We start from the raw sequence: 144,179 nt of genomic DNA, 5'->3' as shown, positions 1-144,179 counted from the left end.
AGGCTGGGCTGGTGGCTTAATACGGTGGTTCTCAGGTCAGAGCCAACAGATACAGGTTGCTATCTCTGGGCCAGGAGGTACAAGTTGAAGTGTGCCTGAAAATGTGAAGGTGAACCTGGAAGAACTAAAAGATTATACAGCAGAAATCAAGAGGTATAGGGTAGGGATGCAGCAGGCAATTTGTGGGCAACAATTTCCCATCATTCATGGTGGGAATGTCAGTAGATATGCCTAAAGCTGGTAAGACATGGAGGTATCGTGGCCCTGTTATCTGAGTATTTGTTACGCGATCTCTGTGGTTATGAGGTTGTACAAAGTCAAAAGTGGTCAAAGTATGCGTGTATTTAAAATTTTTTTTTTTTAACGTTTATTTATTTTTGAGACAGAGACAGAGCATGAATGGGTGAGGGTCAGAGATAGAGGGAGACACAGAATCCGAAACAGGTTCCAGGCTCTGAGCAGTCAGCACAGAGCCTGACGCAGGGCTTGAACTCACGGACCTCGAGATCACGACCTGAGGCGAAGTCGGACGCTTAACCGACTGAGCCACCCAGGCGCCCCTGTATGTGTGTATTTAAAAATTATATGAATATCGATTCATTAGTTCCCACCGACACCCTCCCTTCTTAAAAATTATTTATTTATGTATTTATTTATTTATCCATGTATTTATGTATTTATTTACTTATTTATAATGTTTTATTTATTTTTGAGAGAGAGAGAGAAAGAGAGCGTGCGCACATGCATGAGTGGGTGGGGAGGGGCAGAGCGAGAGGGAGAGAGAGAATCCTAAGTGGGCTCCACACTGTCAGTGCACAGCCTGATGCAGGGTTCGAACTTATGAACCATGAGACTGTGACCTGAGCTGAAGTCGGACACTTAGCCGACTGAGCCCCCAGGTGCCCCTGAACTCAGCCAATGACAAATGAGGGCCGGGCAGAATGAGGCAGGTTAACAACTGTGAAGGGAAAAGCTGACCAGAATGGCAACAGTACAGTTGCCCAGAAATAAATTTTAATATCTCAGGAGAAAGAGAAGTCCTTTGGAACACTTATGAAATCTTCGAAGGCTCTTGGCAAAAATGACTATCCTATGATTGAACCGTGAAAATCAAATATGAATCAAAGGAGGTTGTATCCTACTGTTTATTGTACAATTTGTCTGAAAAATGACTCTCCCGACCCTTTAAATGCTTGATTTTTTTTTTACTCTTTCTAAGAACTAGGGCCCCGCTGCCATTATAACGTAAGTTTTATTAAATAAAAACACATTTATTTTTATAATTTCAGTTTCAGTTTTCAAGATAATCTCCTAATCACCATTTACTGTGAAATTTTGATCTCTGTTTCAAATGGATTCACTTTAAGTGGCTTTTTTTTTTTTTCCCGGTGCCAACTGTACTTGGATAATGAGGATCCTGTCTATATATGATTTAGAGGGATGATTGTAACCAACCAATCACAACAGAAACAGTTAAGACAGTGGACAGCCCTGTGGAATGCGGTTCAGGAACAAAGAGATGAGAGGAGCTTTTATTTTTGATTGCGTATATGTCTGTCATGTTCCATCTTATTTCAGTGTATTTTATTTTGCCAAGACATGTATGTCATTCGAATTTTGCTTTTTTTCTTATTTGATAAAAAAAAATTTTCAGCGACGTAATCGGTAAAAATGGCCATGATATGAGGTCTAATGTGGGTCCCTGGGTTTGAGTTTCTGGTAGATCCTATTGGTGCCCCATCCTTATTCCCTTGACACTTACTGTTCCTACCCAGCTCGTGCCGGCAGCTTCCTACCGCGAGCACCTGTTCTCTGCCTGAGGCCACCTTGGCTGCTAGGCCCGTGCATGGGGCAGGCTGAATATGCAAGGGAGCTGGTGTTCCGAGGGCAGTCCTCACCGTAAGGGATGGGGGCTGGAAGGTAAATATCTTGGCTCCCGCCTTGTGGATGGGGCCACTCTGAACCACGCTCTACAAGAGCCCCAGGGGCCCCCAGCTAGAGTGAGCCTCAATTGTCACCAGTCGGGTCCGGATGCAATGCAATGGGCTCTGTTCTCCAGACTGAATCGCACACAGCAGGACTGAGAACGGGCTCCCAACCCACCTTGCAGATGCACTACTGTCCTACCCAGGAGGGAAACACTGCTCATGTTCTTGCAGAGTCCTTCTCAAACACGTGCAAAAGGATCACATGTAAACCCAGCTACTCAGACCCTGTTGTCCTAAGGAAGCAACAGGACTTTAGAAACAAAGAGACTGATTTTGTTTGTGACTTTTTAGACCAATAGAGTGCAGTGGAATCATCCCTGTTCCTGGGCACAGTCCTTAAAAGACCGCAAGCTTCCACCTTCTCTCTCTTGGAATGCTCTCCCTGGGTGTTCTGAGGTGCCTAGCTTGGTCCAGCCCAAGTTCCAAACCCATAAAATTGTGAAACCTAAGAAAAATGGTTGTTTAGGCCCTAAGTGTGGGGCTGTTTTGCAAAAGATAACTGAAATCAGTATGTTGGATAAGAGCCATGACATTTAGAATCCATTCTTACTAATGTTCTGTAAATAGTGTTCTGTATAACAAAAATATATTTGGAACTATAATCTCTTTAAAAACATTTAAAAACATCATTATACTTCCCAGTTAATAATTTGCAGACTTCTAATCATTTCATGGATCTAAATAAAAATTCTCAGTTCTCCATGTGGTGCATTGATTACTTTAATGGCCCCACATTTGCATGTTTCCCCTGGGTCCATGCCCTATGATACTCTCCCTTCACGACAATGACCCTGGATTGGGCCATGTGTCGTGGGCTGAATCGCGCCCCCTCCCCCAAATTCATATGTTGAAGTCTTAACTCTTAGTACCTCAGAATGTGATCATATTTGGAGGTACAGCCTTTAGAAAGGTAAGTTAAAATGAGGCCATTAGGGTGGGCCCTAAAGCAATAGGACTGGTGTCCTTATAAGATGAAGAAATTAGGACCCCATGGAGGTCCTACGGAGGGAAGACCACGTGAAGACACAGGAAGAAGACAGCCACCCAGAAACCAAGGAGAGAGAGCTCAGAAGGAATAACTGTGCCGTTTTGACCTTAGACGTCTAGCCTCCAGAATAGTGAAGAAATCGATTTCTGCTGTTTCAGCCAGCCAATCTGTGGTACTTCGTTACGGCAGCCGTAGCAAACTAATATACCACGTGACTCGCTTTCACCAATGGGGCAGTAGCAATCTTCACGCGGACGGAAGATTGAGAAGGTTTTTGTCAGTTTATCCTTCTTCCCTCTCTATTTAAAGATTTATTTATTTACTGTTGAGGGGGGCCGGGGAGGGGCAGAGAGAGAATCCTAAGCAGGCTCAGCACTGTCAGCGCACAGCCTGATGTGGGGCCCCAAGTCACAAAGTGTGAGATCATGACCTGAGCCGAAATCAAGAGACAGATGCTCCACTGACTGAGCCACCCAGGCACCCCTCTGCTGCTTCTCTCTTTTTAAAAAAAAAATTTTTTTTAATGTTTATTTATTTTTGAGAGAGAGAGAGAGAGAGAGAGAGACAGAGCGTGAGAGGGGGAGGGGTAGAGAGAGAGGGAGACACAGAATCTGAAGCAGGCTCCAGGCCCCGAGCTGTCAGCCCGGGGTCTGACGCGGGGCTCGAACCCACGAACTGTGAGCCGAAGTCGGACACTTAACCGACTGAGCCACCCAGGTGCCCCGTGCTTCTTCTCTTTCGACCCCGGCGCCTACTAAGAGAACATACCGAGGCTAGCCCCTGGAAAGCTGTGAGACCCAGGTGGAGGAGAGCCACGGCCTCCCAGCTGGGGCCAGGCTGCACCAACCAGCCCACAGCCGACCTGTCTGACTGCACACACACGAGCGAGTCCAGCTAGAACAACCTTGTCTGCTCAGATCAGTAGAACCACCCAGATGACCCGGTGATTTGTGACAAATGATAAGTGGATGGTGTTTGGACGCACAGTTTTGGGGTGGCTTTTTACCTAACCTCACTGTGGCCATAGGTAACTGACAGTCCTAATTCGGGGCCATTCTGCCCGCTTAGTGTCACCTCATCCCCCTCCCTACTACCTTTACCAGCAGAACCAAATTTAAAATGAAGGCCAAGCCTCGGCCCATGGTCCTCTGCCCGGCCGCCGCAACGTGTCACCCCTGCGTTGGCTTCCGGAAACATCCCACTTAGTTTCCGGTCCCCTCCAGGTACCCCTTCCTAGCCTTCTGCATTAGTTCCCTATTGCCGCTTTAACCAGTTACTACACATTTAGAGGCTTAAAACAACACACATTTATTCTGTCTCAGGTCTGGAGTTTCAAAGTCTAAACTCAAGATGAGAGCAAGGCTGTGCTCCTTTGGGAGGCTTCAGGGGAAGAGTCCATTCCCTGGCTTTTCCAGCTTCTGGAGGCTGCCACGCCCTCAGCTTGTGGCCCATCTAGAAAGAAGGCCCTCTGCCTTCTGCCTCCGTCCTGATCCTCTATGCTGCCCTCTTTTAAGGCCCCTTGTAATGACATCGGGCTCACTTGGATAATCCAAGATAATCTCCCCACGTCAAGATCCTTAATCCCATCTGCAAGGTCCATGTAAGGTAACATATTCACAGGCTTCGGGGATTAGGATGTGGATATATTTGGGGGCCTTTATTCAGCCTACCTATTTTTCTGCCAGATTGCATTGCCCTGTCTGTCCTCTGAACGTCCTCTAAATCTGAAAAAAATCCTCATGTTGTATTTGATAAGCAGACCAAGATTGTTTAGAAGTCTGTACCTGCTATCAGACGTGAACCCCACAAGAAAAGGGACTTTGTCATCAGAGACTCTTAAAAACTGAGAACAAACTGAGGGTTGATGGGGGGTGGGAGGGAGGGGAGGGTGGGTGATGGGTATTGAGGAGGGCACCTTTTGGGATGAGCACTGGGTGTTGTATGGAAACCAATTTGACAATAAATTTCATATATTGGAAAAAAAAAGACATTGGGGGGAAAAAAAGAAAAGGGACTTTGTGCATTATTCATTTTTGAATCAGTAGTTCTCCAGCATAGACCCTGACATAGCGTAGGGCTTCGTGTAACATATTCATGTAAGCTATAGCCCCTTGTGTGTAATTGTGCGCAAGAAGCAAGTGTGGGGGCGCCTGGGTGACTCAGTCAGTGGGGCGTCCAACTTCGGCTCTGGTCATGATCTTGCGGTTCGTGGGTTCGAGCCCCGTGTCGTGCTCTGTGCTGACAGCTCAGAGCCTGGAGCCGGCTTCAGGTTCTGTGTCTCCCTTTCTCCCTGCCCCTCCCCTGCTTGCACTCTCTCTCTCTAAAAAATAGACATTAAAAGAAAATTTTAAAAAAGGAGTAAATGTAGCAGTGTGTCTATGTAAATAGATGTACATATACACGCACAATGTATTTGAATGTAGTGTTTTTGAGGGCATGAGGAGAACCTTGTATTGAGTGAATGATACTGACGTATTTAATCACCAAGATCAAAGAAGACTTCCCTAACGCATTTATTTTATACTTCCCTTTTTTTCCGTCGTTGAGTGACTCAGCCCACACAACCACACATTGTGGATTCTCCCATGCATTTTCCACAGCATCCCTGGGGAGGAAGCAAATGCTTTCATCCTTTTCGCCGGAAGGGTGGGAAGTGAGGCCCCAGGCCGCCAAAAGGCTGGACAAGTTGCGGAGGTGTGACCAGAGAGCAGACCCAGACCAGTGCTCGCCCCGCAGCAAGGATGAGCAATGAGCCCGCAGCAATGCGTGCAGGTGTATGTCGTGCCATTCGTTCGTTACCACCCTGTCCTTGCTCGCATCACAGCTTGGGGAAGAATCACTCCTTTGGCTGGAAATTTGCCATGCTGGGTCTTCGTTCACAGGGACAGGAGATGAAAAACCAAAGAAAAAGATGTTCTCTGCTTTGCAGCTAGATGGGAGGAAGGGTGCGTGTGTGTGTGTGTGTGTGTGTGACACGCAAGCAAAGAAAATAGAAAGGATCTGTCTTCCTCACAGATAACAGAAGAACATCTGGCAATTACAGAATGGAACCTTCCATATGTTCAGTTGTCCATGAAACAAAATGTGCCTCTAAAAGTTTGAAAAAAGCAAGCACTGGCTCTACTCAAACTTCTCAGACCAACTGCCCAATGTCTCCGTGGGCATCTCAACATCATGATGGGCTCTGTTGTGCTACATATTTCACTGCAGTGATGACAGGTGTCACTGAAACAAGGGTGGGATGGGGAAGAACGTGGGCTCATTCTAAGTTGTTCCAGGGTCACTGAGATGAAGCTAAGGCTCAGAGAAGCCAGCAGGCCCTGGAGGGGCGGTGAGGTCACTCCAGCTCCCATTCTAATCTCTTCACTATTGGAGGGTTTTTCCAAATTGGAAAATCCTCGTCAGCCACCGTACCTCTGTGAAGGTGGTGTTTACAACTCAGTGATGACCCCCAGCATTGCAACAGAGATCTTCCCTCCCCCCATGCAGCCCTAGTGAAGACCATCTTTAAGGTAGACTGGATAAGAATCGTTGTTCCAACTTTGTAAACAAGGACCCAGACTCCCTCTCTTCTCTATACTCACTTCCTAGTTGATCCAGTCCAACGATGACCAGTCTTCAGGGCAAAAGGCTAATTCCCTTGCCTACTTTTCATGTTCATTTGGATTTCTAAGTGGCATCTCAATGGCCAAAATAGAATTCCCTGTTTCCAGCTTCCAATCTGCCTCTCCCCTAGGCCTCCCTGCCTCAGTTAATGGCTTCACCATCCACCTTGTTCAAGTTCTTTCTTTCCCCTGCCCCTACCTCACTCCCAATAGTCACAGACTCAGTTTATTAGCACATGACCTCAGTGCTATCTCTAACGTAGGTATCAAAATGGTCCGCTTTCCTGCGTCTTTACTGCTTCTGTCTTGACTGCTGTTAGCTTACTCAGGAAGAACTATAATGACCCTCTAGGTGGTCTTACTACTCTCATTCCATTCTCCACACAAAAAGCCAGAATTGTTGTTTAAAAATATGAATCACGTGGTGTAACTTCCCTGCCCAAAACCCTTTAGTGGCTTCCCCCCATATGTTAGAGCATGATCCAACTGTGGCCCACAAGGCTGTGGCTGATGAGACTTTGCTCACCTCCTGCCCTCTCTCACTCACTCTCCTCCTTCCTGTACTCCAGCTACACCAGCATCCTCTTGATCCTCTCCTTGTTCACCCACCACCCACCCCAGTGCGTTTGCAGTTTCTACTTTTCTGCCTGGACCTCTCCACCTTTACAGAGCTTTACAGGGTCAAATCTTCTGGATCTCATTTCACACGTGCCCCCATTGGATCCTGTAGCTGTCTCATCCCAAGTGCCTCCCTCATCCCATTCCCAGTTCCCCACAAGCCGATTCCCCAACAGAAATATAAGTCCATGTGCTGAATAGGGGCTTTGGCTCATTGACCTCTGCATTCCCAGTAACTATCATGGCGCCCACATAGAAGATGCTCAATTAGTATCTGATGAAAGATGGAAGAAGACAGGCCACTGCCCTCTCTGCAACACCACGGCACAGCATGTAGGGTCAGTGGAGTCAGATGGAATCAGGAGTATCACTGAGGTGGCATGGGGGAGAAAACACCCTGGATGGGTCTCAAGAGTCAGAAGACCTAGGTTCAAATTCTGGATATGCCTCTGACCACTATGTGGGAGTCACCTCTTTGCTCTGAGCTGCAGATTCCTCGTCTGTGCAGTGGAGTGAATGCTTTATTTCAGGTTGTTGTTGTAGATTAAATAAGGTAATATATGGGACAGTACCGGGTATGTAAAAAATGTTCACGGTGTGTTTTCTATTCCCCTTGGTTTATTTGTTCAGAACTTAAAGCTAACATGGGGGGGGCATCACTAATTTCATGTTTCATCAGCTGGTTGCAACTGACTTCTTGGCCTCAGACTTACACTGGTCATCTTCCCTATTCAAAAGCCATCTCAGGGCGCCTGAGTGGCTCAGTTGGTTAAGCATCTGACTACCGTTTAGGTCATGATCTTGCAGTTCATGAGTTTGAACCCTGCATCGGGCTCTGTGCTGACAGCTCGGAGCCTGGAGCCTGCTTCGGATTCTGTGTCTCCCTCTCTCTCTGCCCCTCTCCTGATCACACTCTGTCTCTCTCTGCCTCTCAAAAATGAATAAATGTTAAAAAAAAAAGCCATCTCAATGTGGTGTATATATACAATGGAGTATTTCTTGGCAATCAAAAAGAATGAAATCTTGCCATTTGTAACTACATGGATGGAACTAGAGTATATTATGCTAAGCAAAGTTAGTCAGAAAAAGACAAATATCATGTAACTTCACTCACATGAGGACTTTAAGATACAAAACAGATGAACATAAGGGAAGGGAAGCCAAAATAATATAAAAACAGGGAGGGGAACAAAACAGAAGAGACTCATAAACATGGAGAACAAACAGAGGGTTGCTGGAGGGGTTGTGGGAGGGGAGATGGGCTAAATGGGGAAGGGGCACTAAGGAATCTACTCCTGAAATCATTGTTACACTGTATGCTAATTTGGATGTAAATTAAAAAAATAAATTAAATTAAAAATAAATAAAGAAAAGCCATCTCAAAACTTATGCCACATGGCACCAGGTCTTACGTGCTAACACAGGTAATCATGTATCCACTGGATTGCTATGCATGTGTGGGACCTCAGCAAAGGGACACGGGTGGTGAACAAGATGGGGTTTTAACAGAGGGAAGGGAGAAATGAAGTGGCGTTTATTGAACAGCTATCCCTTTCACTTGATCTGAGCACAGAATTTCAGCTGGCCCAGCAATCCGAGGAGGGGGCGTCATTGTCCTCACCTTACAGTGAGAAACCTGAGGTTGAGGGAGATTGTACAAAGAATACGCATGCTTTTAAGGGTTTTGCTGCATATTCCATTACTTTTCAGAAAATTTGCTCTGTGTTGCGTTATGACCAGTGGTGAGTCTCACCACACCCTTGCAGCATTCCTTTTGGCGGGGGGGGGGGGGGTGATATAGATACCGTGTAGTTTTGATTGATTAAATCACCATACTGTTTAATTTAGCGGCAGGTTAATATCAAGCGTTTGTAAATTCTCCTAGTCTTCTAAATTTGAAATATGGCGCCTCGAGCAATCTCTGGCAACCCCAAACCATGAGAACACATGTAAGTGGCAAAGCGCTTGCCTGTATAATGACTGCAGCAAGGGTACTGGCAATTTTCTAACAAAGTCCTGGAATGTGAAGTGCACCTCATCTGTGACCTCCAAGACCATCTCTGGCCTCTCGGATTCACCTACAGATCATTGTGACTCCATGTAAAATAAATCTAAGTAAAACTGAGCGGGTGCTTTCTGAAGCCTCCCCACCTGGCTTTGCTGCCTTGAAGGTGTCTGTCTAGACAAATGTGGATCTGGCTTCACTGGATTCCCATTGCAGTCCGCCATCAAGCCAGGTGGTGTCTATCCTTCAGCGCCCCCTGTGCAGGTCACGTTGCTTTGGAGATGACTAGCTTTAGTTTTCTACGGATGCAAGCAGATATGGGGGTCAGCAGCACTATCGGGTTTGGCACGGTCTCCCCTTTCCCCCTCCTGCCCTCCCATTTTAGGGCCAGAAAGAGCAGCCGGTTAGCAGGGGAGGAAAAGGTAACCTTTCTTTTTGGTTCTCCGCAGGGCATCAAACGTATTGCCTTTGTTTGCTCTTCCTTGGCTCGAAGTCACAGAGGGTTTCTCTACTGCTTCCTCAAACCAGCTGGAAAGGAGTTTCCTAGATATGGAGCCTGGAGAGAACACGTCCACACTGTCCATTTGGGCCTTCCTCCGGGTCACAGGAGACCATTTTCACAAGTAGAGGGCTGGTTTTCCTCTACTTCAATTGCAGTCTTATGAACCAGGGACACGTCTCCTGGGTTGGTAACTTTCAACGGTCCTTAAATGGAAGGACTGGTCTGCTGTTTTCCTCATCAGTCCCTGGGCTGATTTTCCATTCTTAGGTCATTTCTAGCCCCTTGGCCGATCTTGCCAAAGAAAGCGGATTGCCTGCTAACCACTGGTTATCCAACAGTTCCTCAGATGTGATTCTGGGAGCAAGATCCACTGTTAGAAGTTGTTTGGAAATGCTTTCAGCACTGTCGCTTATAGAATCCCAAAGTGGCTCTTCAAAATGTAGCTCCCCCTTTTTTTTATTCATTCAAAAACTTCTCTTCTGAGCTTGCCATAAAGGATAGGTTCCACATGAGAATGTGTCCTTATGCACCTATGCCCCGATGTCACACTGCTGGCTGTGGCCATGGGCATTGATAGCTGCAGGAGGCCCGCAGTGAGGCACAGCGTGGCTTCCCCACAGCTAAGCGTAAATTACCTTTATGTTGAAGTTGTTAGCATCATAAAGCTGCTTTAAACCATTGTGCCCTCCTGTTTCAGATCTCAGCGTACCCTGTTGTGAAGATACCCTCCAGCTGGTGTGAGCAAGGCTCTGGATGAACCACCTTGACGCATTCTGAGAATCTGAGTTCTCCCTCCTCACAAAGCTCCGCCACTTGGATGACTCACTTGGGTGTCTCAAACACTTGCTTCAAGACCTGAAATGTGTTCCGATCTTCCACTCTTTGTGATGCTCACCCCCCTCCAAGTAACTTCACAGGGGAGTTTCCAGCCTCGCTCCTTGCCCGCTCAGTTTCCATTTCCTTGTTTGCAGCCTGGGGGACCACTTCAAATTTCCCTCCTCCCAGTATTCTTCCAAATTCTTACAGATTTGCTGAAGAGCAGCTCCATTGCCCCTCTTCCTCTGAGCAGCTTTTCCTTCCGTAAATTTCCCCTGAAACTATTGTTGTGGAGATGTTTTTTCCTCCCTGCCTTGGAGGTTCTTGGGAGCCCTTCTGCGAGAAAGAATGTTCTTTTCACGGTTGGAAGGGTGATGAATTAGCTGACAAGGCCCCACAGGGTGGGATTAGGGGAGAGCATGTCAACTTGTGCTGAGATTAGAGTCTTAAATATTTACCAGATCTTCCCCAGAGGCAATGTCTTTGCGGGTAATTTTTTCTTTTTCCTTTTTCCTTTTTTCCTCTCCGGTGAAACCATAAATTCTGAATTTCCAATGCTGGATGTATCCGATGTGTCTACCCCCAAAATGGGAGAAAGCTTTGTGTTTCAAAAACATTTACAAAGCTCGCGAGTTCGGAGAGCTAGCAACACTCGGGGGCATTTGATGGATTTTTCCAACCAATCCTCTAACAGTCACTTGCTTAATGTTATTACAAAACAACTTGAAAAGAAAGGTGTCTCCACCATTTGAGAAAGAGAATCAGACCAGGAAGGATAGAGTAAGTTGACGATTGACTGGCGAGGTCCATAATCTACTGATGTCCTGCATTCGTTTGTTCATAGGAGGCTTATAGCAACTTTGCTTTATTTACTCATCGTCTGTTTGTTTGTCTGTTTACAAGTATTGTTAACATGCAATGTTATATTAGTTTCAGATGTACAACATATTGATTCAACAGTTCTACACATGACTCAGGGTGCACCACGGCAAGTGTAGTCACCATTTGCTACCAAACGACATTATTACAGTATTGTGGACTATATTCCTGACGCTGCGCTTTTCATCTGGTGACTTATTTATTTTATAACTAGAAATTTGTACCTCTTAATCTTCTTTATCTATTTCACCCCCCCCCCACCTTCCCGCTGTCAGCCAAATGGATAAGATGTGGTACATATATACAATGGAATATTACTCAGCCAAAAGAAGGATGAGATCATGCATTTGTGACAACAGATGGACCTGAGGGGATTATGCTAAGTGAAATAAGTCAGACAAAGACAAATACCATATGATTTCACTTCCGTGTGGCATCTAAAATACAAATGAACAAACAAACAAAAAGATTCTTAAGTATGGACAGCTACTTTGCTTCCAACTTTCAAAAGATTTCATGTCCCAGTGATGAAGTTTTGGGGTGATGAGGGGGTGGTCCGGAGCCAATGACCAAGAAAGAATTCTTGAAGACGTCTTTGGTGCAAAAAGGCGATTTTATTAAAGCACAGGGTCAGGGCCCGTGGGCAGAAAAAGCTGCATTGGGGTTGTGAAGAGTGGCTGGTTATATACTATGAAGGTGGGGAGGGAAAGCCTAAGGGAGGCCTCCAGAGGGGCTTTGGTTTGCTAAAGAGGACTTCTAAGGTACCTGAGGCCTGGCTATTGTCAAGCTAAGGTTGTTCTTCCCTCTAGCAAAGCATCAACATTAAGACAGTAGGGAGTTCCTGGAGAAACGTTCTGCTCTGCCTGCCTCCTATACTTGTCAATGGGCTGCAGGTTACAAGGAAATTTCATTCTGTCTGCCATTTCCTTCTGCCTTTGTTTCCCACATCACTACAGAGGGGGTGATGCTGGGGCTCCAGGAAACGGAGTCTACAGGTTTCTGAAGATTAGGCTATTGATAAGAGTGCCTCTTGTAATTTTCTACGATGTTTGCAAACCAATGAAGACTCCTGTTGTGTATGACTGTGATCTCTACCAGTTAACCATTTGTTTTCTTTCCTTTCCTTTGTCCTTGGGCAGCCAGGAGTGCCCGAAGGATATCACACATGTCCCACCTGGGGGGACGGTGTGCTAGCTTATATTTTGCCCTCCGCCTGCCTTACGCTCCCTCATCACCAGGATAGAGAGGAGGTGAGAATGTGCAGATGGATGGGGACTATCAGGGACCACTCCAAACAGGACTCTGGGGAAATGGTGTCCCGAGGGCTCTGCCCCAGGATACCAGGAGAGATGAGCCTGGTCCCTCTACAGCATAATCTGCTCTTGAGGGGCCTGTCCTTCTGGGCGACCACCTCCGTTCCGTCACCACTCCCTCAGTGAGCAATGCACACTTTGCACTGATTGCCCCAACGCTGGACCTTCCCTCTCTCTGTCATTCATTTTTAAATGCTATTTGATGCATTAAAAATCGTGTACTCGTTTTTCCTTTTACAATTGAGTTTGATTACTTTCTTATGTCCGTTAGCAATTTGTACTTCTTTGTTTCTGAAGTATCTGTTCTCTTTCGCCCATATTTCTGCTGGGGTGTTGGCATTTCTCTCCTTGATTTGTAAGAGCTATTTACAGATCACCTGATCTTCACGTTGTCATTTTTGTGACAGTTCTTCTGTTTGTCGTTTGTCTTTTAAGTTTATTAATTAGTAGTGAAAATAGTGATCTGTGATAAGCCTTGGATGGCTATTATCTGAGGGAAATGACTCAGGAGAATGGCACACGAGGACAGGCTCTGGAACTGGAAAAGTGGCAAAGACTGAACATCACCCAGGATTCGGTTAGTCTGTCTCAAGAGCCACCAGTCTGCTCCCAAGATCCCTGTAGCTTTCTGTGTGTCCTGCTTTATTCCATGAAATTTGTGGACAGGCTTGCTCTACCTACACATGACTCTAATTTGCAGGTGACTATCACTCTCTCTGATTTTCCCAATTTGAATTACAGAGAAAGTCTGCTCAGCCTAGTTCCTCTTATGGTATGCTGGCAAGTTTATGGATTGGGTGCCCTTGGATTAAGTGGTTCTTTCTGATCCACTAGGCCAAGGCTAGGGGGTAAAAGGGTCAAGTGCTCTAAAACTAGGCCACAGGGGCTATGGATAGAGTGATTTTCCATAGGAGGGCTCTGCGTGAATAGATACCAAATGACATAGAATAATAGGGTTAATCAAGAGCATGAACCAATGAGGAAAGTAACAAAAACTTAATGTATTATAAAATGTATAAAATAGAATGTATTTTATAAAGAGAAAGGGTAAATTAGGCTTTAAGAAATCAAATAAAAACATGAAAGTCATATGTTTTAAAATGTATAACCTCTAGTTTTCAGGCACAGCTAATTGGAAGAGTAATGTAATATCTAATTTCCAATCTTACGTCTGGAGCAAACTTTTTAAGAGATGGAACAGTTGACACAGAGCAGCGCTAAAGAAGAGAGTGTGTTGCAAACAGTGCTTTGTTTTGTTTTATTGCTCAACTAAAGACGGGTCCTCTCGTTACCACTAGAAGCAGACTTACTAATGCCTTTTAATCTAATTAGACCAGAGAACTAAATCCTGGAAACCCCAGAACCTTTGACATCAGTCTTGGCAATGATTTTTAGGATCTGACACTAAAAGCAAAGGCAGCACGGGAAAAAACAAGCGGGACTACATAAAAAAACAAACCAAACGAACACACAAAAACCCCCCAAAACTAAAAAAGCTAAAAAAAAAAAAACCTGCAACCAAAACGTCAGCACAGCAAAGGATCCACACGTTGAAAAGGCAGCCTAAGGAATGGGAAAAAATATTTGCAAATCAATCATATCTGATAAGGGTTATTATCTAAATATATAAAGAAGACGTACAACTCAGTAGAAAAGAAACAATCAGATTTTAAAATGGGGACCGAACACAGGACCGGATACACATTTTTCCAAACAAGACATACAGATAGCCGCGAACAGGTCCCTGGAAAGATGCTCAACATCACTAGTCATCAGGGAAACGCAAATCAGAACCACAATGAGCACCTCACGCCTTTTGGAATAGCTATCATCGCAAAGATAAGAAATAGCAAGTTTTGACAAAGTTAAGGAGAAAAGGCAGTCCTTGTGCACAGTTGGTAAGACTATACATTGGTGCAGTCACTACAGAAAATGGCATGGAGTTTCCCCCAGGAAATTAAAAATAGAACTGTATTTTTAATTGTATGATCCAGAAATTCCACTTTGGGGTATTTATCTGAAAGAAACTAAATCATTATCACAAAAAGATGTCTGCACTCCCGTGTTGACTGAAGTGATACCTCTCTCAGTGAACTAGCAGAGGTTTGGTGTCCTGACCAGCCTTGGTCATCCTCAAAAAATGGGAGAACGTTCCTTCCCTCTGCATTATGTTCAAGGGCAAGTGGTCCACATCCCAAGGATTTCAGCTCCTTGGTCTAATGATTGTTCTCCACAAATGACATATGCTCATTATAAAAAATTAACGTGATCGGGGCTCCTGGGTGGCTCAGTTGGTTAAGTGTCTGACTGGCTCAGGTCATCATCTCACAGCCCCGCTGTGAGTTGGAGCCCCGCTTCGGGCTCTGTGCTGACAGCTCAGAGCCTGGAACCTGCTTCCGATTCTGTGTCTCCCTCTCTCTCTGCCCCTCCCCTGCTCACACTGTCTGTCTCTCTCTCAGTAATAAACATTAAAAAAAAACTTTAAAAATTTAACGTGACGTTTTAAAACTACAAAATGAAAATGGCCAATCACACTAAGTCCAACTATCCCCAACACACCCGCGTTAATATTTTCTGAATGAAAAGATACATTTCTGTGCATCCACATGGGTGTGTGCCCACACATGCGTATAGAAACAATTTCAGAAGGGTGGGATTATGTTGCAGCAAATACTCGACACCCAGGAGGAGACAAGCCACACGCACTCCGGGAATCAGAAAAGACTTGACTTCGCACTGGTGCCGGCCCAGTGGAGTCACCTCCAAAGGATGAGCATCCCGTTGTACCGGATCTTTTATACATACGAGCTTCCGGGATGGGCGGGGCTAGTACAGTCAAGCTTCTGGTTCCGGGTTACTGGCTGATCCAAGGGGCAAACAAGACTACAGAAGCCAAGAGCTTGCCAGGGGAGTATCGGCCAGAACATATGACTGGCCCCTTTTATCTGCTTTTTACCAGTTTTCCTTCTCAATTATACCACGGGTTGTATTTTTAAAAACAATAGATATGAAGATTAATATCATTTGAAGTTGTTAGAAAAGGCAGCTGAAAGGAAACTGAGGGACGTGCCCAGGTAAATGTTTTTTCAATCACCAGAGTTCTTTACAACTCTTTTAAACAATTCTTTTAAAATTACAGTTCTTTAAAAATGATGAGGTATTTACACACGCAAGAAGTGTAAATAATAAAACAAAAACTATGTTTCCACCCCTGCCAGCCAGCTAGAAAGTGGAATGTTACAGTGGTTTACATTCACCCTCTGCTCCCCTCCTGGACTCCCTGGGCTTAGGGAAAGTTCTGGCATCCGCCGGTTTGGGCCTGGAGTCTTCGAGTCCCTCCAGAGTGTCCCAGTGTGGGTGCCAGTGCCGCAGCCCTCATGGTGAGCTCCTTCTTTTGGCCAGGTGTGTGGCTAGGCAGGCATGCTGGTAACATGTTTTCTGGACTCCAACCCTGTTCCTTATAAACATCAGCTCTGGTGGCCCCACCCACCACCCCGGATCGCCGTCACACCAGAAGAGCGTTTTCAGAAAGCTAGAGCCAATGATCATATTTTAATTTTTTTTTTTTTTTGGTAGCGTGTTTATTCATTTTTGAGAGACAGAAAGAGATGAGTCGGGGAGGGGCAGAGAGAGAGGGAGACACAGAATCTGAAGCAGGCTCCAGGCTCTGAGCTGTCAGCACAGAGCCTGATGTGGGACTTGAACTCACGAACTGTGAGATCATGACCTGAGCTGAAGCCGGACGCCCAACTGATTGAGCCACTCAGGTTGCCCCATGATCAGATTTTCGCATCCTGATGGCTCCTTCTCCAGGCCCTTATTGCTGACTTGGGTTTATACAGAGGTTCTGAATAGCCTTCCTCACCATTGTTGGATGCTCCTCTCTGCTGACTCTGCATTTATGAGCTCCTCAGGTCCATGGAGTGTGGCATCTGCTGTTTCCCTTCTGCTTTACCTCTAAATTTGTCACTGTCTGGTCTTCTGGTGGCACTGCCCTGGCTTATGGGAATTGCTATGGATTTATTTTAATTATTAGTATTTCTTATATTATTTCCGTGGGATTTGGTTGACAGAAAAAGTCAATGCTTTGGTTATTTTGAATGTAAAGTCTCATTCTATTATTTTAGAATATGTATCTATAGATACAGATGGAACAATATAGATTATATAGAACAATGAGAAGAAAAAGTAGTGGAAGCTTTGTAGGTTTTTACCGGTGCCCCTTCATCATGCTTCTGACCCTGAATCCTAAATATTAAATACATTTATTAAATTGTTGCCAATATCTTTATCTTTTCAGGTGCCTTATTATTATTTTTGTACTTTAAAAAATTTTTATTTTATTATTTCTTTCAGCTTTATCGAGACATAAATTGTTAGGCATTCAAAGTGTATGATGATTTCATAGATGCATGCATTAGGAAAGGGTCTCCCCAGGAAGTTAATGAACACGTTCAGGTGACCTATTAAGGATGTCCGTCGGCATCTGATGATACACGGCTAGAAACAGGGCATGGTGGGTAGGAGGGCGGGTCAGAAGAATGGTCCAGTTTGGACTGAGGATTTGCTACATCTGTTTTCTAATCACCGGGGGTGGACTGAATTAATTTTAAGGTTGTTTGGGGAACTCTAGGGAACTGGATATCAGTTTCAGACCTTGCAGTCTGGGCTAGATGTTTTCTTTGCCCATCCGCCTCTACTCTATCCTGCTCTCTGCATTTTGTTGACAATCCTGATGGAACCAATGGGCTTCCTTGCCCTCCATCTCCCACCTGGGGAGGACTGGAAGGAAGGAGGGTGGACAGGTGGGGGTCTTTGTTCTCTCGGATCTCTGCTCCCTGTGGGCTGGCCTTGGATGCCTGTGCCCTTTCACAAAAGGTCACAGCTCCTCTTCAAATAGCGTCCTCTCTACCACCTACACCTTCTTGTGGGTGACCACTCCGTCCCCTCCCATCCTGAGTCTCAGATGTTTAGTACCAGTTCCATTAGTCCAGGGACTGCACTCCTCCTTGTGGTTTCCCTCTGTGCCTGAAAATTGTTCTTTTGTTTAATATTTCTTAAAGTATGCTCATTTGAATGTGTCATGTCTTTCCTGCCAGAATCCTAACTGATAATAGGACCTATGAAAAATTATCATGAATTAAGCATGATAATGATGACCTAATTGTAAGAGGACTAAGAAGGGTAGTTAATATAACAGGTAATACAACATGTCCGGATTTCAGTGCGTGCAGTCTTGATTTTAGGCTTGCTCTGATTTCTTACAAACCTTGCAAGCCGGGACAGTCAAGCTGCAGAAAATCCAGATCAGCGCTGAATTTTCCAATTTGGGGTTAGAATTCTTCCCTCCGCTACTCCTAAATCATCCCTAATGTATAATACAACTAAAGGTACTTCTGGGACACGTACAAAACCCTCTTTCCTCCCATGCTGGCTGGCTAACAGAGAGCCAAAGGGTCTTCTCAGGGAGGGCACGGATTCCTGGTGTTCAGTGATTTGGGCTGAATTACAGCTGCATTTACACTGGCAGGTGGGTCTGAGAGATGCTCAGATCGGCAGGAATTTAGTTCCAGGGAGTGACTTCCTTTTACCTGTTGGACAAACTGAGCTGTTTCAAAATCATGCAAGCTGGATTCCACTGGCAGATCGTGAGCTGCTTAGGGCAAGGATTTTAGTGGATTTTACTCTGTCCTCCTCGTCTCGTCAATGTCTCGCAAATAGAGACACCCACTTACTGCTGAATGAGCAGTATAGACTTATGGCTCCAGGGAGCTCAGGATGCCATCTCTTCATCCCCCTGCCTCCAGTGAGTGTACCTCAAAGCAAAAAGCTCTCCAGTGTGGGTGAGGAGGGTCTTCCAAACATTGTTCACCCACACGTTTAAAATCTTTCTCTAACTGAATGCCATAGAATTGCCACTTAAGCTAATCTTATTGGACATAAATAAAAATGAATGGTAAGATTCCTATAATACCTCTTTGCAGGGGAGCCTAGGTGGCTCAGTTGGTTAAGCATCTGACTTCGGCTCAGGTCATGATCTGGCAATCCATGGGTTTGTGCCCCCCATTGGGCTCTGTGCCGACAGCTCAGAGCCTGGAGCCTGCTTCTGATTCTGTGTCTCCCTCCCTCTCTGCCCTCCGCCACTTGCTCTCTCTCTCTCTCAAAAATAAACATAAAAAAATAACTCTTCTTAAATTTTTTTCTAACATTTTATTTATTTTTGAGAGACAGAGAGAGACAGGGTGTGAGTGGGAGAGGGGCAGAAAGAGGGAGACACAGAATCCGAAGCAGACTCCGGGCTCTGAGCTGTCAGCACAGAGCCCAATGGGGGGCTCGAACTCATGAACCATGAGATAGATCATGACCTGAGCTGAAGTCAGGTGCTTAACCGACTGAACCACCCAGGCACCCCCCCAAAATAACTCTTTTTATATCTGAAGGTATTCATACCTTCCCTGGCTTCTTTCACTTGTTTTTTCTTTCTAAACGAAATTAACCCAATTTCTTAAAATTTATCTAAGACTTACCCTCAGATTATGATTGAAATTGGTCAAAAATGTTTGAATTTATACTGCACCTGATTTAGAGACAATGTTTCCTAGAGTTCAGCATGTTTAAGAACCAAAATGATTCTGGGTCCCCTGGGTGGCTCAGTCAGTTAAGTGTCTGACTTCAGCTGAGGTCACAATCTCACAGTTCATGAGTTCGAGCCCCGCATCGGGCTCCACACTGATGGCACAGAGCCTGCCTGGGATTCTCTCTCTCCCTTTCTCTCTGCCCTTCCCCTGCTTGTGCTCTGTCTGTCTCTGTCTCAAAAAATAAGTAAACATTAAAAAAAATCTATTTAAAAAAAAGAACCAAAATGATTCAGAAGCTAGTCACTGAGATCGGGTTGCCTGCTTGAAGGCACCTCATTTCCCTTTACTAGTGTTAGGGGAGATGGAAGGCAAGAAAGGGATTCATTGACAATAAATCTTTTAATCCAATTTGGGATTATGGGTTTTAGGAAGTAATATAGAGAATTGGTGGCATGAACCATGCACGTGGGTAAAAGGGACCGGGCCACTCTACATTATCAGATCATAGTCCGCTTCATTCAATTCCTCACAGAGAACGAGGGAAGTTAGGCCCGGAAAGGATGAAGTATGTTTTTTCTGAAGGTGTGTATCAGCCAATCCCTTGAATAAACCAGGAGAAAGCAGAGGAAAATGAGGAAGGCTTTCCTTTTAATCAACTGAGCTGAATCAGGCAGAGGTTATATGCAAGCATCAGCAAAACCAACTTGGATTCCTAAGAGAAGTCAAGAAAGCACACTCTTGCCCTCCTGGCCACTGGTTGAGTTGAGCCCTGGAAGATGACTGGAGTGGGCATGGTAAATACTCCCTTCCAAGAAAGTGGTGTTCCTGGTCCTTGTGGTGGAGGTGGGGAGCCTCAGGGCAAGATTCTGCTGGGAGTAACCCCCTCCCCCACCCCACCCCCGCCCTGACTTCATTCACCTGGTACATGGGCCTTAAATTAAAACACATACCGAATTGTGGCCTGCGTGTATATTGGGGTAGAAAAGAACTTGTTTTATTAACAACAGACTCTGGATTTACATCTTAGTTTCGGATAGAGCTCTGGATAGAATGTGAAGCTTTAAAGGTCTTGTTTGCTGAAACCAAAGAAGAAGGTGGTAGTTTGGAGGGGAGAGGCACTCTTCACCAGGAGGCCAGAGAGAAAGGAGAGGAGGGAGAGGAGAAGGGGAAAGAGGGGAGCTAGCAATTGAATCTTTTGAGGGACCAGGGTCTACAAGGCCTGGGGCAGTCGACAGATATTTTAGGAACAACAACACTCAAGGAATGAGCCGTACAGTTTGTGCATGGAACAAGTTACACATGTAAGGAGGGCAATTCACTTTGCAGGTATGGGTATTTGAACTTGAGTATTTATTATGATGCTTATCCACCAGATGTCAGTAAAGTGTCTCATTCTGACAACATAAGTATGTTAGAGGCAATTTTCCAACAGATGAAAGTATCATGAGGAAGGGGCACTTTAAAAAATTTTGCACAAAGGGAAGTGTGTAGTAGCAAAGTCCTGATTTTCAGCCTTCTTCCACTTACTGTTTAAAATATCTTCCTCTTACACCACCCCTACTACCAAAAAGAAAAAAAAAAAGGAAGAAAAAAGAAAGAAAACACTGCCAAGTTTTTAATCTCTGTGAAGCCATACCCCAAATCTACAACAAAACAACCTAACTGAATTGAACACAACTTTTATTGCATTCACGTGTGTTTGATTCATTTTAAGAACTTTTTCTGTGGTTTACTCATAACATGTCATGCTTTACTTTGGGTATTTATAGTATGTATTCTATAATTGTCTATGTTCACATCTACTCCTAGAAACTTGTAAACCTCTTTTAAATCAATAATTTATATTTTTATTTAAATTATACATACATATAGTTAAAATTTAGGTATTACTCTTACGCTTATAATGAAATCCAACAGTCACCTGTCCCACCCCACCCTAGTTCCAGTCCTCAGATGTACCACTTTTACCTGTTTTTTGGGGTTTTTTTTTGCTGTGTACATCCATATATCTAAGTAATTTCTTCAATGTCGGTTTCTTGATTTATCATCTTTTTCATTGCCTTCTCATTACAGTGGTTGAGAATATTATTCAGGCCACATAATACTAGCTTCTGTAATAGACAACCTCCCCATCATGCTAGCTTGATACAATTAAGATTTATTTCTTTCCCAGTGTAGGTCATCAGGGAAGTAAAGAGTTGTTCTCCACACCTTCACGGAACTCAAGTTCCTTCCAACTCTTGATGCCACCATCTTCAACATGTGGCCTCCAAGTTTCCCCTGGAACAGGAAGAGAGAATAGAGGGTTACTGAGAGGGATGTGATCAGTTAGGCGGGGCAGTCAGAAGAGTGTGTTTGTTAGAGGAGCGAAGGGAGAGAAGTGTGTTAAGTCGGAGGGAGTGATGGATTGTGCCAAGTAAGGAAAGGACTGTTCGAATAAGTGATGTGGATGTCATTGGTAGTCATTGTGGGGTGGAAAACTTGACTGATTGGGGTGGGCCTAAAAAGGGAGAAGAATTAGAATAAGATAGTATGTAAGATGGCTTTGCAGACTTGTTGTATGGAGAAATATGGAGGGAGCTGAAGGAGAAAGGAGAATTCCAGCTGGTTTGTATGCTGGCAGGATGGTCCCAGAGAGGGTGATGCAGAACAGGGAGAACTTTGGAGTGGTTCCCTGAACTAGCTGACAGCATGGGGAGCTTTATGACTGGAATGTGGCCTTGGGTGCCCATGCTCAGCTCATGTTCCATCCACAGGATGGAAAAATGCATGTGTGCAGAGATTGCGGCAGCTGGAGGGGTAGATGTGATGGGGCCGGGGGAGTTTTTTTCTGATTGCTTCAGGGTTTTCATGGAACACAAGGTGAGGTCATTAGCTGAGAGTGAGGATGAGGGTAAGCTGAGGGGGGTGAGTTTAAACTTTTTCTTTTTGAAAAATTCTTTTACAGTCATTTTAGAGGGATTCAGGGACAGAGCACAGGTGTTCAACCTGCCATATTTAATAGGAAGCCCAATTATAAACTGCTTAACATTCCAGTCCTACACTCCTTTGCATCCTCCAGGGCCCGAGCAAATAGACTCTCAATAAATATTTGCTCAGCTGAAGTGAATTTTCCTCGTGGTCACTGTCAGCTGTCTGAATGCTTTTCTGATGTGTCTTCCTCACCACCTTCACAAACTTGAGAAAATTGAAGTTGAGCATGTTAAATGCAAGCTTCTCGATCGTTTCTTGCTAGATTTTTGTTGTTGTTATTTTTGGATTGGCCACGTTTTCCGGTGTGTGCTCTGTTGATTCACATCTTCACTGAACATGGAAGGATCTGCAGCAGTCAGGAAGCCAGTGGTTTTGGGACCTTGCTTGTCCATTGTCTCAGGGGTTATGCCCTATAGCATCCAGCCTCCATTTCAGCACCAGGACTCTGGGCTCCATGGTCTCCTGTGGTGTATAAAAGTGATGGGCACGGAGGGGCGCCTGGGTGGCTCAGTCGGTTCAGTGTCCGACTCTTGATTTTGGCTCAGGCCGTGCATGATTCCAGTGTTTTGGGATCAAGCCCCACACTGGGCTCCGTGCTGAACATGGAGCTGCTTAAGATTCTCTCTCCCTCACTCATGTTCTCTCTCCTCTCACAAGTTAAAAAAAATTAAGTTAAAAATTTTTTTAAAAAAAGAAAAGAAAAAGTGACGGGCATGGAATGCCAAATGTGGGTGCTCATTCTGTGACCTAGATGCACTGTATTCAGTACCACTCACATTACTGCTTTGGAATTGAGACTCAAAGTATTTATAGGATAATAAATTCAGAGGGTGGGGGGAGCTGGTTCATGAGAGAAAACAAGCCTCCACTTGATGAGCTTGTGAAACTTACTTAGAAACAGGAATAACATACTTTTTCTGAGGCTTATTTAGTCATGACAACTTTGAGGATTATTGCTCCCATTTAACTGATAAAGACACTGAGGCACAGAGAAGCCCAGGGCCTTGCTGAGGTGACATATATGGGACAGGGAGGATTTAAACTGAGGCACATGGGTTCCGGAGTTCTGAGCTCCTAATCTCTGTGCTAACTTCCTGAACATTTATTTTCCTATCTTTCAGATGGGAATATGAGCATATACCTTGCAGGGTGCCACTGAGAATTAAATGAAATAATGTACATGAAGTACTTGGCATATCACAGGAACTCAGTAAGAGTGTTCTTAGTATCTAAAGTTATTTTTTTCTTTTTTTAACACAAGAAATACAATGTTAATGCTATTTGAGCCATTTAGAAAGCAATACGTGAAAAAGATCTGCATAGTGATTTTTCTTATGGTTCTTTCCATTGTATACTTTCAAGAATCGGTTTTTGGAGCATAAAGTATAATTGTAATTTATTTGAATGAAAGCTCACCATTCAATGTTTTTTTTTTTTTTTGAAGGAAAGAAAACCTAATCTTGTTCAGAATAAAGTACTCCCTCATTTCTTTTTCAGTTTCCACAAGGCATTTATTTTTCTACTACAAGTCCCTCATTTTTTCATTAATAATTGACAAGACTATTGGAAAGAGCAGACTCATTTTTAACTGAGAAATCACAAAACAAGATTACAAGACAAGGAGAACATATTTTAAATGAGAATTGGTACATTTCTTCTCTGCCAGGCTTCTTTTTTATTAATCATAAAGCGAGTGAGGGACAAATTGTCAGGGGAAGACTGTGGATGTGGGTAAGAAGACTGGACACTTATTCTAGTGTTGCCTCTTCTTGCTGTGAAATCTTGGACAGGTTGTTCAACTTCTCCATGGCTAATTTCATTACTGGAAACTGACGATAAGGTTTCTCTAGTATAGTCCCAGGAACACTAGTTCCATGAGATATTAGTAGATGGCACACACACGGAAAGGGTTTTGTGGTCAAATACATTTGAGAAATTCCACGTTAGACAGTTCTCGATTAGATTAAATATTTACCATCGGCCTTCTCAGAGCCTTTGATATGTTAAAGACACTGTCCGTTTCCAAGAAAGATGTAGTATTTCCTAAACTTACTTCATCACAGAACTGCTTTGTCGAAGAGTGTTTCTCATGCTTTTATTTTATTATTATTTTTTTAATTTTTAAAATTCCAGTGTAATTAACATACAGTGTTATATTAGCTTCCGGTGTACAATATTAGTGATTCAGCATTTCCATACAACAGCCAGTGCTCATCATGATAAGTGTACTCCTTACTCCCTTTTGCCTATTTCACCCATCTCCCCACCTACCTCCTTTCTGGCAACTCATCCACTTACTCTCTGACAACCACCAGTTTGTTCTCTATGGTTAAGAGTCTGTTTTTTTTGGTTTGTCTCTTTTTTATTTTGTGTATTTATTTTGTTCCTTAAATTCCACATGAGTGAAATTATGTGATATTTGTCTTTCTCTGACTTAGCTCACTTAGCATTATGCTCTCTAGATCCATCCATGTTATTGCAAATGGCAATATTTTCTTTTTTATGGCCAAGTAATATTCCATCACGGGTATGTATATGTATGTGTGTATCTCCATCCATTAATCTATTGATGGACACTTAGGTTGCTTCCATAATTTGGCTATTGTAAATAATGCTGCATATATATATTTATATATTATAATATGTATACATATTGTACATATATATTACAATATATACATATTGTAATAATGTTGCAATAAACATAGGGGTGCATGTATCTTTTCAAATTAGTGTTTTCATATTCTTTGGGTAAATACCCAATAGTGGAATTACTGGATCATATGGTAATTCTATTTTTAACTTTTTGAGGAATCTCCATACTGTTTTCCACAGTGGCTGCACCGGTTTACATCCCCACCAACACTGCACAGGGTTTCTTTTTCTCCGCATCTTCAACACTTGTTGTTGTTTTTTGATTTTAGCCATTCTGACAGATGTGAGGTGATGTCTCATTGTGGTTTTGATTTGTATTTCCCTGATGATGAGTGATGTTGAACACATTTTCGTGTGTCTGTTGGCCATTTGTATGTCTTCTTTGTAGAAATGTCTGTTCATGTCTTCTGCCCATTTTGAATTAGATTGTTTGTTTTTTGGGTGTTGAGTTATATAACTTCTTTATGTATTTTGGATACTAGCTTCTTATTGGATATATCATTTGCATGTATCTTCTCCCGTTCAGTAGGTAGTCTTTTAGTTTTCTTGATGGTTTCCTTTGGTAGGCAGAGGATTTTAATTTTGATGTAGTCCCAAAAGTTTATTTTGGCTTTTGTTTTTCTTGCCTTAGGAGACATATCTAGAAAAATGTTGCTACAGCCAATGTCAGAGAAATTATTGCTTGTGCTCACTTCCAGGATTTTTATGGTTTCAGACCTCACATTAGGTCCTTAATCCACTTGAATTTATTTTTGTGTATTGTGTAAGGAAATGGTCCAGTTTCATTCTTTTGCATGTAGCTGTCTAGTTTTCCCAATACCATCTATTGAGACTGTCTTTTTCCTATTGCAGATTCTTGCCTCCTTTGTTGTAGATTAATTGATCATATAATTGTGAGTTTTTTCTGGGCTCTTTATTCTGCTCCATTGATCTATGTGTCTTTTTTTGTGCCAGACCATATCGTTTTGATTACTCTAGCTTTGTTGTGAAATCTGGGATTGTGATATATTCAGTTTTGTTCCTCTTTTTTAAGACTGCTTTGGCTATTCAGGGTCTTTTGTGGTTCCAACCTAATTTTAGGATTCTTTGTTCTAGTTCTGTGAAAATGCTCTTGGTGTTTTGATAGGGATTGCATTAATTGTGTAGATTGCTTTGGCTACTATGGACATTTTGACAATGTTAGTTCTCCCAGTCCATGAGCATAGAATTTCTTTCCATTTTTTGTGTCATCTTCAATTTCTTTCATCAGTGTTTTATAGTTTTCAAAATACAGGACTTTCACCTCTTTCATTAAGTTTATTCTTAGGTATTTTATTATTTTTGGTATAAATGGGATTGTTTTCTAAATGTCTCTTTCTGCTATTTCATTATTAGTGTACAGAAATGCAACAGATTTCTGTATATTAATTCTGTATCCTGTGACTTTACTGAATTCATTTATCAGTTCTAGTATTTTTTTGGTGGAGTCTTTTGGGTTTTCTATATATAGTATCATGTCATCTGCAAATAGTGAAAGTTTTACTTCTTTCTTATCAATTTGGGTGCCTTTTATTTCCTTTACTTGTCTGATTGTTGTGATTAGGAATTTCAGTACTATGTCGAATAAAAGTGGTGAGAAGGGACATCATTGTCTTTTCTCTGATCTTAGGGTAAAAGTTTTCAGCTTTTCACCTTGAGTATGACATTAACTGTGGGCTTTTCATATATGGCTTTTATTATGTTGAAGTGTGTTACCTCTAAACCTAATTCGTTAAAGGTGTTTATCATGAATGAATGTTGTACTTTGTCAAATGCTTTTTCTACATCTATTGAAATCATCTTATGTTTTTATACTTTCTCTTCTTGATGTATGACATTGATTGATTTGTGTATATTGAACAATCCTTCCATCCTAGGAATAAATTTCACTTGGTCATGGTGTATGATTTTAAAATGTATTGTTGGATATGCTTGCTAATATTTTATTGAAGATATTTACATGTATGTTCATCAGAGATATTGGCCTGCAGTTCTTTTTTTTGTGGTGTCTTTATCTGGTTTTGGTATGAGGGTAATGTTGGCCTCAGAGAATGAATATGGAAGCTTTCCTTCCTCTTCTATTTTTTTTAAAGAATAGTTTGAGAAGAATAGGGATTAACTCTTCTTTAAATGTTTGGTAGAATTCACCTGTGAAACTGTCTGGTCCTGGACTTATGTTTGTTGGAAGTTTTTTGATTACTGATTTAATTTCATTGCTCAATATTGGTCTGTTCAAATTATCTATTTCTTCCTGATTCAGTTTTGGGGGATTATGTTTCTAGAAATTCATCCATTTCTTCTAGATTGTCCAATTTGTTGGCATATAACTTTTCATAATGTCCTCTTGTAATCCTTTGTATTTCTGTGGTATTGGTTTTTACTCCTCTTACATTTCTGATTTTGTTTGTTTGAATCCCCCCCTCCCTCTCTTTCTCTCTCTCTCTCTCTTTTGTGTGTGTGTGTGTGTGTGTGTGTGTGTGAGCCTCTGGCTAAAGGTTTATCAACTTGTTGATCTTTTCAAAGCCAGCTCCTGGTTTCATTGATTTGTTCTATTGCTTTTTTAAAGTTTTTGTTTCATTTATTTAGGCTTTAATTTTTATTGTTCCCTTCCTTCTACTGGTTTGGGGTTTTGTTTGTTCTTCTTTTTTTTTTCTAGCTCCTTTATGTGTAAGATTAGGTTGTTTATTTGCAATTCTTCTTGCTTCTTGAAGTAGGCCTATATTGCAATAAACTTCCCTTTTAGAACAGCTTTTGCTGCATCCCAGATTTTGGACCAGTGTGTTTTTATTTTCATTTGTCTCCATGTATTGTTTGACTTCCTCTTTGATTTCTTGGTTGTCCCATTCATTGTTTAGTAGCGTGTTATTTAACTTCCATGAGTTTTTTTTTTTTTTTTTTCTTGTGGTTGATTTCTAGTTTCATAGCATTGTGGGACTGCTGGTGGGACTTCAGACTTTTTGAAGTTGTTGAGACTTGTTTTGTGGCATATGGTGTATGTTCTCCCTAAATTGAAAAGAATGTGTATTCTGTTTTAGGATGGAATGTTCTGAATATACCCATTACATCCATCACTCTAATGCTCCAGTGTGTCATTCAAAACCACTTAAAAAATTGTTTATTTTTGGGAGAGTGCAAGTGGGGGAATGGCTGAGAGAGGGGGCAGAGAGGATCTGAAGTGGGCTCTGTGCTGACAGGCTGACAGCAGTGAGCCTGATCTGGGGCTCGAGATCATGACCTGAGCCCAAGTCAGACGCTTTTAACTGACTGAGTCACCCAGGTGCCCCCAAAGCCAATTTTTCCTTGCTGATATTCTATTTGGATAGTTTATTCATTGATGTAAGTGGGGTGTTAAAGTCCCCTACTATTATTATATTATTATCAATTACTTCTTTTATGTTTGTTAATAGCTGTTTTATACATTTGGGTGCTTTTATGTTGGGTGCATATTTACAATTTTATATCTTCTTGCTGGATTGTTCCCTTTATGATAATATACTGTCCTTCTTTGTCTCTTGCTATGGTCTTTGTTTTAAAGTCTATTTTGTCTAAGTATTGCTACTCAGCTTTCTTTTCGCTTCCATTTGCATGATAAATACCTTTCATCCCTTCACTTTCAATCTGCATGTACAGATGGATCTTGTGGGGTTTTTTTTATCCATTTCTTTTTTATCCATTCCATCACTCTGTATCTTTTGATTAGAGCATTTAGTCCATTTACATTCAAAGTAATTATTGATATGCATATACTTGTCACCATTTTGTTCCTTGTTTTATGGTTGTTTTTGTAGTCCTTCTCTGTTCCTTTCTTCTCTTGCTCTCCTCTCTTGGTGTTTGTTGGCTTTCTTTAGTGATATACTTGGATTCCTTTCTCTTATATTTTGCATATATATTACTAGTTTTTAATTTATGGCCATATAATATCTTATGCATATAGCAGTCTATACATGGTTTCTCAAATTTGAATCCACTCCAAAAGCACTAAATTTTTCCTTTTCCTTCCCACCATGTTTTAGACAAATAATGTCATACTTCACATTATTTTTATTTTGTGAATTTCTTAACTGATTTTTATAGATATACATAATTTTATTGATTTTGTGCTTCCTACTTTTCTTACTCCTGCTTATGGTCTTTCCTTTCCACTCAAAGAATCCCTTACAACATTTCTTGTAAGGCTGGTTTAGAGTGATAAATTCCTTTAACTTTTGTTTGTCTGGGAACCTCTTTATCTCTCCTTCTATTCTGAATGATAATCTTGCTGGATAGAGTATTCTTGGTTGCAGCTTTTTTTTTCTTTCAGCCCTTTGAATATATCATGCCATTCCCGCTGGCTTGCAAAGTTTCTGCTGAAAAATAAGCTGATGACCTTATCGGGTTTCCCTTGTATGTAACTGTTTTCTTTTTGCTCACTGCTTTTAAAATTCTCTCTCTATTACTACTTTTTGCCATTTTAATTACTGTGTGTCTTAGGTTGATTTTATTAGGGGCTCTCTGTGCCTCCTGGATCTAGATTTCTGTTTCCTTTTCTAGATTTGGGAAATTTTCAGCTATTATTTCTTCAAATAAACTTCCTGCATCCTTTACTTTCTCTTCCCCTTCTGGGATCCCTATTATGTTATGTTTGATGGTATCAGCAAATTCCCTTAATCTGTTCTCAGTTTTTATTATTCTTTTTTTCTTTCTCCTGTTTAGCTTGATTGCTTTCCCTTATTCTGTCTTCCTGGCTACTGATCTATTCTTCTTCTTCCTTTTGTCTACTATTTATTCCCTGTGGTGTATTGTTAATATTAGTTATTGAGTTCTTCATCTCTGATGGATTCTTTTGTATGTTTCCCATCTCTTTGTTGGGGTCTCATTGAGATCCTCTACTCTTTTCTCATATCCAGTGAGTATCTTTTTTTTTTTTTTAATTTTTTTTAACGTTTATTCATTTTTGAGACAGAGAGAGACAGAGCATGAACGGGGAAGGGGCAGAGAGAGAGGGAGACACAGAACCGGAAGCAGGCTCCAGGCTCCGAGCCATCAGCCCAGAGCCCGACGCGGGGCTCGAATCCACGGACCGCGAGATCGTGACCTGAGCTGAAGTCGGATGCTTAACCAACTGAGCCACCCAGGCGCCCCCCAGTGAGTATCTTTATGACCATTGCTTTAAAATCTGTGCAGGCATATTACTTATTTCTGTTTCATTTAGCTCTCTTGCTGGGATTTTGTCCTGTTCTTTCATTTGGGACACATTCCTCTGTCTCCTCATTTTGTCTAACTGCCTGTGTCTGTTCCTATGTGTTAGGAAAGTCCACTGTGTCTCCCATTGAAAGTAGTGAACTTTTGAAGAAGAGATCCCATAGTACCCTGCAGTGCAATGTCCCTTGTTGACCAGAATCTGGTACTTCAGGAGTGTTTCCTACGTGTGTTGCATGCGCCCTACTGTTGTGGCTGAGCCACATTTGCCTTTGATCCTGTTGTCTACAATGGCTCTCTTTATTGCATCTCTCATGCTTTTGTAAACACTGGGATAAAATACATAATATGTAAACATTTTTTACAAATATTAGTAAGTGATAACCATCAACTAGTCAGCTGTTCATGTAATATTTAAAAAATTAAGCAAATATCTCTTAACTAGAATACTTTCCCCCATAATTTGCCAGCTACTGTTGGTAAATATGCTATTGTAAATTATTGGCACAATTCTTATTTCTAATTCATCTTTGCCCATAATCACTTCTAAGTGTAAATACCCTTTACTATGTAATATAGGGCTCACATATTAGCATAACTCACTATAGATAATAGGTAGATAGATAGATAGATCCGTATATATGATTATTGTTGTTATGATTACAAAAATTGCTTTCCTTTGTCCCAAATCCTAGATGCTTACATTGAGAAAAATTTGTGGCCTATAGAAGACATGAGCAGACATAAGTAAATATACTCCCCTTTCCCCGTATAACATGTAACAGTATAGATATTATGAAGATGATCTATTCTGCTTTTCATTTTTCTTAAGCCTATCAGGTAAAGAGATGCTTTATTATGTATCAAAATGTTGCCTGATTTATTCATCCAATAGTATTAGACTAGGGGTATGGTCTGTTCTTCTGATCTCTTATAAGATTGTCAGGAGGATCATAAGGTGACAAATAAATTAACTATTGACCACGTGGTGATTTCTACCTCCTCCTTCTTTTTAAAAATAGGGAAATCTCAGTAAAAATGTAAATAAAATGATTCTCTGTATTTATCTTGTGTTTTAAGAAGTGTTCGGTAGTAAAAAGAGTGAATAAAAAAATCATAGACATTACTTTGCTGAGTTCTGAACCAAATCAGTGCCCAAGATGACCCACTTACGATGTAAAACACATATTTCAAACTTTGATCCTTCAAAAATTATATTTTTACGTTTCTCTCCTTTTATAAATATGGCAGTGCAATATTAACCTATTAAAATACTTATTTTTGCACATTCAGGAGAATTACAAAACTCTTTGGTCTATCTTTTGTAACTCTACTCATTTCTATGAAATTTTATAACTTGAGTGTTTTAATAGAGAAGCGCTGCATATAAAAGTTTTTAATGACTTGACTCATGTTCTGGAATTGGATGTGGATGTTTTTAATTCACTGTTGCCCTCAAGTCTATAAGATTCTATGTCCTGTGACTAAACACCCTACGTTATGGCAATGCCTAGTATTACTTTTTGTTTTCTTCTTCCCAACTTTTACATTAATTTTTATGTCCCGCTCTTTTTTAAACGTTTATTTATTTTTGTGAGAGAGAGAAAAAGAGAGAAGGAGACAGATGGAGGATCTGAAGTTGGCTCTGTGCTGAGAGCAGAGAGCCTGATGTGGGGCTTGAACTCATGAGCCAGGAGATCAGGACCTGAGCCGAATTTGGGTGCTTAACCAACTGAGCCTCCCAGGTGCCCCTTATGTCTCTTGACAACTAATTTCCTCTGCCTTCCTCCATCAGTATTTATAGTTTATTTTGAGCAAGAAAATGAGATGAGCAGGTGTAATGGGACTGCATTTAAATGAACTCAATAGGCTTTAATAGGCCATCCTTCAATTATGCTGAGTGCAAGGCTGCAAAGCAGAGCTCGAGGCACCTTATGTGCTTCTTTGTAGAATTAGCATTTTGTTTTGCTGTGGATGTTTGCTCTCTGGATAAATGTCTCTGACTTCAGGGATTTAAAAATTAACTTTCTAAAGATTACAGGATATGTAGTACTCAATTTATGGAATTTGGAAAATGCAGAAAGGTATAAAAAGAGAATTAAAAAATTACAATTTCAGTTAGGGATAACCGTTATAAACATTTATATATGTTCCTCACTTTTCAATTTATGTATATATTTCATATCCTTATTTTATGCATATTTCACAAGATTTGGTTTATGCTGCATTTAGAGTTTTGTATTGCACATTTTCACTTGACAGTGTTAATAAACATCTCACATGTCATCACATTTTCTTCAAAATCCACACCCATATTAGTGGTTGGTTACATTCATCGCGTGATGTACATTAATTTATTTAACTATTCTTAGGTTATTGGAAGTGTTTGACATTTTATAGAACACTATGATGAAAAACTTTATAAATAACTATTTATCGACACCTCTAATCTTTTGTAGGCTAAATTTTCAGAGATGAATATACTGGGTAGAAGATACGAAATGTGATGAATATTCTAATAGCTAAATTGCACACATCTTTAATTATGTCTGTGCACAAATTCTGTGAAGCACAATTGCTGTTCAAAGCATATGCAGGTTTTGTTTTATATACACGTGTTTTTAAAGTGCTCATAGGTCTTTCTGTCTTTTTCTCCTGATTGTAAGGGAAATAATGAGCATTGTAAAAAATCTTCAGACACATAAAAGCGTAAAGAAGAAAGTAAAAGTTACCTGTCTTTTGATAATTCCTCCTGATATTTAGATTCTATGCCTACATATGCAGATATGCACACAAACGGGAGACTGTGCGGGCACCTGTACCCAGTTACAAAAAATGGGATCCATACTATATAAACTGTGTTATATGCTGATATTTCAAGAAAACTTACATTAAAGCATGGCACACCTAGTGAAATGTGCACAAAACGTAAGTGTACAGATGGATGAATGTTCACAAATAAACACCTAGATTAAGAAATAGAACGACTGTGGAACACTTCATGGTTGTATGTTGCCCTTATCCAGGTGCTGTCCTACCCTGAATCATTCTAATTTTAGCATATGTGCTTCTAAAAGGAAAACTTACAATGTACCAAGGATTTCTTTCCATGTTAACCAAGAAACTACATTTCACTGAATGTAAGGTATCATTGATTGTTAGAGTCTTATTTTATGTACTGCTGAGAAAGAAAAAAAATCTGCCAATTAAACTGTGGGACAATGCTTTGTTAGTCCTGTGTCATAACCTGCTGCTTATTTTTTTTTCATTTGAGGTATAATTGACGTGTATAACATTATATTAGTTTCTAGTGTACAATATGAGTTGATATTTGTATGTATTGTGAGCTGATCACCATGATAATCTAGGTGACATTCATCAGCACACATAGTGAGTGAACATTCTTTCCCTTGTGATGAGAACTTTTAAGATCTCCTCTCTTAGTAACTTTTAAATATACAAGACAGTATTACTTTTTAAAGTTTTGTATTCATTTTGAGAGAGACGGAGGCAGTGTGAGTTGGGAGGGGCAGAGAGAGAGGGAGACAGAGAATCCCCAGCAAGTTCTGTACTCTCAGAGTGGAGACTGACCTGGGGCTCGAACCCACAAAACCACGAGATGATGACCTGGGCCTAAACCAAGAGTCGAATGCTCAACTGACTGATCCACCAGGGGTCCCTACAATATAGTATTAACTATAGTCACTATGCTGTACATTACATCCCAAGGATTTGGTTATTTTATAACTGGAAGTTTGTACCTTTTGACCCCATTCACCTATTTTGCCTACTCCCCATCCCCACCACTGGCCACCCACCTATCTGTTTTCTGTACCCATGAGTTTGGACTTTTGGTTTTTTAAATTCCACATATAAGTGAGATCAATATGGTATTTGTGTTTCTCTGTCTGATAGAACCAGCTTCTTGATGCTTTAACATTTCCTTCATCTATTCTGAGTTTGGCCAGTTTCTCCACACTTCACCTGTATTGCACGGTGTGTGAAAGCAATCTTCTTGCATTTTCTTATCTTCAGCCACTTCTGGGTATTTTCTTTCTTGGGTCCCCTTAAGCATTTGGTTGTGTCTTCTCCAGAAAACAAATATGAAATTGTATTCATCCTTCCATTGAAGATTATTTGCTTCAGTAATATTAAATTTGTGCCTTGCTTTTTTGTTTCCTTATCTTTCTGCATACATTATGTAAATTTGTTCCAATGCCTGTTATGGCGAAATCTTTTGAAAGGTGTTTAAAAAAAACAATTAAACTCAGTGGATCTACTACCGATGAAGTGCATAACTGAATTTGAAATGATAACTATATGGAAGCTTTGCTGGGGTTCATGCATTTCTGAACGGTTAGGAAGTTAGCATTTTCACCTATGTGAAAAATGTAGGTGTTTGAGTTGGTGGTTTTTTTTTTTTTAATAATTGAGATATTATTGGCTTCTGCCTGATTTGTTCACAGACAGTATAAGCAATCTATATAGAATCCTTACATATAAGAATCTGTACACATAAGAATCTATACATAATTCTTATACAAGTAGAGTAAAACCTTGGATTGTGAGTAACTTGTTCTGTGAGTGTTCCATTAGACGAGCAAACATTTCTAATAAATTTTAACTTGATAAATGAGCGATGTCTTACAATATGAGTAGTACGTGACACCAAACGTTACATGATCACAACAGAGCCAGGGTTTCTTGACATTTGCTTTGATATACAAGTGCTTTGGATTAAAAGCATGTTTCTGGAACAAATTTTGCTCGCAAACCAAGGTTTTAATTGTACACTAACAATCTAAACAAAATGGTTGACATCCTTTTCTAAAAAATTACGCAGTTACTTCAGTTAAAGTCTAACATTCCACTAATCCATGACTTAATATCATACTTGGAACACTCTAAAAAAAATCCAATCTGTAGCAGCGTGTTAGCAAAACTCGAGGATAAACTGGACAACTGCCAGCAAAGACGTCACAGATGGCACTCAAGTCTCACTGGGAGGGCCAAGGTCAGGGAGTAGTTGCCTTGAGAAAACAGTTCCACCAAAGAACAGGGGAACAGAAGATTAGCAATTTGAAATGTTTGAGACATGCTAGGTGCATGATTATGAGTGTGCATTGCTTTTAATTATGCTTTGTATTATAGGCTATAAGCTTTCCCACCACCAGCCTGGAGAATGGCAAACTGGTTCACAAGACGGCAAAGACTTCCTTAATCCAATATTCCTGTAATTCCTGGTTGTGCGGAAATGCTAAACAACAGGGGCTAATTTAACTTTTTAAGAAAAAGCATTTGCACTTATCTAAATATGTAAAAAGAAAAATAATAACCTCTTAACAGTTACTTCAGTTATTTCCAGGGCTTCTAAAACTTTTGCCTTTACAAAACAGTCGGACAATCCAGGAAGTGTGGGGGTCATGGAGAAGCCTTGGGATGTGATATTCATCACCAGACTTGGCTTCTTTTGCTCCTGCTTCATCAGAGGCTGGTTGCTCCTGTTTGTTCTGTTTTTGGCAGTTCAGTCTACAGTTCTTTTGTGACCCATTTCAGCCTCTTCTCCTTTTTTTTCTGTTTTATTTGCACTCTGAAGATTGAGTGCTCCCTGTTGCTCTTTGCAACTTTTGCAGAAACAGGTTTGGTGGACCATTTTGCTGATTGCTTGGGGTTCCTTTACTGCCTTTGGGCTGAATCGCCTTGACTCCTGGGCATCTTGGAGGTGGGGGTGCCTGCGGTGGAGAGGGCAGGTGCCTGGTTCCAGGACCTGTAGCATCAGTTCTCACGGCTGTGCAGGAGTCTACCCTGCCATGCTTTACTGTAGCAGGCTTGGGCAGATGATGGACATGCAAACTTTTCCTAAATTTTCACTTTTCATACAGGTCAAGACAATCATTCTTTTGCTCACATAGTTAGACCCTTTGTATGACTATTTCCATGGAATAAATTCCAGAAAGAAAGAAAGACTATTAAGTCAAATGTTACGCACATTTTATGGATTTTATGAGTGCTGCCAAATCACTTTTTAAGTTATATAGGTTTACACCCACTGATGGTGTATGAGAATGTGCAATTCCTGAATCTTTAAGAATACTTAAAAAAAAAATCCTTGACTAGTGATAAAGGATAATTATCTTAAGAATGCTTTGCATTCTTCGGTGACTATTGATGTTGGACAGTACTTCATATTTTTACTGGCCATTTGTGCCCTGTTTCATGTTCTTCACTTGTTTTTTGTTTTTTGTTTTATTTTTAGTTACTTAATATTTTATTGATTAAAAATACTTCTTCCAAATATGTCAACTTATTTCTGTCCTAAATGTTGTAAACTTATTTTAGCTTGTCATCTGCCTTTTCATTTTCTTACTTTGTCATAGCTTTTTTGTTTTTCCATGCAAAAATTCTAAATTTTTATGTGTGCGGTCTATTGAGAGTTTCTAGATGGCTTTTGGATTTTATTCTATGCTTCTGGGGCCTTCTTCACTACACGATAATGCATATATTTTATTATCCTATTTATCTTCATTGTTTAAAATTTGAAAAAACCCAGTCGAGAATTTGATTGGAATTTCATTCTATTGGATGCTAATTTGGTGATAATTGTCATCCTTAGAATATGGGATGCTTATAATCTGAACCACAGTATATTTCTTTACTTTTGTAGCTTTAGGTACCTCAATAAAGCTTTGCAATTCTTTTCATATAAATCCTGCACATTTTCTCTTGATTTGACTTCAGGTTATTTTGTCTTGGTTGCTATATGAGAGGACAATTTTTCCTTAATACTTCTAACAAATTAATGCTGATATGTAGAAAGAATTGATTGTCGTATATGTAAATGAGGTGAAGATTATTTTAGCATCTTGGCTGCTGAAGTTAACTTTTATTCATATGTAGAGCTTGTTTTCACTGCAAAAAGACTCTGTGAAGGCTGAGGGTAGGGGCGCGTGTGTGGCTTAGTCATTTGAACATCCTAGTCTTGACTTTGGCTCAGGTCATGATTCCCAGGGTCGTGGGATCCAGCCCCGTATCTGGTTCCTCACTGAGCATGGAGCCTGCTTGGGATTCTCTCTCTCTCTCTCTCTCTCTCTCTCCCTCTGCTTCTCTCCCCAACTCTCTCTCTCTCTCAAATAAAAAAATAGTAAAAACTTAAAAAAAAAAAAAAAAGAAGCCTGAGGGTAAATATGATTGTGTGGCTGGTTTGGGGGTTTTATAAAAATAAAAAGAAACTTTTATGAAGATAATAAAAAACAAAATGAGAGAGGGAGGGCAAGGTTGTATGGACAGAAAAGAAGACAGAGAGTAGGTGAAGGACCAAAGGACAGTTTGAGGACATGGGCTCCGGAGAGCACAGCTTTTTGACTCCTTAGACCTGGAGTCATGGGCATGGGTTCAGCTGGAAGAAGCCAGAATTGGGCCTCTTAATTCTGGGGCCAAGAACTGGGGTCGTGGTTGCCCACAGGAATTGCCTGATGGAAATAGCATGTGCTATGTGACGTGAGCTTTTTAATTTTGCAACATAATTAGCAAATTCTAATTTTTTAATTAATAAAATTTATTTTTCAGAGCAGTTTTAGGTTCATAGCAAAATCGAATGAAAAGTACAGAGATTTCCTATATACCCGAGTCCCCAGACCTGCAAAGCCTCCCGCACTACCCATATCTTAGCAAATTCTAGTTTTTCAATAGTATTTTTGGTGTGAGAGGATTATTTGTTGATAGATAGGATTTGGAGCCGAGCTGAATTTTGCATCATGCTTGGTATAAAGCAAATGCAGACTCTACAAATGGGCACAACTGGATATCAAGGCTTTATTTATTATAATGATGTTAGATTATATATGCATTTGAAGTGCATGAATTCAAATGTCTGCTCTGTCAGAAAAACCACAGAGAAAGAAAGGGAGGAAAGAGATAATGATATAAATGTTAGACAATTTCATCCCCTATTCCATCCAATAAAGTTATGTCTGAGAGTGAAAAGAGATGTGAACTGGCTATTTCTTCTAAGGATGTGGCCATTTTTTCATGATGCCTGTGTCAGTAGTTAATATTTTTCATATAACCTGGATCATTAATACCAGTCTTCTGCTTAATCTGTTGGTCCACTAAAAACATTGTGCCGATACTGTAGGACATATTGTCTTTGCTGGACACACTAGTGAGAAGTATCCTAGTGGTATCCACTAGGAGTGTTTGTCTCCTTTACGGTGAGATTTTTCAATGGTAATTTTACAATACAAGATTTTTAATCTTGTGTTATCTAGGTGAAAAAAATCACTTGCAAATCATACATCATCTCTGAATAATAAGTTTTCTCCCCTCTAATTTTTGTCTCCTATATAATATTTATACCCACTTTCTCTTTATTAATACATAGACTAGAAAGTTTCGTTTGAGTGATGGATGTGAAAGCATTTTATCTTTGTTCTTAATTTAATGTGGATGTTTTTCATCACGTTAAGAATCTGTTTTTCTAGTATTGATTCATAATGAGTCTTTTAAAAAAGTTAAATAGATTCTGAATATTATCAAATATCTTTTTAATACTGATGGAGATGACTGTATACTTTTATGTCTCATAGTTAGACTCATTTTATAAATTATATGAATTTTTCATAATATTTAGTCATGAATGCATTCCTGGAGTACAGTCAACTTGGTATATTATTATAATGTACTTTTAAATTTGAATTGCTTATATTTACTTATGATTTTCACATCTGTATTCATAAGTGAGATTTTTCTGTGTTTTTTTTCCTGTCCTTGTCAGATGTTTTGAATTATTAACTGATTGTTTTCTTAAAGTCCTGAACCTACAAGGGAAGACAGATCAGGTTCACAGCAGATCTGTCCACAGAAACTTGGCAGGCCAGAAAAGAGTGGGAGGATATAGTCAACATACTGAATCAGAAAAATATTCAGCTAAGAATTCCTTATCCAGTAAGGCTGCCATTCAGAATAGAAGGGAAGAAAAAGAGGTCCCCAGAAAAACAAAAACTAAAGGAGTTGGTGACTACTAAAGTAGCCAGCCTTGCAAGAAATTCTAAGGGGGACTCTGAATGGGGAAGTGGAGAAAAAAACCAAACCAACAAGACCAAAAGCAACAAGACTACAAAGTACCAGAGAATGTCACCAGAAACACTAATTCCACAGGCAGCACAATGGCACTAAATTCATATTTCAATAATCATTCCAAATGTAAATGGACTACATGCTCCAATCAAAAGACACAGAATATCAGAATGTATAAACAAAACAATATCCATCTATCTGTTGTCTATAATAGACTCATTTTAGACCTAAAGACACCCGTAGATTGAAAGTAAGGGGATGGAGAACCATTCGTCATGCTGATGGATGTCAAAAGAAATCCGGAGTAGCCATGCTTATAACAGACAAACTAGATTTTATTTATTTATTTATTTATTTATTTATTTATTTATTTCAACGTTTATTTATTTTTGGGACAGAGAGAGACAGAGCATGAATGGGCGAGGGGCAGAGAGAGAGGGAGACACAGAATCGGAAACAGGCTCCAGGCTCTGAGCCATCAGCCCAGAGCCCGACGCGGGGCTTGAACTCCCGGACCGCGAGATCGTGACCTGGCTGAAGTCGGATGCTTAACCGACTGCGCCACCCAGGCGCCCCAAGACAAACTAGATTTTAAAACAAAGACTGTAACAAGAGATGAAGAAGGTTGTTATATCATAATTAAGGAATCTATCCACCAAGAAGTGCCAACAGCTGTAAATATTTATGCCCCCCACTGGAAAACACCCAGATATATAAATCAATTAATCACAAACATAAAGAAACTCCAATACAATGATAGTAGCAGACTACCCCGCTTAAAGCTATCTCATCTTTTCTAGTTTCCAGTCTGTGATTTTGACACCTAAAAGACCCTCTTAATTCTCTTACCTATGTATTTAAAATACTTTTCATAAAGTTGAACAAAACATACCCTAGCAATTCTCCTAGGTAGAATTGCTGAATAGGTAGAAATTCTATTTCAATGCTAAGCCTATTGCAATTCAGGTTTTTATAGTTCTGAGATAATGCTCATGTGCATTAGGAGACATATGCAAGAATTTTCATGGTAATATTGTTTATAATAACAAAAATAAAGGACACCATTGAAGTGTTATTCATAGCAAAATGAATAAATAGATGGTATATCAAATATTACACAACATCATGAATTACTCGCAAAAACAAAATATTGTGTAAAGAGCACATAAAGAAGAATATCTAAAGTATGACTCAGTGTATACAAAAGCTCAAAACAGTCAAAACTAAATATTATGTTGTTTGGGATATATAGGAAGAAATTACAAGAAAAGGGAAGGAATGTTTAACACAAAATTTCAGACGGTGGAGATAAGGGTGGGAAGGTGTGATTGGGGAAGGGCACTCTGGAAGGGCTTTGAAGCTACCAGTAACTTTTCTTTCATAAGCTAGGTCATGGATAAATGGGTGTTTTATTGTTACCGATTTTGAACTGTCCATTTATACCAGATCTACTTTTTTTTTTTTCCTGTATCTCATTGTGTCAGTTTCCTAGAGCTGCTATAATGAAACATCACATTTTAACAACAGAAATTTATCCTCACACTCCTGGCAGCTAAATCAAGGTGTGGGCAGGGCCACACTCCTTCCAAAGGCTCTGGGAGAGAATCCTAGGAGAGTAGTATAGGGCTACGTGTTTCACGAATAGTTTTTCTCCCTATTTGAGTGTTTCTCATTCTTTTAGAAAAATGAACATCGTGGATTTTCCTCGGTAGCCTGAGTGGATTGTTGCCTTTTTTCTGGACCTTCCTTGCTTTATTCTGCTCACTTGACATTGAAGCAGTGGATGGCTAGTCAAACCTGACGCTCCTGGCTCCGGGTCTGAGTTGGTCTTGGCCCCCCAAACTGCCTACCCATGCGGTCAGTGTCCTCATCTCAGATCTTAAGGGGACAGGATGAGTACCTTGCGTATCCCACTTGGTTCACTTTTGACGGGACCCCCATATGAATTGCACAGGAACCTTCTCTCACCCAAAGGGCTGTTGACTAGTTGGAAGGGATTGTATTTCTTGGCCCCTTGAAACAATCTATCATTCTGCCTGCATCGGAGTCAGTAAATAAAAAATGACAGTCTTTGCAAGAAACCTCTCCCAGGCCATTCCTGACTCTGTCCCTCCTTGCTCCGAATCTCATCCTGAGACACAAACATTCACGGCGGTTTCTGCTTCAGCTCCTAGCCAGGTACTTCTAATCCCAGAATGGGGCAGGGGGGAACTGTCAGGGCAGCTGGGGAAGGGATGTCAGGGTCCAGGATGGAATTAGATACACTGACATTTCTGCTTCTTGTATATTCATTAAAAATGACGGGGCGCCTGGGTGGCGCAGTCGGTTAAGCGTCCGACTTCAGCCAGGTCACGATCTCGCGGTCCGTGAGTTCGAGCCCCGCGTCGGGCTCTGGGCTGATGGCTCGGAGCCTGGAGCCTGTTTCTGATTCTGTGTCTCCCTCTCTCTGTGCCCCTCCCCTGTTCATGCTCTGTCTCTCTCTGTCCCAAAAATAAATAAACGTTGAAAAAAAATTTTTTTGAATGAGTAAAAGAAAAGTTACATAATATTTGCCTTGATCATTTGAAATTTTCTTGGCCTCCGTTTTCAGAAGCCTTTAAGGATAAAGCTGGAGCACAATGCAATTCTAAAATGGCTAAAAATGTGTTTTCTCCATTTCTAAGGATGTAAAGGTATCCTTTTGCATTTATTTTTTGTCATTGTTTATATATAAACACAGACATCCCCTTTTTTAGCTATTTGATTTAAAAAAATTAAAGTCTATGCTGTATGAAGGTAGTGTCTTCATTTTTGTTGCTATATGTTATTTCATTATATGAATATATGACAATTTATCACTTCTGTTAAATTTTTTTATTGTGGTAAAATAAAAATAACATTAAATTGACCATTTGAATCATTTTTAAGTGTACCTTTCGGTGGCATTAAGTATATTTATGTTGTGCAACACTGGCCACCATCCATCTCCAGAAACTTTTTTGTCATCCCCAAACTAAAATCTATGTTCATGAAACGAAACACCCCATGTGTCCTTCCCCAGCCCCTTGCAACCCTCATTCCACTTTCTGCCTCTGAGAGTCTGGCTACTCTAGGTACCTCATTAAGTGGGATCCTATAATATCAGTCCTTTGTGTGTGGTTTATTTCACATAGCGTAATGTCTTCAAGGTTCATCATCTGTTATAGCATGAGTCAGATGTTCTTTTCTTTTTAAGGCTAAATGTTCCATCGTGTGGAATATTTTTGTTTTTCCCCTCATTTTATTTTCTCCATGTTTATCCATTTATTTGTGGATGGGCCCTCAGGTGCTTCCACTTTCTGTTGTGAATAATGCTGGTGGGAATATGGGTGTACCAGTATCCATTCAAATCTCTGCTTTCCACTCTTTTGACTATGTACCCACAAGTGGAATTGCTGGACCATATGATTAATTTTTTGAGGAATCATCATACCATTTCCACAGTGGCTGCATCGTTTTATGTTTCTATTCCTCCATTCTCCTTTTGGTGGACATCTGGGTTGTTTAAAGTTTTGGCTGTTACACATGATACTCAAACCATTCTTATACATGTGTGTTGGTCCACTTACACACACATTTCCATCGAGTATATGCCAGGAATGGAATTACTGGGCAGAGTGTATGCAGATGTTCACCTCTAACAGAGAATGCCAGAGTTCTGCAAAGTTCCCGTGCCAACTGACAATACGGCCAACTTTGTGACAGACCAGATGTCCCCATTCTTGCCAACCTAGGTTGTCAGTTGTTAGAATGCTAGCCATTCTGATGAGTACATAGTATCTCATTGTGACCAATGATGTTAAATATTTTTCACACGCTTATTTATCACTTGGATAGCCTCTTTTATAGAGTGTCTGGTTTAAGTTTTTTGCCTTTTTGAAAAATGCTTATTTATTTTTGAGAGAAAGAGAGAAAGACAGAGAGCAAGCTGGGGAGGGCCAGACAGAGAGGGAGACACAGAATCTGAAGCAGGCTTCAGGCTCTAAGCTGTCAGCACAGAGCCTGATGCGGGGCTTGATCTCACAAGCCGTGAGATCATGATGTGAGCTGAAGTTGGACGCTTTATTCACCCAGGCACCCCTTGCCTTTTTTTTTTTTTTTAAATGGACTGGGTGCCATTTTCTTATTGATTTGAAAGAGTCTTAAAAAATATATTCTGGATATAAGTTCTTTTGTTGGATATATTCTTTGTGAATATCTTTTCCACTTGTCTTATCACTTAGGTCCTAAAACTTAAAAAAAAAATCACACTTGTTCCTGTATAATATATAGTTTTCATCACAATTTTTCACATATATTTATAATTGGTTATTTTTAATCTGAATAAAGATGTTAATTTTATGTATTTATTTGTATTTAGCCCCATTACCAAATTAATTCTGCCTTCTCTTACATTTTAAGTTTTCTAGGAATCCAATAATGTCATCAATAAGGCAATAAGGAAAGAAAGATATTTCTTTTTTATGTTCTGTTTATTTTTGCTTAGTGCATTAGCTAAAACTTTCTAAAGATTTTTTAAAATTAGAGGTCATATAGACCACATTCCTATTGTGGTCCTGATTTTAATGGAAATGACTTTAGTTATTCATTGTTTAGTATACTATTTGTTGTGGTCTTTTCCATGTTGTAGATGATGTCTTTCTATTTTACCTTATATGTAGTTATAGCCCCAGAATAATGCGGAGAGTCAAGTGGCAATTGCAGTTGGGAGAAGGATCTAGTATTGACTAGAACCAAATATTTGGTGCCTCTAATTCTTTTAAAATAACCTTTCTTTATGACAGTGGCTCCCTGTTGTTTTTGTTTGGACTTTCATCACACTGCAGTCTTTTTCTCCTATATATTTGCAAAATAATATTAACCTTTTATGTGTGATACAACTGGATGTTTTCTAATCTATTTTTCATTTAAAATATCTTGGTTATGACCTACATAATAAATTTGGTGCTCTACTAATGATTTGCAATCCATAGTTGAAGCATTAGCTCTTAAGTTAATAGGTGTCTCTTTTCTAGCCCTTGGGTTGGGTAAAGGTCCTACAGGGAATAATTCAATGAAACATAGGGAATAGTTGAGGACACGTTTGTTAGTATTTCAAAAAACTACCCTGCTGCACCATGTAAAGATTAGTAAGGTTAAGATGTCTTTGAAAATGAGTTCCATGAAATTATTAGGTTTAATTACACTTGATAGCCAGGTTTATTAAGAGAGTTGAGACATTTTTACTCAACTGATGACAATTTATTTACAAGTCATGATTTTTTATAAGGGAATGTAAAGAATATTTTAACACTTTTTTTTTTTATTTTAGAGAGAGATAAAGAGCATGAGTCAGGGAGAGGGGCAGAGGGAGAGAGAGAGAATCTTAAGCAGGTTCCACATTCAGTGTGGAGCCCAATTGCAGGGCTCAGTCCTGCAACCCTGGGATCATGGTCTGAGCTGAAATCAAAAATCATGATCTGAGCTGAACTCAAAAGACTGAGCTACCCAGGCACCCCCAAAATAGTTTCTGATTAACCAAGAAAAAATTGTAAAGTAAAATGGTAACTAATATAAAATGGTAAGTAATAATTCTATTAATCAACTATTAATGTAATAATACTGCATAACAAAAACTTCAGAATTTCGGTGGCATACAACAACAAAATTTTGTCACCCACAGATCTGTAGATTGGTTGGAATGGTTCTGCTTTGGGCTAAGTGTTGGGTTCAAGTTTAAGTTCAAATCTGTTCTGTGTGTTCTAGATTAGAGATAGCAACTACAAAGGGCCATCTTTCCCCATGGAAGATGCAGAGGGCAAGAGAGGAAACAAATTTGTGAGAGGTTGTTAAAGGGCTCTGCTCTGAAATACCACACTGTCATTTCTGTTGACACTCCACTGGCCAAAACAAGTTACTTGGCTGCACACAATATCAATGGGATGGGGAGGTAAACTGTGGAAGATGTCAGCAAGGATCAGGGAGGCAGCAAGAACTATGAGCCAATAATACACCCTACTACAATAGCCAACAGTTCCAGAAGCTTGTCTCTATTTTATTCACTTATTTCTGTACTCATTATATTCACTGCTCAAAATAAGAAATAAATTGGTGCTTTCTTTCATTTTGAGAAAATTCAATTCCTTGATAAAAATAATTGCTTTTTAAGAAAAGAGTTACATTTGCATTGTATAAGCAATTGTTTTCCAGTATATTTAGTTGAAAATTTTACAAAAAGAAGCTTTAAATGTTTATGCAAGTTACCTAGGGAAATGTGTCCTTTGAGTAATTCTGTATATTGCATTTTGTGGCCTCCACACATGCTGCGTTTCTTGTAGAAAATATCCAACCATGATGAAATCAGAAAATTTTAATGGCTTTCACTTAGGAAAAAAACATCTCTTTCCTAATTCCCTTTATGATTAAGTTCTTTCTTTAACTATACCATTTCTCTCCTCGTGGGCCCAGCATGGTTATTTAATTAACAGAAGCTCTAAAACTTTTGAGATTAATTCATTTTCAGGCTTTGATTCCTTTCCCAAATGTAGTTGTGGAAAGATCTTTCAGTGTAATGAACAATAGCCAAGTCAATAAATGAAGCAAAATGGTGGAGGAAGTCAGTACAAAGTTTATAGTGTTCCTATTTCAGTGATCTCTATCAGGGGTTGGCTAATCATGCCACGTGGGCCAAGTGTAGCCCACCATCTATTTTTGTAAATAAAGTTTTAACGAAACACAGCTATGGACATTCACTTGTGCAATGTCTACGACTGTTGTGCTACCACAGCAGGGTTGAGTATTGCAATAAAGACCATACATATGGCCCATAAAGACTAAGTAAGGTATTTACTATCTTGTCTTTTACAGAAAAACTTGCCAACCCTGATCTGTCTAGTTATTATAAAATAAAAGAGCAGTTTTGAAAATGCAACTTTTATAAAAAAAGTAAATACTTTTGATTAAGTAAAAAATTAAATGCATATTTTTCACTCTTTTTAATTTTTTTTAAACGTGTATTCATTTTTGAGAGACAGAGAGAGACAGAGTGTGAGTGGGGGAAGGGCAGAGACAGAAAGGCAGAATCCGAAGCAGGCTCCAGGCTCTGAGCACTCAGCCCAGCACCTGACGCTGGGCTCGAACCCCCGAACAGCGAGATCATGACCCGAGCCAATGTCAGACGCTCAACCTACTGAGCCACTCAGACGCCCGCATATTTTTCACTCTTGCATCCACTGGGTTCTGATATTTTGTTAGGAATATCTGGCAGCCCTTGTTTAAGATATATGAGTAGAAGTCAGATGGGCTAGGTCATGTTGCAGTAACAAATAGTCCCTGACTCTCAGTGCCTTGACACAATAGGTTTGTTTCTCACTCCAGGCTGTTGGAGCAGCCACTATCTGGAGAGCTTCTGGTCCCCTTACCAGAAGACAAAGGAGTGTGGCTAATGTGCACTGGGAGTTAAAGCCTCCATTCAGAAGTGACATACATCACCTTTCTGAGGCAAAAGTGAGCCATGTGTCTATATCTAATCAAGGAATCGAGGAAATGCAATCCTATCATATACACAGGAGGAGAGAGAGAGATCCTTGTAGGCAGCACTAATGACTAGTCCAGTATGAAACAAACAACAGTTGTTTTAGAAAGTGGTTTCATTACAGTAGGACGGTGGTTACCAGCTGTATGGGCAGCAAAGACCTGATGTCTCTGAGCCAGAGTTTTTCAGTCCAATGAGGGGTACATTTCTGTTCTTCTGTCCCAGGGCTTCATCTATGGTTTGGTTAGTGTAAATTTCTCCCAGAGAACACTGGAATATTAATTTCCTTTGTTTCCAGCATTACTGCAATCTGACATCTTTCTGGTTTCTTAAGTATTTGGAGTGCTGCTTGGGACATGTGGATCCAGAGGCACTGAGCTGGCCTCCAACTTAACTAGAAAACTCTGCTATTCTTTTAAACTCTACATGTGCCAAATGAATAACATTTTAAAATTTATGAAAAAGCAAACCAACAAAACCCATCACCCAGTGGCTAATATTCAAACTGGAATATTAGCTGGAAATAAAGCTCTTTACTTAGTTTTTAACCCAAACTCTTATTCAAGAACAGAGATAGAGCATCAAGTTTGCCAGGAACGGAACATGAGTAAATTTGGTGTTTCGATTACTTAGAACTCCTGTTTTAAAGAAGGTATTTTGTTTTATTTCCCTTCCTTAACTTTCTAAATGGTTCCGGAGAGAGACAGCCCTGTGAAACATAATGGACACATCCAAGGTAATTATAGAGGGAAAGGGACCCAGCCCAGCATATCCGTCTAGAAGAGGGGATGTAAAGGAGTGAAAGTCACCTTGGCCATTTTCTGTTGAAAATCCACAAAAGGAGGCTTATGTTTTGGATTTGTGTGCCCTATTGTAGTTTATTATTTAAAAAGAATTTTTTTTTTACATTTATTTATTTTTGAGAGACAGAGAGAGACAGCGTGAGCAGGGGATGGGCAGAGAGAGAGAGGGAGACACAGAATCAGAAGCAGGCTCCAGGCTCCGAGCTGTCAGCACAGAGCCCGACGCGGGGCTCGAACCCACGAACCGTGAGATCATGACCTGAGCTGAAGTCGGACGCTCAACCGACTGAGCCACCCAGATGCCCCAGTGTGCCCTACTGTAGTTTATTTGGTTTTGTTGAGCTTGCTTTCCAGAAAGTTCCATGTGCCATTGAGTTCAAGTTCTCCTTTTCTTGATGCTGGAATTGACAATTGAAATTTGGTGCCCAAGGGTTTACCGTGCCAGGTCCAGACACGTCAGAACCCATTCGAGGAAACCACGATTCTAACATTAGGAATCAGGAGTAAACTAGACCATGAACTCCGGGAGGCCACAGGTTTTTGATGGTTTTGTTCACTGTGAACAAATAGTGCCTGGCACACAGCAGGCATTCACTGTTTTCTGAATAAATATGTCTCAAAGTCCAGAGGCAAGATTGCAGTTGGAATTGAAGAGCCAGGAGGTCACTGACAGGTGAAGATGAGAGTCTGAGGAGAAAGTGGATGAGGGACAAAGAGACACTTCAAGCATTTACTGTGGATGAATGGGGATACCTGCAGCTCGCCTGTGTGTTGTGTGACCTTGGCTCAGAGACCTGGCAGGCGCTTTCAAAGGCTAGAGACGAGGCAGATAAAATGAATTCTTACAAATGGCAGTGAAATGGATTTTTATCATGAGAATTTATACATTAGGAGTAGGCAGCACTGATATAAAGTGAAAAGGGGCTCTTTTATTTGTTTTTAAATAAAAAAGTACAAGTTTAATTCATAAACGAAGCTGGATGTGCCTTTGCGGGAGCTCTGTGACATAGCTTCCCCGGGAAGAGAATGAAGAAGATGAGATTTGGGGATCTGACCCTGGCCCCATTTCTGATGTGGTTTTTACTCTCATTAGCACCTGGAAAACCCATATAAGTCATCGTTTCTTCCAGAGGTCTTCTGGTATGAATTTCTCCATTTCAACAGCTCTATTGTTATTACCTGTGCTTATGATGCCGACACGCTTCATGTTATCCTCAGTTAAAAACCTACAGTTCCAAAATGCTTTCATATACACACATGTCACCCCTGAGGTAGGTATTATTCTATTTTGGCAGTCAGCAAGGACGAAAAAGGTGATGTGACTTGAGGTCTCCTTCAGAGTAATGGAGGTGTGGCTTGAATCCTAAGTCAGTATTGTTTCCACCATGCTAGCGGCCATGACTCTCTGGTGGAGGAAGGCTCCCCCGTTAGCTCCTGAGGACCACACAGTGTAGCCTGGGTAAGACGTCCATGTGGGGCTCTGAGTCCCTTGCTGCTGTGTCAGCCGGTGAATCAGCTCTTCAGAGAATGCTCTTCTGTGATTTGAGAAATAACAACTAAGTTTTGCTCAAGGGAGCCACTCATGGGAAAGCAGGGATAGTCTAGTGACAGTTGACTACGGCCTATTAATGAATAATGACTATGGCTCCATAATGACTTGGGTGACTGAACTGCCAAGTTTAGTCTTTTTGTTTTTCTCACACCTGAGAGAAAAATGGCGGGAGATGGGCAAAATGATCCTGGCCGGCAGACCTCGGTGGGGGAGGAGGGAGGCCATTTAAGGCAGTGTATTGAGCCAGGAGCTACAGGGTCAACCTTTTCTGACAGGGGATACAGTTTTTAAAAATGTTCATGAGTGATTCATTTGACCTGCTTTCCATGATGCTTCATTGCTCCATGGTGAGGTGGAAACGCAGAGGATTTTCAGAATCCCTTCAGGGGGTTAATCAGTTTCCTGAGATGTCTGAGTGCCCAGGTACCACTTTCTCCTGGGTAGATGTGACTGTACTTGGGCTCACTTTTCAACAGTCCTTTTTCTTGCGTCTGTTTTAAACCATATGGCGGGGACAAACAATCTAGTCTGATACTTTCCCGGGTATTTGATGTGCTGCTGATTGGGAGGGTGCACACTTCCCGGGGCAAGGCCAGCATTTCCTGGAGGGCGCCCGTGTCTACCCTTTGGAGCTGTGCCCAGAGATCCTATTTTCATCTGGGAACATAACATAAACATAGAGGTGCCCTGGGGCTCTGGAAACTGTGTGAGCAAAGGTACACGAGTGAGCACTCCGTGACAACTGCTCTGTAGCTGTTTCCCAGAGAATTTTGACCTGTGGTGAAAATCAATTATTGGAACTTAGACAATGACTCTTATCATGAATACCTATTGGCTTACCTAGTTTGACAAGCTCCTTGTTTTTAGGAACTGTCCTTTTCCTGCTCTGTCCATGTGGTTCAGCTGGCCATGCCCTCCTGGACATACCTGATTAACCCAGGCTTAATACCTGACTCAGTTGGACCAAGGGGCGTTTCCTGACTTTGAACCAGAGAGAATATCTGGTTTCTCTCTTTTGTAAGTGGCTGAAGTTGTAATACGGAAAGCTTAGAAGTGGTTAGCAGACCAATTGTTCCCTCCATGGAAGAAGCAGGCCATCAGCAAGAAAGATACACAGGCAGAGAAAGAACGAGAGCCTGCATGGCTTTGCAGAACCTGATTCCAGTCCTCCTGAGACCCACCCATTCTCCTATCTCTGTCTTCAGTCAGATAACCCATCATCTTTCTAGTAAAGTCCCCTTTTGTGCTTAGACCAGATTGGGTTAAGTTTCTGGCTATTGTCAACATGGGCTTTGAGGTTGGGATGTCTTCTCATGAGAAATTAGGGGAGGAACCATAAGAGAAGGCAAGCTCCTTGAGGATAGGAGTGGGGTTCAAAGTACACCTTCACTTCAGGTTCAAAGTAACATGGCTGTGCATCCCCGAGTGTGAGATGGTGTTCGTTGGGAACCTAGTACAAGGGCGTCAGGTTAGCTCCTGGCTCCATGTAGTTGAACCTGCAGTTGAAGATGACCTCAAGTGTGTCACCTGGCAAAAAATGATGTGGAAGCAAAGTCAAAGTGTGAAAGATCTGGGCGGACAATTGCTGATTGTCCCCTAATATACACGTCTCCTGCTTCCAGAACTCCTGACTTAAAGCCAATGGTATGTGAGCAGAACTGCTATATGGAAGCTTCTAAGAACCTTCTTTAAAGGGTAGGCAGCTTACACTCTTTCTCCCTTGTTTTTTGCCCCTTCTCCAGCTCTCTGGAATGTACTTGTGAGGGCCAGTGCTCTGGCTGCCACGCTGGACCACGAGGATGAGACCAGGCCGTGGAGATGACAGAATGGTGAGCTAGGTCCCTGGGAACTCGATGAGCAGCACCCCCATATCAGCCCTGTGCTGTCTCCCTCCAGAGCTTTAATTGAGACATATTTTTACCTCATTTTAGCCATCGTTCCTACCTGATGGTGGCCACAGAGCAGTGAGCACTGTCCTGCTTCCAGACGTGATGGTCAGTCCATGGGAGTCATGTGTAGTAGGGGAAGCAAAATGTAATAGTGATGCTTCCCCCCAAATATGTCTTTGGCTTTTAAAGAGTATTAATGTGGGACAACAGGCTGACCATGGTCATGAATAGAATGAAGCATTCTCTATTCTTTTCGTTCATTTCCTGCTTCTGCAGGGCTACTGGATGAACTTTGTAGAGTTTGGATAGCTTTAGAAAACAGCTCCTGGTGATTTTATTGACTTTGTGCCCTTAACATACACAGCCGTACTTGATGCTGTTGGGATTCAGTTTTTAATGACCATGACCCATTTTTTAAAAAGAAGGCCTTTTAGAAAAGAAGCTTTCCAGATTGCCTGGGCTTCCTGATAAATGAATCAGCACAGAGAGTGCTTACTCCATCAGGGCAACGTACAACCACGGTAGAATACGGTGAAGACAACTTTAAGCTATAAAATGCTATACAAACGGAAGGTATTATTATTAGTATCATCATCATTATTATTAGGGGCTCTTCTGTTCTCTTTAATATCTACTGTGGAATTATTGGTAAAATCATTCAACCGGAAAATAGGGGGTTTGATTTTTAAATGAAGGGTGATTTTCTCCCAAGGCAAGTTTGGCTCTGTTCTTCAGAGAATCCAGCTGCGTGCAAACAAACTTTACAGTTTGCCAAACATTTCCCCCTCATCTTCATTCAATCGTCCAAATAATCTTCAATCACAAAAGAAGGGAGGCTCAGAAAGCTTAAGAAGTTTGCTCAGGCCCAAGGCCCAGGGTTGGGATGGCTCTGATTCCACCTGGAGATGAAATCTGGGAAGGAGGGGGCAGGCGTGGAGCGGAAACAAGGAGACCCTGCCCAACGAGGGACAGGAGGAGCCTGCCTTTTCATACAGGGTATAGTCCGTCCCAACAAGCCAGAATGGCCATTTCAGCTTGAAGCCACGTTTGCACGTGGTATGCCTGCCTGGACACACCCTCCCTTTCTGCACATGCGTCCTGAGCAACCCCTGGCATTCTGGGTGCTTCTATAGAGCTTGCAGGAAGAGCCTCTCCCGGCAGCTGAAGTGCAGACGCCTTTTAGCAGATGGTGGTTAATAACAGGCTTTGTTCTCCAGGTTCTTCTATTTTCAGCCACCAAATACAATTTATAAAGAAAAAAAAATACACACCACCATCCCCCCACCCCAACCCCAGCCCTTATCAGATCTCTTATAATTATAGAATAAGGTGCCTGCAACTCCCAGGGAGCTGGTTTCCATGGCAATGACAAGCTATTATATTCTAAAGGCCAAGCTAGAACTCCGCCCCCTCGTCCTCGCCACTGCTGTGCGTCTTGTTATTGCAGTGTTCCAAAATAAACTTGCTGCCTAATCGTAAATCCCATATAATTAGAGATGAGCTAACCGTTACCCCGCTACCTTTGTGCGGCCCACTCATCATGCTAACAGTTTCTGGAACAGCGATGCTGACGGACTGTTTGATGTCAGAACAGACCTTCCTCCCCCAGGAACCGGGTGCGGCATAAATCCATGTATGGCTGGGGCCTCTCCAACCGGAAAGGCTCTCTGGGCTCAGTGACCTGCTCCAGGAGCTTCAGCCAAACAAGAGGGGCCACTAAGGCAGTGGCTGGGCCACCAGATTGGTGGCTCTCTCCAGCTCTGTATTGAGAAGGGGCAGAGAAATCTCAGAGGTGACGCAGAACTCAAACTGGCAGACATTCTGGCCACCTGCTGTGACCGGGGCAGAACATGTGACCTTCAGAAGGGAGTTTCCCCCTCTTCCTCTCTCCTTCCCATTTTGCCCTGCTCCCTAACCCCTTTGTAGATGGGACCTTGCTGGGACGTTGCTGTTAGCACAGTTTGAGCCTCAGGCTTGTGTGTTTTGTTCTCTGAGGGATCATCATGTGGATTTCACCATCGTGTGGATTTCGCCAGGTGAGGACCCCAGCAGACACTGTTCTCAGGGCTGGTGGATCAGTGACAAACGAGAGAGGTTCTTGGGGAAATGTGTGCTCTCCCAGGGGCAGACAGATACAAAAAGGGGAACAAGACCGTGTTCGATGATGCTTTGAGGGAAGTAAAACAGGGTTGATGTGTTAGAGTGTGTTTGGGTTTGGGGGCTCACGTAATATCTGAGCAGAGACTGGGGGGACAAGAGGGCCAATTCCAGTTCACCTGTTTGGGGGCCTCATCTACTACATTTCACATCCAACCACAGGACTTCACCTGTGCTGCTGCCTCAGGGTGATTGGTCTGCTGGCTCCCACCCCTTTGTCCCTCCAGAAGCACTTTCTGCCTTTTGCCGAGCAGGTGTCCCACGCTCACCATTACAGCCATCAGTGGCTCTCTGCTCTCTGCTTGGCCACTAGTACAAGATTGGAGCATGGTGATGGGTAGCAGTTGGTCAGGCTGGGCCACCCCCAGGCCCCATCCCTGCGGGCTCCCCCTTGGCAGCGGTGGGGGGGCTGCTTTTCTCTACAAGACCCGGGTTCTGCCCTCTCTGGGCCCTGGGACTCACTCCCTCACCTTGTCCTCTTATGATCATGGCTACAGCAGCTCCCCGCTGTCGCTGGCCCGAGGAGACCTCACTCCCCACCTGCCTCCACCTCTGCAGACCACGTGGTTATTAAACCTACTCCCCACAGTGTGCTTGAGCGGCTTGCTCTTTCCTGGCCTCTGACTGATTCCACTCCACGCCATACCAGCTTTCTTTCTACTGTTTCTGTAATTGCTCACACACTGCCTAAAATGCTCTCCCTGGCCCCCTCTGCCTCTTTTAAACTTGCTCATTCAGTGCCCAGCTTTTCCAGAAGCTTCCTCCAACCCCCCTTCATTTTCCCAAACTCCTGGTTTTCTCCGGACCAGCTGCCACCATCGGTTTGTGCTCACTCCCTTGTTCCCTCATTGTTTCCCAGAAGTTGATTGTACTTCTCCAGCTACGCTTTCGCCTTCTACGAGGACAGATCGGACAGATCGTGTCAGGGTGTTCTATATGATGTACAGAGTGCTAGGTGCGTCTCACCTGCCTGCCAGATCCTTCGTGGTGACTGTGTTAGTCTGTGGCTGCCTGGGCCCCGCCTCCATACGGCAGGCTGTCAGATCGCCAGTGTCAGGGCAGGAAAATTCGGTGAGTTCTTTCACCGCTGTCCTGATGGGTGGGGATCTGGGCAAGACAGGGCTGCTTGGGGGTCATGCTTTCTTCTCATTCCCTAAGACATGGTAGGTAATTCCAAAGACCTCATCTGGTTTCCTCCTCGGAATAGCAATGGAAACAAAGGCATGAAAGCTTTTTAGGAAAATACATTGCAAACCTTGTCCATGAAGAAAAGAGCAATTAATAGGGTGAACAAGAGGACTGGAAATCCCCAGAATGAAAGTGTGTATGGGAACCAGGTAGTAAGTACAAGAAGGAAGTGCAGATAAAGAAATGCTTCCAAGAGACCATACTATCCAGCAGCAGGATCACAGGTAGGGCTCGCATCTGATATTTTTACAGTCTTTAGAACCCTGGGAGACATAAATGAAATCAACAGATTTTATTGCTTCTTTTGACTGAAGGAAAAAAAAAAAGTGAGGCTGATTTTTTCAAGTGCTGCTGGAGAATGATCTATTGAAAAGGCAAGACTCAGAGGGTTACCCAGGATTAAAATCAGGGGAGAAAAACCGAGGCAAAACCCCTCAATCCATTCAGATCAAGGAGTGTAGCTTCACAGCATGCCAATACTTGATTTTCTTTCTTTTTTTTTTTTTTTTTAATGTTTATGTTGAGGGAGGGAGGGAGAGAGAGAGAATCCCAAGCAGGCTCTGTGCTCAGTGCAGGCCTCGATCCCTTGAAGAGATCATGACCTGAGCCAAAATCAAGAGTTGGACCCTTAACTGGCTCAGCCACCCAAGCGCCCCACGTTAATTTTCTAAAACAATTGATTGGCACGATCGTCTGTCAATTGTCTTTGGAGAATACCTTTACAGCTTTGCTCTGGGCTTTTCTAAACAACACCCCATGAATAAGGAGCTTTGCAGCCTTCTCTCCTGTTCGGATATCTACCTTGGGCTGGGGTTACCTAAAACAACGTCGGATAATTTCTCTGGGGTAACTTGAGGCTTTGCTGGAGAGGGACAGGTCACTGCAGGCTGAGCTATAAAAGCTGACTGCAGGGTGATTTTGCTCTGGGTAACACACTGCAATAGGCTTAGATAACTTGTCCATCAAGATTAAAAATGGCCCTTTGGTGGTATTTCTATTCATTGAAGAAAGACACTGTGTTTGGTGGTCATTCCAAGTAGAAGATCTTGTTCAGACATCATCCTTTGATTTAATTCTGGATTCCCTTCCATGGGGTGTCAGGAGGAAGGCAGGACTGATTTGAGACCTTCCAACAGTGTAGCGCATGAAAGAAGAGGAGACTCTCCCACTTCTACACAGAACGCTGTGCCCCTCCGGCCCTCTGGCTCTTCCGTGTGCTGACAGAGATCCCTGGCGGACTGCCGTGTGCAGAGGATGTGCAAGTACCCAAGAGCAGCGTGCCAGCTGGCCAAGGAAGGGCACAGTGGGAGCGATGGTCCATAGCAAAGTGGTGCTTGTGTCCCAAGGATGCGATGTATCTAACGGAGGAGGCTGGAGCAGTAGAGGAAGATAAAAACGGCAGATGCTGTGGGACAGCGGCAGATGATCTGAGAACTGACAGGACATACTCTCTGGGGCTCCCCAGAAGTACTTGGAGTTAGGGGGCATCATGAGGGGTTGAGACCTATGTTAGCAGGTGGGAAGGGAGGGAGCCAGAGAAACATGGACGACAAGCAGGCTTTGGCAAGTTGGCATAGCAGACTGTTTGACTTGTGGGATAACTGGTGGCGTGATAATAATGGGTTTATATTTTGTGTGTTGATTTTGAAGTCACTTGGACATCCAACTGAAGTGGTCTGTCGTGTTCTTCAGCAGAGAGGGGAGGATTGAAGATTCGAAATTTAAAATTACGTGGGTTTTTTTTCAGAAAAGAGAGCCTTTAAACGCAAATCAGTCATTTACACTTTAGTATGAACAAAGGTCTGCAAATAGGTTTTAGAGGAAGGAAAAAACAAGGAGCCACATATTTCCCATATGATGGAAAAGTGGTTGTCACTGAAGAGAGAAATTCAGCCACAGAGGGAAGCTGAAATTGCCCAAGTCTGTCTTCATGATAAAGCCCTGGGCCTGCTTTGTGGTGAGCAGTTATCACTCCATCAGATCTATCCTTAATTTTGTCCCCAAGTTTGTGGGGAAACAAATCTCTCTCCCTTAGACTTGTATATTATTATTATTATTATACTTTTGGTTTCAGTATATTATTCTTTTTTATACTGCATTTTTCTTGCTTTATTGAGATACAATTGACATATCAGAAACTTTGCCCATTTTAGTGTGCAATTCAATGATTTTGTAGTAAGTTTACTGAGTTGTGCAGCCATCACCACAATCCAGTTTTAGAATATCTTCATTAACCCCGTGAGATTCTCATGCGGGTAAATGTGAACCCCCATTTCCAGTATTATTTTTATTGTAGAAAATGGAGGTTTAAGACATTCCAAGTTCTTCAGAGCAGTGAGATTAGCCTTGAGTTTTGGAGTCAAGGAAGGCTTGAGTCCGAATCCCAGTTTTTCCCCTTAGTGCTAGTGAGCTTAACTCCCCGGAATGTCAATTGTTCATCTGAAAAGTGTGGTAAGTAATATCTATCAACAGGACTGCTCAGCTGATTAGAGATAATCCATGTGAAGGGTTGGACACGTAGTAGATGTTCAGTGAACTCATGAAATGGTCACAAATATCAAGTGCTTGCAAATGATAGGGATTGACTGGGCATAGGGACTGAATTTTGAGATTCACTGTTTTCCTGGTTTGTAACTTAATCAGTGGGATGGGATAGGAAGGAGAAAACACAATTTATTTGTACTAGTTCTTGGCTGCTTTTAAAAAATCAAATGCGTTTTAAGAATCTTAATTTCTTTTGATTTATGTTGCTCACATTTTTCCATCTTAACACTACAGAGATTTTCTTTCCAAATGGCTTGGCTCCGCCTGACCTCCCCCTAACTCAACTCTGTACTCCACAGTTTTGTCTTGCTTTCTTCTGAAATGGATTTGAAAAAAAAAAAAAAAAATGAAAAAAGACTCTGGCTGCAGCTTTTCAGAGCCCGGTAGTGATTTTCTCTTCTGCTATGAAATTTAAGACCCATAAAATGCTGTTGCCATTTCCTGTGGATGTTCTGCTTCTGTGTTTCGATTTCATATTTATTGCCATATGAGTCAAGATCACAATAAGTTGCTTCATTGCCCTGCGTAGCTGATATAGTGCCGTCCATTTATGTGGGGGCGATGGTTCCCATTGCTAGGTACCTGGAAAACTAAACTTGGCCATCAGGGGTGGCTTTCTCCAGAGTCTTGTGCAGGGTCCAAATTTAGGAAGGGTGAGGGGAGTCCTGGGCTGGGGCGCGGGGAGGGGGGGGGCGGCTACTTCTGCCTCGCTCCTTTTCTGCCCCGAGGGGTCTACAGATGAAAAGCCCACTATGTTCAAGTCTCCCACCCTGGCCAATCCCTACATTGGGACAGCTTTCTGAGTGAGCAGGGAACTCCATGCCGCTTTGAATTTTGGGGTTCCTCCATGGATGTTTCTGTCTGCGTCACCAGAATCCCTGAACGTGTTTGCTAAAGATATATGTTCTTGGATTTCATTCTCTGGACAAAGTGAATCAGAATATCTGAGTTTAAGGTTCAGAAGTCTTTGTTTTCTGGATGGTTTTAATGCACACCTTTTCCCTTCAAACCCAAGCCCAAACCAAAACAGAAGTCTTCAGAGAATATGCCTTCACCCTGGGTGTCCAAGTTCATCTGAACCTGCTCTGGGGGTGGGGGGGTGGTCAAGCCCTTATCTCTGCCAGTACTTGAGGGGCCCTTAAGGGCTACTTTGAATATCAGAAGTGGGACTCAAGAAAAACAATGTTGAAATAATTATCAGTTAGGAGATGTAGCTGCTTTTCCAAGAAACAAATGGACATTGTATTAGTTTCCTGTGGCTGCTGAAACTGGGTGATTTCAAACAAGAGAAATTTATTCCTTTGGAGTTCTGGGGGCAGAAGCCCGAAGTCAAGGAGTCAGCAGGGCCACGTTTGGCCCCTGGGGCCCCCCTCCCAGGCTCTAGGGGAGAATCTGTTTCCTGCCTTTCACTTAGCTTAGTTTTAAGTTCACTTAACTTTAGCTTCTGGTTTAACTGGAATTCTTGCTGATTCTTGGCCTGCAGCTACAGACTTTCAGTCTCTGCCCCCCATCACCACTTGGCTTTCTCCTGTGTGTCTATCTCCTTCTCCTCTTGTAAGGACACCAGACATCGGATTAGGGCCCACCCTAATGACCTTATCTTAATTTATTACATCTGCAAAGACACTTCTTCCAAATAAGTTCACATTCACAGGTACTGGGTGTCAGGATTTCAATATATCTTTTTGGGGACACAATTCAACTTAGACTTATTTCCTGCGACTGATCTATCTTCTTTTTAAGTTTCCAACCCACTGAGTAGCAAGGAAAAACTAAATTTAGTCCAATCCAGTAAACTCAGTCCAATTGAATGACTTAAATGGTCTATTCATTCTCCACAGGCATGACTCAGATAGATGCTCAGTCTTTCTTACTTCCTTTTTCTTTTCCTTATATTTCCATAAATGCTAGCTAGAGTTTAGAGGATTGGGTTGGCATGACTTCATGGTCATAGAGGAAGAAGCAGACGTCCTGTGACCCTGGCTCCTTGCCAGTCTCCTGCTGTAGGATGTCAGCTCTGGTCTTGCTCTAGTAATGGTTTCCACTGACGTAGACTGGTTTTACCTGAGTTTTTGGGATTGCATGCTGGCACTCTCCTCTGGAATCCCATTATCTTGGCCAGTGGTCCCTGAAATTTAGAAATCTTTCTCATCATGAAGCCTGGCTTTCAGGCTATTGTTTTATTAAAGGAACTGAGAAAATCAGCTTTGAGACTCAGAGTTGATCAGTGGCCTTTTTGTTTCTAACAGTAGCCAACCTCCTCATCCCAGAGGCAAGAGGCCTCATGGTTTAGTCTCTATCTGCAGGGGAACAAGATCTAAGAGCAACAAAACCCCCATGTGGTATCTTAGCCAGCTATCACTGTTCTTAAAAAAACAAACGAACAAACAAAAACATCCCAAACCGCAGTGGCTTAAGGCAGGCTGGAAAACTATGGCCCATGGGCCAAATGTGGCCCATAGCAAGTTTTTATAGGACTTATAAGCTAAAGAGGTTCCTATATTTTAAAGTGTTTAAAAAACAAAAATAAGAGACCATATTTTAGGCCCTTAGTAGACAAAGTTTGCTGACCCTGCCTTAAAACAATAAGCATTTAAGACTGCCCACAAGTCTATGAGTTCTTCAGCTCCTGGATGGCCTCCTTCATGCATTTGAAGTTAGCTATGGGTCAGGTAGGCATCTCCACTCATCTTGGCCAGTCTTTCTCACATCTTTGGAGGTTGGATAGCTGTAGGTGGATCTAGGATGCCCTTGGCTGGGACATCTAAGCTCTTATCCATGAAATCTCGTACCCTCCAGCAGGTTAGCCTGGGTTTATTTACATAGCAGTGGCAATGTTCTGAATGAGAGCAGAAACGAGCAAGTTCTCTTGAGACCCAGACTTAGAATTGACTGATCAACATCACTTCTGCCACATTCTATTGGCCAAAGGTCCTGGCCCAGACTCCAGGGTGGAGGGCTAGACTTTACCTCTCAATGATAGGATCTGCAGTCACATGATAAAGACTGTGGGTACAAGGAGTGGTGAGTAATCGAGGCCATTTTTGTAATCAGTCTACTACATATAGATTATTATTTCCTAAATATTTTTCCAGGAGATAAAAAATTATATTTAGCTGTCTTTCCAAATATACTTTGTGATCTTGAGACCCACTGTGTAGAAGCAGCTTTGACTTGATTTAGAGCGCGTTAGGATCCGGAAGCACATCAGCAGGATTTGATCTACAGAACATTAGGAACTTGCATACCTTCCTCGGAGGTCTTTCAGGATCTAAAACTCCAGGATTAAGATTTAAAAAATTTCATGCCGGGGCTGTCTTTTTTTGCCTTCAACGATATTTTCTCATTCCCAGATTCCCCCACTTGAAGGAGAGGAGAGGGCACTTTTATTCTGATAGCTTTATAATTAACAATCATCACAATATTTTCCTGTCTTTTCAATTCAAAACTTCTAAAATATGAGCCGGGCTGGGGAGTCCTCAAGAGGCAGCCGCCAGATACCAACCCATCACCCTCATGAAGTTACCGTGAGGCACCTCTTCTCGGGAGATTAAAAACAACGGCAACAACAAAAAATACAAATGTCTAAATTGGTGTCCACAGAAGCATCTAGAATTCCACAAGCCAACCACAAGGCAAGCTTAGCACCAAGCTTCCCTTAACCCAATTTGTAAACTCTGTGTCTCATCTTCCCCTTTGTCGGGAGCCCCACAACTTTCGCGTGATGCTGTTTTAAGAGGGAAACTACAGCAAGCCACAAAGATCCAAACCACTGATTTTTGGAGTCAGAAGGAATGTACGTCCTTTCTCCGATATCACGCATACTCTGCGGCCTTTAAGAAGTGTCTGGCCAACCTCTTGGCTGTCTCATTATCTGGGAGCTCTACCTACCAAGGCAGCTTTAACTAGGGCTACAGTAATATACACTCTGCGGATAGCTCCAAGATACCCAAGGAAATATCTAGGTCACCATAGCCACTTTGTCTTTAAAAGTATGTCTTCGGGGCCAGCATCTGGTTGGCAAAATAAGAAAACCATGTGTACCCGGGGACCTGCCTGAGAGAATGGTGGCCACCACCATGGCGGTCTTGAACATTCTTTCTAAATTCCAGTTGTAAAAATCATGCCCTTACTAAAGCTCTAAAAATGAGGCTGGAGATATAAATTCCTTGGTGGTTTCCCCAAAAGGCAGAGGGCTAGGGGAGAGAAGGAGGGGGTTGCTGAGGACAGAGACCTGTGTTTGTTTAGCACGCTGTTGTCAGGGGTGGGGTGGTGGGCCGGAGGAAGAGACTGGGGCCAGATGGAAGGGGTATTGCTTGCCGGGAAGAGGCCCGTGTGCAGAAAGCAGGCTGCCTAAAATGTGGGGCCTGGTGGGTTTGAAAACTGTTTTCGAGGTTGCCATATGTGGTAGAAATTGCAGAGTACCTGCCCATTGACCCTCTACCTGATCATCCTTCTTTCTTACTAACAAAGCCCCATTTTGTTTGGGGCAACTCTGCACTGAGCTAAGAACATTCACTTCCCCGGACTCCCTGGCAGCTAATAGTAGCTGTGTGATGTAGCTAGAGCCAATGAGATAAGAGAGGATGTCTGCTGGGAATTTGGGGGAAACTCTTTGCTTCCTGTTACAGGTTCTACCCACTTTTCCCTCCCCCTCCTTCTTTCTACTTGTCCTGCCGATGGGAGACCAGAAGGTGCAGCATCTCTATCGCAATCATAAGGCAACAGGCATGGATGGAGTCGGCACCTCAGGATTCACCCCCCCCCCCCCCCCCGAGCAGCTGCACAGGACTGTATCGCGAGACTTCTGCTGTGTGAAAACAAACCCCTGTGTGTTAAGCAAACATCGGCTGGCTTTCCTTGTTCCCTCCAGCCCTCCTCTTACTGATGTAGAACTTACACAACACAACATGGCTCCTTTGAATGTCTTTATCTCTTAGTGTGACACCTGGGAGTCAAGAGTTGACATCAGGCCTAGGCGACCTCAGAGCTGGTCTTCTCACAGTATTGTTCTGTGGAAACTCCCAAGGGTGGGCAGATGGCGACTGTTAAGTCTGTGAGGTCCCCAACTGGGGAGACTTCATCGGTTGGGGGAGCTGAGTGGGCATGCAGGCCCTGAGCCTACAGGGTGAGGGTGGTGCCAAAGATAGGTGGGGGACCAAGGTGCTCTGTGCTTCTCTGTGTCAAGGTGACCCCCACACACCTCGACTCCCACCCTTGGCCTTGGCTGTCATACATGTCCCATGTGGGTGAGAAGGTAGAAGAAGCTGTGCCATTGGGTGGGTGCTGGGTCTCCAGGGGAGCGAAAAATGCTACACCGGTATCCCCAGCTCTGTATCCTTCCATAAAGCTGCAGAAACATGGTACCAGGTCAAAGCCTCTGTGTCTTGTGGATCTGACTACCAACCAACCTGGACCCATAACCACTACTGTGCCAGATCAAGACCCAGCTGATTTTGTTAAGACAGATCGGCAACACTTTGTTCCCCCATTAGCAATAATTATTTTATTAATCTCTATATGGTCTTTTGTGTTGCCTCAAATATTTTTTTGGATGGGTGGGAGTGTAAATGATCTTAGTAAGTACAAGTAAAAAGCTTTCCTACTCAATGGCAATCATTTTGTTACAAATGAAAGTGTTGGCTCTTGAGGATGAGATGACGGGAGGGGTATGGTGAGGGGCTGTGTGGTGAGGGCCCATCCAGGAGGAGTGGGCCTGGAGGTAGAACGGAGAAATGAAGACAGCGCGGGACTGAAAGTCGGGGAGACCTGAAAAGAAGTCCACATGCTACCATTACAGCTGCAGAGTCTTGAGGGCTTTATTTAGACCTCCTGTGTCTCAATGACCTCATCAGTAGGTTGGGAATAAGCCTCTGTGTAGATGAAATGAAACAGTATAGATAAAACATCGAGCCTAGTCCGGGCCCAGGCCAACACCAGCTTCCTACCAATGTTAGTTAGTTCCCTCCCCTCTTTTGAGTCTGCGACAGCAACAATCACAAGAGTAACATTGAGAACGAGAACAAGAACAACATCCTGTGTGTCAGGATTTCTGCTCACGGTGCAGTGGGGTCAGTGCCTGGACTCCGGGGTCAGACTGCTGGCTTTGAACCCATGGTCTGCCCCTTGGTTGCTGAAAACCTGTGGGCAAGAGGTCTCCCTTCTTTTGCAGCTCAGTTGTTCCATTTGTAAAATGCGGATCGCGAGGGTGCCTACTTCAAAAAAAATAATGGTACCTACTTCATAGGGTTGTTGGGAAGATTACAGAAGATGAGCATAAAATGTTGGGCACATAGTAAGGGATCGTGAACAGTTACAAAAAGGAGAGTGTTTGCAAGGGCTCAGGTTTTGTCGCCCGATTAATACCACCTGCTCGGAGTTGACATAGCTGTGGCTCCAGGGCAGGCCCCCTGGCACTGGGCTTATTCCGTGGCCAGCACTGCACTGAGCCCAAGGAATGTTCATTAGGAAGGAGACCCCACTTCAGCTTCTGTTTTCAAAGAGTTCAGGGTCCAGAGACAATGTGTATTCAGGAAATGAGTGTGGAAGTTCTCAGCCTCGTGCTACCCTAAACCGTCTGAATGTCACTCTCCCTAGGAACAGGGAAGATGCCTCCGAATCCAAATAGATGGTCACCTGTGAAAAGATGGCAGCAGCTAGAAGCAAATCTGTGAGCTCCTGCTCATTGTTTTCCCATCTCCGCTGCACCCATGTGCTCTGGTGAGGTTCTTTCTGTCACAGATTTATGTAACTTATCCTCACAGTCACGTCTGTGTGTTTTGTTGATGCCATTTAAATTCTCTTACTATTTAATACCAAGAACATCTAAAAAGAACATTTTGAGGGACTTGAAAAATCCAATTGGTCTCTTGGTAATTTGATTTGTAGGAAATAGGAGAAGATCGTATTCTGAATAGAGTGCTTTTAAATGAATCATCACTGCTTTCTTGTACAGGCACTAGATGGGCTCAGATGGGGAGCCCTGCTAAGTCGCTCATTAGGTGGGAGATGCAGTCTGTGTTTGGCTAGGAAAGGCTTAGCTGCCATGGCAGAAAATCCAAAATAAAGATGGCTTAGACAAGATGGATGCTATTTGTTTTTCGTGAAAAAGAAATATGGAGGACACAGTTAGCTCATGGCTGATTGGTGCCTTCATTAAATCCCCAGAGAACCAGACTCCTTCTCCCGAGTCTGTCATGCTTAGAACATGGCTTCTTCCCGATGGATAGAGACATCATCCGGAACCCACCATCACCACCCCGGAGGAGGGACAGATTAGAAGGGAGTGCGCGCTTCCTGTAAGGCATTTCCCAGGGGCCCCACGTTACACTTTTGCTTACACACTATTGACCAGTACTAAGTCACATGGCCACATCTAGTTGTTAGGAATCCTGGCATCTTAGTTCAGGCTGCCATAACAAATACGTAGACTGGGCGATTTTTTAGCAACAGAAATTTATTTCTGCCAGTTCTGGTGGCTGGAAGTCCGAGGGCAGTGTACCAGCATGGCCAGGTTCTGGTGAGCACCCTCTTCTGGGTTGCTGACTTCCTATTGTGTCCTCCTGAGGAGGAGAGCAGGGAAGGGAAGCAAACTCCCTTGGGAAGGAGGTACAAAGATGATATCTCCTCATACGATCACACTGAGGGGTAGGGTTTCAACAAATGGGTTTTGGGAGGACACAGACATTCAGTTCATACTAGTTGGAACATTTATTCTCAATTAAGATTCTCAGGTGCCCAGCTAAACTAGAATTCCTTCAGTAGGGAAGGAAAGGAGAGTGGATATGGGGACTTAGCCAGCAGACTTTTGGACACATATTTAAGACTTGGAGACCTGACAACATCCCCTTCTCTGTAAAGGTTCATTTGTTTGGGAGTAATAGCAGGGACCATGAGCAGAGAAATCCCTAGTGCAGACAGGGCAGTAAAAAACAACAACAACAACAACAACAAAACACCCCCCAAACCAGACAGTTGCAAAGTTGGGTGTAAGACAGCCTTTAAGAAGGCTTGGAAATCATGTAGAGCAGTAGGTCAAGTCCCTTATTTAATATGTGAAGCTACTGAGGGCTGGAGGGGTGAGTTGACTTGTGTCGGGGTTCACGAAGTCTACACTCTGGATTGATAGGTCACTAGAAGGACTCACAGGACTTAGAAACACGGCTGTATTCACAGTTACAGTTTATTACAGTGGAAGGATACGGATTTCAAATCCGAGGGTGGAGCTGAGGAAAAGCCAGGTGTGAGCTTTTCGTGCCGTGTTGCTGCGTACTCAACCGACAGTGCTTCGTTTGCCCGGCTCCAAGCTGTGACAGCACATGTGAAGGCTTGCTAACCAGGGAGGCTCACTAGAGCCGGGGTGGCCAGGGCCATTACTGGGGAGTCAGTCACCGAGGCACGTAGCGCCCGAGTGACTGACCCTAGTTGCTCTGTCCCCAGCCTGCCCCTCAGAGGTCAAACTATAGAGTGTGGTCCGAGGCTCCAAGCACACAGAGACACTTTGTCCATCAGGATATCCTAACAGCTCAGAGGTTATCTCCCAGGAGTTGCTCATGGAAGATCAGCCACCCAGCAGCGAGCTGCCCAAGAAATTCTGGGGCCTCCGCATCCCTGAAGACTGAGGTCTCAGACCTCCACACTCACTGCCCGTGTTACAAGCATTCCCTCAACCATTCACCCTAATCCTGTCTGCAGTAGGGTAAAGTTGGCCCATACACATTTTAAAATATCTGTTTTTTTCAAGTAGGTGATCTCTGATCTTTTCTCATTTCCAAAATCGTATCAGACAAACCTTTCCTCTGCCATGCTTCAATAGGCCCTGCGCTTCTCTAGAGAAAAGTTTCCCAGTTGGTTTTTGTCCGTTTGTTTATTTGGTCAGACACAGCCCCAGAAGGCAGGAGCAAAAGATTCTGGGATCTCTTCCTCTGTTTGTTGGTATCCAACTGGGCAATTTTGGAAGAGTCACCTGACTTCTCTGGGCTTCAGTTTCCTGAGGAAAATGGGAGAGAGGATGCTAAGATTCTTTCCATATCTATGCTCAGATGCTGAATATGAATGTGCTTCATCTGTGTCTTGGGCTTTTTGGTCAACACAAGAATATATGCATTGTGTGTGGGGGGTGTGTGTGTGTGTGCGTGCGTATGCGTGTATGTGTGTGCATGCACACACACACACACACACACAAGCACACGCGATCCTGGGCAGAGGCCAAGGTAAACTGGGCAACAGCAGGAATTTAACTAATGCTGTTTTCTCCCCAGATTTTATGTTGCTGAGCAATCCTGAGTCACAGGCCCATCAAAGGAGAGACAGCGTTTGGGATAAGAAACCTTCAGCTCTCCTCTGCCCTCTCTCCATTCTATAGGTGGTCGGAGGAGAGAATCTCCAATATTTTGGAGGTTTTGGAGTTGTCCTGGGACAAAGTCCGCCCTGAGAAGGCAAGACTGCGTTTTAACCCTGGGCCACAGTGCTGGACTTAACGAAGAAGCATGTGCTGGGTGGTGTCTAAGAAGCCGAGGCCCCCAGCGAGGAGAAGACGTGACTCCTGTCGGTTCCTCCCCCGCCTCCGTCCCAAGGCTGCTGTTTTTGGAACGCGGCGCCCCTCCCCCACTGGCTTCCTAAATTCTAGAGGAAGCGCCACCCCTGGCAGGTGCTGAGCCTGCCTGCCTGCCTCGGCATCCCGCACTGCCCTGAGCAGCAGGCGCCTTGCTCAGGCTTCTTTTTAAAGCGATTTTAAAAAGGAAACAGATGCTCCCCGTGAAGCCTGAATTTCTATCATCGGTTGTCATGACATGGGCTGACATGGGAGCAGCCCCGGCAACGGGGCTGACAGCTTGATGGGTTTAATTTTGGTGCAGATTTCTGCAAAGAGGCAGCTGCCAGGAATGCACCACCGGTGGCTGGGAAGGACAAGCGGGAACCAGGTCTAACAGCGCAGCCTGGGGTGACAGCAGCAGCCCCCCAGCACCAGCGCCCCCCGATGGCAGATTGCGGGCTCTCGGGGGACTTAGCATTCGCCCAGCTCGCCACTCCCGCTCTGGAGGGCGCCCCTCTTTGGCCTCTATATGAGGAATAGAGGCAGACATCAGATACTGTCCTGACATGAAGAAGTTGGTCAAGGTGGCAGAGGAACCTGCGATCCCTATTTGTTCTGGGTGCAAATCTCTCTGAAGTGGAGAGCAGTTCCCCTCCACTCTTAACCCCAGTGCGGGCGACAGAGGATTTAACGACAAGAGAAATAGAATGAAGCTAGAGTCCTTCTTTCACGCTCTGTGCGTCTGTTCCTCTGTATCTTCTCTCCCCATCTATGAGGTCTAACTTGGCAAGAGAGGGATCAGGCAACCTTCGCTGCCCTGTTCTACCTGTGGTTTCCTGTTTTGTTCCCTTCTGAGCCTTGGTAGACTAGGAAACTCACAAGCTAGCATCATTCGCTCCACCACCATTAACTGGTCCTGTGTTCTAGAAAGGGGTATGTGCAGAAGCCAGGAAGCTGAATTCTGTATGCTTCCTGCTTTTTGGCATCTGAATATGTGGCAGTGAGGAGTGACATGCAAAAAAGTCATCTTTGGAAATGCAGAGGCTGGACCAGCTTGCAATGTTATTGGTTGCCAATATCCCATATTGGTAACATTAGAAAGTCTGAACATACCAAGTGTTGTTGAGGATGTAAAGCAACCAGGTCTCTTATATGCATACTTGGAAAAAAATTTCATATTATTTAAAAAAGGAAGATGCACATACACTGTGCCTGGGAAGTTTATGATTAAGTACATACTCAGGAGAAATTCATACAGTAATGTTGGAAACGTAAAACACTGGAAGGGATACAAATATCCATTGGGTGAATAAAAACATTTTGGGGGGCGCCTGGGTGGCTCAGTCGGTTGAGTGTCCGACTTTGGCTCAGGCCATGATCTCACGGTTCATGGGTTCAAGACCCTGCATCGGGCTCTCCTTTTTAGCAGGGAGCCTGCTTCGGATCCTCCGTTCCCCTCTCTCTCTGCCCCTTCCCTGCCCTCTCTCTGGTGCGCGTTCACACGCGCTCTCTCTATCTCAAAAGTAAACATTAAAAAAAATTTTGGAAGGTACTCTACTACTGACACACACACGATCGTGCATAAATATTACTAAAAATTTGTAGAATTAGAATAGCAAGTCACAGAAGAATATGTTGAACGTGATCTGGTTTAGACAAAGGTCAAAACCCAACAGGATTAAACTACATCTGTAGTAAGCATATTTTAGCAAGGGGATGCTAACCACCAAACACAGGCCAGAGCTTAATCTCTGGGGCTGGGTGGGCTTGGGAGGGGCACAGTTGTAAATGATACCGTGGACGGGCCTTTGCACAGGCGGGCTGTGTCTGGAATGTTCATGATATCCAAACATTGTGTTCTCTCATTAAAAAACAAGTTTTCCCGAGAAATAGCTGAAATAAATTAAAAAACACTGTACACTTTGAGAATTTTTGACTGATTTTCCAAATGTGTTGTGGCTGTTCTAAGTTCTTTGCATTTCTCTGTGGATTTTAGCAAGGTTTAATTGCTTGAGGGTTTAATGTCAAACTTGCTCTTGTCTTGGCCTTCTAGGTACACTGATTAGTTAGTGAGAGAGCATCTGCGGCAGAGGGCCGGGATAGAAACAGGATTTCAGATGCTAAGGAGGGACTGGGACCTGTGGCAGCCTGATGCCATCGACTTTTGATCATCAGGGGAGAGTCAAATCCACTCCACCTTGGGCCGACATAACCAGGGATGTTTACCCATGGAATAATGGCAAGTTCCCCACGTGACCTGTGACCCGGGCCCTGAGTGGCACCCTTGTCCTGAACATTGTCCTCAACGTGTTCTCTGCTGGCCTCTTGGCGAATGTGGTGGTGACCATACGCTGAGAAACAGAGCCAGCTAGGCGATCCCAACCTGTACCACCGGACTCCTGAGTACGTTCTTCACGGCCGTGTCTCATGTGAGAATGCCAGGAAAAATGAAACGGGAAGCAATCTGCCCCCTGATGTGAGAGACCCCCGTGGATTTAACTCCTCCTTGCCTGAACTGGAATCACGAGAAAGCTGGGTGAGGGTTAGGGGCTCCCCCTTTCCCGGAGATGCGCATACGCACACATATGTTTGTGCGTTGGGTGTCAGAGAGCTCAGATGTGGGGGACATGTGTCATCCAAGATTCAAATCCCCCTCTTCCTTTGAGTCCTCTGGTTTCCTACTGGGGCAGTTTGCTTTGCGTGTCATCTTGGTGGGTGGGCCATTCTTGGTGACAGCCACTTCCTGCTGCCTGCCTCCATGAAAGTTGACAGAGACCACATTCTTTCTCTGTTTTGTCACAGAGCCTGGGGACGAGCACATGACCGAAGCTTGGCCTGATGGACACTGGCTCCCGAGACATTGAATCTGGAGCAAATGAAGCCTGGATGATGGGAAGCATAGAGGTGAGAATCTGAGCCGTGTCCAAGGCTGGGGCAGGCCCGTCTGCTCATGCGTGGTGACATTTGCTGTCCCTTACACAGTGTTTGCCACACAGAGGATGCTTAGTAGTTGTTAAATGAATCAGTGCATGGGTATTAATACTGTTAGCAGATCCTCTCCTAAACAAAAACACTGCCTAGAATCACAGACTTGTCGAGCTGGAACAGAGCATGATTTTTCTTTCTCATCTAATCCCAACCCTTCATTCTGCTGATAAGTAAACAGAGAGGCTAGAAGTTCAAGGGCTGTGGCCACATTTGCTCCTCCTACGTGCCACTCCCCAGCGGCAGGCAGGGCTGGGTTCTAATGTTCACAGTCCCCATCCGTTTTCCTTTCAGCCACTCTGTCTCCCAAGCCTTTAAAGGTATATTTAGATACTTGCTTATTTAACTGGATGCTACACAGACACAAGCATATTTATAGCAGAACCGTTGAAAATGGTGGCAGGGGCACCTGGGTGGCTCAGACAGTTAAACATCCAAATGTTGATTTTGGCTCAGGTCATGAACTCACAGTTTATGAGATTGAACCCCCGGGTGAGGCTCCACACTGTCAGTGTGAAGCCTGCTTGGGATTCTCTCTCATCCCCTCTCTCTGCCCCTCCCCCGCTCCCACCTGCATGTGCACTCACTCTCTCTCAAAATAAATAAACTTTATTCATTTATTTTTTTAATGTTTATTTATTTTTGAGAGAGAGAGAGAGAGAGAGAGAGAGAGAACAAGTGGAGGAGGGGCGGAGAAAGAGGGAGACACAGAATCCGAAGCAGGTTCCGGGCTCTGAGCTGTCAGCACAGAGCCCGACGCGGGGCTCAAACCCACAAACCTCGAGATCATGACCAGAGCCGAAGTTGGACGCTTAACCGGCTGAGCCACTCAGCCGGGTGAATTCCGGCGATTCCGAGGAGAATGTTTCAAGGTATTACCAATATGACTATGGCTGGTTAGTAGTCTAGGTGGGTTATACTTAGCATGGTTTTCAGGATCTCAAAGAATCTTTCCCTTTAAAAAATTTTTCAGACCAGAGTTTTCTTTAAGTTGACTCTCCTAAGTCACTTATGTGACCTCTTGGGAACTGGCCAACCCCTCAGCTCTTTTGGCGGACTTACTGGATTTGTGGGCCCAGGACGCTCTTTGGTCTTCCAGAATCTAGAACACCGTATCGCAGTTTTCTACAGATGTGTGTGCTGAATGCAAAGTCGCTTCAGTGACTCTAACCGGCATGAAAAGGGCTTTGTAGTTAGTTGTTAAACAGCCTCATGGCCAGTGTTCATATTTGTTACTGGGGACATGGGAGAGGTGCTTCAGAAATGGCCAAGACTATATTTACCTGAGGGTGTTATCATCTGTCTTAAATAAACAAATTGTATTTTGTCACATCTCCATGAAATCTGTAGCAGGTTAAAAAAAAATATATATGTATGTGTGTGTATATATATATATATATATATAAAATTTTGGTATTGGTGAGGGAAAGTAAAAATCAGCTGTTAGAGACAGGCCTTGCAATCTGCATCCAGGTATCCTCAGTGTGAATATCCGGATTTGGGGCCTTCCGAAAGCAGACCCTGAGATAAGGAGTTGGGTTCGAGTAGTTTGCTCAGGGGATGGAATGAGGGTGAGGGGAGAGGGGAAAGGGGGGGAGGGAAGAGGGTGAGGGGAGAGGGGAGAGAAGGGAAAGCCAATAAAAGGCATGGCCATGAGCAGATGGGTGCTGTGGGCAACATTAGATTTCTTTCTGCCGAGGATCCTTTCAGAGATGAATCACCTCAGGTTCATCCCACTGCAGGGAAGGAAAATGTGGTGTTACCCGCCAGCTCTTGTCTTTATGGCTTCCGGGTTGACACGGAAGTGTCCACTCCCTGCTGATTCTGTCTGCAGGTAAGCTCTGAGGCCGACCATACCATGTGCGTGGGGAGCCCACTCAGGGGATCCTACCCTAGCTCCTTAGAGAAAGTAGGATCTTTGTATGCCACTTTGTGGTTCTCCTCTTCTTTAAAGCATCACCATGACAACCACCACAAAGTAGAACACCCAAAGTTAGGAGTAATTTAAAATTGCAGGGAATGTGGACTATAGGACAGATTTGCATTTCTGTTTGCTAGGAAGACTTTACAGGGAAAATACAACACTGTCAGTTGATTCTAGTTCTTTATTGTCCACACATGTGCTCTTGTCGTTGATCTTTCTCTCTCTGTCTCTCCCTCAACATCTTGCATCATCATTGTCAAAATCAGGAAAGTAATGTTGATGAGGCTGATACGACCCAGCGGTCTTATTTGGATTCCACCAGCTTTGCATGCACTCATTTGTGTATATTCAGCTCTGTGTATTTTGGTCACCACTGCACTGAAGATACAGGACAGCTTCTTTGCAGAGATCCCTCCTGCTACCTTTTCTGGCTACAACCACCTCCTACCCCCCCCATCCACCTCCGATCCTGGCAACCATCAAGCCGTTGTCCATCTCGATAATTTTGTCATTTTAAGAATGTGGTATAAGTGAAATCACGTAAGTGTAACCTTTTGAGAATTTTTTTCATGCAGCATAACTCCCTTGAGACCCATCCAAGTTGTGTCCATCGATCGTTTGTTGCTTTTTTATCGCAGAGGGGTATTTCACGGTTTTGATATATCCATGTTCTTCTTTAACTGTTCATCCACTGAAGGACCTTTCGGTTGGTTCCTGGTTGGGGATGTTGTGAATAAACCTGCTCTGAACCTCTGTGTACAGGTTTCGTGTGAACACAGGTTTCCATTTCTCTGGCATAAATGCCCACAAGTGCCATTGCGAGGCCGTACGATAAGTGCGGTTCGCTCTTTTACAGAGTGGCTATGCCATTGTGCCTTTCCACCAGTGATGTATGAGTGACCCCGTCTCTCCACACCCCTGCCCGCATTTGGAGTTTGTTAGATCTATTTTGTCCTGGGTCAAGGGGTCAGGGAGACTGTCTTTGCTTTAGTTTGGGAACAGTGTTGGTGTTTGCCAGCTTTATAGGAAGTTAGTCCCATTCTTGGGCCGCTTGTGTGATACTTTTTATAATCCTTGCCCTTCTGTTGTCTGACTGCCTCTCTCTTAACCTTGAAAGAATAACATATGTAATAAGCTGTAATAGATTAAAATCTTTCAAACGACTAACTTCCCTCAGCTTAAAAAACTAAAAGGCCGATCCTCAGTCTACAGAGATAAATAAAAGGCCTCCCATGTAGCCTGAATCAACGAGGGACAATGGAAGAGGGGAGAAGATGAAGGATGGAGAAACCAGAGGAACATGACCGAAGCAATCTATTGTCGCGAGATGTAATGAATGTTGGAACTGCGACATAGGCTGAATATCTTCAGTGCACACAGTGAGGAAGCAAAATGGGTCTGTAGTGATCCTGGGCTGCAAGCTACTTGCAGGGTGATTTTGTGATCATACAGAGTTAACTGACTGGCTAGGAAAAAGGATGTAAATGTCCCTCAGTCTCAATGTCACCTTAGAAAGAAAGTCATAGTTTTGGAAATGATGTAGCTGATGCCCAGAGTAGTTGAACTGCTTGTCCAAAATCAGACCGGTTGCTGTCTGCAGGGTCTGGAACCCCAGCCGGCACGGCCTCCTACCCAACCGTGCGGGGTGATGCATTTTTAGAAGGATCTGTGCCTTGACCTGTGTCTGGTATTTTCATGTCACACCCGTCATGCTCTGCTCTCTGTGGCACACCTCCTGCTATAGGCTAGAAGCTTCTAAGTTGTTTTCCACACCCATTACACTCTAGAGAATGGACACCGGAGGGTCGATGAAGTATCTCTGCACAGAACAAAGAGTGACTTGTCTACAAACATTCTCTTGTCCTCAGATATTTTTGAAGGCTCGGAAGTAGAAAGAAGGGCTGATCGTTTAAAAAAAAAACAGATTAGCCAGAGCAGGTTTTAAAATAGCAAGACTTGAAATGATTCGATGTTAATTGAATATTGAGTATGGAAGAGGTAGAGAGTTAATTGGATGAGTGAGCTTGGGGTTTTGGATAATTTTTTCATGATGTGAAGGAAATTATTACAAAGTTGGATGCAGATCGGGGGGAGAGAGAGGCAGCGTGATCTTTGGAAGCAGTTAAGTGAAAGCCATTTAGTTTGGTGGGAGAAATATAAGCCTGTTGTACTCTTGGGTTTTCCTCTAAAATTCTGTTTTTAAAAAACAAGTTGTTTATTGGTATAGAAAGCTACATGTTACCTGAAGAAAATTTAGGACCAATGGAAAAGCAAAAAGAACAAAGTAAGTGTCATCTATGATCTCATTCTAGATAGCCACCGCTGACATCTACTTATATCCCTTTAGTCTTTTTCTATATCTATTACGTATGTATTTATGTGTATATATTATATGGTTATAAATATAGGATCAAACTGTTTAGACACTTACCTCAAAACTTAATAGCTTCCCAATGTAATTTTAAATCACTGCTGAGTGCTCCATGGTATGTTTAGTTAATGTACCCGATATTATTTCTCTCTCTGATGGATGTTTTAGCTTCAGTTTGTACTTATCCACAATGCTTTCCCTAGGTTAAGTTTGGAATTCCAATGTCAAATGGGATGGAAATTTTAGGAATTTGATTCCTGGTGTCAAATTGTCAACCTGGAAAAAATTGCATCAACTGTCATTCCCACCCGGTTTATGGGGTTCCCCACGTTTTTTCCAAACACTGGGTTTCATTATTTCTTTTTTTTGAATGGCCGATCTGATCAATGAAAAATTGCGCGTGTTTATATTTTTCACTTTTTCCGGTTAGGAAGGACATATTAAAAAATATTTGGGTGTCTGTGTTTGTAAATTGCCCGCTCATGTCCCTTGACTATTACTTTATTTATTTTTTTAAAGAAATGTTTTTATTTTTTTTTAATGTTTATTTATTTTTGAGAGAGAGACAGAGGGACAGAGAGAGAGAGTAGCGGAGAGAGAGGGAGACAGGATCCAAAGCAGGCTCTGTGCTGACAGCAGACAGCCCGATGCGGGGCTTGAACTCACAAACTGCAAGATCGTGACCTGGGCCGAAGTTGGACTCTTAACTGACAAGAGCCACACAGGCGCCCTCCTTTGACTATTATTTTTTCCACTGAGGTGGTTGCTCGTGTTTTTCTCATTGATTTTTTTAACTCTATTAAAAAACGGAGTTTATTTCACACATATAATTTTGTTTCTCCGCCGTTTTCCAACTTGTCTGACCATCCATCCCTACTATTATGTTCTGCCGTAGCATTCCACACATATTTATTTATTTATTTTATTTTTTTTTTTAAAGTTTATTTATTTTTGGGACAGAGAGAGACAGAGCATGAACGGGGGAGGGGCAGAGAGAGAGGGAGACACAGAATCAGAAACAGGCTCCAGGCTCCGAGCCATCAGCCCAGAGCCTGACGCGGGGCTCGAACTTGCGGACCGCGAGATCGTGACCTGGCTGAAGTCGGACGCTTAACCGACTGCGCCACCCAGGCGCCCCAGCATTCCACACATATTTAAAACCAAGCAAAAAGGTGGAGTCCTGCCTTTAAAAACTAAACAGGCATTTTGGACAACGTGTTGGCAACGCAAGCTGGACCACATTTATCAGACAGAGTAAGGAAAGTTTTCACTCCGCATTATAAAAAGGACAGCCAGATATCAAGTGTTAACAGAGATAAAATGAGATGGAAAATTTTAACAAACCGTTTAAGCTTTTTTCCTAAAGAAACGTCCTCTGCTGCCAGAGATCTTAAATAGCCTCTGGATCAGTCATCCAGAAGCAGTTCCTCATATAATTGATGAGCTTGGCTTTCACTTTAGAAAGAGAATCGCCTTTTTCCATACTTGCTTGCATTTTTGCTTTAATGTCTTCTACAGAACTAGGTCCGTTTGATGTGTTAGAAGTTTTTTTCTTAGTTTCTTTTTTTTTTTTTTTTTTTTTTGAGAATTCTTGACCTTTTGATCTTGATGTTCACGGTTTTGAGTCTTTTCCATTCTGGTTTGATTTTTGTACATTTTTGGCTAGAGTGTCTCATATCAATTTCTTCACTGGAGTGTTTTCTCCACTCTTCCTTTTTCTCCTCCTCCTCGTCCTCCACTTATCCTCCTCCTCCTCCTTCTACTTCTTCTTCTCTCCCTCCTTCTCCTCCTCCACCTGTACCTCCTCCTTCATCATGATCATCTTCACCTTCGATAGCAAGTTTGATTTTTTGTGTGGAACCTTGCCACCACTTCCAAGGGCTGATTGCTTTCCAGATTCATTTAGGAATTTCGCTTCTCTTCTTTGTCTTCTGACTGGCCTCTTCCTCCAGCACTAAGTGCTGCCCATTAATATGCATGAGCCCCGAACCACCCTTTAACCACCAGTCACAGGTGTTGTTATTTCAAAGCCGCCAAGGGAATTCATCGCTTGTACAGACATTTTCAAAGTTTCTGTTATTTTCATTGGACTGCCCTCCTAATTCTTTGCCTTTGCACCAGCCCTTAAACTGTTCTTAGAGATGGGTGGTGCTCATTTTAATCATCATCCACAAAGGTGGATAATACTGTCAGCCATAGTTGACAAAAGAAGAGAGTTCATGTCCAGCCCCATCAAGTCAGCCATGGGGTGGCGATGTGCACTGAGGTGGGCGCTGTCTGCTGCTCAAGAAAACAGTCATTAGTATGAGATCACACCAGGGTTCTTACTGAATTTTAACTACTTTGTGTACGTAAGCATACTTTGGTTGTTTTCTGTTATCAACATGTTTTCTTCATTAGCTGTTGGCTTTCAATTTTGTTGATGTACTACTTGTTTACGATAGTGACTTTTGTTGCTGTTTTGGGGGTTACTGTTTTGGGCTTTTTTTTCTTTTATTTGATTGCTTTTATTTTTCGGGCAGTCACAGCTGTAACTGTTGTGACCTCTGCCATTGGTATCATACTTAGAGATGCCTCCCCCATCCTTAGGTCATATAATACTTGTCCACCTTTTCTCCTAGTCCTTAATCACTTAATCTCAAATCTGCAATCTGTTTTATTTTAAATCTGTGGTTTATTTCAATGAAAGGTCTTATCTCAGATACAGCTTCAAAATATCCCATTCTAATTTAAGTTTGTAAAGCAGCCATTAGGATGGTTATTGACCAATACTGTTACTTTTCTATAGTGAATGCATTTGCATTCATTACGTCTTTATCGCTAAATATCCTTATTCACATAACGGAGTACTAGCTCATTCTGTTTGCCGCATGACAGGCTGATAAGTTGATGGGGGTAGGAAAGTGTTGGGATAGGAAAGTGACTTTATTTGGAAAGTCAGCAAACTGAGATGATGGACTGTTGTCGTCAAGAATCATCTCTCCTCAGCATGAACTTTGATGTTAGGAAAAGGGGGGGAGTGGGAGGGAGCTGGGGTCAAGAGGTGACTGAGGTCTGTAGCCAGTCAGGTGCCCACAAGGGTGCAAGGCAGGTTTTGGAACTTTTCTGTCCTTGGTCAGTTGATCTTTGAGTATAGGAATCTGTTCATGCCATTTCTCTAAATCTTAAACATAACATTATTGTTTCTGTACATATTTATCTTCTCGGGCGATGTAGGTTTTGGGCAAAGAGTGGTTTTTGCAAATCTTAGCTGTCACCAAACTTCCTTCAATGACTAACATGCCTATGTGCAGGGCTAAGCAGAAGTTTCTAAGCTATAAGTCACAGCAGTAAGGGTAACAGAAGCAATATGGAGTCAGACATGCTAAGTTTCTCCCCGTTACATCCACACCCGGGCCTAAGCCTCACTGTGAGCATCACCATTTAACTGCAAAAAAGTCAGGGTTGGCCTTGACCATCCTGGCCTAGAAGAAGTAAGAAGGCCATCGGTGTAATGCTGGCCGGCCCACTCGAATTTCTGTTTTTGGCTTCTCAGGGACTTAACGTGATGGTCATATTGTGCTTTCCTTGACGCCTATGAGAAAAACGTGTATATTTCAGCCATTGGCCAGAGTCTGTAGTTTGTGAGAGAAGTTCCCCTGAGGTATGCAGAAGAGGAAGGAGGAGACCCAGTGGTTCAGCCTCCACGTCCAGTATGCCCAACCGGACAGATTGCAGAGTCCCAGACACCTGTGCGCACACACAGTGCTTCTTCCGGGTTGCCCATCTCTGGATGCCACCAGCCGCGGCGCAGATTGTTTCCCGCTTTAGAGTTAAACTTTCTCTTTCTTTTTCCTTTCTTTTGCGGAGCTCCCAACATGAGAACACCTTCCAGTTGTGGGCTCAGAGGACTCTTCTTATAGCACACAAACGCATGCAGCTGTATCAGATTTGCAAATATACAAAAGAGGGCACATCTTGCTGTTCCTGGTTTTGAGGTTCCTAAGCTTAGGTCTCATTAAAAAAAAAAAATGCTGGTTGTCAGTACACAGGGGCGTTTAGGCAGGTGAGGGGAAGTGGGTGGGCAGAGAGAGGCATGAGGAATGATACCCACGTAGGAAATGCTTCCACTCATGTTCTGTATTTGTGTTTTAAATTTTGGGAGTGACTCACAGGCACTTAGCAAAAGTAACTGATTAAATTAACCTTATCGGTAATGAGGTTGCCTGGCCTCTGTCCTGGCAAACAGCTCGCTGGCTGGTTGGTATTTAATTGGCTGCCTGGTGACTGGTGAAAACAATGTGGGTTGAGTCCCACTTAAAGCAAGTTCATAGTACATCAATCTTGCTGTAGTCTATCCGGACGTTATTAAAGTTAAGACATGGTATACTGAATTATTTGTTTCCTTTATTCATGCAAAACAGATGCTCAGGACTCACGTTACTCAGACATAGTAGATCGGGATTGTGTGTGTTGTGTGAAGGGAATACCTTGCTTGTTATAGGATAAAGGTTGTAGCATTTGTCCTGCTGTGGCTGTATTTAGAAACCATAAATGATAGTCTTAGTACAATTTGATGTTCTTCAAATGCCTAGTTGAAGTTCAAGCGTTGCAAAATTAGATTCTTGAGTAGAAGGATGCAAAATCCTATGGACTGAATTGTGTCCCCCCAAAAGGCATACAATGAAGCCCCTAACCCCCATTGTCATTGTATTTGGAGACAGGGCTCTTAAGAGATAATTAAGGTTCAATGGGGTCTGAAGGTCAGGTACTAATCTGGTAGGTTTGGGGGCCTCATAAGAAGAGGGTGAAGAGGTCTCTTTCTCTCTGCATGCACCAACAGAGAAAAAGCCATATGAGAAGGTGGCTGAGTGAAAACCCAAGGAGAGAGCCCTCAGTAGACGCTATATACACTCCTTGGTCTTGGAATTCTAGCCTCCAAAACTGTAGAAAAATAAATTTATGTTGTTTCAGTCTCTCAGCCTATGATTTTTTTTTAAATGGCCATCCAAGCTGACTGAGACAGAAAGGAGATGGGGTATGAAATACGGCTCCGAGAGGGACCCACAGAACCTAGAGATCGAAAGCAGTGAGCACTTCTCTGTGAGACGTGTAAAGTGACCCTTTACAGCTGTAACTCGGCAGACCTAGCACGGTCCAGTGAGAAAGGACCTGTCTGGAAACGGGAGACTGGGTTTACCTCTCTGCATCTCTCCAACCTTGCTCAGGGGCTCAGCTTCCTCACCTGCATAAAGAGGCGATTGGGTTAGTTCTTCTTTATGTCCATTCTAGCACTTTGAAAAGTACTAGTGGTGTTGTGTTTTCATTACTGGAGTGTTCCAGTGGACTTCAGATGCTTTGGAGTTCTCTCGTGAGCAGACTGGAATCTTTTTCCAAGAGGGTCATGCTAGCCAGCAGGAAGATGCTGTTTGAGCTCTCAACCTCAAACTCAACGTTAGTTTTGGGGATGGGAAATGGCAAGGTCAGGAAAGATCCTCCTACCTCCACACCTCTGGATTAGGAGTCTTCTCAATCAATCCAGATGATCAAATAGTGAGATTTCTGGCCATCAGCATATGTGACTTGTGGCAGTTGGGTAATCAAAACACAATTCTGTCTGCACTTCCATTGTCGCTTCACAATTTGTTCACAGGGGCTCTGCAATAATTAACATTGGTACTGTCCTTTCTCCAAAGTGGCAAGTTGAACACTTTGCAAAAGATAGCTAATGCCAATAAAATTTCTTGACAAACTGCAAACATTCTAATACATCTCACACACACACACACACACACACATGCATGCACACTCTCATCACTGTAGGGTCAGGGACCCACACAGGTTTTTTTTTTTTTATCACCTTGTGGGAAAATGTGGGCACTTTCAATGCTATCCATGAGTCAGTGGTGGTGAGGATTTGGGGTTGTTTCCAGGGGCATTGGGTTTGTCTCCACATAGGCTGTAATGTTACAACCAGAGGAGTCACACTTTTCATTGGGATTGGGATCCTTAAATACAGATTTGCACATAAGATGTCCCAATCCCCTGCCCAAAGAAAGCCTCTAATACATCTCTCCCAGCCACGATGAAAGCTCTTGGAGGTCACATCATAAACAGCTGGTGCCTATGAATAGAAACTGCAATTTACTTCTGGAGATAGTCTGAAGCCTTCTTTTTCTACAAGGTACCATTGAATAGGGTTAGGGAAGAAAACTTCTACAAGCATTTGAGGAAATGTCGTATGAAAGAGGGAGGGAGCCAACAGAGAGGGTACCAAGTTTCAGAAAAGCTGCCCAATGTTTACGGTGTGGCCCTTGGGAGAATCATCTTCCTTCATTGGAGGTGAATAAATGCATACTTCTATGGTGTCCTAATACAGTAAAGAGATGAGCTAAAGAGAATCGTAATAAGCTGAATAAGCAATTATTTTTTATCTAAAAAATCAATATTCTTAGTCACCCTATTATATTCATAATCCACTTGACTTTAATTACGGACAAATAAAATAATTTTAATTTGAAAAAATATAAATACAGTAAGTACAGTCTGGAATGAGAAGTCCAATTAAATTTGCTAGTGAAGATATAAGCTTTCCAATGTACACATGGCTTTCACATACATGATATTATTGATTCTTGGACAATTCTGTGTTGGGGTCCATCTTTATTTGCCAGTTGGGTTCCACCTACTATTTGCCAATGAAAAAAAATGTGAATCAGAGAGATTAAATGACCTGCCTGCATCACAAAGGTCATCTGTGGCAGATTAGAGGTTTAAATCCATGGCTTCTGACCCCTAAAATTTTGTTCTTACAAGGAATAGAATAAAATGGAGTTTGGTGGGCCTGGGGGGAAGAGGAGGGAAATGTTACATGCCATACCATTCATCCTGTTTTTCTCCACTCCTTTCTGACCACCCTGGTAGGGTCACTACATAAAGGTCTTGCCTAGATTCTAAGCACCACCCAGGCACCTGTTTATTCTCTCCCACAAAACACAACCTGTCTCCCCACCCCGTGCTTCCTTTGGTTGTCTCACATGAATTAGATGGGAAGTGAGAATCTACACATCTTGGTGATCCAATCACTGGGAGAACAATTAAAGAAGGAAGAGCACCCCCTTCTTGAGGAAAAACTTGACCTTTTCAAAACTGAGACCCTCCAGACCAATATAATTTCTCGTCATTCCTGTCAGTTTTTCCCCCTGTCTTCAATTTTCCCATTTACCATTTTTTTTAAATTTTTTTTTCAACGTTTATTTATTTTTTTTGGAACAGAGAGAGACAGAGCATGAACGGGGGAGGGGCAGAGAGAGAGGGAGACACAGAATCGGAAACAGGCTCCAGGCTCTGAGCCATCAGCCCAGAGCCCGACGCGGGGCTCGAACTCGCGGACCGCGAGATCGTGACCTGGCTGAAGTCGGACGCTTAAACGACTGCGCCACCCAGGCGCCCCCCCATTTACCATTTTTAATGTTGCCTGGTGAGGGGGTTTCTGAACGGTGAGGGCAAGTTCCCATGCGGCCTCTTTTTCAGTCAGTGGTTTGAGACTCACACCCCCATGTTTAAGGAATCTTCGGTGGGTAGTTACTTGGGGGTAAAGGAGAAAGGCCTCTCCCACAGCTTATTTCTCCAATTAGAACATATTTGCAACAGAACCTGTGAATCTGGATTAGGTCTTAGGGCCACCATTATCATAGTGGGGCCTCGGTTGTCCAGAGCACGTGCCCACTCCACACCACAGGTCAACCTAGTCCATCCATGTGTCAGATGATGCAGAGCCTGACATAGATACCATTGGTGAGATGGCAAAATTTGGCAATTCGCCAAATGTTTGTGGCCCAGTAAAGCTCTGTATCTTTTTAGTATTATCTCAATCATCTTTTTTAGTTTCATTTTGATTAGATAATATAACGTTACTCATCAATTATTTAGGAGATGGTGGACCAAATGGGCTATATGGCTTTATTCCATTCAGTCCTTGTTCAACAAGTATTTATTGAGTGCCTACTATGTGGTAGGCATCATATTTGGCATGGAGAATACAATCAAAGGTAAAGCTGAAAATCAGACAGAGACCCTGTTCTCAAGTAAACAACTGATCCCATGAAAGAGTCGTAATTACAATTGGAGAGTCTGCAAAAGGGAAGATGGTCTGTGGCCATGTTAAACAGAGGGTCTTTGGTTAACTCCTGAGCTGGGCCAGAGAAGAATTCTCTGAGGTTGAAGAGCCAGGACTGTGTTCTGAATGAACAAAAAGAACTTTCCAGAAGTCAAATAGCAAAGGGTAGGGGCAAAAGAAGTTTTCCATCCAGAGGAAAGAGTCTGTGCAAAGACCTTTTGGAGGGAGGGAGTAGGAAGCTTCTTAGAAATGAAGGTCAGGAAACTGAAACTCAGAGGAGAGCTGGCACAAGCTGGGGCTGGAGAGATGGGCTGGGGATAAACCCCAAAGGGCCTTTTAGGCCATGTTAAATATTTATATCATGATCACAGGACATATGGAGAACCATTGAAGGCTTTTAAGCAGGCGTATGTGTATGTGAGTCTGTGTGTGTGTGTGTGTGTGTGTGTGTGAGAGAGAGAGAGAGAGAGAGAATGTGAGTTTGTGTGTGAATGATTCGATTTGTGTTTTGAAAAGGAAACTGGATACAGTGAGGCCTTCACATGGACAAAGAGATAAGCAAGGAGGCTGTTTTGATGAGATACAGTGGTATCTGGAACTAACAGTTAAGATGGTGACTTGGATCAGGACGTTCAGACAGTGATGGATTGGATGTGGCCATGAAGGAGGGAACAGTGTCAAGGATAATGCCCAGAGTTTTGGTCTATAGGCTCGAAAGGATGTCAGTGTCATCCTGGAAGAAGGGGCAGGTGAGAGGGGGTTTGATGAGGTCAGTCTCTGTCTTTATATTAATGATCGGCTGCATAGAATAGAAAGCCCTCCTGGAATAGCTGAAACAGCTAGGGATGTGTGTGAGTCACAAGACAGGGAGGTCCAAGGCTGTGCAATCTAAGTCTTGTAAAGCTGCTCAACAATTCGGGGATGGTAAGGCTCTTTTCAGCTTTCTGGTCTACCTACCTTGTTGGGTAGTCCTTTACCCTTTTGCTTATTTCTTCATGGGTTCCAGATGGCTGCTGTGACCCTGCCCTCATACCTGCATTCCAAGTAGAAAGTTGCATGGAGGGCTACAAAATGAAGGGGTTTATTCCAACAAAGATTTTTCTTGTTTATTTGGGGAGGAATCTCTACCCAGGAACTTGGCTTACATCATATTGGCCCGAATTAAGTTTTGTGGCCACTTCTGGCTAAATGGAGTTTTGAAAATCCAGTATTTTAGCTTTCTGGCCTTTACAGGTAGAGGAAGGCCAAGGATTGGGGCCATGTGAATAGCTTTTAGGACTAGCATATGTCTACCATAGTTATGGTAGTGCTGTGTCTTCCGAGTAGAGATTTCAAGGAGAGGGTTAGACATACTGGCTCAGAGCTATTCTTCTCCTCTTTTACCTCCTGAGGGAAAAAAGCTGATTTGGTGACAATCTTAAAATATGGCAATTAAGACATATATCCCAAATTTTCCCATCTACTCAAAACAAAAGGAAAGCAGAAAAGCTCTGGACAAGAAATTTGTCAGCCAAAAAGATGATTTCTTAATATTAGCTACAAGATTACTATAGATAGGTGACTAAAAGGCCTTTAAAATAAGGATTCCCAAATTCCGTGTAGACATCCTTAAAAATGGCAGGGAAGGGGGGCCTGGGTGGCTCAGTCGGTTGAGCGTCCGATTTCAGCTCAGGTCATGATCTCGCAGCTCGTGAGTTCGAGCCCCGCATCGGGCTCCGTGCTGACAGCTCAGAGCCTGGAGCCTGTTTCAGATTCTGTGTCTCCCTCTCTCTATGTCCCAACCCACTCGCATTCTGTCTCTGTCTCTCTCAAAAATAAATAAACATTAAAAAAAAATTTAAGAATAATTGGCAGGGAATGGGCTTCCTGATCTTGCATTGGCCAGTCTCTTTGATGGTGTATGAATTCATAGCGTTAGCTCTTGATAATGTGGTCACTCTGGACCACCCCACAAATTTTAACACAGCAATTATAAGGATGGCAATAACCTTCTTGCTTCATGGAGCAAATCACATTCTTCCCTATCCACTCTTTCCTCGAGAGGAAATGATGAGGGTCGGGGTAGTGGCATTATATAGGGGATTGTCCTGAAGGGATGACAACTGAGCAGAGACTGAAGGAAACAAGAGATGGTGCCACGAGGACCTGTGGGGACAGCAATTCAGGCAGAGGCAGAAGCAGGCCTAAGCCCGCAAGCTGTGGTGAGTAGGTTGACCCTGCATAGAAAGGGGAGTATCCTGGGAGAGAAATGGAACATTAACATCAGACTGTTTCATTTAAAAAGTTTCAAGTGAACTATGGTACACAGGAAAAGTGTAATATGGGACTTTCTCTTTCCATTGCCACATTTGAGACTTCTTGCCTCTTCATTAAGCTGGCTCCTAGAATTGCATCTGTATCAATCAGGACAATAAGGGTGTATAGGTAACAGAAGTCTTAACAAGCATTTATCTTACATAAATGAAGTGTGGAGATAGGTGGTTCTGAGGTTGGTTTAGCAACTTGAGAACATTTTTCTCATGGGTATAAGATGACTACAATTACTCTAAGTATCACCCAATGGTGCTTCAAACAGGAAGGAACATGAAGATGAAAGAGAGAGAGAGAAAGAGAGAGAGAGAGAGAGAGAGACGGAGCCTTTTACTTTTCCAGCTCTGTTTATAGAAGGGAAAAGAACTCAGCACATTCCTGCATATGTCTCATGAGCTGGCACTCCGTCAACTATCCTCACCTAAAGATTATCAGCAAATGAGAATGGGATGTTCATGCTTGATCTGCACTGAGCCGGGCTCATCCTCAGGGGCCTAGAAAGTGGCTTAGCTGCCAGACCAAACTGGTTTCTATTGACTATGGAGGGAGGAACCGTTGCTGTCAAGTAGGTGACCAGCAGTGTCTCTCCCCCAGGCGTATCCATGAATCCCCTCAAGTTTGATCATAGAAGAGATGTCTATTTTCCTCTCTTTATGCTGTCACTGATGCCTTTCCTGACCACATCTAAAGGATGGACTCACTTTGTCCTAATATGGGTTCTTTTCAGAAGCTGACCCCAGGCAAAACATTCAAGTGCAAAAGAGTCTCTTTGGGAACATCGGCAGGGATGGCAGGGACGTGGAAATTGATCCAGGGATGATGGGAAGGCAGTTAATAAAGGATGAATTAGTAAACCAGTCATCAACGTGAGCAACAGGAAAGTCTAGGAAATAGTAGAAAACACAAGGCTCAGAATTATCCCACTTGAGAGACAAACGAGCTGAGGGATTTACCCTCCAGCAGCCATTGGTCATTGGTTGAGGGCTACTTCTGAGATGTACTAATTCCCCAGCACCCCCGGCCTGCACGCATGAACTGAGTGGTCTTCTGTGGCCCTGGGAAAACTCTCAAGTCCAGAGAGGCAGGTAATTGCTGGTGGGGGTCATCCAAAACACAAAGAGAAGGGACATGGAAGGGGCACTGGTAGCCTTTGCCAGACATCCTACATTAAATGTTCAGTAGCCACTTCCTTGATAAGCGCCAAAATATCTGGTGCAATACTTCTGACTTAGATCTGTAACTTTATCAGCTTCACCAGAAATTGTATGCTCCTCAAAATCAAGGTGGGGCAGACTTACAAGATTTTATTGACACAGCATCCTGCACAGTACTATGTAGAACCACTCTCCCACGTGTATGTTGATGGTATCATATTGAGGATATGAATGGCTTCATCCATGCCACAACGTTTTGGCCAGTAGTTACCATCATGACTAGTCTATGTATTGGTACAGTTTTTTTGCAGTCTAACAATCGGGCAAATGGCGAAGTCCTCAAGGAGCACAGCTTGCGCACCACAGGGTGGACCAAAGGAATGGAGGAAGTGTAGATTGGGTGGATGCCTATTATTTTGATTAGAGTAGTCAGCCCAATGAAAAAATTCAGTACTCCAAATTATAGAAATGTAATCACATTTAAGGCCTAGAGATTTCCTTCTGTCTCCTTTGAATCCAAGTGAAAAGAAGCATGACAATTTTTTAAAGTCTTTCTATGGAGCATAAGCTGTTTTTATAAATGTGGAATAATTCATTGAGGATATGAGTTATGTGGAAGGGGCATCCTGAGAAAACCTTGCTTTTGATGTAATCTAGTCAAATGGATGATTTTCTTCCTCCTGCTCCCCGTTACCTCCCCTCGTTCATTTTTGCCAAAGTGAGTTTCCATATGTTTCATCTAAATGACTCACATTCAGAGAAATCATTCAAATTATCTGTGGGCACAAATACTTTTCTTTCATTTGTGGCTTGACGGTGGGTGGTTATAAGGAGTGGAAATGATGGTGGGCTCTTCTCCAAACCCCAAATCCTTTGGCTTGCTCTGATTCCCTGGGCTCTCTGCGTCTCCAACTTTATTCTATACCAGAGGGAGATAGCCATTGTAAATTACAAAGATTATTCAATTTCAGTCCACTTTAAGTGCCCTTAAAGGGAGACTGCACTCATGACTTCTCAGGGGATAGGCAATGCATCTTACCATGGATAAAGTGCTGGTTGAGAGGTTTTAAATCACATTTGTAGCTTGGGAGACTAATATTGGAGGCAGTTTTCTTCCTAAAAAGTAATGGCATCTATGTTACTGACTGTACAGAGCACAAAGGAGTTGGAGGGAGACCAGAGATAATTTGTTTAAATGATGATGGAACCATTCAAAGGGTGTCTTCCAAGGGGCATAAACACCTTCCCAGGTTAATAAAGACTCTCATTGCATTTCACACTTTTAGCCTGACGGATGCAATTGTTCTCTGGGTCTACCTATGCTAACTTGTACGGGTCAGTCTGAGATATATGCACATCTGAATTCACATGAGGCAATGCATTTGATCTATGCTTGTAAAAGAGATCCTCTTTGTTAACTGAGTTAAATGCTGGGTTTTTGGTTGTTGTTGTTTTTTTTTTTTTACCCTTCTAATCAAAGGTCATCTTTATGAGTGAACCTTTATAGAGCACTCCCATCTGAATGGTCTAGATATGGAAGTTTATTCTTGCCCCACCCCTACCACTGTTTTGTTAATGTTTTCAAATGAATGGGTACACTGTCAAGTGTTTTGTGGATTTCATTGCTATTTTTGTTCAGTAATCTCTATGGTCATTTGGAAAAGACTCAGTTCAATTCCACATACCCTGCTGAGCACAGACTTTGTGCCTGACTCTGGAATACTAAGCTGGCCAGCCTGTCTGGAATTCTGCAGAACTGCTGGGCTCTCATATAGACCACCCACAGCTTCTTCCCACTGATATTTGGCTCTGTCCCAAGAAAGAGAGAGAAGGGACAGGGAAGGAAGGAAGGAAGGAAGGAAGGAAGGAAGGAAGGAAAGAAGGAAGGAAGGAAGGAAGGGAGGGAGGAGAATCAGGGCTCTAAAAATTCCAGATCTTTCTGAGCAGAAATCATGTCTGTAATAGGAATGTAGTTGAGGTACAGGCAAACGTCTTGTCTTTTCCTATTGCATCCGTGAACATCCCTCTGTTGGACATATTCCACATTGTGGGCAGTGTGATACACCCAGACTCCCTCAACTTCAGCTCTTTAAATGTTTCTAAAAGTGGTGAATCTGAAGTCCTCTATGTAGATGAGGCGGCTCCTGTCCAACTCTGGCTGTTCCTTTCTGCTTCAACAACCACGCTGGCTTGGGTGGAAATCTGTGTCGCACTCTCCCTTCCTTCTCATTCACTTCCCTGGCCGGCTGGTTAGGATTCCTACAGCAAGCACCCAGCTACCCTTGTTGGGTTGATTCACTTTATGGGCCCCGGTGTGTAGAAGCTGATGTGTGGCCTGGATGGACATCAGAGGTGGGAAGTAAGTTGGGATCATTGTATTTCCCTAGATGGTCATTATTATTTTGTAATGTATTTATTATTTAGACCTTACCTACTGCCAAAGTATCTTTGAGGTGACTTACAATAAAAGAAAGAAAAGTAATTAGGCTCTTACACCACAGATAAAAAAAATGGAAACTTATATAATATATGAAATGATAAACGTCGGCTAATAATAGCTATTATTATCATAGCACTAATTTTAGTAGTGGGTTCCTAGGCAGTTGAAATATGAAATGTAGTGAAGGACTAAACTTTAATTGTCTGATGATAAAAGGATACATACTAATTCACCAGGAGGTGAGTTTTCTCCTTCAAGCCCTAACTCTTAATTGAGATTTATTACACAGATCGTGGTATACAAACAGGCAAGGACTGAGGAATCCTTTACTCTCTCTCTCTCTCTTTTTTATTGAAGTATAATTCACATACAGGATTATATGGGAACACTTGTAATGGCGATACTTTTTAAGTTGTAGAAATATTCTTTTTTTTAAATTTTTTAATGTTTATTTATTTTTTGAGAGACAGAGACAGCATGAGTGGGAGAGGGGCAGAGAGAGAGAGGGAGACCCAGAATATGAAGCAGGCTCCAGGCTCTGAGCCATCAGCACAGAGCCTGACACGGGGCTCAAACTCACGAGCCGTGAGATCACGACCTGAGCCGAAGTCGGATGAGGGCTCAACCGACTGAGCCACCCAGGTGCCCCTAAGTTGTAGAAATATTCTTAATGTGTCTGTTTCACATAAAATGAAAAAAGGTGATTTGTTCATACAGGAGAATGAGGATACTTTATAAGCTTTTCAGTTTTCCTTCATCTGAGGTGCATCTCATTCATTCCAGAAACCTGGACATGAGCCCTTTGGCAGGAAGCATGACCATTGGCCCATTTTGTCTTGTGCCAAGGTGATTTATATCCCAGGCTCTTAAAGGTTCACCATGTGCTTTCCCTGCAAGGGTATCTTGCCCTCGTTACCTAGTTGGTGACATGGTGTAGTCCTTCTTTGGGAATTCTTTTTTTCCCCCCAAAGGAAGTTTACCTTTCTTTTTTACCCCTTCTTTCTTTTTTTCCCCCGGCTTTGTAGAGATAGAGCTAACATTGTGTAAATTCAAGGTGTACAATGTGATGATTTAATGAACTTAAGTATTGTGAAACGATTACTACAATAAGGTTAGTTAACATCTCCATTGCCTTATGTAATTACCTTTTTTTTTTTTTGATGGGATGGTGAAATTATTTAAGATCTACTCTTTCAGCAACTTTCAAGCACATAAGACAGTCTTGTTAAGTAGAGTTAGTGTACTGAACTTATTTATCTTCTAACTGGAAGTTTGTACCCTGTGACTGACATCTCCTCTCTCTCGCTCCCCAGCCGTTGGCAGCCGCCCACCCTACTCTCGGTTTCTGTGAGTTTGGCATTTTTAGATTCCACATATAAGTGAGATCATACAGTATTTTTCTCTCTCTGTCTGACTTACCTCACCCAGCATACTGCCCTCGAGTCCATCCATGTTGTTGCAATTGGCAAGAGTTCCTTCCTTTTTAGGGCTGAATGATATTTCTTCGGGTACGTATACCACATTTTCTTTATCCATTCATCTGTTGATGGACACTTAGGTTGTTTCTATGTCTTGGCTACTGGGAACAACTCTGCAATGAGCAAAGCAGTGCGCATATACCTTTGAAGTAGTTATTTCAATTAGGGATTCTTAAAATTCTTTTTAAGGTTTACTTATTTTGAGATAGAGACAGCAAGTGGGAGCGAGGCAGAGAGAGGATCCTAAGCAGGCTACGCATTGCCAAGTCGAGCCCAACGCGGGGTTCAAACTTACAAACCAACTGTGAGATCATGATCTGAGCTGAAGTCAGATGCTTAACCAACTGAGCCACCCAGGAGCCCCTAGAGATTCTTGAAATTGGCTCTCTTGGCTCACCCTCGGAGGTCTCTGGGATAAGAATTGGTGACCCCTTTCGTGGTTATGTCTGTCCCTAAACTCTCTGATTATTACACAGGAAAACTTCAGGCCTGCTTAACATCTTTTGCATTCTGGGAAGAGCACGGTATGCTGTCACCTGAGAGATGCACAGGCCCGGTGCTCCATTCGCTCGGGAGATGAGAGCCAAGCTTTTAGACAGAACCTCAGAACTAGGTATCACTTCATTTCAGCAGTCACTGCCACAACTAGTTTGGGCAATTTTTGGTATTTGACCAAAAATGTTCTTCATCATTTTTTAGAGTATTTAATTTCATCAATATTTAGAGTATTTAATTTCTAAAATTCTGCCCGGCGCAGTGACATCACAAATGAGTAATACTGTATGTCCCAACTTCAAAGGCTGACAAATAGTTTGATGAAAGCAGCAAATTGAGTCTGGCTCGGAGCCATTTATGCGGCAGAGAACCCAGGTATCACGTGTCAAATATCGTTTAAGAACAGAAGGGCACTAAAGCGATAGAACATTTTACCTGGATAGGTGATACTGTCCCAGTCAGCACAGAACGCAAGAAGGAAATGATGTCAGGGATAAAAACACATGAAAAAGGTTTAATAACCACTCAGAACATATGGAAATTAATGATATTCAGAGCTTGCAGAATAGCAAGATTTTTTCAGCTTAAAATAATCTTCCTGCTGATGCGCAGTTACTGGAGGGTTCCCAAAATGCCACAGAGAAAATTAGATTCAAGCAAGAAAAAAAAAAAGCAGATCTCTGAGAATCAGAGAACAGGGTAGAAATGAAGTAGAAGGTATTCGTGACAAATCCAAGAGCCCGTGATGGGGAAAGAGCACCAGACTGGGGCTCTGTTCCTGCCCCAGTTTTCTCCTTAGCCATCCTCACTGGTCTTAGACAAGATTCTCGCCCTTTCTTTCTTTGTGCGGGGGGTATTATTTTATTATGTTTTAAGATACTTGACATCCTAAAAATTGTACAATTTAGACCCAGTGGGCACAATGACTTCTGTCGGAAGAATCCGTACTGAAGTGGTTAGAGTTCCACACAGACCACATGAGCGTTAGAAAATCTAGTAAGAATTCACAGCAGGAGGCACTGCTCAACTTCCAGCTACCACTCTCCCGCGCTGCCTCAACAACAGAGCATCTCATGGGGGAAAAACTGGACGAAGCAAAAGGCCAGCTGACCGACTGGAAGCCTCTATTTAACCACAGTACCCATTCATTCTCACCTATTTCTGCTTGAAATGGGGGTTAAATTGAGTACAAGGGTTTAGTGAAACCCCAAATCCCAGGAGGGAGATTTCTCCAGTGACTGGAGAGTTTTCCAGCTTATTTAAAAAAAAAAAAAAAAAAAAGAAAGATGTCCTCGAGGTCTGGGTGAATGCACTCAACAGTGACATATCTGATTCTCTCACACACATTTGCTATAATTGAATCAGAGCTTCAAAATCCTTGAACTCTTGTCTTCCATTTAACCCCAAGACCTTACTGGCAAGCAGGATGCCTTCTAGAGAGCGGACAAAACCAGAAAGCTTTTAGCTGACTCTGGATTCCAGAATGACAGACCTTCAAAGAGGTCTGAGGCCTACAAAAATCCCAGGGGTGTTGGAAGGTCACCAGTCGATTTTTGAATTATTAACACCCATTTAACAATTAAAGAAAGCCATATTGATAGGCTATCAAGGCAATTAATTATTTAGTTGTACAAAGTAAAGAATGGAAAAAAAGATGAAGTATAATGGGTATGAATCTTAGGCTCCAAAGGCATGCGCGAAATAAATGCCTGTCATAAATCTTGACTTATTTGAAGTCATATCATACCTGACTCATTCCACTGGTCTCATACAAAATTCAGTCTCAGGTGTTATTATTCTTTTCCCACCCTTTTCCAGGACCGTGCAAATGTCCTTATGGAGAAAAAGCCGGTCTTACATGAAACTGATGCTCCAATGTCTCTCTGATGCTTGGAGTCTAAGCCTATGCAAGTGTGTCTGGCTTCCAGGGTTCTTGCTAGCTCTGAGGTATGCTTGGGACAGGAAAAGTTTTCCTAAGGGTTTCTGAGGTAGACCCCTCCCCTCCATTGCCTCTCAATGAACTTAAGGAAGCCAGCTGTGGGTGGAAACCCAGCGGCCGTCCACCACATTGGCCAACTCAGGGCCACCTCATTTCTTCTTTCTGCCTTTCTTTTCCTGCAAAAGCAAAACTTGTCTCCAGTTGCCTTTGGAATGCCTGAGACCATTCCCTCTGAACTGCCTACCTCAATCTCATCAAGGACTCAGGCTTTCATAAAAGAATGAAAGAGCTGTCTTCCAGAAGCTTCCTTCACTTCTCCTGCCCATCTGTATAAATTTCACTCCATTCTGGAAGCACAAAAGCCCAGCTACCTGCATGGAAGTGAAGGCAGGAGACGGATGTGAATGAAAACATACACCCTCCCCCCCCCCCCCCCCCCCAGTAAATGCTTGGGTTCCTTTAGCTCAGATGTCCAGGGTTCTTTTCTAATTAAATGGAACACAAAGCTGGCTGGGTAGGTGAAATTTCCCCAGTCTTTTCAAGGTCTGAGTATGAGATCCCATGTGGAAGGCAGCATTTTTGCCTTTTGGGATGAAGAGCAATTAAAATTCATATGTACAATGTAATAATGAGAAGGAAGACTCTGGTTTCAACTCCTCTTTGGAAGGAGGACTTTTCATGAGAGAGTTTGTAAATAGCACCCAGGACGAATTGCTGCAGAATGCTGGGAGTGCCATGGTGGCCATTTGGGAGGCGACCAAGGGTTCCCCGGCTATTGCATAACCAAAGGGCAGGAGGAAAGGATCTGATGCCCATGTCGTTACGACAGTTGAGGTACTAGGAAAACTGCTAAACTCAATCCCCAAGCTGGGAATGACCTTTCTTTTCATCCTTCTAAATTCCCTCTGACTTTGAAGGTAGGTTTTTGCTGTTGTTGTTGTTTTGTTTTGTTTTGTTTTTGAGCCCTTACCAAAATAGCAATGAAATATTTCTTGCACTTCTTTAAGGTTTGCTTTCCTTGCTGGTTCCATGAGGGCAATGGCCAATACTTGATTTGTTCATCTCCATATTTCTGGCACCTAGCACAGAACCTGATGCATAATAGGTGCTCAATAAATAGCTGGGTTGAATAGGGATCCAGGAAGAGTGCATTTTTTATTCTGAAGACGTGTCCCCAGCCACATAACCCAGAGAGCACCCTCTTTCTTCCTTTGAGTACCCAGAGCACTAATTATGTGTACCACACAGTTGTCACAACATAAAATGCTTGTATCACTCACTTACCCAGCACAGGGACTCTGCAAGCCTCCACGGGCAGTTTGTAAGGTTCTAGGGAGTAGAGATGATAACTCATGCTCCTCTTGATTCTCTCTGGTAGTAGCACTGAGCTTTGATCTTAGTGCAAACCTGGTATTTAGTATTTAGTATTTATTGAGAATTGTTTTGTTAAGAAATAAATGTTTGATACTCAGCCTTTTCCTATAAATGATGCTGTTTACGTAATGGAACTCTTTTTGCTGGAAACTAGTGATAGACTGTGCTACAAAATAATGCATGCATTTCTGGGAAAAGTGCTTTTTGTAAAACTGCATTAAACATAACCGGGTTTATGAAGAAATTAAGATTAGGGGTCGGCCACTCAAAACCCGTGCAGACCCTAAGCACAGACCTTATGAAAATACGAATTGCCACCTTGAGAGAGAACTTAGAAGGGGGTGGTGGTGGCTGGAGAAGGCTTTAGGAAATACTAAAACGTGCAAAACCAATAGAGGGCAGACGCCAGCCTGTGGGCATGGAGATAGAAATGAGACCTGTGTGTACCTGCCACCAGCAAAGAGAGCTAAAGGCTGGTGGTGGGTGTGGGGGAATCCTTACAGCAGGAACTTATTTTAAATTTTCTTAAAATTGAGCTAAAAGAGCTCCAGTTTATGCGGCAGCCAAACCTAGCACTTTTCACTTGCTGATGGAGGTTCTTTCTTTTATGTTTATTTATTTTTGAGAGAGAAGGAGAGAGAGAGAGAGAGAGAGAGCACAGGTGCACAGGTGGGGGAGGGGGAGAGACAGAGAGAGAGGAAGACAGAGGATCTCAAGCAGGGAGAGAGCTCAATGCAGGGCCTGAACTCATTGGCTGCGACATCATGACCTGAGCCAAAGCCAATGCTTAACCAACTGAGCCACCCAGGTGCCCCCGGAACTTCTTTCTGTTTGGTCCCCCTTGCCTAAGTAAATTCATCAATGAGCCACCAGAATTTGCTCACTATACAGATACCATTCCCTCATTTGACACCCACGTGTGAGCTCCATGTCACATGTGTGGTAGCAGGATAGACTGTACTTGCTTCTGGACTGTACAGAATCTGCTCATCTTACAGTGTTCTAGAATGTAGTTCCACAGAATTATTGGTTTAAATGTTTTATTTTCACAATCTTTATTAAAAACAGAAACAATGACAATAGCAACAATAACCATACCTTTCATACCTATAGCCACTATGAGAAGCCTTTCATGGCCCAGAATGGGGTCCATCTTGGCGAATGTTCCATGTGAGCTTGAGAAGAATGTGTGCGTTCTGCTGTTGCTGGATGACGTAGTCAGTGGATGTCCATTATGTCCAGGTGACTGATGGCATTGTGGAGTTCAACAGTGTCCTTCCTGATTTTCTGCTCCTTGGATCTGCCCATTTCTTCTTCTTCTTCTTCTTCTTCTTCTTCTTCTTCTTCTTCTTCTTTTTTAACGTTTATTCATTATTGAGAGACAGAGAGAGACAGAGCATGAGCATGGGAGGGGCAGAGAGAGGGGGAGACATAGAATCCGAAGCAGACTCCAGGCTCTGAGCTGTCAGTGCAGAGCCCAACGTGGGGCTAGAACTCACCAACCATGAGATCATGACCTGAGCCGAAGTCAGACACTTAGCCAACTGAGTCACCCAGGCGCCCCAGATCTGCCCATTTCTGAGAGAGGGGTGTTAGAGTCTCCAACTACAATAGTGGATTCATTGGATTCATTTATTTCTCTTTGCAGTTCTATCAGTTTTTGCCTCATGTAGTTTGATGCTCTGTTTATTAGGCACATACTCATTAAGGATTGTAATGTCTTCTTGAAGAATGGGTCCATTTATTATGCAATGCATCTCTTTAGCTCTGATAATTTTCCTTGCAATGAAGTCTGCTCTGTTTGGAATTAATGCAGTTACTACAGCCTTTTTGTGGATCATTATTAGTATGGTATATCTTTACCCATCCCTTACTGTTAATCTGTATGTGTCTTTATACAAGTGGATGTCTTGTAGACAACAAATACTTGGGTCTTGTTTTTTGATCTACATCGACAAGCTCTTTTAATTGGTGCACACAGAGCAATGACATTCAAAGTAATTATTGATATAGTCGGATTAATATCTACCATATTTGTTACTGCTTTTTATTTTTTGCCCTTGTTCTTTGTTCCTGTTTTTGTCTTCCACACTTCTTCTGCCTTTTGTGGTTTTAACTGAGGATTTTACGATTCAATTTTCTCTCCTTTCTTAGCATATCAGTTACACTCTTTCAAAAAACTCTTTTTAGTGTTTCTTTAGAATATCTTCTCTTGTTGGGGCGCCTGGGTGGCTCAGTCAGTTAAGCATCCAACTTCAGCTCAGGTCATGATCTCGCGGTTTGTGAGTTCGAGCCCCACATCGGGCTCTATGCTGACAGCTCAGAGCCTGGAGCCTGCCTTGGCTTCTGTGTCTCCTTCTCTCTCTGCCCCTTCCCTACTCATGCTCTGTCTCTCTCTCTCTCTCTGTCTCTCAAAAATACATAAATATTAAAAAAATTAAAAAAAGAATATATTCTCTTGTTATGATATACATAACATGTACAACTAATCTGAGCCCACTTTCAAATAACACTGTACCACTAGAGTTATGATATAAGCATATGCAATTGAATACATTGTTGCTATTATTATTTTGAACAAACTGTTATCTGTTAGATCAATTAAGAGCAAACAAAGTAAGGGGCACCTCGGTGAGTCAGTGGTTAAGCATCTGACTCTTGATCTCAGCTCAGGTGTTGATCTCAGGGTTGTGAGTTCAAGCTCTGTGTTGGGCTCCACGCTGGGTGGAGCCTACCTTAAAAAAAAAAGAGTAAGAAAAATAAAAGTTTTTATCTTACCTTTACTTGTTCATTCTTCAGTACTCTTCCTTTTCTCTAGGTAAACTTGAGTTCTGATGTGTATTAGTTCCCTTTTCTCAAAAGAACCTCTTTTAACATTTCTCGCAAGGCAGGTCTACTGGCTACAATTCCCTACGTTTTTGTTTGCCTGAGGTCTTTATTTCTCCTTCACTTTTGAAGAATCATTTTGCACAATATAGAACTCAAGGTAAATACTAGACTCTGCTCTCTTGTTTCTGAGAAGTCAGATGCAATTTTTCTTGCATGCAATGTTTCTTGCATCGTTTCTGAGGAGAAGTCAGATGCAATTCTTACCTTTGTTCCCATGGAGGTAATGTGATTTTTTGGTTGGCTTGTTTCTGTTTCTTTCAGAATTTTTTTTCTTTACATTTATTTCTCTGTAGTTTGAATATGGTGTACCTAGGTATAGTGTTTTTGTTTTGTTTGGATTTGGCTTTTGCATTTATCATGCTTCCTGGATTTGTGGTTTTATGTCTGATACTAATTTTGGAGAAATCCTCAGTCATTATTGCTTCAAATATTTCTATTTTTTAAAGTTTACTGGTTTATTTTGAGAGAGAGAGAGCGTGAGAGAGCAGGGGAGGGGCACAGAGAGCAAGAGACAGAATCCCAAGCATGCTCTGTGCTGTGATGATGTGGGGCTTGAACACACGAACCGTGAGATCATGACCTGAGCCAAGATCGAGTCAGATGCTTAACCAACGGAGCTACCCAGGCACCCCCTGCTTCAAATATTTCTAGTATTTCTTTTGTTCCTTTGTCTTTTTCTTCTCCTTTCCATTACGTGTATTTTGCACCTTTTGTAATTGTCTCACATTTTCGGATATTCTCTTCTCTTACCCTCCCCCCAGCCAGGTTTTGTTCTTTTTGTTTTTCAGTTTTGGAGGATTCTATTGATATATCCGGAAGCTCAGAGATTCTCTCCTTAACTGTGTCCAGTTCACTACTAAGCCCATCAAAAGAATTCTCCATTTTCGTTTTAGTGTTTTAATCGCTAGAATTTCTTTTTGGTTCTTTCTGAGGATTCCCATCTTTCTGCTTTCATAGCCCATCTATTCTTGCACGCTGTCTACTTTCTCCATTACAGTCCTTAGCATATTAATCCTCGTTGTTCTAGATGTGGCCAGGTTAATTCCAACATCCCTGCCGTGCCTGGTTCTGATGCTCGTTCTGTCTTTTCAGATTATGTCCTTTATCTTTTGATATGCCTCATCATTTTTTCTTGGTACCCAGACATGCTTCCCTGGGTCAAAGAAACTGTCAAAAACAGGCTTTTAGTAATGTGGTGGTGAGGTGTGGGGGGAGGGGAAGCATTTTGTACTCCTATGATTAAACCTTAGTCTTTCAGTGAACCCATGCCTCTGGACTTTGAACCTCACAAGTGCTTCTCAGTTTTTTCTACCCTTTAGGTGGACAGGATGGATGGAGTGGGCTGGCGTTGGGTGTTTTTCTTCCCCCAGTTCAGTTAGGCTCTCCCAAGACCCCAGCAGGGTAAGCTCTGGTTAGTTTCTCCTGAAGGCAGACCTTGTCAGGAAGATCCTCTCCCCCTGTGAGAGGATCCCACTGGCTGCCCTGGAGACTTCAGCCATGAGGCTCTGCTCTAGTAAGCTGTGATCCTCTGTTCTCACGTGTCAGTGCCTCCAGTTTTGGGGGACAGCGGGTGGCCCAGTGACCTCATTTCTTTCACAGATCTAAGAAGAGTTGTTGATTTTTTAGTTGGTTTAGTTGTTTACTTGTTAGGGTAGCAAGGCAACTTCCACACTTTTTGCATGCAGAAGCAGAAACCAGAACTGCCTACTAAGTGCTCTACAGATTTTCTCTATTTAGTATTCAAAGCCACCCTGCAATGAAGATTTGTGCTTTTCTTACTGATGAGTATACTTCACCTTGGAGCTCCCCGTGGTCTCCCCAGGGGTCAGTGGCGGTGCCTGGATGACACCACTGGTCCTCAAGCCAAGCTGGGCAGTGAAGAAGGTCTGGGAAAGCACCCTGTGGGCTCTGCCCTTTTCCCTCTTCTGGCCTCAGTGAGGTCACACTAACTTTCAACAGGAAGAGTAGCTTCATTTCTTTCTGTTTATCATTCATAGGTGACTGATTAGCACAGTAGCTTGCTTAACAGGCAATCAGTAAGAGTCCTTGTAGGTCCTTTGCTTCCAAGCTGCCATTTCTCTCTCGAAGCATCTCCATGCCTTATTTTCTAGTCAGTCAACTCTGTTGAGGATTTTCAAGAACATTTCTTCCTTTATTTATTCTGGAAATATACTCTATCAGTCTTTTCCCCAAGCACTTCTGAGCTCACCAGGGGCTGACGAAAATTAAACTTCTTGAAAGCAGAAGTTAATTAAGTTTCTCCTCTAATGCCACAAATTTAATTGAAGATTTTAGACAATGACTTACAGTTTTCCTTTTAGGTGTACCTACAACGTCTATAGGAACATGGCTTGTTTTTAGTTAGATTATCACATGATGCCAGCCACTTCAAACACTTTAATGGGAAAACACTGTAGATTAATATGTTTAAGATTGTCAGCTATGCTGGTATTTACTGAAAGGTATATTGATAGAATAAATGTGTTCAGTCAATAGCATCAACCCGAAGTATGAAATAGCAATTTATAAAAACCTAATGGCATCATTATGTACCAATTCATCAGGTGTTGGAGCAGGGCTTTTGAGAAAAGAGCTCTCGAAATTACTTAAAGTCAGTTTATGCCAATAAACTACATCAAAATGCAGTGGAGAAAGACAAGGTCGAGTTCAAGTGTCAATCAATTACTTCCCAAATCCTAAGCATGCGAAGAGATACTGTTAGTTTCTCACACCATAAAAAAAGGGAAATTGGGGACACAGCAGAGATGAGCAATGTGACCTTAGTAAAATAATGAAGTATGAGGCCAGGAACACAAGTGTAGTGTGGTTTCCTGATCGGGCGCTAGTACATGAACAAGCCAGTGAAACCCACTGAAATCCTGCTGTGCACACTGGGAATCAGTCTCTCACTCTGTCCCCTGAGCTCCAACAAAGATGCTAATGCAAAATATGTTGTCGGTTTAAACTTGAAGCTGTAATCTTTCTCTGTGTCTTACTGTAAAATAGTTCTTATGGACAAAGAACAGCTCGTAAGTAACCCTTCAAAACCTCACTCTTTCATCCATTCTTTTCCTGCTCAAATTTGACTCCTGTGCTCTTTTTTTCCATAGGTCTGTTTGGTATCTATGATGGCAAGCAGAGCATATTGCCCTCTGGGCTATCATGTTGGAATTGAGATGTATATTGCACTAGAGGCAGGAAGATAAAATCTATTTTATGGTGGCAATATGGTGCCCTTTTGGTCTGGCTGTTGGGACAAATCAGGGCATGCACATGTGGCTCTATTTCTGAAAGACACCTTAAATTAGTTATATGGGTTGATAAATTGTTATTTAACTTACAACATGAACCAACCACTATCAATTTTTATGGCTAAGTGACATGCTCTGGAGTGACATACATCTCAAGTCTGAAAAACTGGACGTCATTAACTGGCATCTTGAAGAACGTAAAGATGTTTTCTCAGACCCAAGAGAGCCTTAATGCAGAAGATGCAACTTTACTCCGCTCTCCTCAATATTTGGCGTGGCAAAGCAAAATGACACACATAATTCATGAAGCACCGTAAGAATTCCCACTTTATCATTTATTCTTTTTATTTTTTGAGAAGGGCACATTTCAAGGCAGTTTTCTCTGGGACTGAAAAAGTGGGTCAGTACACCATTTGTCCTTAATAATCGAGTAAAATGTTAGGATTTTTTCCATTTGTTGTCCTGAGACACAATGCAGTATCATGGTTAAGAACATGGATTCTGGGGTCAGCCAACTCGGGTTCAAATTCCAGCTCCATCGATAACTAGCTGTGCGACTTTGGGCAAGTTACTTTACTTCTCTGTGTCTCAGGTTCAATGAGTTTGTATATATTTAAACTATATATGGGGGCGCCTGGGTGGCTCTGTCAGTTGAGCATCTGACTCTTGATTTCAGCTCAGGTCATGATGGAGGGTTGTGGGATCAAGCCCTGTGTTGGGCTCTGTGCTGAGCATGGAGGCTGGTTAAGATTCTCTCTCCCTCCCTCTGCCCCTCCCCCCCCCACGCTTTCTCTCTCTCAAATAAAAAAATTAATAAACTCTAGATGTATGTACATATATATTATGCAGAAATATATTTATATTTAAATGTGTTTATATATAAATATGTATTTTTAGAACAAGAGCTGGCAAATGTTAAATGCTGTGTGTTTGCTATATATTTCAGAAGCAGAAGTAAAGTTTTATGAATTTACTGACTTTGACTCATTGTAAACAAGCTTGTGAACAACATTAACGATCATAAATAAAACATAGATGCCTCCTTACCTGAAAGCTAAATGAGCTGTGGAGATACAATTTCATCAATGTCCTATTAGGTTGGCAATTCGCTTCTGGATCCCTTGAAGAGATTTGTTCATTTCTGATGTATTTATCTTGAGAGGAGTTAAATCTTTTCTAAATGTGGATTCATTAAAGTTAATTATAAAGTTATTAAAACTGCTATAATTAACAAGTTTATCTTTCTCTGTTTCAATCGCTACTCCTATTTCTTCCCCCACTTCAGGAAATTAACAGATGTTAATTTCATTGTGTTTCCCTAATGTTGCTTAACTTTGCAAACCAAGAATCACTGAACACAAACCGACAAAAAGCACCACCATAAGACAAAAACAAACAAAAGTGCTTTTCTCTTAGTGCTTTCCATTCACACATCTCTGTATTTTTTGTCCTCTCCCTGCAGTTCCCTTGGTGTGTCAAATGCCTTGCACATTGCAGATGTTGACCAAGCAGCCACTACAAATGTTTCCCATGAGCCTTCTAATTTAGCTCCCAAGCTATGAGATTACCTGAGGAAAAGAAAAATGGGATTTGATTTCCCCAAGAAGCCACAGTTCCTGGAGCATATGGTAAGACGCAAAATAAACAACCAAACAGCACCCGAAGAGGCAAAAGAATGTCGAGGAATGTTAGTTAAGTTTAATGTTTCATCTAAAGACAACACACAAAGCCAGTGCTTTCAGTGCCGTAGGTATTTTGGATAGACTGAAATCCTATAAAAATGAGTGATGAATATATTAAAAATAGCTTTTAAGCGTATTCCCCAACATATGTCCATACCACTTTATGAGGTAGTGGTAAACTGGTGGACTTCACACAAGATGACCAGCCAAGATGGACATTTGTAATCTCGTCACTTGAAGGGGGTTGGAGGGAAGTAGCCATATTAAGTGTGGGAAGAGGAAGGGGAGCCAAAGCTGTCTGGCTCTATTGAAAGTTACCACTTGGAAAAGAGTAAATTTGTTCTGTGTTAAAGAGCATCATTAGCATACAGGTGGAAGTTATATAGCAAATTACATTTCAACTCCCTAGAAGAAAGAACCAAGTAACAATTAGAAATATCCAGGAGGCGGATTGAGTAGCTTTAAGAGGTTAAATTCAAGCTTTTGTCAAATTAGCTTCTCGGACCGGCACCATTTAATTGTTTATTCAGGGATTGTATAGGAGATCCTGCTGAATGGAAGATAGATCTTGCTAACATCTCAAGTTCTTTGCAACTGTAACGTTCTGTGAATTAAAGCAAAATCACACTGAAAACAAATCAAGATTTTGTGTCAAGAACAAATGATTGCAGCTCAAGTTGCACAGAGAAAAAGAACGTGGGGCACCTGGGTGGCTCAGTCGGTTGAGCATCCAACTTCGGCTTAGGTCATGATCTAGAGGTTCGTAGGTTCGAGCCTCACATTGGGCTCTGTGCTGACGGCTCAGAGCCTGGAGCTTGCTTCAGATCCTGTATCCCCCTCTCTGTCTTTCTGCCCCTCTCCCACCTGCACCCTCTCTCTCAAAATAAATAAATAAACTTAAAAAAAAAAGGAATGTGTGTGGCTGTCCAAAGTCAAAGAGAAAGAAAAGAATGAGTGTAGACTTCCTCTCTGAGCAATTATGAGGCACCCATTACATGTACGGACTATGCTGGACTATGTACAAAACGTCTAGCAGTGGGCAGGGGGTCATGCTTCTGGGGTGACGCAGCATTTGAATTCCCTCCCTGTGTTTTGGGGAATTCCTTCCCTTTACAAGCCTTGGAAGAGGTGGATCCCACTTTGGTTTGCAGAAACTATTTTACGTTTCTAAGACTTACCTGCAGCAAAGTCATGGGGATGCCGTCCAGGATCCACAAATTAGTGGCGTCTATTGGAGATTCGTAAGGGTTGTGAAGGTTCTCCTTCAGGGGAGTGAGGGTTATTTTGGAAACTTTATAATGTTTATTTTTGACAGAATGACAGAATCCGAAGTAGGTTCCAGGCTCTGAGCTGCCAGCGCAGAGCCCGATATGGGGCTTGAACTCATGAGCCCTGAGATCATGAGCTGAGACAAAGTAGGACGCTCAACGGACTGAGTCACTGAGCCACCCCTGGGGAGTGATGGTTTTGAGAAGAGTTCCTGGAGCAGCAGAAGCTGTGGTCTCAGGGTAGCATCACAGGCTGGAGAGGTTTATGGTTCACAAGTAGTACCTATTGCTTGATGGCCTTGGCCAGGAGCATCCTTGCTAACGGTTCTGCAACATTTCAGGCATTGTTCCTGATTGCATACCCTAAACCTGTTCTCCCGTCTTTAAAAGTCTGAGATATGCAATATCTGGTTTTTAATGTTTATTTAATTTTGAGTGAGAAAGAGAGAGAGAGAAGAGAGAGAGGGAGACAGAATCTGAGGCAGGCTCCAAGCTTCAAGCTGTCAGTGCAGAGTCTGACGCAGAGCTCGAACCCACCAACCACGAGATCATGACCTGAGTCGAAGTCGGACTCTTAACCGACTGAGCCACCCAGGCACTCCATAGATGCGCAAGGTCTTTTAATAATTTTCTTTTGTACCTGTGTGAGTCAGGGTTGATGCTTTGCTTTTCATAGGAGAAGCCTCAATGATACCTAAGTTGGTACCAGGAGTGGTTGCAAGCCCTTCACTTTGAAGGAAGTAGAGGAAGATTGTGAAAATCCAACCATGCGGCAAGGCCTGGGCCCTTGTAGCTAAGGACACATTGTTGCAAACAGTCATGAGACAGTTGTGAGTCAAGTAATATCTGGGAAAGCACTGAAAGACTTTCTCAAGTTATACATTTCCTGATGTCCGAGAATTGGTATAGGAGTGCATTCTCAGGTAGCCAGATAAAGGAAGAAAGAAGATAACATTAAATAAAGTTAAACCTATTCATACAGGTATCCTTAGCAAATATTCTGTATTTCTTGTCCTAACTCAAGTGGTAGAGAGTGGTTCCAAATGTTTGCTTATTGTAGGGTCTGAAATCTGGATTCAATGGTGGCCATCCTAAATGAAACGGAGATGTCAAGATTCCCATGGTTTTATATAGACGAAGAAATCCCAGTTCCTTGAAGATGAGAATGTTGGAGGGGATTTATCACCTTTAATTTGGATATATTCACTATAGCCTGTTGATAAATATAGTGGAAAAGAAGCATCGACACTTTTGTAAAATCCTACAGTGTCCATTCTCTTTCGGCTGAGGATTTTGTGTACGATGTTAATGTGTTTTCTGTTTTGAGTGTGGAAATCAGAGGGTGGTTATGTAGTTACTACACTAGATGACAAAAGTGGAATCTGAACCAGATTAATCTGATCCACAGGAATCTTCAATGATGGTCAGTTAATCACAGAGCAGTAGGATAGAAATGATGGGCAGCCCATTAAAATATAATTTGATTCATAGGACTGATAAAAGAGTAAAGGTGGTTAATAGAGGCCTGATTTGAGCTACCAGAATGGAGACACGGTCCTGTTTTTTGCCTGGGTCTTAATTTATAAAGCTGAGTAATGACACAGACAAATCAATGGTATTTGAAAGAATTTTACTACTTATATTTCCTGGGAGAAAGGGGCATGCTACACAGGGCCACAGGGGAAGCAGGAGATTTTTAGTCTGGAGGTAGAAGCAGGAGTAAGGGGAAATCCTAAACTATGGCCCTTATTGGGGTTATGGTGGGAAAGCCAGGGCAGTGTAAACGGTTTAGGATTGGCCAGTTTGAATAATGCTGGTTGACTCTAGGCCATAGTGGTGGCCTCCAGTTGTCTGGTAACTGGCCCTGGAGTGATTTAGGGCCAGAGAAATACTAGTTTGATGTGACAGATTTAGATAAAGAGATAAGAGGAATAAACAGACAAATAGACTCGAGATTGGTTGTTTGCATAAGAAGCCAACCATTGTGCTTCTGGCTGAATACTTTGCTATTTCTAACAATTGGTTAGCCCTGGGAAGGGCAGTTTCTCCCTGCCAGTGAGATTTTTGAGATCTCAAAACATTATAAGATACAGACAATAAAAAGCGTGGTTAATCCAAGACCCCCATCCAATCTTCAGGTTTGAGTCTGTCTGTATACTAATATAGAGACTGTTGAATAAAGACAGATCAGGTACCCTAGAGGCTAAGGACCTGTTACAAGTTAGTATTGTGATTCTTTCTCTTAGATTTCACTGAAGGACCAGCAGGCATTCATTGGGATAAATGGATTATGGAAAGGAAACTACCCAAACATCTTGGGGGTTATTGGACATAAAGTCCAATAGGTTAATAAAGTCAACACTAATTACTGGAGACCTACAAAACCATTGTCAGAATAGGGCTTACAGGGGGATGGAAAACACACAGAATTTCTACCCTAGGTCTTCTCTACTGTAGGCTCATTGGAGACCTTAAATACATTTCGTGGTTATGTCCCATTACGAGAATGTATCTGTAATACACACATCACTTGGCAGAATCCATATAATGGCCTTTTGCCTTAGAGTACCGACGAATGTGGTAGGAAGAGGCCAGTGGAAGTCCTTCTACCTGTCTCTCCCTGCCAAAATAGCAAACCAGGAGCAACGCCCCGCTGCTGGGGGAAGTCCCAAAGTGAAAGGTCACCATTGAAACTCTGAAAGATGCGGGGATGGTGATCGTACGACATACTCATCTAACTCACTGGTTGGGCTTATGCTGAAGCTGGTTTGCTTCTAACAGAAGACTCTGTTGCAGCTTTTCTGCTCCAAATGCGCTCTCTCATCTAATACAATCGATCAATACATCTTCTAATTAAAAGTATGCAACTATTAACATAGTGGACTCCTTTTTTTTCTCTAGGTGGAGGCAAACTTTTTTTTTTTTTTTTAAATTTTTTTTTTCAACGTTTTTTATTTTTATTTTTGGGACAGAGAGAGACAGAGCATGAACGGGGGAGGGGCAGAGAGAGAGGGAGACACAGAATCCGAAACAGGCTCCAGGCTCTGAGCCATCAGCCCAGAGCCCGACGCGGGGCTCGAACTCACGGATCGCGAGATCGTGACCTGGCTGAAGTCGGACGCCTAACCGACTGCGCCACCCAGGCGCCCCAGGTGGAGGCAAACTTTTTAAGAAAGGATTCTGTAGTCTATATTTTAGGTGTGTGGAGCCATAGGACTCTGACACTATAGTGCAAAAGTAGCTGTAGGCAATAAAGAAATGGACAGAGCCATGTTCTAGTAAAAACTGTATCTACAAATACAGATAGCCAGCCCCTAGGCCGTTTGCCAACTATTTCTCCATCTTAACAACCAGAAAATACCCCCAATAATTTGCTTTAACCAGGATAGGACAACGGTACATCTTTACCAGTGACACTGGGCCAAGGGGTGTGCCAGCAATAGATACACGTTGGGTCTGAAACAAGTCTCTTCCAAGAGAATTTTGGCTGTAAGATTTCATGACTCTTATGCAAATACTGTCACCCCTTTTTCATCATATTCCAAGGGTACAGAAAGAAACACTGCAACACCTCACAGAGTCTCAAACTCCCACCCAGGCTAAAAAATCCAGTTAGACACTTCTTTCAGGATATTGGGTGAAATTCGCATTGCATCCATATAACTAAAGGGTTCCGTTTCAGTGACTTTCCCAAGCAAAAAATGAATCCGACATCAGTTGACTCCGTCAATTCTCCACCAGAAACAAACTTCCAGCAGCCTATCTCCCTCCAAGGAAAATAAGGAAGTTCTGCATCTTCTGGCACTGTGCCACACCTACAATTCTTTTTGTGTGCTTTTCATTAGTGTAAAGACAGATCGTAGTCATTCCATCTGGTACTTCCCCAGAGGACATCAGGTACGCTACCTGATTAGCAGACCTTCAGATTCAGGCTTGAGAGGGGGTGGAGTTTTGTTTTATTTAGTGATACACTTCTAAGGCTCAGATATGAGAGCTTTGCTGTGTAAAGGAATGCCCAGGCAAACCCCACCTTCCTAATAACTAGTGAAATGTCCTAGTGAAATCTGAGCCCTCCCCCACAGAGACATGCCGCGGGTTCTGAGTAACGATGTGGCGAGCCTATTAGTCCCTGTAAAACTGCTAATGTGCTCCATTTAAACAGGCACGTTGGATTTCAGACCGGTGCAAGGATGGAAAGCAGGGCTGACAGCTGCTCCGTCAATCATTTTTCTAGGCTGTGCCCTGAGGCTGTTTAGCATTATCACTTATTCACTGTTCAAAATAGACACTTTATAATAATAACTCAGAAGCCAACATGGCCACAAAGGGGAGGAAACTGACCCTTGAGGTCTGGGGGAACTTTGTGGTCGGATATATATATTTAAGCCGATGCCATTTGAATACATCTCATCGCTCCCTGTGATTGACCCTTAGACTGTCGCATGAACGTGACAAATGTATGTGGAAATGTATGGCCCGTTTTGCCTTTAAACCCTTCTCTTGAAACTCACGTGCTTAAATACCTAGGAGACATTTCCCTGATTCAGGAGCTCAAGGGCTATAGCTTAACTGGCTTAGCTCTTGATCTGGATTCCTCGCTCCTAATTAAGTTTGTTGAACGCTGGATCCGTGCCTAAGAAAAAAGTGTTGTGTCAACCCAGTGGATTTTTCTCTTAGGCCAGTTTTTGGCAAAATGCAGTAAATTAGTTAGAGAGAGGATGCTGAAGATGACAATGATTTGGACTTGATTTATATATAAGCTGGCCTGGGAAATCTGAGCATTTCGGTCATTGTTATGACTGCCATAAATCAACAGGGATGAGTAGACTGTGCTGGGATCCATCTTGCTCGTTAAAACGGCCAGGCCGTAGTCTAGCGTTCGGTGAGTTTAAACTGGAGGTCAGATACGAATTATTTTAAAAAATCTTTTTATCGTTTATAACTTAAATTACTGTATTATATTAGCTTCGGGTGTGCAACGTAGTGATTTGGTATTTTTATACCTTAAGAAATGGTGATGACCTTGATAGGTCTAGTTACCATCTGTCACTATACAAAGTTAGTATGATAATGTTGACCATATTCCCTATGCTGTACATCACGCCCCTGTGACTTAACTTATTTCATAACTGGAAGCTTGTACCTCTTAATACCCTTCCCCCATTTTGCCCTTCCCCGCCCCCCCCCCCACCTCTTCTCTGGCAACTACCAGTTTGTTCTCTGTATCTATCAGTCTGTTTCTGTTTTCTTTTGTTTTTAATTCCACATGTAAGTGAAATCATACGGTGTTTGTCTCTCTCTGACTTCTCTCGCTTAGCATAATTGCTTTTGAAGGCAGACTACTTAACAACATAAACCGCAACTAGACCACGGAAACTCAAGTATGATTGTCTAAAGATAACTTCTCATTCATTGACCAAGGTAGGGCAAAGGGGAAATGCAATGGAAGAAAAATAGAGAGAAATCTTTTTTAGATACCTGCTTCAGAGCCAAGGACTCTTTCCTGATTTCTCTCAATGCTGGTACTAGAAATTCAAGTGCACAAAATTCGGGGAAATCCCACTGGCATCACTAGGCATTCCACCTTGATCAATCTATGTGAACTGTAAGACTAAAATAGGAATTCGGGGGTTTTACGTATAAAACTCAGCTGTTTGTTATCAGAAAAATTATTTGTTAATGGATCAGACAAGGATTTATGGTATCTATTATCTGTGAAATATGCTTTAAATTGCCTTCTGTTTACATTTGAATAGGACATGTTTTACCTTTTTCAGTGGATTTTGTTTCCATCAGTTGGTTTCCTTTCTTACTCTGTGAAACTTGAACTTCAAAAAAATTGAAAGACACTCAAGAGCTCTTTTGAAGACTGAATATTTTTCAAATTAAACCTATGAATTATTTTCAGAAAGAGGAAATTTGCTTTTAAAGTCCAAATGAAATAAACATGTTTAAACATCCAGAGGTCTAAAGCACAGTCTTATTCAATGACAGTCTGACATGCAATTAGATAAATAGTCAACCGCTTTTGGCTGGGGGTGTTGAGAAGCTGTGGGTGAGGGGCTTCTAGGGGGTGTGAGGGTTTCTGCTTGGCTTCCCCAAGCCTTGCACTGTTTCCTCTCAGACTTCTTATTGTGTCGGGAGTAGAACCATCGATGGACGAGGAAGAGAGCAGGCTTGGAACCTTGCACTGAACAGCTATCTGGAAGTGTGGTCGGGGGATTAGGGCTGTTGAGGGTGGGAGAGCATAGCAAGGTGAAAGAGTAGTGAAGCCATGTAAAGGGAGACATCTCTGTCCCCAAATTCAGCCTGTTTGCGGGCCAGGGCCCTCAAACATCAGATATGCAGGCTTAGTGCTCCAATTAGGATTGAAATGATCACATGGCATGTTCAGAACACACAGACTCCATGGCCGTGTGATCCATGAGCACTGTGCACACAGGACTGTTGTGTGGCTGTTTGTCTGCCTCTGCATGAAAAGGTAGTTGGTTAGGGCTGCAAAACTCAACCTAGGAACAATTCATCCTTGAGTGTCTTCACAGACCAGAATACTATGGCTCAGAAAAATGGCACCCCTCAACCTGACCAAGGGGGATGGAGAGGACTATTTGGGGAGCCCAAGTTCCTAGCTCATCCTAGAGAAGGATGGCCAGGGGGCAGGGGAGTATGGGCTAGCTCAGGTTGTCTGTTGTCCCTGGATTAGTCAAGACCCTTCCTCTCCATGAACCTGTTTCCCTCTCTGCAAGTCGTTGATGATGTTGGGGCTTTCCAGGAGTTTATCGTTCCAAGAGGCTGGAGGAAGCAGTCTCAGAAAAGGCTTTGGGTGAGGATCGAGAAAGCCAGAACTGGGTTCAAATCACCTGGCATTCTGTGTCCACACCCAACCCCAGATCTCTCTCTCCCTGCTTCTGAAATGCTTTCAAGGCAAACAGACCCAGTGAGGTGCAGAGAGATGTGCACTTTCCTGTAGCATGTGATTGGGGTTCTAGACCATCCCTAATACTTGTGAGGCACCAGGCAAGAGTGAAAATAGCAGCCCAGTAACCAATTGCCTGCATAGTGATCACATAAATATCAAGCTACTAACCTTTAAGTAAAAGACTGAAAATAAAACGGGTCAGGAAAAGATCTGACTGTGCTCTGCCTCACTGTGCTGTGCTCCTGCCTTTTGTATCTGCAGTTTGTATATAACAGCATCTCCACCCTGATTGCAAATAAGAATGAACTGGGACCACTTATGAAAAATACTGTTGCCTGGACCCCAATACAGAACAAACACAAATATTGTGGGTGGAGTTTATGGAAGGCAAGAGTGATGACGTTTGTTTGATCCACAAAAGAAGGGATTCACTCTGTTGAAACCCTTTTGGCTCTCCATAAAATTTCATAACACTGTTCCAAAGTTTGATTTGTTCATATACTTCTCCCAGTAGCTAAATCGTTCTGTGATTTCTGGACCACTTTTGTACTTAAACCCTCGTAACTTTTTGGGAAGAATATATTTTATAATTTTTCTGCCAAAATTCACTGCATTTACTTAATATCAAGCCACTCTTAAGTCACTTAATACTGCTTTTTTCGCTCCCATGTTATTTCCCATTCTGCCCTAAAATGCATCCTTCATTCCTGTCTTGGCCAAGCTCCCCCTTATAAAACTATTAGTCAATAAGATCAATTCATTTATCTAGTCATTTATTGAAAAGATATTTATATTGGGTCCCGTCCATGTTCATCATGGTCTCTGAGGGTGGTTTTGAATGCTTGGTACACATATACGTTCAGTTCACACTTGTAGCCTTGGATGCTAGCCCACCAACTGCTATCTACAGGAAAATGTCTGATATTTTCAGCCCAGAGTTGTAGGGATGGTGTTTTGGCAAAAGAAAAGAGCAGAGAAGTATTGTTCATCTGGATTCTTCTATGTTTTGGGTTAATAAAAGTTAATTTTCTAACTTCCATTCCCCTCTTGATTTCTAAGAATCAGAGGAACAATTTGTCATGGACTCATGCAGATTAATAAACGAGAGTCCAGTTTTTGGAATGGCAGCCTTCTGGTCCTTCGGAAACCACAGAAACGACTCACTCAAAAGAAATGGTTGTGGTCATGAAAGTCAGGACCGGTCTGTGAACTCCCTTTCCCATTTCAGCACTCCATTCTGAGATCCTCTCTTGATTGTGCTCGATGGGATGGGTCCTGGGCTTTCAATGATCGTACAATTAGATCGAGAAGCAGCAGGGGACCCTGGGTGGCTCAACTGGTTAAGGGTGCCACTGTTGATATCGGCTCAGGTTGTGATCTTGTGGTCATGAGATCGAGCCCCGTGTTGGGCTCTGTGCTGAGCGTGGAGCCAGCTTGGGATTCTCTCTCTCCCTCTCTTTACTCTTCCCCAACTTGTGTGTGTGTGCACGTGCACGCACACCCTCTCTCAAAATAAATAAACTTTAAAAGCAAACAAACAAAAAGGAAGCAGCAGGAGCTTGGACACAGAACCTGCCAAAGCCACTAGATGTTGGGACCCAGCTTTGCTGAGGCATAGTACTCTCATTGGAACAGATATTTTTATGGTTAAAGGCAATAAACTTTTTTTTTTTTTTATTTAAGTGGCAGTTTGTTGGCATTGTTTCTTCTGATTTCCGCAAATTCAAAAGAAGAAAAGCAAACCCACCTGGGTCTGGAGAGGAGAGGCTTTGCTACCTGCTCAGATTGAGACTGAGAAACTTGGAAGGTACATAGAGCTTTGGAACTGAGTGCAACACTTCCTCCCATGAATACAATATTAACGACTGATGATGCAAGGTGGTAAGACATAGTTCCCAGCCGGTGGAGAGCTTAGTGTTGAGTGGCTGAAAAAAAACCCCAAAATTATTATCTGATCATCTCAGGACATGGGAATGGAGAAAATGAGTTGCACGGAGTACTTAGAGATCAGAGAAGTGGGTACTTAGTCCGTCGTGAGTCTTCAGGATGAAGTGTTTAGGGTAAGTGGTGGGGGCAGGGCAAGAGGAAGGGTGCTCATTGCTACTGTGTGCTTCTTGTTGTTTCTGGGGCCTCTGAGCCACAGAACAAGGCAATATATGTGCGTATGTACCCTCGTCTACGAACGTTCCTATATGTCAATATTTGTTTCTATGTTAAACCAAACAGGAGCTCATACTTCTGTCTCTAGCTCTGGTAGATTGCCACATGGATCCCTCTAATCTTGTCTGTCTGTAACATCCCCACTCCAACAGTGAGAAATCTGGCTCCCCCCATCTGCCAATCATTTACTTAATTGTTCGATTCCAGCGTGCATGCACAGTACTTTCAGGATTGTTAACTCAGACCCTCATGGGAAACAGCTTTGCTAAAGCACAGCACTCACGTGAAGTTCCTTCTGCCCTTCATCTTACAGACCCCACTAGTTTCCAAAGTGACTTAGGTCAGCACCTTTTCTCCCCACCCCTTTGAGTGAAGTTGTTTCATACATTTTTAATTCAGTTATTTTGTCATGTTCTGTGTTCCATCCTCATATCCTTCTATCCCCTAAATGATTTGTTTACATGTTTCTATATTAAGGTTCCCACTTTATACTGTAAAGTTCTATGGACTTAAACAAATGTCTAGTGTCATGTATCTCTTGCTCCAGTAGCCTATGGAACAGTTTTCCTACCCTAAAATATCTTTGTATTTTACCAATTCTGCAACTCTTTTCCCCTTCCCCTCTAGGAAACCTGGCAGTCATGGATCTGGTTCCTGGCTCACCAGTTTTGTCTTTTCCAGAATGACCTAGAGATGGAATCGTACGATATGTAGTATTTTCAGACTGTCTCCTTTCACCTATCAATGTGCATTTAAGATTCATCTATGTCTTTGCATGGCTCAATATCTTATTGCTTTTGATTGAATAGTAGTTCATTGTATGAATGTGCCAGTTCGTTTCTCCATTCCTTATTGAAGGACATGTTGGTTGTCTCCAGTTTGGGGAAAGTACGAATAATGCTCCTATAAACATTTACATGGTGGCTTTCGTGTGGTTCTGAGTCTTCAAGTCAGTTGAGTAAATACCTAGCAATGTGATTGCTGAATTTTATGTTTAAATTATGTTTATCTTTGAAAGAAACTGCCAGACTGTCTTCCAAAGCAGCTGTACCATTTTGCATTCCCAACAGCAGTGAGTGAGAGTTCCTGTTGCTCTGCATCTTTGTCAGCAATTGATACTATAAGCTTTTTGGATTTTGGTCATTTTAATATGTGTATAGTAGTATCTCGTTGCTTGAGGTTGTAATTTTCTGATTACAAATGATGTTGAGCATCTCTTTATATGCTTTATTGGCCACCTGTATGTCTTATTTCGTGAAATGCCTGTTCAGATCTTTTGCCCATTTTAGCTGCATTGTTTGTTTTCTTGATGTTGAGTTTGCAAAGTTCTTTGATTATTTTGGATATGAGTTCTTATCAGTGACATGTTTGCAAATATTTTCTTACAGTCTGTGGCTTATGCTTTCATTCTTTAAACCATGTCTTTCCTGGAGTAACAGTTTTTAATTTTAGCAAAATCTACTCTTTTTTTTTCTCTACGAATTGTGCGTTTGGTGCTGCATATAAAAATTCAGCATCAGATCCAAGGTCATATATACTTTTTTTCCCATCTTTTGTACTAGAAGTTTTACAGTTTTGCATTTGGCATTTAGATCTGTGATCTAGGTTGAGTTAATCTCGTGAAATATGTAGAGTCTGTCTCAGTTCACAGTTCGGTCTCACATAGGTACTTTTGATGTTAACTCCAAACATGTAAGCCACCCTCTGGCTTTGAAATCTTAAACATGTACTTCATTTATCAAAGCACATGGCCAGAAGTGCATCATGAAAGATATTTTCATAAATGCTATAATTATGTTGGAACTTTCATAATTATATTTTTTGGTGATTTTTTAACAGCAAATTATCAGTGTTAATAGTATTAATAGTGTTAATTCGCTAAGTGCCACCATTAAAAATATTCTACAGTTTTGTGACCTATTCTGGAGTTTAAAAAAATTTCCTAATATGACAGAAACTTAAAAAAAAATAGAAACGGGTGTCTCTTGACCACTAAGAGAAGGTGCAGTATAAGAGGCTATCTCCGATGTTAAGAACTGGCCACCTTGGTTGGGTTTTAAGTGATAAGTGACAAAAATCCCTTTGAATCTTTGCCGCATTAGGATTTGGCATGACAAACAGTTTCTCAGATGCCACTTGGAAAAATAAATAAAATCTGGGCTTAACATGTTTCTACTCCCTAGGAAAAATGAGGCATTTATGCTTTGTTGTTTTAACACAGTTGTGTTCATTCCTTTTCTCTAACATACTGGACTCATTTTCTAGCAACATGGTTAGCCAAGCAATGAAGACTATTAATTTACCACCACTAGAAAAGAGAGAGGATGCTGTGTGTATGCCAAAGAAATGGTAGCTACAAACAACCACATTGTTGAGGACTTGGTTTCTGCATTTCTGACTTCAAAGACCTCAAGAACAGATGAAAGGATGGGATGAGAAAGCGTAGTCTGTGGTTCACAGAGAAAGAAGTTAACTCATTGCTGTGCGCCATCAAATCCTTTACCCTAGACTTCTCTCTTCCTTTTCCCTTCGTATTTTCCTTTTCATTTTTATAGAAATAAAACGCTGAGAAATATTAGAACATAAATAAGTACATATGGGTAGAAGAAGTCTTGTGTCCATCCAATTTTTTGAAATTCTCTGGGTTTTATGATAAAAATACACACTGATCTATCATCAAAAACATTTTTGACTGTCAGCCTCCAATTGATTGGTCTTCAATCAATTTGGTGAAAACAAATAAAGAAAACCTTCTGATTTGCAAAATAAAGTTTTACTTCCGTCACTGGGGTCATAGTCTTTCCCAACTTGCAATTCCCATATTGTGAATTGTTCTTTTGTTTATTGTGCCTGAGGGTTTTTTTCTTTTCCTTTTTTTTTTAAAAGTTTATTTATTTTTGAGAGAGAGAGAGTGAGCAGGGGAGGGGAAGAGAGAGAGGGAAAGAGAGAGAACCCCTCTACACTGCCAACGTAGAGCCCGACACAGGGCTCAAACTCACGAACTGTGAGATCATGACCTGAGCCAAAACCAAGAGTCAGACGCTCAACTAACTGGACCACCCAGGCATCCCTCTGCTTTCCTTTTTTTTTTTTTAAATCAAGGTGGTATAATTTACCTACAACGAAATACACAGATCTTAAGCAAACTGTGTCATGAGTTTGACAAATATATACACCTGTGTAACTCACAACCGTGTCAACTTCTGGGATATCACCCCAAAGTTCCTTTGTATCCTTCCCTGTCAATCCCCGCACCTTGTACCAGGCACCCATTGCTCTGATATTTACCACCTTTGATTAGTTTTGCCTCTTTAAGAACTTTTAATAATTGGAAGTATACAGTAAGAACTCTTCTATGTCTGGATCGTTTTGCTCAGCATAATGCTTTTGAGATTCAGCCATGTAGTAGCACCTATCAAGAGTTCATTCTTTTATTGTTGAACAAAATTCCATTGTTATGATAAACTACAATTTATTTATCTATACTCCCGTTACTGAGTATTTGCATTGTTTCCAGTTGAAGAAAACTACTATGAAAATTCTTATACATATCTTTGGTGGTCATATGTATACAATTCTTTTCAATATACCCAGTGGAAATGCTGGGTCTTAAAAGTAGATGTTATATGCAACTTTATTTTTTACTTATTTTTTTTGAATGTTTATTTTTGTGAAAGAGAGAGAAAGAGAGACAGAGTGTGAGTGGGGGAGGGGCAGAGAGCAAGGGAGACACAGAGTCTGAAGCAGGCTCCAGGCTCTGCACTGTGAGCACAAAGCCCAATGAGGGGCTTGAACCCACAGACCTGTGAGATCATGACCTGAACCAAAGTCGGACACTTAACTGACAGAGCCACCTAGGCACCCTGTGTTATATGCGACTTTCAAAAATCACTCACACATTTCTAAAGTGGGTGTGCAATGTGGCTTCCCAACAGAAATGTATGAAAGTTTCAACTATTCAACATCCTTATTTGGCAGTGGTGTTTTAAATTTTAACAATTCTGGTGGGTATGTAGTGGTATCTCATTATGGATTTCCTTTCCTCATTTACCTGAGGGCTTATGATGTTGAACATTTTTTTCTGTATCTATTAACCATTTGTGGATTTTCCTTTTGAAGAATCTGTCTTTTGCCCACTCAAAAAAAAAAAAAGGGCTTTCTTGTTGTTATTGAGTTATGAGTTCTTTATAAAATATATATATATAAACCCTTTGTCATATATGAATATATGTATACATACAGAGATATATACATATATATGTATAGATATATACATATATATGTGTATATATATATATTTTTTTTTCTTCCAAACTATTGTTTGTCTGATAATTTCCTTGATGGTGTCTTTTGAAGAGCAAAGTATCTTAATTTTGATGAATCCAATTTATCAGTTTTTCCTATAATTAAGACATGTATGTATCCTGAAATTTCTTTCCCTATCCCAAGCTTGAAAAAATATTCTCCACTTATTTCTTTTCTAGTTTTAGCTTTCACCCTGCCTCACAAATCCCAGCTACCCTAAAGCAGCCTTGAAGTTTTGTTTTCTGTGCATCATGACACTTCTCTTTATTTGGTCTTTATTTCTCTGTGCTATGATTCATTCAAAAAGTGACACCAAGGGGCGCCTGGGTGGCTCAGTCCGTTACGCGTCCGACTTCGGCTCAGGTCATGATCTCGCGATTCCTGAGTTCGAGTCCTGCTTCCGGCTCTGTGATGACGGCTGGGAGCCTGGAGCCTGCTTGGGATTCTGTGTCTCCCTCTCTCTCTGCCCCTCCCCCGCTCACACTCTGTCTCTCTCAAGAATCAATGAACATTAAAAAAAAATCTAAAAAGTGGCACCAAATTGAAAGCTAGGGAGAATGTGAAATTGACCTCGTGCATTCACCTCTTCCAAGATGTCTGGTGTCTTGAGTCCAAAATCATTCGCTCCACATTGTTTCCTCGTGAGGATAAATCTAATACCTATATTTCTGTTATGGCTGGAAGCAGAAGCCAGTCTTTTATTTTAAAAACACTTTTCAACTTGGGTACTTGTCTTCCTATACTTCGCGTTTAATTTTGATATTCTTAACTGTGCTGCATTTTTGTATCTTCATGGTTTCCCTTCTGCCCATGGCAGGGGGACAGAGATGGCAGCACACAGCACTAGAGTGGCTCACTAACACACACGTACCGAAAGCGCTCAGTGCTCCCTCCATGTTGTTAATGTTTTCCCTTCTCAGTGCAAGGGGAATTGCTAGAACTTGGATTTCTATTAGAACCCCAAGTGAGAGGTGAAAGTGCCGGCCAAGAATATCAACTTGGCACACATTAGCATATCCCTTGGGGGACTGGAGTCACTTGTCCTTATTACTGCCGGCTGACAATATTATTGTGGAGATCGTAGAGTCAGCTTTGTTCCTCTGGCAGCTCCCACATTGACATCCTTACCCCATTCACTGAGGGTTGAAATACTCTGCACTGGTTACCAAAGCCTGCACAGTTAAAGGCAGGATTTAGAACCCTGGGAAAGGTAATGCGTTGAATGGGAGTCTCCCTGAGGTACAGAACCCCCTGATAATTTTATGGGGGCATGTCGCTGTGGAAAGGATGGCCATGGGCTGCGTGTATGTTAGGGAAGTGGTGAGAGGAAAAAGGCAGAAAGTAAAGGAAGAGGTGTTGTGCTCAGCCAGGATAACCTTTGAGGATGTCACAGACTGGCTCCCTAGGGTTTGTTTTCTCAGTGGCAAAGGAAAGAGGAGAAATAATTTGACAAACAATCATTCCTATTACCCACTTATTTTGGGGGGATACACTCAGAGACAACTGAACAAGAGACAACTGAACAAGAGAGTATCTTCTCTACTTCCAGTGCTCTCATTTGGATAACATAGATTAGAAAAAGAGAGCATTACCAAAGGAACTGATGCTCTGACTTCCTGCACCAGATAGCGACAGTCCTGGGTCTCCTAAGTTCCACAACTCTGTTAAGTCTTCTGTCTGGAGTCTCTTTAAAAACTGTAAATGACCTCCAGCAAGTCAGCAGCCATGACTTTCAGAGTTAAACAGTGTGTAGCCTGATTTAACCTATAGAGATAAAACATTTATTAATATTGTTAATGGTAGAAAAATAGCCTTATCTTATTTTATTTATTTACCTATAATAGATCTTTATATTTATTGAGTTGCTTCCTCCTTGGTGGTATCTTTTTACCCTCCAACCCTTTCTTCTTCAAACTAGACCTCAAAGCATCTTACCATGGGTACAGTTTGTTACAAGCAGAAGGAGAAAACAAAATAGTTAATTTCTTGGTTTTTGAGGTTCAAAAACTTGATCTGATTCTTAAGACCTGGGTGTTGGAGCCATGAAATCTAAGCCCTGAATGACCCTTAGAAAAATTTTTTCTTTCCAGTGAAATTCACTTACTCTCTATCCCCAAACTTCCAATAGAAGATAAAGATTATCAAAGATAGGGATGGAGAAATGTCAGAGAAAGGATAATGAAAGTTAGATGCCCCATGTTCTGCCCCCACCCTGGCAGGTTCCTGATGAGTTGGAGATGGTAGGGATCTGAGAACGGAGAGGACCTATGCGATCTTCTTTGTAGATAGTTTACAATTTCTTTTTTTAAAAAACTATTTTAATGTTTATTTATTTTTGAGAGAGAGACAGAGACAGAGCATGAGTAGGGGAGGGGCAGAGAGAGAGGGAGACACAGAATCCGAAGCAGGTTCCAGGCTCTGAGCTGCCAATACAGAGCCCAATGTGGGGCTAGAACGTAGGAACCATAAGATCATGACCTGAGCCAAAGTCAGACACTTAACTGAGGGAGCCACCTAGGGGCCCCTAGGTTACAATTTCTTAAAATGGCAAATATCAACATATAATTTTCTCCAAGTTAAAAACATAACTCTAGTAGAAATATATAGTGAGCATGTGACAAAAATGAATTTAATTCATTAATAAAGGAACCAGTTGGATGGTAAAGTTCGTTGCATGGAGAGTATAAGAAACTGACCTGTCAGTGAATAATGCATTCTTATAGGGCAACACTATCCTAAGTTTTGGGATTATCTGTTCTATTGAATGGAAATAATTTAAATAATTTAAACTTTATTGGACAAAGATAATGTGCAACTTACTAATTTCCTGTAAGACTCAGGACCTTCATTAATAGTAAGTAGTAAGCCAAAGTTGCTTCTCTTTTGATGATGAATTCTCAACTGAGAGGTGGTATTGCACCTTGGAATGAAAATTCATTCTTGGTGGTCAAAAAAAAATCTTCGGTATTACAAGTGTACGTGGCCCTCCAAAGTTCAATCTTCTTCTTGATTATTTATTTTCTCTTATTAAGGGTAAATTATACCAATTAGTCAACCAGTTCATTATTAATTAAATTAATTATCCTATATTAATTAATTAAAATTAAACTGGAATGTAAGTACTTTTTTTTCTTGGGGAAAGGGATAATGAAAAAGAGTTGAGAAACACTATCCTAGATAGAGGATCAGATGACCTTATAAGAGGGCTTGTTCGATGATACTCCACAATTAATTTTAAAGAGCACTAAACCATGTTTTCATCTTATTTTCAAGTTGTGGATAATTTTTCTTAAACTACTCTTAGTGGTTTAAGAGCCGTAGACTAGAAATAGCTCTGTGGGACATCTAGACAGAATGGGTCAGGAGCAGCTAGCTTCAGAATCAGTGGAAAGATGTGAGAACAGAACTATATCTTCTGGGAGATCCAAGTCCCCAGGATTCAGCTGGTAGTCAGCCCTGGGGGAGATCAGAAGCCGGAAGTGAGGGGTATAGTGACAGCAGCTACCCACAGCCCAACAGGTGCCGGAGGAGACAGGCCATGTTGACTACCAGCCACACACAGTGCCCCAGCATTCTCAACATCCTGTTGAACTGTACCTGCACCCATAGGGGTAGGGACAGAACTGGCTCTGAGTTGAATCAGATTGTGTTTCCGCTAGTCAACACAACGGGGACTCAAAATAGAAAGAAAGCTCAGGTGAAGGAAAATACAATACACCACATGTCTTATACTCCCACTTGTATGGCATGAGATTTTGCTAAATATATGTGCTTGTGAGGAAAACCCACCCAGTAATGTGGTGGAGACAGAGTGCCAGATTCCTCTACACTTCTTGAGAACTCAAAATAGCCATTGAGTGGAGCCATAGAAAAGCATGCCCTGGGGCTAGGTGAGATTTTCCTGTAGTAATTCTCACACGTGCTATGCTATGGGTACATAGGGCTTGCTAATTTCTTCAATCAAAAGCCAAAGATTCCAGTATTGAATTAGTAGAAATGGTGGCCTTTCTCCAGAAAGTTCTGCTGGTTGCTCTTTCCTTTTGCTCATCTTGGTGTTTTTCTTCCAGGTAGTAAAAATCCAGTTGGAATTTAAGCGCTCAGCATTTTCCTTCCTGAGCTGCCTGAATCTCAGAATAAGAGCCTTGAGCACTGTGAAGTGAAGCTCCCATGAATAATTCTGGCAAAATTTTACTGCCAAATAAGACAGTCAACCAACTCTGCGTAGACAAGAATGATGGCCCACAGCCTGTGTCAGCCACTGCTGCCCTTGGTCTCTTGCCCCCAGGAAGTTCCATTGGAACCTTTGTAGTGTCAAAGTATAATTTCCAGAAAGGTGAAAACCTAACTCTCATAGAAATGTAGAATGAGCTTGTGTCAAAGATTTCTTCAACTCGTTAATGAGGAAGACAGTAAGATGGTAGAGCTGGCTCACAGAGGATTTGAGGAACTGAGTATTTATTTACAAACATTTTAAAAAAATGTTAGAATAAATTGCTAGGTTGGATATGCATTAATGCCCTACAGGGCAAATAAAACCAAAAATTCTGGGTTATTTTATGTGCTAGACAGAAATCATTAGTGTTTCTCCTGGACAGAAATCTCTATCAGAGGATAGAATTCATGGACGGCAAAGTCAAACACAGGCATGTTCTCCTAGATAATTGAATAATCTTTTCGCAGGCTTATTAAGGCATGCCCTAGTATGACATTGAAAAGACATGACTTCTCTTTGCCTTATCTTTCACGTTTTGGCTAATGTATCTGAATAGTAGCTCTTTGAAATACTGGTGATGGTGTCTGGAACTTATCTCTGAGCTGCAAACACTGTTAAATAAGTGCTTCTCGACATGAATACACACACACACACACACACACACACACCATAATTATATATATTACATATATATACCATACCATATATATGCTATAATTAGAGATATAGCATACATATATACCATAATTGAACAAAACAAACAGCATGTTGCAGGAAGGCTCTGGCTTAGAAAGGAGGAGACCAAGTGGGAAGTATAGGGAATTCATGGCATTTTGTGTCATTGAACTTCATATTATTTACTTTGGGCTCAAAAAGAATTTTGGCGGGGCGCCTGGGTGGCGCAGTCGGTTAAGCGTCCGACTTCAGCCAGGTCACGATCTCGCGGTCTGTGAGTTCGAGCCCCGCGTCAGGCTCTGGGCTGATGGCTCGGAGCCTGGAGCCTGTTTCCGATTCTGTGTCTCCCTCTCTCTGCCCCTCACCCGTTCATGCTCTGTTTCTCTCTGTCCCAAAAATAAATAAAAAACGTTGAAAAAAAAAAAAAGAATTTTGGCTCAGATCAGGTTGAAAAAGGAAAACAGAACGAAGAAACACGTTGCTTGAATTCTGGTTCAGCCGCTGACTAAACATACCACTTGGGCAAAGTCACATCAGATTGCTGTAGGTGGCAGCTGTCTCCAAAGATGGTCCCCAGTGAACTCTGCCTCTACTTAACATCTTTGTGCAGTCCCCTCCCAGTGTGACCAGGAATGGTGCTGTGGCGCCCTTTTAACCAATAGAATGTGGGAGAAGTGATACTACCTAAGCTGCGCTAGATGGCCAGGCAGCTTCTGCTTCTGTGGTCTTGGAAGCCAGTCTGGATGCAAGAAGTCTGAGTGTCCTGCTGGGGAGAGAAGCCACGCAAAGGGAGTCGGAGGGCCAGGCGCCGCACGAAGAGTGAGGCGTCACTGAGGAGCTTTTAGGTAACGGGCACGAGACGGACGATACCAGATTGGAAGCTCCAGCCCACTCGAGCTTCAGAAGACACCAGACTCGCTCATCACATGACGGCAACCGCGTGAGAGACCCCGAGTAAGTAGAGCAGAAGTGTCCCGCTGAGTCCCTCAAGCCATAGTATCGTGAGAGATATTAAATTGCTGTAATTCATTAAGTTTTCGGTTGTCTTGTTATATAGTGATAGATTACCAAGGCACTATTCCCTACAAGGACTTGTAACATTCCCTTTCAACTTGACTCTTTCTTAATTCTTCCTCCAATGGACAAGGGCGCAGGGTGTCTACCCCCCTGACAACAGGCACTCAATGTTCATTTGAGTAATGGAAGTATTTAGTTAAACCTGGGGGAAGTGGTAACACTAGTCTGCGGAAAATGAAATGAGGAGTTTTAGTAAGTTTCTCTTTGCCCAGAAGGAAAATTGCAGCCCAGCTATATTTACCACGTGTGCGAAATACCATATTATGTTCTCACGTTTCCTGATTTGAACTTTTTGTTTCATTCAGGCTTTTGTTCAAATACCATCTCCTCACAGAGCTCTTCCATCATCCTATCTGAGGTAGCACCCGCCACTTTGTATGCCCTTATTGTGTTTTATTTTGCTCCCTAGCTGTTCTCTACCTGACATTACACAACCCTTTATTTTTTGTTGTTTGTCTCTCCCTAGAGTGTTAGCTTCCTTGGGGACAAGGACTTGGCCTTCCCTGCTCCTGTGATGTCTCCAGCCCCTGGGACATTGGTGGGAACATATCTGCCAGTCAAGGAATGTTTGTTGAATTGAGTAAAGTAAATGTCTACTATTTCCCAACTTGGAAAAGAAAGACTGGAAATATGAAGGAGCTTGGGGGTCCCAAGTGGAAAATATTTTCCTTCGATGTCCCAAAGGAAAAGGCTTTGTGCCGGTATTTGACTGCAGTAACTGAGGCACTGGGAGAGAAAATTCTTTCTTTTTTTTCCTGCTCAGAACAAATACAACAGAGAAGAAATGCCCGGATGCTATGGAAATGCAGAGGATTTGGGGACAAACTTCTATGGTGGTGCTAAATGCCTTACAAACAAGCAAACAAAAAGCCATTAAAGAATTTGTAAGATGTTATTGCCAAGCAAAGACAGACTGTGTGAGAGGCACACAAGAGTGAAGTTGAGGCTCATGAGAAAAGTAGGGTTTGGGGGGAAAAGTAAGTTTAATTGTAATGATGGAAATTTGTGGTATATCTTCTTAAAAGGAGCTATGGATGCACAGTTTTTTTTTTTAATTTTTTTTAACATTTTATTTATTTTTGAGACAGAGAGAGACAGAGCATGAATGGGAGAGGGACAGAGAGAGAGGGAGACACAGAATCGGAAGCAGGCTCCAGGTTCTGAGCCATCAGCCCAGAGCCCGACGCGGGGCTCGAACTCACAGAACGCGAGATTGTGACCTGAGCTGAAGTCGGAGGCTTAACCGACTGCGCCACCCAGGCACCCCTGGATGCACAGTTTCTTGAGTTATTGTAAGGTTGTATGAATCGCTGGAGAATATGCCTTTGAGGAGAATTCTGAGCAATGCTTCGTGAGAAAAGGGACACCCCGGAGGACCAGATAGGTCTTTTGCATGTCTGTGTGGATGGTTTTATGGCCCCAGAACTGGGAGTGCAGAGCAAATCTGAAAAAGGAAGAGTCATTTGAGATTTACGATAGCAACAAAAATATTTGTCTTCTAAGGAAACCTGGTTGGAAATCAAGGTTTACAGGATTTTAGACAGAAACATACTTTATTTTAAAAAATTACAATAATCTCACGATTGTTTTAAAATATTTGAGACGACCCTAAAATAAACCATACTTCCGTAAATCTTGTCTGCAGAGTAATTTTTGAAACTAACTTTTGAAAATGTGTAATTCAACATACAATAAAACTAAGCTCTCTTTCCTCTGAATTATTTAAGACAATGAATTTTAGTATTTACTGGTGTTGTAAATACTGAAGGTTTTCAAGCTTCCCAATATGATATCAAGAAAGAAACATCAGTATCAAATGCACCCTAAGATGCAGTTCTTGGTTTTTCTTGGAAAATCCTCAGACATCTAACCTCAAGCTGTTTCTTTCTTTCTGTCCATTGCTTGTGCTGTGTTAGTGACTCAGTTTATGTTTTATGAGCCGTCTGCAGATCCCACAGTGCCCAGTTGTGTCTGTCTTTAGATTATTTTCTTGAAATCCAGGAGAGAGGCAAGAGAGGATTTCATCAGACCCTGAAACTCATACTATTTTGTATGACAAGGATCTAAGAAATGGGAATGGAAGATGAAAACACAAAGATCCTCTCTGCTCGGCTTTCAATGCTTTAAATATGAAAGTGGCTTCAGAAATCTTTCAGTCTCCATTCTGATAGCCAATTGCAAAGACAGAAATAATATCAGATTTTGGAAGAAAACTGTTTGAATGGTCTAACATTATAAATAAGAAATCTGAGTCTCACAGAGGTGAAGCAACTTGTCTAATGATCCAGAATTCATGGTAGAATTTGGACAAAGGAACAATGACTGATGTCCAGGTAATGCTTAGGAAAATATTTTGGTGCATGGAACTCGGGCAATCTTTATGTCATGGCCTTCCATGCTTCTGTAAGTTTGTTTTGCCTAACTGCAAAATGTTCTGTACAAAGAAACACTTAAGGATTCCAAACCAGTAGAATTTTTTGACCCTGAGTACAGATAATAGATATAAAGGAAACTCTATGTGTATGGAAACTAGTAAATGGATGTCTTTTCTATAGTCAATTTTATTATAGGATGGATGTCTGCACGTATTTTATAACAATAAAAAACTGTTCTCTGTCTTAATCACTATGTCATTTTTCTTCCTAAAGAAACCCCTTTTCATCTATTTCTTCTGGTACTTATACCCATATTTCCATACAGTATGGTCTTTTATAGAAATAGCAGTTAGGCTAATTCTTAGTAATTTTGGACATTATTTATTAACTTCCTGTTGGCAATTGAGGGTTTAGCTCAGTCCAAATGTTACTTATGCCAGAACCTAGGATTTAATTTCTCAACCCCTGGCGAGTGGGGACTTGACATCAGATTTACTGATTTTGGGAAAATCACTGAATTTCTTGCGACCAAATGTGTGGCAGTTTCATATCTGTCCCACTGCTGTATGCACAGATTGGAGTTCTTTGCAGATATAAAGTCAGTTATGACCCAATCTTTTGAGTTATGTATTATTATTCTTGTTTTCCAATGTTCTATAAAGAGGCTTAATGAGGTAAGTCCAAGGTTATATAACATGTAACTGGCAAAGCCGGGATTTAAACTCAGATCTCTTTGATTCCCAAGACGAACCTTTTCTGAATGTGTCATACTATTCCTAAAAGAAAGCTTCTTTCAAAGAGAACTTCTTTGGTTGGGTATCACTAGGTGCTGTGGCTGTTGCTACCTTCTTGCACGGGACACTTTGGGAAAGAGAATTCTGTAGGTTTTCAGGAGAAATATAGAGTCATCTTGATAATTCATTGCAAGAAGAGGCACGAGTGAAATAGAGAAGGGCACCTGGCAACTGGTGATGGGAAGAAGAGGCCAGGTTCCCAAATTGATTTCATGAGAGAAGAGGACAAAACTAGGTCCAGGAAGTAGCAGATCTGAACCGTTCCTGGACAGGTTGATTCTGAGAGATCCTTTGCATCCAGCTGGTTGGGGAAAACTTGGGCTACTAGGAGAGGTTTCTTCAACACAGGCTTGTATTGTATCTATAAGTGGCTTGTGTCTTCAGTACCAAGTATGAGAAGCACTACAGCGTCCTATGATATTGCTGAATGTAAATGGAAGAATGAAAGTGACTTTGACTCTTCCCTTCTTTCCTAGACTGGGGAGGAAGATGGCTCTTGCCCAAGAACTTGATTGCATTTTTTTTTCTTTTGAGGTCAACAGCCATGTGAGTGAGTGTGAGCCAGAGCAGAACCCCCCAGCTAGGCCACTCCCAGTGCCCCACAGACTGTGAAGTAATAATGTTTATGGTTTTAACGTGGTAAGTTTTGGAATAATTTATTACAGAGCAATGGATAGAACACTCTATATCAACTTTCCTCTGTATGTTTTTTTTAATTCTTTGATCACATGGGCTCTTGTTTCTAGACCCGCCCTTGGGCTAGTGGCATAATTTCCATCACTGAGCTTTAACATGGGCTGAATAGACTTCTGTGAATACTCTCTGAGATGTAACTACCATTTGCAAACTTACTCATGATTGCACTCTTTTTTTTTTTAAAGTTTACTTATTTTGAGAGAGACAGCGTGCCTGCGGATTGGGGTGGGGGAAGGACAGAAAGAGAGAGGTAGAGAGAGAGAGAGAGAGAGGGAGAGAATCTCAAGACACAGGACTTGAATTTATGAACTGTGAAATCATGACGTGAACTGAAATCAAGAGCCAGATGCTTAACCCACTGAACCCCCCAGAACCCCCCATGATTGCATTCGTAAAGGCAGTGATTTCAAAGTTTTGGTAGCATCTTTTGTCAGCCAAGGAAATGACCCTTGTGAGGTGTCTCTTTCAGTGACAAGTTGTTTCCAGCACCAGCAGGTCTGAAAGTATGTGGGTGTGGAGTGCTGAGTGGTGAAGGAGGGACCAACCCAAAATCCTGGGAACAGCAAAGTAAAGAGGAAACCCCATTGTGACAGAAGTGGTGTTATGTCATGGCATGGTAGAACAATGTGTGTGTTCTTTTGGGTTTTAAACTTGACTGTCTCTGAGAATTATGTTGTTTTTGGAAAAGGTGTGTGTGTGTGTGTGTGTGTGTGTGTGTGTGTGCATGCTTTGGTCTGTTTGACTGACTTAACAGTTACTTTTTGGGCAATGAAAAGAAGAGAGAAGCAAAACTATTGCTCACACTGGTGGAGAGACCTCAAAGAGAATGGGGTTTAGGACACCTCTACCTACCAAAGACAGAGGTAAATTTGATCTCTGTTCTGCTGGAAATGTCAGAACTTATTCTAACATAAATATTCTGTGAGCATTGAGGAGATCACTACAAAGCCTGATTGCTATGGGTAGGGCAGGAGGTTTTCTAGAAAGGTGGTGGAAATTCACATGAGAGTAGGGATTAGAAGAAAGTATATTGCAAAAAGTACAGAAGAGCACGATTAGGAGCTGGGAGAATCCACGAAGGCTCTTTGTGCGTTTTGACTTCTTGGATACCATTTTCTTTTAGAGCAACGGAAAAGCCTTACTTAGGATACAGAAAGACACATATCATCCCTCCCACCAGCCCCTGATTTGTAATTCCCTTGGTAATTCAATTCTTCAGGAAAGCCTTATGTGTGATGTGGTGGAGAAAAGAGGGCCAAAGCAGTGGAGGTGGCTATGGAATGTCTTGCTCCTCATTCAGACCTTTGATGGAGTCTGTGCACAGGCAGGGGGCATTCTGGGAACTGAGGAGCCATGTGGTTGGAGGTGGTCTGGCAAGGGACAGTAAGGACCCATCGCCAAGTGGGTCCTCTCTCAGGAGAGAGTCACACGAATCTTCTTCCTGCGCTTGCTTACGCTGTGCTAAAGGGAAGTGCATGCTGAAGGCAGGAGGCTGAAGCCCAGCTTACCTACCTTATTTGAGGAGCAGCTCAATTCTACCACAGAGCTGTCCGGGCTGTGGAAAGCAGAGCTCATTTATCTTGGAAAAGTCAATAGCTGCCTCATTTGTTCATTTTACTTATTTGTGCTTTTAAGACACGGAAGGCACAACTAATTGAAGGAACAGCCAATATGAAGATGCTGTCTGTGATTCAAAAGAGCAAATTAAAACCCCCAGTGACGATAGGTCTGGGATGGTGGTGGAGGCATCAGTATAGTCTTGGGGAATTTTCCAGTCATTCACAAAAAGGAGGAGCACGATGGGAGAGCCAAACCAAAAGCCCAGGAGCAACATCAACCAAGTTAGGTGATGAGGGATCCCCAGGTACCTCAAACTATAGGGGGGTGAAGACCAACTACCAACAGCCACAAGAGCTGTGTGCTGTTGGCTTCCATGTGAGAGAAACGGGAGAAACCAAGGGAGACATTGGTGTATGTGATGGATCTGAGAACAGGAGAATCCCCACATGGCCAGTGGGTGTTCCCTGGGAAGTGAATGAAGCTGGTTGAGCTCCCTTATTCCATCACAGGCATCTGGAGCCCTGCTACCATAAGCTCTTAGGCCTGAGCAAGCATGGCTTCCTTCTAGAACTGGGTCCACACTAGGGAGACACCTCTGGGTGGGACAAGGTTAGCAGGAGAGGGATAAGGGAGATGAAAAGAAAGGACACAGACAAAAGTGGGGGAGGAATGGGGCAAGGGCATCTCAGGAAACAAGGAACGTTAAATCATAACACAACATGGGGACAACAGAAGAGGGAGTTCTGTGAAGTCAGACTGTCTGCTGGTACCAACTCTTCTAAAAGGTCAGGAAAATTCAATTCGCATGAAAATGGGCAGCAGAACGATACCTAGGGGAAGTTCCATAGACAGATTATTAAGGATAAAAGAGAATAGGGAATGGAATAACCTTCTCCCAAATGATGAAAGTCTGCTGCAAAGACATTCTGTGTTATGTCATTTAACCTCTTCATATTAAAGGTGAGGAAAAGTGGGACCCTGGAGAGGTTTGGGAAGTGACCACACGTTCAGAAAATTAAAGAGTGACAAAGCTGGGATGTCTGGCCTATAAACATTTAGATTCATAGATTAAAATTTTTTAAATGTTTATTTATTTTTGACAGAGAGAGAGAGAGAGAGCATGAGCAGGGGAGGGGCAGAGACAGAAGGAGACACAGACCCCAAAGCAGGCTCCAGGCTCTGAGCTGTCAGCACAGAGCTTGATGTGAGGTTCAAACTCACAAACTGTGAGATCATGACTTGAGCCAAAGTTGGACATTTAACCGACTGGGCCACCCAGGAGTCTCTAGATCTTACAGATTTTAAATCTGATCCTTTTAAATATCATAAATGTGTTTGAACCCTTTAAAATTTTTTCCCTTGTTATCCCTGTGGTATGTTAAGTGTAAAGTTCAGACTAGAGTAAAAATTCTCCTTTGAAGTACTACTTGGCACTAATAATTAGTTGAGAAAATTTAAATACAAGTTATGATTTTTCAGGTTACTTTATCTGTTGAAACTAAAAAAAGGGGGGGGGGAGTACATTTTAAAGCAAGGAATCTTTTATGAAGGGAACCCATAATCGTATACAGACAATTTAATGGCTATGCATTCCTATACATATTGATATTTAATCTTGATCCTTTTGAGGGCAGATAGATTTGAGAAGTTAAATGGAGTGGAAGGAAAAGAGGTCAAGATAAACGGAAGATTATATATTCTCAGAAGTGTGTGTGTGTTTGTGTGTGTGTGTGTGAATGTGTGTGTGTGAGAGAGAGAGAGAGAGAGAGAGAGAGAGAGAGAGTGGGAGAAAAGGGAAGGGAAGGGAAGGGAGAGAAGGGAAGAGACGCAGAGAATAACAGAGGAGGGGGAAGACAATAATGAAAAAAAGAAGTTAATAATGAGCCGTGACTTTCCCCGAAAAAGCTAGCATTCAGCAAGTGCCCTCTTCCACAGATTTGTTAATGTTGAAAAGCATGTGTGTCCCCTCTTGGTCTTAGCTTGGTCTTCAGATTGCTTCCTTATGGCACTGACTTGGTAAGGTAGAAAGTGTCACCCTCATGTCACCATCTCCCCTGTGGTCTCTATTCTGGTAATTGTCTTCACAGGACAGGAGAGGGACAGACCTGGGCCGGGTTTCTTAAGGCTCGGACAATCTTAATTTATAACTGGACCCTCAGTAGGGACAGATGGGTGGCCCTGTGTGGATAGCTATGAGAGGGTCAATTCAAGGCTGAGTATGCTTCCCCTTGGTGACTTACTGTGCTCTAGAACATTATTTCCCTTAAGAAGTCAAGTGTATTTATTTCTATTTTCCCTGTTGTTGATGTTCTGCCCACTCCTCCTGTCTCCTTTATCCGTCTTTGATGTTTTTGTAATATCTGTGAGTGGAAAGCTAATTGTGGACTCTTCCTGTCTCTCATGTTATTCTCAACCATTGTTTGTATTTTCCCAGTGGATGACTCACATCTGTTTAGTTACAGGGAGGAAAGAATTCCTCAGGGTATAATTGAAAGAATTTGTTGAGTTTAGAATGGACTAGAGACACAGATTAATATTTAGAAAGCTTACTCCACTACCCGATATTACGCAGACAGGTTCTTTGGCCATTGCTTCTTTACAAGTGGGTGCCATGTACAATTCTTGACAGTAATCTCTCTGAGAGTGACTGCATCACCTCGACAGAACTGAAAAGGGACCTAGAAAAATGAAACAAAAAATATATAACAAGGAGGCACATTGGGGAAAATTCCCCATATATGTGCAATAAGTTGGTACGAGTGCACCAGAGGTCCAAATTTATGATGTTGACAGAACCCACATCTTGACCTCGGAGGCTAACCTGTTTGGGTTACTACAGAGTTTGCAAATCTGTCATTCTCGGTTGGTATGTTCTGGCTGTTGGCCAACTTAAGGTCTGAAGTCCAGACTTCCCAGTGGCTGGGAAGAGAAAACTGTTAGTGCTTTGTAAGTGTTTCAAATCTTTTAGGCCATTAGGGGACCATTTGGTATTCTAAGAAAGATAATTCACTAAAACAAAGTGTAATAGTATGAAATACCTAATGCAACTCTCCCAGTCAGTTATTTCTTATTCCTTAGCAGGCTAAGGGCACCCCAGTTGGCCTTCATCTCTTCCCACCGATGCTTACATTGCCCTTTGAGTGTTACTCTGTTGTAACACTGGGACCAATCTGCCTTGTGTTAAAATTGTTGGGCACTAAACTAAAATAAGGCTGTGTCCTATGAAGCAGGCTGGGTTTGAGGACCAGTTGGGTCCAGGACCCATGGAAGAGCCAATGAGACAAGAAGGGCTCCCTGATCTAGGCAGAAAGAGCACTGGAAAGAAATTAGATGGTAACTGACAATAATATTTCAGCTTCTTTCTTTCTACTCACATCTGACAGAGTTTGGCATCATGTGTGCACTAGTTGGCAAATAGTTAAGACAAACAATAAATAGCTAACACCTACTTTGGGATTTCAGGAAGGAGGGCGATGAGGAAGCTGCAGCCATAGCAAACAGGGGAGAGATGATGGTCTGGCTGGGGTTGGATTAAGAAAGAATGCCTAGGATTCTGTAACTGAGAACACATCTCAGTGGTTATCATGTTCCTTCTAGAAAACCATGAACAGGCTTCTGTAGCATAAACATAGACATAGAAGTCCCACCAACATGTTTCAGGACTGATTTATGGCACGTTTCCAATGCTGTTGCTATTTACCTTTTGGGGCAAAATTTCTGTGTTGTTCAGGGCTGATCTGAGTACTGTTGGATGTTTAGCAGCATCTCTGGCCTCTACTCACCAGATGCCAGTAGAACCTCCCTGTTGAACTGGGCATTTGCTGTCCCCTCCTCCCTCGGAGCCCTTGGGATGTTCAGGTGAGGTTGTGGATGCTGGGACATTAGATGTGGGAGCCACAGTGCTCCGGGCAGGAGGGGAGAGGCTGCTCCTCCGTTTTGATACCTTGGCATCTGGAGGATAAAGCATATTGTGGTACCCCTACATTTTTCATAAAGTTTCAAGGAATATTCATAGAGTCCAGTAGCTTCATCTTCCCCCCTTGATCTGGAAGAAAATTTGAACCAACTGGGGCCCTAGGACAGCTCCCAGTGACAGATGCCACCTTATTCTTCGAAACCCGTTTCCCTCTGAAGAGCTTGTACTGGACCGTGCTCTTTCTGTTATTCCCCACTTCTCCATCTCAAGAAACCAGACCTTGGTGTTGTCAGGTTTCAAGTTTGCAGGGCAGGAAGAGAAGCTTCCTGAGTACAACCTTTTACCTGGTGTTTGTTCCCCAAAGTCTCAACTCACGAAGAGATGATGCCGGGTCCTCTTGAGGGAAGGGAGAAATATTTCCCAAGTCAGAAGGGAAGTAGAGACCCGTGGTAGCCAGGGTCATTCTTCTCCCTGGCAGCACTCCCAGGAAGGCCAGAGAACCTCAGAAAGGTGTACCGGGTGTCCCTACGGATTTTTAGATTCTCATACCAGGACGCCTGCCCCAGCAGTCATTTTAATGTCCATGCTTGACTCAGGAGTATAAAGTCACCTGCCTCCAGAGCTCTGACCATGTGAGTCTCAGGCACAGGTTATATATTTCAAAGATTGTTGCAATGATATCTTTCCTTTCACCTGCTCATCCACAATGCAGACTTTCCCATCTCCTATCAAATGGTGGGAACTATTTCCTCTCTCCTTGAATCCTGGCTGGCCGTACGGCTCTCTTGGGAACAACAAAATGTGGCAGAAATGATGCTGCCTGACATCCAAATAGGCTGGCTTTCTTGGGACACTCGCTCAGTGGGAAGCCACATACAGGAAGTCCAGCTACCCTGAGATTTTTATACTGGGAAAGGCACACTGTGGATGTTCCAGTCAATAGCCCCACGGAACTCCCAGCCATCAGCCATTCACAGCTGACAGCCATGTGCTGTAGCATCTCAGACATCCAGCCCAGAGGAGCGTTCACGTGCCCGAAGCCCAAGTCAATATCTGACTGTGGCCGCATAAGAGAGTGGAATGAGAATGGCCCAGCACTACCCTTTCCAAATTCATGAGCCACAGAATCACAAGGAAAATAAAATCATTGTTTGAAACCACTACGTTTTGGGGTAATTGGTTACTTGGGGCACTGAATCAGCCCACATCGCCTTGTTCATTGCTGCATACCCTGCCCGCAGCACGATGACTGACACATAGTAGCTGCTCAGTTAATTCATTCAACTAATATTGAGAAAAAGAGCAGAAAACATGGAATAAAGAAATTAGGTTAAATTTAGGATTTAGAAGCGAGGGCAGGAGAGTTTAACAAATGTGCTCTTTTTTGGTTGCAATTGCTTTAGCATAAGAAAAGCCTTTAATCTCTGTGCTTTGGCCTGGAGGAGGCCCAGCCTTCCTCTGTAAAGATGATTGTTTTACTGGTCCTTTCAACTGAAAGATCACATTTCCCTTTAGAAGTTGCTTGAAGACTTAATGTTTATTATCGCGCTTAATTAAAAAATAACACCTCAGGCTTCTGAAGTGTTCTGATTCCTACTCGCATGAATTTAAAGGAAATATTTAATTTTTCTCTCTGTAATTTTCCTGCTTAGCTAATAATTCTGGGCCAGCCATACGCTGCATTCAGATGAGATTCCTTTCAAAGAGTATTGATTCACTGTCTGGAGTGAGTATCTATAAAAATGAATATTTACGCAAAATGGAATATTATCAACCCAGTTGTCCAGAGCTTTCTTGGCAATTCTGTCCAAACTTTTTACAGTCATGGCTTTCATTGCTTCTGCTCTTGTCAAAAGTAGGAGTTCAGTTTGAATTCCTACTACTGCCTCTTTATTTTCAATTTGAAAGTAAATTAGGTAAGTCAACGTCAGGTTTAAGGTCATCTCTGGAGGGATGCACTCTGCATGAGCCGCATTAGAGTATTTGCATAGAGTATTTTGGGGTATGTTCTCTCAAGAATGGGGATAATACCTCCTTCATAGGATTGTGACATGTGCATATAGAAGTTAATTTCTTGATATTTTCTCACCAATGGGCCAGATCAATCATATTTTTGTCCTTAGAGTGGCCTGCATGTTCTTGTCCTCGTTGGCCTTATTCCATGCATGTATCCCCAGCATCGCGTAATTCTGCACCTAATTAAATACGTTTTTGTACTGTGTTTGCTATGTTTTAAATTGTTCATCTTGGTTTTATACTGTAGAGTTTTAGTATACAGAGAGTCCTGTAGCCTCAGGATGCCTAGCACAGTGATGAACAACGTCAGGTCTCCAGAAATACTTGCTGTTTTGTGCTGCCCTCTTGTTTTCAAATCTGTGGTCTTGGGATCCAAAGATACTCCTGAATCAACTGGATGACTGACTTATTCTGACCCTCCTTTAGTCTGGAAAGCCTGGAAGGGGGTGTGCCGTTTCTCAGAGCGCTTAGGCACATGTTAAAGGGAGGACATTTGGGGCGCCTGGGTGGCGCAGTCGGTTAGGCGTCCGACTTCAGCCAGGTCACGATCTCGCGGTCCGTGAGTTCGAGCCCCGCGTCGGGCTCTGGGCTGATGGCTCGGAGCCTGGAGCCTGTTTCTGATTCTGTGTCTCCCTCTCTCTCTGCCCCTCCCCCGTTCATGCTCTGTCTCTCTCTGTCCCAAAAATAAATAAACGTTGAAAAAAAAAATTTAAAAAAAAAAAAGGGAGAACATTTTCCAGGGGAGCCGTTGATACGTTTCACAAAGCAAATGGAATTTTCATTAGCGGGGTGTTTATTAAATGAGCATGTCCCTATGTTTTGAAGAAAGCTGGGGAGACGGATGAGCTAATTCTCTTGGTTAGTAATGGAACCTGTGGTCCCTGAAGGGAGCGTCCAGAGTCCCCTGCTTGCCAAGAAGTGTTGAAAGTCAGCTCTGGAGTAAGAAGTTAGAAAAGCAATGTGTGAACATTGCAGCCAGACCCATCTCCAGATGATGAGACTTCTGAGGAAAACATGTGTGGGGAGTTTAAGCACATCCTGGAATAATCAATTTCAAGAGATGGACCTTCCACTTGCTCTCTGATGGCAGGGACCGCCTAGGAGGCATGATCCTGGGGCATGGTGGCAATGTCATGTTCTACACTCAGTGTCCTTACACTGCAGCTTCTCACGGGCTCTGTCTTGGAAGCCCGAGTGCTGGAAGCAGTCCCAGCTTCCTGCCTGTGTGGCTTTCGGGACTTTGTTTAATCTCTCTATGTCTTGGTTTCCTCATCTATCAAATTGCGTTGAAAGTACCTACCTCAGAGAATCGTTGGAATGATGAATTAGAGTCACGTCAAGAAAACCTTTCTGGTGGTTCTTGGCCATACAAGATAGTATCACAATTCTTATATCTGCTTTGAGACAAGCTTCCATTGGCACCACCGGGTTTTCTCGTGCAGTGCCTCCTACACAGGAAGGACCCCGTGTAGAAACTGTAAAAGCCACCAGCTTAGACGCTGCACAGAGCTGGCTTCTGTGAACAAAGAGGAGCCTGGGAAGCAGAGACCTGCTGAGACCAAAGAAAACAAGTTGTTTCTCCGGGGAGCAGAGAGATTTTCTCCCTTGGTAGCAAAAAGTGGCTCTCTGGACCTCCCCAAATAAACCATGGAAAAAAAGAGGCTTTAGACCAAGGGAAGTTGTTCAGCTCCTGTCTCCCTTACTTTTCCTTGGGGGATGGCTGATGCCCTGTGGGAAGAATTGAAAAAGGTTCTGTTTTTAATGGCAAATGTGCTCAGAGATCACGCTTTTATTTCCATTTTTCATTCTAGACTTTACTACCGGGACGCATGCATGGGTTTTAAAAGATGAGACTGTTTAGCCATTGAAGCATTTGGCCGGTCCCACTCAGACTCCATGGAACCACAGATACGACTCCTTGGAGGGAAATTCCTTCTCTTCTTCCCTCCAAGGCAGTTTAGCAGGGCAAGATGGCATCATCATCTTTGTTTGGGTTTCATATATAAGCTCTCTGTTTCCCTCTTCATTGTGATTACGGAATACGTGGGCATGCATCGTGCTGGGCATACTTTCTAGGGAAATGGTGTAAGGTCTGGGTGATGGGTAGACTACACCCTCGAGGGGTCAGGCAGTTTCTGTGAGTTTACACAGGACACTGGGAGAAAGAAAAACAGAGCCTTTCCGTCTATGCAGACTCCCTGCCTCTTGTGTGTATCCCCTATGGCGTTCCAGGCAGGGTGAAACCACTAACATGCCAGCTTCTTTTGAAAATGAGGAGGATGCCATTAAAGCAGATGACTTCAGAACAAGCAGATGTGGGGAGAGAAATGGGGCCAATGGAGGTTGTGGGTCATTCTGTGTGCTCCGGAGGTTTTCTCATGGCATTCTGGAAAACGTTTCATTCTCCATGAAAGCATCGTCAGTTATCGATTGCGGCTTTCTCTTGGGTGGAGAAAATTCCCGTCTTGGCTAACCTTACTTCGTTTTCAGCCTTTGTTCAAGTGTAAAGAGCCCTGGATGTCTCTTTGCTCTTTTGCCTCCTTACTAATTCCATGAGTCTGTGAGACTCCCGCTCCAAAGTATTCAGAGATCTGTGAGAGGCATTGACTGGGGGAGTGGTCACCTCAGAAAGCATTTATGAAGGAAGCCAAAGTTGCCCAGAACAAGGGAGAAGGAACCTGGGGTTTCTGTGACAGAGACAGGGATTGTAGAGCATCTTGTTTCTTCTGACCAGCCCAAGCTGTTCTTCTATCTAAAGCATAGGCAATGACCTATGGATTGCTGAGACACGTTTTAAAAAGCATCTGGAATTAGGCAATTAGTTCTCGCTTAATGCAGAATGTCAAATCAGGTCCACTGATTCTCTAATTGATCAATTGATTCATTATTTCCCTTGCATGGCTAGATGTGGACATAGGCCAATTAGAGAAATAAAGTAGAAGAAAAAGTTGAGAAAGTGGACTCAAAGATGTATTATCCCTCAAAAGAAATACACTGTTTATTTATCTGCCAGTAATTGCTTGTTTATTAAGGTGGCCGCTTGGAGAGAGAGACAATAGCAGAGATTGTCAGTAATACAGAGAGGTTATGTGTTTCCTGTAAATAGATGGTGATGTGTTTCAGATATTAAGGCTTCCAGATCATAAAGAAGCACTGAGAGTGTCTAGGCTGTAAAACTCAATATGGGCTATTGTCCATCATGAAAGGGAGTTTCACTCAAGCCATGACCTTTCACTCAAAGTTGCTCTGGGTAAGACAAGTTGCTGGGCGCCATAAGGATTCGCTTTGGAGCTGTGCCTTTAGGGGAGATAGCATGCTACATTGCAAAGAGTACGGGCTTTTAGGTCAGCTGATCATGGTTTCCAACACAAGTTTATCACATATGAACTGCGTCAAAAACTGTGTAACCTTGGGCTTGTTTCTTAGCATCTTTGATCATCCCTACCTGACCGGTAAAATGGCATCATGGTTAAAAATGTGGACTTCACAGCTAGGGTGCTGGGTAGGAATCTCGGTCTGTCACTTTATTTTTATTTTTATTTTTCAATTTTTTATTTAAATTCTAGTTAGTTAACATGGAGTGCAATGTTGGTTTCAGGAGTAGAATTCAGTGGTTCTTCAATTACATACAATACCTAGTGCTTATCACAACAAGTGCCTTCCTTAGTACCCACCACCCATCTAGCCCATCCCTCACCCACCTCCCTTCGTCAACCTGTTTGTTCTCTGTCTTTAAGAGTTTCTCATGGATTGTTTCCTCCCTCTCCACTAACCGCCCCCTGCTCCCCCCCATATGTTCATTTTTTTAATTTAAAAAAATTTTTTTTAATGTTTTTATTTATTTTTGAAGGAGAGAGAGACAGAGCATGAGTGGGGGAGGAACAGAAAGAGAGGGAGACACAGAATTTGAAGCAGGCTCCAGGCTCTAAGCTGTCAGCACAGAGCCTGATATGGGGCTTGAACTCATGAACTGTGAGATCATGACCTGAGCCAAAGTCGGACGCTTAACCGACTGAGCCACCCAGGCACCCCATGTGTTTTGTTCACTGTTACTTTAAAGCCATAGGACCTTGAATAAGTTGCTTAACTTCTCTGTGCCTCTGTTTCCCCCTCTGCCCAGCTTGTGGAAGAACTAGTCGATACCCAGACCCAGATTGCACTGGCCCACCTGAATTTAACTACAGGTGGGCTTCTCACACTGATGGCTTCCCATCTCTTCTCTAGAAGGCTGAGGGCTATCTCTTGGCAGCAGAAAGCTCTCTCCATTGGACAGCCAAGGTCTGACCTTGTGGGAACACATGCCCTGAGATGACCTTCAAGCAATGGGAATGAGGGTCCTGGATAAATAGTGCAGCTGCCCCAAGAGCATCTTACCTGGTTCCTCTGAAGGTCGCCAGCAGGATTGAGCCCCCTTGCCCACAATGACATATCCTTTACTGAGCAGTCTTCCTTTCATGTCTCACATTCACCATGCCCTCATTCATTTGTTCATTCATTTATTCACCTCCCTAAATCAACTCCTTGCACCCAAACCCTTCTCTCAGGGGCTGGTTTGGGGAGAACCCAAATTAAGACACACTGGTATCGACTCTAAAGCGGAAGGCACCTAGAGCAGTGCCTGGCACACGGTAAATACTTAGAACATATTAGCGATTTTTATCAGGTCTACTCTGGAGATTTGGAGAATTAAGTTAATGTATAGGACTCACTACAATGCATTCACCACTCCATCTACTAGTGCCAACCACGAGCTTGGTACCATTTACCCTCGACTCGATTGTGTTTTGTCATGACCTGGCCTCTGAACCTCTCTCTTCTGACATCGTCCACCTCTCCCCTTTCTTCCCCAAACTTATCTGTGCTCTTACTCCTCTGAATTTCTGACCCATAAAACCATCAGCTATCATAAAATGGTGGTTGTTTTAAGCCACTGACTGTTTAAGGCTTTACTGAGGCATGATTGGTATGATAACTGCACATAGTTAAAATATTTGAGATAAGGTTTGACATAGGTATACACCCAGGACAGCATTAGCACAATCAAGACACTGCCCATCTCTATCAGCCCCAAATTTCCTCATGCTCCGTTGGAAGTTTCCCTCCCGCCCCTTCTCTCCCTCCAAGGCAACCACTAAGCTGTTTTCTGTCACTAGACAGTCCTTCACATGTTCTCAAGTTTTGTATAATATTAAGAGGCATAATGAGAAATGTACTCTTTTTACATCTGGTTTCTTTCACTTAGGATAACTACTTGAGATTCATCCATGTTGTAGTTTATTGCTTTTTATTGTTGAGTGGTATTCCATTGTATGAACATATGACAGTTTATCTATCTGCCTGTTGATGAACATTTAGGTTGTTTCTAAATTTTTTTTTAATGTTTATTCATTTTTGAGAGACAGAGCAGACACAGGGGTGGGGCAGAGAGAGAGGGGGACACAGAATCTGAAGCAGGCTCCAGGCTCTGAGCTGTCAGCACAGAGCCCGACGTGGGGCTCGAACCCACGAACCGTGAGATCATGACCTGAGCCGAAGTCGGATGCTCAACCAACTGAGCCACCCGGGCGCCCCTAGGTTGTTTCTAATTTGGGGCTATTACAAGAAAGTTGCTATGATCATTTCTATTCATGTCTTTGTGTGGATATATTTTCCCCTTTTACTTGGGTAAATACCTAGGAATAGAATGGCTGGATCGGGTGATACTGTGTGCTTAACATTTGAAAGAAGCTACCAAACTGGTTTTTCTAAGTGTTTTTGAGAATTCCAGTTCCTCTACTTCCTAGTCAACATTTGGTGTTTCAGTTTTTTTCAATCTCAGCCATCTAATAGGCGAGTAGTGGAATCCCATTATGTTTTTTTTTTTTAATTTAAAGTTTCTTTATTTATTTTGAGAAAGAAGAGAGAGCACAAGCAAGGGAGGGGCAGAGAGAGAGAAAGAGAGAGAGAGAGAAAGAAACCAAGCAGGCTCTGTGTTCTGTTCAATTTCACAGCCGGTGAGGTCATGACCTGAGCCAAAATCCAGAGTCAAAATCAAGAGCTGCCTAGCCAGCTGAGCCACCCAGGTGCTCCCCATTATGGTTTTAATTTGCATTTTCCTAATTAGTGATGCTGGGCATATTTATAGGTGATCATTTACCATCCATATATTCTCTTTGGTCTGTTCAAGTACTATGTCCATTTCCAATTGATACGTTTGTTTTCCTATTATTGAGCTTTGAATATTTGTTATATATTTTACAAATTCTTTATAAGATGTGTGATTTACAAGTAATTCCTCTCAATCTGTAGCTCATATTTTCATTACATTAATGGTATCTTTCAAAGAGCAGAGGTCTTAATTTTGCTGGATTCAAATTCATTATTTTTTTTTTCTTTCCTGGATTGTGCATTCGGTGTCATATCCAAGAAATTTTTTTCTAATGCAAAATCACAAAAGTGTCTCCTAAATTTATCATAGACATTTTATGCTTTTAGATTTTATATTTAAGCCTGTGAACCATTTGAGTTACTTTTTGTATAAGAAAAGAGGTATGGATAGAACTTCTTCTTCTCCTTCTCCTTCTCCTTCTCCTTCTCCTTCTCCTTCTCCTTCTCCTCCTTCTCCTTCTCCTTCTCCTTGCCCTTGCCCTTCCCCTTCTTCTTCTTCTTCTTCTTCTTCTTCTTCTTCGCACACGGATATCCAGTTTTACAAGAGCCCTTTTTCTCCACTGAATTGTCTTTGTAACTCTGTTAAAAACCATTTGTCCATATATGTGTGAGGTATTTTCTGGTCCTTTTATTCTGTTCCAATCCTCTGTTTGATTATATTTACATCAATGCTACATTGTCCTGATTATTGAAGCTTTATAATAAGTCTTGAAATCAGATAGTGTGAGCACTCCAAATTTGTTATTCTTTTTCGAAGTTGTTTTGGCTATTCTAGGCTCTTTGTACTTCCATATGAATTGTAGGATCAGCTTGTCAATTTCTAGAAAAAAAGCGTGAGCTGGATTTGATTGGATTGTGTTGAATCTATTGATCAATTTGACAGCTTAACAATATTGAGATTTCTGATCTATAAATACTATATATCTCTTATTTAGATATTAACTTCTCTCAGCCACATTTTATAGGTCTGTGTACAGATCTTTCAAGTATTCAGATTTATCCTTATGTATTTAATATATTCTGAAGCTATTTTATACGTGGTAGTTATTTTTACTTTTAATTTTCAGTTGCTCATTGCTGGCTACAAACGTCAATATAATGTTGCATAGGAGGCTGAGAGCAATCTTTTGCCATTAAGATTGATGCAAATTGTAAATATTACATAGATGTCCTTTATTAGTTTGAGGAACTTCCCTTCTGTTCCTTGTTTACTGAAAGTTTTTATCAAGAGTAGATATTTGATTTTGCCAAGTGATGTTTCTGCATCTGTTGAGATAATCATATCATTTTTCTTTTTAGTTTGTTCATCAGGTGAATTGCATTGATTGTTTTCCTTTATTTTTTCAGCTTTATTGAGGCATAATTGATAAATAATTGTAATATATTTAAAGTATAAAACGTGATGATGTACCCATTGTAAAAGGATTCCCACAACTGAGTTAATTAGCATATTTATTAACTCACATACATACTTATCGTTTTTTGTGTGTGAGAACACTCGAGTTCTACTCTCTTAGTAAATTTCAATTATACAATCTGGAATTATCAGCTGTAGTCAAAATGTTTTATACATTAGATCCTCAGACCGTTTTCATTTTGTAACCAAAATCTGTACACTTTTACCAACTTTTCTCTCTTTCTTCAACCCCCCAGCCCCTGGCAACCACTATTCTACTATCTGTTTATATGAGTTTGACACATTTTAAAAAAGATTCCATACATAAGTGAGATCATGTAGTATTTGTCTTTCACTATTTGACTTATCTCACTTAGCATAATGCCCTCCAGGTTCATCCATGCTGTTGCAAATGTCAGAATTTCCCTCTTTTTAAAGTTTGACTAATATTCCATTGTGTGTGCATCATATACATATTATACATCATATATAGGTATGTGTCTCTATCTATATCTACTATCTATCATATTTTTAAATCCATTCATCTGCTGATGAATATTTAGGCTGTTTGCATACCTTGGCTGTTGCGAATAATGTTGCTATGAACAATTTTCCTTCTGTTATTAATTTCTAGTTTCATACCATTGCAGTCAGAAAAAGATACTTGGTATGATTTCAATCTTCCTAAATTTGCCAAAGTTTGTTATTTGATCTGTTATATAAGGTATCCCAGAGAATGTCCCATGTGCAATTGAGAAGAACGTGCACTCTGCTACTGTTGGATAGAATGTTCTGCATATGTCTGCTAGACCCATTTGGTCTAAAGTAAAGTATTTGTTCATATATTTATTTAGGTGCTCCAATGTTGGGTGCATATATATTTATGGCTGTTATATCCTCTTGATGAGTGAGTGACCCGTTTCTCATCACATAATGACCTTTTCAAAAATATTCTGTTACAATTTTTGACTTAAAGTCTACTTTGTCTGATGTAAGTATAGCTGTGCCTGCTCTCTTTTGGTTTCCACATTCGTAGGGTATCTTTTGCCATCTCTTTACTTGGAGCCTACGTATTGCCTTAAAACTGAAGTGGGGGGCGCCTGGGTGGCGCAGTCGGTTAAGCGTCCGACTTCAGCCAGGTCATGATCTCGCGGTCCGGGAGTTCGAGCCCCGCGTCAGGCTCTGGGCTGATGGCTCAGAGCCTGGAGCCTGTTTCCGATTCTGTGTCTCCCTCTCTCTCTGCCCCTCCCCCGTTCATGCTCTGTCTCTCTCTGTCCCAAAAATAAATAAACGTTGAAAAAAAAATTAAAAAAAAAAAAAAAACTAAAGTGGGTGTCTTGTAGGCATCATATAGTAAGGTTCTGCTTTTTAAATCCGTTCAGGAACTCTATGCCTTTTGATTAGAAAAATTTAAATTCATTTACATTTAGAGTAATTATTGATTGGGAGTGCCTAGGTGGTTCAGTCGGTAGAGCATCCAACTCTTGATCTCAAGGTTGTGAGTTCAAGCCCCACATTGGGCATGGAACCTACTTGAAAAAAAATACACATGTTGGGGCACCTGGGTTGCTCAGTGCGTTAAATGTCCAACTTCGGCTTAGGTCATCCTCTCATGGTTCATGGGTTCGAGCCCCATGTCGGGCTCTGTGCTGACAGCCCAGAGCCTGGATCCTGCTTTGGTTTCTGTGTCTCCATCTCTCTCTGCCCCTCCCCTGCTCATGCTTTCTCTCTCAAAAATAAATAAACGTTTAAAAAATACACATGTAGAGTAATTCTTGTTGGCCAAGATTTACTAATGTCATGTTATTAATTGTTTCCTGCTGTTTCGTAGTTCCCTTGTTCTAAGGAGATAGTTTGCATTCTTTTTTTCATACCATTCTTTGAAAGTTGGTAAGTACTTTCACTTACAGTGCACCTCAAGTCAGACTAGCCAGCTATGTTTCACACAGTCGATAGTCTCATGTGGCTGATGACTATTGTTGCACATTGCAGGTCTCTACCTCTGAGCATGTTGTCACCCCCTCTAGTAATATATGGCCCCTCTGTCTGCTGCATAAGCTTCAAGAGAGCCTCGAGAGACAGTTCAATCTTCTCTCTCATTCATTCATTAATTCACTTAATAGACAGGATCAAGAGTGCGTTCTCATCCAAGACCACCGGTTTCCAATACCCTGGCAAATTACATGAGCGTCTCTGTGTTTTATCTGGAAAACGTAGATGACAGTGACATCCACTTCAGGGAGTGAGTTATGTGAAGTACTGAGAACAACACATGTAAATAAATGCTTAGTAAGTGCCAGCAATTGTTTTCACAATTGTTGTGACTTACAAGACTGTGTTAGACACTAAAATGATAAGGACTAATAAGACCTCTGACCCTCACTTAATGAGCTTTGATCTAGTTAAGGGAATATGATGTAGAAAAAAATATAAGGAAGTTTGCCAGTGATTTTTAGTTATTCCCTTCATCCAGCATTGTGTATGGCACACAGTGAATATTCAACATGTATTCAAGGAATTAGTGGGTCCACTAAATAAAACATTTTCGCTATGAAAAATATGATTTCTTTGTCACTTGTTCCCTTTCCTTTCTAGGAAGAAAGAAAAAATCAGATATCAGAAAACATGCTTAACTTCAACTTTGTACTATTGGCTAAAACATCTCTGCCTTTCGGTCTGCACATATATGTAATATAGATCATATACAGGGGGTTTTATAAGAGACAGTAGTGATGCCTTTACTAAAGAAAGCATATCTAGGGGCACCTGGTGGCTCAGTCAGTTGAGTGTCCGACTTTGGCTCAGGTCATGATCTCGCAGTTTGTGAGTCTGAGCCCCACATCAGGTTCCGTGCTGACAATTCAGAGCCTGGAACCTGCTTTGGATTCTGTGTCTCCCTCTCTCTCTCTCTCTCTCTCTCTGCCCCTCCTCTCCCTCGTGTTCTGTTTCTCTCTCTCTCTCTCCCTCAGAAATCAATAAACATTAAAAAAAGCATATATCTAATAATTGTTAGAGAGTTCCTACTATTCCAAGAATACATTTTCAAAAAATGAAAAAGACCATCTCTAGTTAAATATTGCCAGCCTATTTGTTCTTGGGCTAAGTAATTGTCCAATAACTTATTTATTTCTGGTTTAAACACACTTCAATAACAGCAGCTTGTTCCTGACAGAGAGACCTAATGGCCATGCTGTTATGTAAGTCGCTAACAGGTGATACTCAGAATAAATATACAGTGTGTGTGTGTGTGTGTGTGTGTGTGTGTGTGTTTGGACAGAGCTGATGAAGGACTAGAAGAACTGGTTTAAGCCAACTGTAGAGAAAATATTTTGTCAGTTCAGAGACACATCTGTCCGTAGCTGTTTGTAAGTAAGTCATGGCTCTGGCCTGAGGTGACACTTCTGCCTCCGTCCCCCTTCCAGAACAGCCCATGTGAATGTGAGGAGTAGGTTGGGAACAAAGATTGTTCGTAATCATGAAAATATTTCTAGAGGCCACACCTGCTGTATAGCAATGCTCTACGCTCACTAGCTTGTAGCACAGGCACGATTTCCTGGCTGTTGTCAGAGAGGACTAACATGTGGTTTTAGTAGCCTTCACCCTGGTCATTTGTCTCATGTTCCTTAGAATGAAGCTATTCAACATATGGAAACGCTTCCCCCTTTGACACTTTGTAGGGTTATGGAGTTCAGTTATCTTGAAGGCAAACAACTCCAACGATGGGGTAAAGAAGCCCCTATACTTCATTAAGTAGCTTGTGAGATACTTAATGCTTTAATGGTGTGGCTGTTTCTTCGTCATGAATACTTGCAAAATAATCCCAAATGTTTTGATTTCAGTATAGGTGATTATAGAAATACTATTTTTTTGAAGGAAGTGTTT

The 144,179-nt window shown here is 42.3% G+C and overlaps 1 pseudogene; it reads right to left on the bottom strand.

The window, feature by feature from the left end:
* Window positions 1-75,030: 75,030 nt before the first annotated feature.
* Window positions 75,031-137,210, bottom strand: LOC124524158 (uncharacterized; annotated as a pseudogene).
* Window positions 137,211-144,179: the final 6,969 nt, after the last annotated feature.

Source organism: Lynx rufus, unplaced genomic scaffold (assembly GCF_022079265.1).
Source record: "Lynx rufus isolate CCGP_SWC_20201006 ecotype Redwood Valley unplaced genomic scaffold, mLynRuf1.p SCAF_10, whole genome shotgun sequence".
Classification (NCBI taxonomy): Eukaryota; Metazoa; Chordata; class Mammalia; order Carnivora; family Felidae; genus Lynx; species Lynx rufus.
Note: the sequence above shows the minus strand (reverse complement) of the source record. Positions and strands in the feature narration are given on the sequence as shown.